Consider the following 134,726-nt stretch of genomic DNA (forward strand, 5'->3'; position numbering starts at 1 on the left):
CTGCGTCTCCGGGACGGGGCTCTCCTGTCCTGGGGACACTCGCCCCGGCCTCAGCCCGGCTCCTCGCGGGGCCCCTCCCCCTTGGAGGCCTTTGTTTCTTTACTTCTTTTTCCCCGTCTTCCTACCTTGATAGAAGCGCGAACTCTTCTCACTGTTGCATTCCAGCTGGACTCTCTTTAAATCTCAGGCCGAATTCATAGATTTTCAGGATAATTTGAAGGTTTTCTAGGTAGTTTGGTGGAGACAGGTGATTTGGAGACCCTGCTCTTCCGCCGTCTTGCTCCTCCCCAGTTCTGTCCTATAAACAAATAATTCTACCTCTAGGAATTTACCATATAAATATTCTCTCACAGATGCCTATATATATATATAGAGAGTAATATTTTGTAATTTATAATATATGTATTATATATAGTAATATATTTATATATAGTAATATATACTTATATATATTGTGTGTGTATATATATATGGATGTGAACATACTTGCGGCATCCTTGTATACAGAAAAATCTTTTTTTATGTTAAGCAGTAGCTTCCTCATCGTCTCTAGTTACTGATTGAAAATCCTCAGTACGTCAGAGTGGTAGGGAAAGAAGAAACCTCCATATATCCATGCTTACATTCTATTCTATGTCTTTTTGTTAGCCTTACTTCCAAATATACAACAGTTATAAACTGTAATATGAACAATCATCAGGATTTTCTTTCCATATCATATCAGACACTTTTCCTTAGACTTTTATTTATTTAGCTTCGTCTAGAAAGGGAGCTCTCAATTCAGACTAGGCACCAGAATCACCTGAGATATATTAACCGAATTCTGGGGTTTGCAGCCAGTGGTTGCTCCCAAGGTAATTTTAATGTCTACTAGGGTTGTGGATCTTTGGATATAATCAGTAATTTGGTTTATCATTGGAAAGCTGAATGCTTTAATTGACTTCCAATGGATTCCTATCTGTTGTGAAAATTTAGGAAGATAGTTAAATGTATTTTCTTTCCAGGAATTCTGATCCTTTCCTCTTCCATCTGCTATATAGTTTTAGGTCTATTAATGTCAGTCTAAGATATTTTGTTATAGAAATTTGATACATTGCAGTTTTACACAACTTTTACCCCAGTGACCAGACCCATGACTTCAAGAGTTCTGCAAGCTCATACTCTTACAAATTTTGACATTCTACATAATACACTGTCAGGTTAGCCTCAATGCAGTGATTAATTTCCTTTAGCTGGAACATTCTGACTGGTTGCCCTTTGTTGATCTTGAGTGCCTTGTTACACATTGTGTCTGTTGGGTAGTGGCACTTGTTTTATTTCTCACAATGACTTGTTGAAAGAAACATTAATCTCTACTGTTTCATGCTTGGTCCTCTTTCTTGGGAGTGTATGAGTTGTGATCAATAAGCAATAAGACACTTTTTTAAAAAAAATGTGTTTTTATAAGATATTTTTAGCAAACTGTCAGAACTTGAACATAAAAATGAGTATTTACGTCTTAGGAGGCTATGTGCTAATTCCAATATACTACTCAGGTAATTTTTTTTAAACAATCTTGCTTTTGGAATTGCTTTTGGATTCAGTGGCACTCTTTTAGAACATCCATCATGGCAAAATTTCATTGTTTGAGACTGAATTTGGCTTATAAAGATAGTAACTAAAAGTTGCTCAGATAGAAATCTACTGAATTTTGTGGACTGCATAGTAAAGAAGTTAATACCACTTGGTTCAAAATAAAGGTAGGATTAAAAATAAACTACTTTCGGGGAGGAGGGCGGGGGGTGGGGGTGAATGGGTGACGGGCACTGAGCGGGGCACTTGAGGGGATGAGCGCTGGGTGTTATGCTGTGTGTTGGCAAAGTGAACACCAATAAAAAATAAATTTATTATAAAAAAAAAACTACTTTCTTTGTGACTACACTTGGCTTTGAGAATAATGGACTTTTTTTTTTTTCCACAGCAGCTGGTGGTAAATCAAATTATCCCTAGGTTAATAAAGCCCTGTGTTTTGGCATAGTCATTATTCTTATTATTGGCATGAAGTCATACTGATGGGCACAGTGGTGTACAAGGAAGGAGTTAGCCTGTGGATTGGTATAGATCATTTAACTCTACTAGTCCTTATGTATAAAATGGGAACAATTCCAACCAGGTGAAAATGCTGTCAGAATTAAATGAGTGAATTTTTAAACATTTTTATGTATTTATGTATTTATGTATTTATTTATTTATGAGAGATAGAGAGAGAGAGAGGGAGGCAGAGACACAGGCAGAGGGAAAAGCAGGCTCCATGCAGGGAGCCCGACATGGGACTCGATCCAGGGTCCCCAGGATCAGGCCCTGGGCAGAAGGCAGCGCTAGACCGCTGAGCCAGGGCAGCCCGGGTGGCTCAGCAGTTTAGCTGTCTTCAGCCCAGCGCGTGATCCTGGAGTCCAGGGATTGAGTCCCACATCAGGCTCCCTGCATGGAACCTGTTTCCCTCTCTCTCTCTCTTTCTCTCTCTCTCGAATAAATAAAATCTTAAAAAATAATAATAAAAAAAATAAACTGCTGAGCCACCAGGGCTGCCCATAAATGAGAGAATATTTTTAAATGCTTTGTCCCAACACTTTTCACATGCTAATATGCATAGTAATCTCCTCATGTCTCATTAAGATGAAGTTTCTGATAAGTAGGTCTGGGCATGGCCTAGGATTGTGCATTCCTAACAAGCTCTTAGGTGATGCTGATGGACTACCCCTGGCATTGGAGACCTTTAGCCCACGTAGGTAAGTTGGTAAATCAGTAAGAGCTAAATTTCCTTCCTTCTTGTAAGCCATGTCTCCATTTTCATTGCATTAGGGGTTTGGATTTTGGTGAACAACTATAACTATTAATACTACTACATGAAAGATCCTGGACATTATCACAAAGAAAGTGACTCAGGATGCACATACTAGAAATAAGATGAGCCCCCATGTTTATGGGCTTAATATATTTACTCAATAAGAAAAGTGACCTAGGTTCCTGTTGTCTGAAATTCCATTCAAAGGAATGGGTAGACAGGCACCTGAGGCTGTAAGCGGCAACCAGTCTCATAGTGCAGTAGTTTCCAAAAGTGAATGTCCCATGCGTAACTTCTATGAGAGGGAACAAAGAAAACAAACTAGAATCAAAAGAACTGAAACTAGGCAAAATAAGCTTTCAGGGCCAGGTGTTTTCACCTGCAAATATCTCTTGAGCCAACAGTAAAAGGAGAAAGAGTTTTTAATGAAGTACACAGGCAGAGAGGTAGTTGTTTTTGTTATGAAATTTATTTTATGGGCAGTTATAATGAAAATGTATCTTTATCATTCCAAGTCAATAATGATATTCAGCAGTAGTCTTTGTCCTCCCTTCACTAAGGACTGCTGCTGGCTATTAATCTTTTCAAACATAATGAAAAATACAACCAATCTAGGTATATTGAAATAAAATTAAATCCTACTCAGCTCTAAATAGTATTCTGTTTGAGGTGACATGATGATGTCTGGCTAACAAGCACACTACACTCACAATAGTCACTTTGTTTCTTTGTACCCAAGCAGATAGTGTCACCTCACACTGCCAAGCAGCTACTCAAAAACAATCAAGAAACAGATATATTCTCAGTAGTGATTTAGGGAGTTCTTGCAAGTAGGCTTTTAGCAATCCTTGACAAGGCACCTTCATCATATTTCATGAAGCTTGAAAAACACTCTGTCATCTTTTAAGATCCTTAGTACTATCTCTCACATCATGTTATTTCAAATCAATCATTCCATATCCCGGACACAGTTCCTCCATGAGGCTTTGAAGTAGTTTGATCCACTAGTAGTATTTTTACTGTTATATAGACTGAAAATGCAGACCCTCCAGACTTGCTGAACACTTTAAGTTGCTTTCAGATAATTCAGGCAACAGCACAAAACATAAAAATAAATACGGATACACACACTTAAATTTTCTGCCTTTGCCCTTGGATCACTTAGATAATAGAAACAAAATAAGACTCCCCATCTCCTCCCCGCTAATTCCTTCAAATCCCAAACACAAAATGCCTATTTTGCCTGATTCACCAAATATTCATCACTCCTCTATTTTAGATTGCCCACTATAGATCCTCTATATGTGCTTTGCTGTTAACTCCCTTTCTATGAAATACAGTCTAGGTGTACTGAATTATTTTAAAGCATAGCCAAAGATGATTTCCTGTTAAACATGTATTTAAGAATATACTTCAGAACCATTGATTTTAAAGTCAACTAAAAGTCTGGTTCTTCTACCTTTTGATATTTGCATAGTTGAAATGTCACAACAATGACCAAAAAAGACGACTTCTGTGAGCCAGATAAGCAGCCTCATTACTTTATGAATCTACCACAGACATGAGCATATATGCAAGCATTCTTATAAGACTATATAACTAAAATCCCAAACACAAAATGCTTAATTAATATATACATTGCTTTTGTGGTCTACTTTTGCAGAGTAGAAAATTCACACATATGAAAAATGCTATCAGAAACCCAAGCAAGAAAAGTAATGGCCATTAATATGAGTTTTTCAATAATTACAGATATCAAAGAGTTGGGGTTCTATCGTAAAAATAAAATACATTATGTTCACTCAATAAGTACATTTATTGTACTTAATTAGGATAACCTAATGACCAAAGGCACTGAGAGATCCTAAAATATCCTTAATCAAACTAATGTTGAAATTTGTGTGTACTTTTGAAGTCAAATGTATCTTGAGTATGAGAATCCTTTTTAAAGTGGTAATTCATACACAGAACATACCCTGCTGTCTGGTAATCACTGCTTTGCTCTGAAGTGTAAAGTAGAGGCAAAGACAACAAAAAGCTCATAACCTAAAAGAGAGAGAGAGGGAGAGCATGTGCACATAAACACCTATGCTATGACTAGGCCAGACACTAACCAGTACTGAACAAAGGTTTTGCCAAGTAAGGACCATCTGAAACATCAGAAATATATGTCTATGCAGTTTGTGTATGTACATACTTTACATGAACAGCATTTAGAAAATTTGTATTTTGGCCACTGGGGCGGTTCAGTCAGTTAAGTGTCTGCCTTCGGATCAGGTCTTGATCCCCACATAGGGCTCCCTGCTCATCAGGGAGTCTGCTTCTCTTGCTCCATCTGCCTGCTGCTTACCCTGTCTGTGCTCTCTCTGTCAAATAAATAAATCTTTAAGATAAAAAAAGAAAATTTGTATTTTATTTCATAGTAACTACATATATTGACACAAACTACATATATTGACACTATTGAAATCTCTCCTTTCAACTAAAAACTTTACAGTTTTTTTGAGCCATCCATTGTTCCAGGTAATGAGGAAATTCCTACCCTCAAGCAGTGGGAGAAACAGTCAAGCAAACAGACATTTCTGCAGGTGAGCCTCCAAGACCTTCCACATTTGAATTTTCCCTCTGGATCTCCAGGCTCAACTGATTTCTTAACATGGATGAATTGCAACTACCAAACTAATACACATGCTTTTTATCTCACATAACTTTTAATTCCCATTCCCTTCATATCTTCCATATAATATACTCTGCTCCTTTCCTTCCCTTCCATCCCCATACGTCTCCCCGCCTTTGCTCCCCTTTCCTCCCCTTTCCTTTCTTTTCCTTTATCCATTCACATTCATCAGCTTCGTTAGGTTTTATAATTATCTATCATAAATTTGGCTGCTCTCTTAGCAAATGGATGCTATGATTATCATTTGATCATTGAAATTCTCAGTAAACCATATTTTTGTTTACATCATGTTTGACTTTTAGGTGGCCAAAAATAAGACAAAAATGTATTCAGTGAAGTCCCTCAAGGATACAGAATGTTCAGTCCAGGTCAGTCTCTACCTCTCCTGCCATCTTCTCTCCATCCACATTAGACTCTTACAGGACTTTGAGGTCTAATTTTTCTTTTTATTCATCTTTGTGCCACAAGCATCTAATACAGGGCATATTCAGGGCATATACCTATTTAGGTATAAAATAAATGAGGAAGAACTAGATAATGAATATTGCTCCTCACAACAGTACCCTAAAAATTGTAAGAAAATGTTCAGCTAAGAAGGCAAGCTAATAGTTTATAGCAACAAGATCAAAACCAGAAAGAACTAATTGGTTAACTAGAAAGGTTCATTATTCAAAATTCTCTGAAATCCCTAGCATTAGGGTTAACACAGGTTACTTTGCATATCATTGTAGAAGTGAAGAGCATTATGAACTCTTGAGCCAGATTACCTGAGTACCAATCCTGGCTTTGTCACTTGTTATCTGGATGAACTTGGCAAGTTATTTACTCGTTCTGTACTTCAGTTTCTTCACCTGTAAAACTGTCATAACAACATACTACCATCCTCATAATGTTATGAGGATTAAAAGAGATAATATTTATAAATTGCCTAAAATTGTATTTGGCACAGTAAATACTCTGTATTGATAAATACATAGATAATACCAGCACCTCCCAATCTGAGTCTTGAATAATTCTGTTCCGACAAGATGCTCTATGTAATTATATGTTGAATAAATTTTGAGAATGTTGCATTTTGTGGAGGTCACATTACAGATTTGTAAATGGAAAGCTTTAAAAAATTTTATGAGGGTGGTCCAAAATAGTGGTATAGTAAGACTCTGAACTCACCTCCTCCCACAGACACACCAAATCTACAGCTACATATGTTATAATTCCTCCTGAAAAAGAACTGAGAAGTAGCTGAATAGTGCCCTCCACAAGGGAAAAAAGGGCCACAATGAGAGGGGTAGGAGAGTCAAAGACATGGTCTTGCCCTTTATCTGATATGTCATTATTATTGCTTCTGTGCATGGCAATTACTATACTTCTTTTTTTTGTTTTGTTTTGTTTTGTTTTACTTTTTTTTAAAAAATTTTGTTTATTTATTATAGTCACAGAGAGAGAGAGAGAGAGAGAGAGAGAGAGAGAGAGGCAGAGACATAGGCAGAGGGAGAAGCAGGCTCCATGCACCGGGAGCCTGACGTGGGATTCGATCCCGGGTCTCCAAGATCGCGCCCTGGGCCAAAGGCAGGCGATAAACCGCTGCGCCACCCAGGGATCCCAAAAAATATTTTATTTATTTATTCATAGAGAGACAGAGAGAGAGAGAGAGAGAGAGAGAGAGAGGGAGAGGCAGAGACACAGGCAGAGGGAGAAGCAGGCTCCATGCAGGGAGCTCGATGTGGGACTTGATCCCGGGTCTCCAGGATCACACCCCGGGCTGCAGGCAGCGCTAAACCGCTGCGCCACCGGAGCTGCCCTGTTTTTATTTCTAATAGCTGAGTTATATATAAACATGCTCTTGTCATGTTGTTTTTTTTTTAATTTTTTTAAAAAATATTTTGTTTATTTATTCATGAGAGACACAGAGAGAGAAGCAGAGACACAGACAGATGGAGAAGCAGGCTCCATGCAGGGAGACTGACGTGGGACTCGATTCAATTCAACTTCACCTCTTCATAGGGGAGTGACAAGTTTCTAGAAGGTTTTATGAGACTAGAGAGATTACTGCAGTTATTTTTGGAAAATATAGTCTTCTACAGATACATCAACTCCTTAGCTTGGAATCCCCTTTCTTTCGTTGTTCTCTATGAAGCCCAGCACATCCTCAGTGTTCTGCTTAGACATCACTCGCTTTTACTGTGTCACGTGTATGACTCATATATTTGTCTATTATTTCTCTTTATCCAATACACTTGTTGATATCTAACTTGTCATTATACTATGAGCTCCTTAAGAGCCAGTACTGCAAACACTACTAGCTCACTGTCAATCATCATATAGGTGACAAAGGTTTGATGGTGCTGAAGCAACCTTTCACTCCCATAGATGTTACTCCCAACCCACAGTTGAGTTCGGCCCATAGAGCCAGCTCAGTAAGGCCCCTGATCTCAGGCCACTGATTTACAGCTTTGCTACTCAAAGTGTGGTCCACAGACCAGCAGCAGCAGAGCCTCACCTGGAAACTTGTTAGAAATGCAGACCATCACACCTTATCTGAGACCTACTAAATCTACATTGTAACAAAATCCTAGTGACTTGTTTGCATATGAAAGTTCCGAGAAGCATTGTTTTAAAGAACAGCTCTGGTCCACTTGTGAATAAGTCAATGCAGCCAAGTGAGTGTGTCCATCTGGACCCCATGCCTCTGCTTCTAGGCTATGCTTCTAGTAAACAGAACTGTGGAATTATCTGCCCAAATGGCTCTTTCTGAAAGGGCACTGTATTTCTGTCATGTACCTCCCCTCTCCCTCCTGCCTGTAAAGCCCCTCATGGTATAAGGTAGACCCCGGGAGGCAGGCTGTGGCTGGGACTTCCCATTTGTACCTTTTGCCTTGGGCCCCAATAATAGTTAGAAGTAAGCTAGCAAGGATAATCATTTTTCCAGCCTTGCTGGTGGGATTTTGATAGGGATTACATTGAATTTATAGTTCAATATGAGGAGAGTGGCCATCTTGACAATACTTAGCCTCCCAGTCCAGGATCATGACATGTCTTTCCATTTACTTAGGTCTTCTTCAATTTTTTTCAATGATGTTTCCTAGTTTTCAGCATGCAAGTCTTATATTTCTTCCATTAAATTTATTCCTAAGTATTTTATTCTCTTTGTTGTTTTTGTGAGGGAATCATTCTTTTAATTTCTGATTTTTTATTGTTAGTATATATATATATCTATATATATATATAGATATATATATATATGGTTAACATATATGTATATTGTTTTTGTAAGCTTGCTAAAGTTCTTTATTACTTCTGGAAATTTTTTTGTGGATTCCTTTGGATTTCCATATAGGATCATGTCGTCTGTGATTAAAGGCAGTTTTACTTCCTTTTTTTCCCTTCTAGTTGCCCTTAATTTAAAAAGAATTTTTTTTTTATTGCACTAGCTGTAGAATCTCCAGTGTGAAGTTGAATAAAATTGGTGAAAGCAGACATCTTTGCCTTGTTCCTAATCTTAGAAGGAAAGCATTCAATATTTCAGGCATTAAGTATGATGTTAGCTGTGGGTTTTTTATAGATGCCCTTTATCAGGTTGAGGAAGTTATCTTCTATTCTTAGTTTGAGAGTTTTTATTATCAATAAATGTTGGATTTTTTCAAACGCTTTTTCTGTGTCTATTGAAATGATCATGTGTTTTTTCTGCATCTTTTGAGATGATCCTGTGGTTTTTGTCTTTTATTCTATTAATCGACTACATTTTCATTTTTTCTTTTTCGTTTATGTACTTTCAGGAATTTTTAGGGCTTCCTGAAGTTCAAAGCCAAAAGTTGTTAAGTTTCACTTCTTCCATTTGTCTTGGAGGCAACTAATTTTCTTCCTTGAAATAAAATAATCTGTTTGTCAAGTGTTACTCCTACTGGGATGAGTCTAGTTTCTCTTCCTTCTTTTGGGTTTTAAGTCATCTCAGGATTTTGTTGAAATACTCTAAAATGAATTAGTCTTCCAAGGAGCAAATGGGTATAAATTTATATAAAATTTAAACCTACTCAGGTAAAACCTACCCTCTCGGTCATTGCTTTTGCAAATCACTTGAGAGCCAGAGGAAAATAAGTCTCCAGATACTGCTTATCTAGAAAAAGTTGTAGAAACAGAATTGAGGACTGGAGGAGAGAGATGATGTATAGACAAAGATTCTGCAAAGAATCTTGTTTGAGTGAGCACTTAAATTAACAAAACCCTACCCTTTACCACTATGTCTGATACCTACCATCAAAATCGGTCTTTGGAAAAAAAAAAATCAGTCTTTGAGTCCAGTATCAGAAGTATTGTGTGTGTGATAAGATAAATAACCTATTTTAAATGGGCAAAAGAGAGATGCCCGGGTGGCTCAGTGGTTGAGCATCTGCTTTCTGCTCAGGGCATGATCCCAGGGTCAAGGATGGAGTCCTGTGTCAGGCTCCTTGTGGGGAGCCTGCTTCTCTCTCTCTGCTTGTGTCTCTGCCTCTCAATCTCTCTCTGTCTCTCATGAATAAATAAATAAAATCTTTAAAAAAATGGGCAAAAGATTTTAATAGGAAGTTTAGAAAAAAACCTGTATGAGTGGGACTAAAAAACATGTGAAAAGGTGCTCATCATCATTAGTCATCAGAGAAATGCAAACTAAAATCACAATGAGATATCACTACACACCTTAACAGATGGCTAAAAGTGAAAAGGTTGACAATACCAAGTGTACATGAAGATGTGGGAAAAACTGGAACTCTGTTGTTTTCAATATGCTGGTAGCAATGTAGAATAATATGGTCACTTTATTTTTATTTTATTTTATTGTATTTTAATTCCAGTATAGTTAACACACTGTTATATTAGTTTCAGGTGTATAATATAGTGATTCAATAACTTATACCATCACTGTTGACAACTGATTGGCAGTTTTTATAAAGCCAAATGTAAACTTACCATATGACACATATATTCTGCTCCAAAGTATTTACTCAAGAGAAATCACAATCTATGTCCAAGAAAGAATTGTATACAATGGTATTAGCAGCTTTGCTCATAATAATTCTAACATGGAAATAACCCAAACGTCCATCCACATGAGAATGGATTAAAAAAAAAGGTATATCCATCCATACAACAACATGAATGGACCTCAGAAGCATTTTGCTGACAGAGAAAAAGTCAGACACAAAAAGTACCCACTGTATGATTCTATCTATATGAACCTTGAGCAGGTAAAACTCATCTCCAATGATGCAAAGCAGATCAGTGGGTGCCTGGGGCTGGGAGGTCAGGTGTAGGATGAGATTAACTGCAAAGGGGCAGGAGAATATCTTAGGGTGAGGGGTAGTGTTATATAATGTGAGCATGGAGATATTTGCACAGGTGTATATTGATTATTAAAACCCTTTTCACTGTGCACTTAAGATAGCTGACTTTTATTCTACTTCAGAAAAAGTTGATCTAAAAAGAAAAACTATATACATAGTGAAGAATATTGAAATAGAAACTTTTCTTGAAGATTGATTTATTGTTTATTTCATTCATTTAGAAGACAGAACAATTTTTTTAAAAGATTTTATTTATTTATTCATGAGAGATACACAGAGAGAGGAGGAGACATAGGCAGAGGGCTCCCTGTTAGGAGCCTAATGCGGAACTTGATTCCAAGACCCCATCATGACCTGAGCCAAAGGCAGACGCTCAACCACTGAGCCACCCAGGTGCCCAAAGCAGAACAGTTTTTATGGGAAGAAGATATGGTTCCTGAGACACACTGTTCCAGAAGGAAGTTTGAGTGACCTGCTACTTTGGTGAAATCCTTCAGGTGACTGATGGCTGCAAGGAAAGGGATCCTGGGGAGTAGGGGATGGATAGGAATGGAGGGAGGCTAGAATAGACTTCCTGCTGCATAACTGTCTAGATGCTTTCTGGTACAAAGCCATTCACTCTTTGTTACATTTCTACTAGAATTATTTTGTCTTTAGTTTTTCAATTTGTTGAATGTCACTCTCCTAAAAGGAGTGACAAAGAATTTCAGGAGAAAATAGAACAGTTGAGTGGGATAGGGTGAGGGACTGGAAACATTCAGACAAAGACTGCTTAATTATGTTGTAAATAATTTACTGCTGAGAAAGAAGAATGACAAAGCCCTTAAAGAAGCAAGGAAGAGTGGGCTGGGGTGTTCCAGAGGCCAGGGAAGCTTGTGTACTCCTTTGACTTAATCTTGCATTATTTTTCTTCTTTACTGCTGTCAGACAGCTCTTGGAAGGTCTGTATGCTCATTTATTTAATTTAGCATTTAAGTCCCATGTAACAAGCTGTACCCATGATTTTCAAACATAAATGTGTACAAGACTCTTGTGGGGAAATGCAGGTTCCTGAGCCCCATCCCTGAGACTCTGCTTCAGTTCCTTCAGGATCTTCATTTTATCCTATATGGTTTGGGTACATTGTCTTTACAGACATTTGAGAAAAACTGACCAGGAAGGTTATAGGTGAGAATAAGTAAGCATAATTTGATGATCATATTTTCTTTTCCAGAGAAAAGAAACACAGAAGTGATCAAAAGAAATCTTACATTAAGAAAAGCATCAGAGGCATCCAGGTGGCCTAGTCCATTAAGCATCTGCCTTTGGCTTGGGTCATGATCTCAGGTCCTGGGATGGAGCCTTCCATTGGGCTCCCTGCTCAGCAGGAAGTCTGTGTCTCCCGCTCCCTCTGCCCTTCCCCATCTCGTGCTCTCTCTCTCACACGTAAATAAATACAATCTTAGGGGTGCCTGGGTGGCTCAGTGGTTGAGCGTCTGCCTTCAGTTCAGGGCCTCATCAATTCCCAATTCTGAGAATTGAGTCCCGCATCAGGCTCCCTGTGAGGAGCCTGCTTCTCCTTCTGTCTCTGTCTCTGCCTCTGTCTGTGTCTCTCATCAGTAAATAAATAAAATCTTAAAAAAAAGAAAACATCTGTATTTATTTCAGTGAGGGGTGTGTATGTGTATGTGTGTGCTTACACACTTGTGCACACAGTAGGAGAGAGCTAAGATATTAAGTAGGAGGTTTAGAGCCTTCTGATATAGGGAACATATGCTTTGCTACTTATCACCCTGACCCGGATCTGGTTTTAAAGACTCTACTAGTCTATGCCTCAAATCCTTTTTTCCCAAAGCCCATCAAATCGGTAGCAAATGTGAAACATTTGCTGGCCTGTCCACCTAATCCATCATAGTACAATACAAAAAGATACGAAGAGACTGAGGTGGATAAAGGAAATCAATACCCGTTTCCTGTTCTTTACCTTGAGATCCTTTGTCTGGTTTCACTATGTCTTCAACAGAATAAGAAACATAGCTTGAATTCCCAATCAAAATCAGATAAAATGCAGGCGATAAGACATTGTGTCTCTCCTTTCTGAAGATAAGAAATTTGGGTTATAACAGAGCCAAATTGCCTAAACTCACTGCAGTTTTTTAGTGATTAGAAGTTTTTTGTGATTCATAGGAACTTATATATTTAACCATAAGGTATTTAGAAACAAGGCAAATATTCTAACAATAGAATGTTGAGCAAGTTGAACAAATATTTTAATTCTCCACAAATTATAAATAATTCTGTATACCTTCCAAGTTAGATTGTAATCTTTCTTTTCTTTTTTTTTTAATTTTTTAATATTTTATTTATTTATTCATGACAGAAAGAGAGAGAGAGAGAGAGGCAGAGACACAGGCAGAGGGAGAAGTAGGCTCCACGCAGGGAGCCCAAGGTGGGACTCGATCCTGGGTCTCCAGGATCACGCCCTGGGCCAAAGGCGGTGCTAAACCGCTAAGCCACCCAGGCTGCCCTCTTTCTTTTCTTTTTCAAGATTTTATTTATTTATTCATGAAAGACACTCAGGAAGAGAGGCAGAGACACAGGCCAGGGGAGAAGCAGGCTCCATGCAAGAAGCCAGATGTGGGACTCTATCCCCGTACCCTGGGATTATGCCCTGAGCCAAAGTCAGATGCTCAACCACTAAGCCCCCCACATGTCCCATAATCTTTCTTTTAAAATTCCTGAGTACTGGGACACCTGGGTGGCTCAGTGGTTGAGCATCTGCCTTTGGCTCAGGGTGTGATCCTGGGATCCTGGGATCCAGTTCCACATCGGGCTCCCTGCATGGAGCCTGCTTCTCCCTCGGCCTGTGTCTTGGCCTCTCTTTCTGTGTGTCTTTCATGAATAAATAAATAAAATATTTTTTTAAAAATCCCTGAATACTATTACACTGTACATACATAAGCAAATATAAATATATCCATGATTTCCACACTTTATGGAGCAATATAAACAAAAAATATAATAGTTCATTATATTTTCTAGCCTGATGGCCCCATAGAGCAGTCTTTGCAAAAGTTTTCTAAATTGTCTATGAGTTTTTTTTTAAAAACCATGTTTTTAACACATACATATATATATATATATATATATATATATATATGTCATTTGGACACTTAGAAAATTATGTGCTTATTACATACATACTACATGGTTTTCATTTATGAGTGAAAGATTTTTCAAGTATGAGATCAGCTGCTTCTTGATAGCATACCTAAGGCATTTCTTCAAAATGGTCATGTAGTAAAAGAGAATAAACCTTATTCCTTAGCCTTTGCATAGAAATGTGTTTAGTATAATACTTGTAGATGAGATCAATAAAGTTATAGGAGACTCTAAGAAAAAGATGGAGAAAAAAAGCCTATTTACAACAGGTTAATAAAGCTCATGTGCTTGCCTAATAGCCACATTTCCCACCTACACATGAGCATCAACATTCAAGTATGGTTAATGTGGGCTACCTTTCATTTTGTTTATTATTATACAGCTAGGGTTATGCCTTCAAATTGTCCCCCATAAAAGAGGGAGTTGCTTAATATCCAAGTACTTATGGTGTTTCTCCTCTTGTGGGGCTCTCTTGATTTTTAAGTTTTGAAATACAACAGAGTACTACTTGGGAATGAGGTATTAGCCTGAAATGACCCTCTTTAACATAAGCCTTAGATGTTGATAGAAGTCCCTGGTGAAATAGGTTTCAAGCTTTAAAAGGAGGCAAAGAAATGTAATACAGCTATAATTATTATTATAGGGAATGTGATCTCATAAATACTTGTATAAGATATCATTGCAAAAAGCTCTTAAAATTACTTTTAAAACAAGTCAGAAAATTATTTAGTTCACAGGCTGAACTAGAAGGAAACTTTCCTTCTAGTTATATGTGATTTAGGATAAATTCTCTAATAGCATCGTATACGGATTTAAAAGTGCTCTAATTCAAAAACCTACTTGGACGTTAAGATGATGTATTGTAATAAGCTGTTGGATGAATCCGAGATTAGTTCTGGTCATAACAATGATGCTGTATTTTGTTAATTTCCATTAGGATTGCCCTGCTCTAACAATTATTGCTTGTCCCTGGGTGAAATATAAGTGTATGTGTTCCTTTGTAAGCATTTGCTTATAAGAGAATGTGTTATGCTAAAAAAAAAGGAGTGATTAACAAATTTGATCATCTTCTCTTCTACTTTGGAGCAAAGTGGAACAATTGGGCTTAGCTGCTGCCCATGTAATACCACACGCGGAGTTAAGAAAGACTGATGAGCCCAGGTTTTGGGCTGAGACTTTTCCATCCATAGCCTCTCCAATCCCTTTGCCATGTTCATGTACACAAGGTTACCTGCATGCTTTCATTCCCAGCTTCTGTGTCTTTGTTGAAGGGTTGCCCCAAGTGTCTAGATTCTAATTTCCCTACACATGGAGGGTTGGCAGTACCTAGGAATTTAAGTTCTCCCAAATACAGTCCTTAGCCAATGGTTAATAGATGCAGGGGTATAATATACTCCTCCCTGGCCGCCTAATGGGAATAACTGAGGAAGTACCTATACTGTTGCCAGAGCTTCCCTGTAGCATCAATCCAGTGACCAGCTGTAGGATTTTGCTTGATAACCTTACTGGCCTCCTTTCTTCCCTAGTTTTCACCATTGATTTGTTCTGGGAATGTTTCCTAATCAATCACTTTAACATGAATCCTAATCTCAAGGTCTGTTTCTAGGGAACTCTTCCTAAGAGAGGTGGTTCATTGTGGATGCTTGCAAGTGCCTTGCCGGGGTCACAGAGGTCGGCCCACACACCTGAATGAAATGGATACTACCCCTGCAGCAGGAAATGAGATGGGCTTCCTTCTTTATAGTTGATTCTGGCCAGATCTCTCCTTCGGGACCTAGGCATTCATTTCCCCAGCTTCTGGGAACATTGGCAGCTCACATTCTTCTCTGTGAATTGTCATTAGCCAAAGGGCAGCCCCCATGGCATGGCTGTTCAATGTGGAGTTCAAGGCCAGGTCTGCTTGTCTCCATTTGGGACAACTTTAAAGTGCTATCCCAACTCTAGAACTTCCATGGCATCAACTGAAAACTGTTGTTATTCCTTGTAACCCAATTCCTTCTGCCCAGCCCTGCTTTTTTATTCCCCAAGGTATTCTGAAGGACATTCTTCCATAAAACTCTTGCCAATAAATCTCTCTCTCAGAGTTTGTCTCCTGAGGAAACTGACCCAAGCTATATTCTTCAACCTTGAGAGAGAGGGGTGGGTGACCAAACTGACAGTTGAGAGGTCTGAAAACAAAGGCTTAGAGAAGTAGTTTGCTGGAGGCTGCATAGTTTGTAAGGATTAACAGAATCTGACTCAAACCACCTGGGTTTGAATCTGGATACCTTTCTATTTGCACATAAAACATCTAAAATGTGTGGCTAAATTTTCTTTTTGGAGGTTTTTATTTTCATTACTTATTTTAATAGTATATTAAAATATTTTATTTACTAGTTTTTGTTTTCTTCTAATGAGAATAACTACTAACTACATATGCTTCAGGATGATGGGCCATGTTAAACTTCTCTCTACCAAGTACACTTATTTGTACTCTAAGATTAAAAAGGGAGTTTTCTGGCACTCAGTACTCAGAAAAACATCCAGGGCAATACTGTGTGCTCTAAGGATATTTCTATATGTTGGAAGGAAGTTTCCATCATGTGCTAATGATAACATTTCCTTTTGGAGCATATGCCCAAAAGAATAGCAGCTTAATGGGAGAACTTTGATTAACTGCCCAGACAAGTTTCTGTCAACTACTATTAATAACAAAAGATATATATGGATCTGAACACTGTGCGCACACACACATATGTACACACTCACACATACTGGATCCTCCCTTTCCTTCACCATCTTATGTTGGGGTCTGTCAACCTGTGAGCAAATAGGACTATAAAAAGTGTTCATTAAATTATTTATTGTGCCTAGCTGGGCTATGGCTGCAGAAAATGAATAGGATTATGCCTGGTGTTTTGCCAGATATGGCCTAGTATTAATAAAAAGAGAGACATAATCTCATCTGCTGTGAAGCTTTAGAAGAAAAATAAATTCTGAAGAAAATATTCTTGATAACATTGGAAATTAAGTCTATAATAGTTTATTGATATTTATTAAATACATTTCATTAGCACTGTTGAGATGGGAAAGCAAGGAGTAAAAGGGAAAAATGAAATGTGGGAATACAGGTTGGCTGGTAAGAATGACAGAGTGAGCCTGATAAACAGGATATGTCTGCGGTTGATTGGTATCCTCAATTTCACTGTTTTTTTCTGACCTGTCATGGATATTTCTCTCTTGAGTTTATGAACAAGGAGATAATCATGATGTTCTGCTGCTGCTGTCCAGTAGAATTTTCCTACATCTTCCATGCCCAATATGATAGTCAGTAGCCATGTGGGGTTATCTAATACTTGAAATGTAAGTGCAACTGCAGAGCTGAATGGTAATTTTCTTTAATTAAAAGTTAAATTTAAATCGCTGTATGTGGCCAGTGGCTAGTGCATTGGATGGTGCAACCTACAATTATGTAATAAGGTGAAAATTTTAGTTCTTAACATTTATCATTAGGATTCCTTTTAGGTATAAAAATGACTTTCCTTAGGATGACTGGTGCTAAGCCCATTTGGGATATATATTCCACTTTATATGTATTAGCTTATTTAATTCCCAGTTTAACTCAATGAGATAGTAATTATTATTATTCCCATTTTAGAGGCAATGAATCTGAGGTTAAAAGAGATTAAGTTACTTGCCAAGAGTCACATAATAAGTATAGATCCAAAGATGTGTCTGTCAGTGGATACAGCAGATGCTGCAGCATCATGGCAGAAGGACGAATTGCTTGGCATGAATTAAGGGATGATGAGATGAGTGAGAAAAATGGAGAGAGTCTGAGACTGAGACTCTATGGGGTGAAAAGCTCATGAGGCTGTGGGGAGGGGACTTGGGTTATGTTATAAACATGGTAACCACTAGCCACATATGCTTATTTAAATTTAAAGACATTAAAATTAAATAAGTCTAAAATTCAATTTCTCAGTTATACTGGCCACATTTCAAGAGTTCAAAAGCCACATGTGCCTAATAATGACTGTAGATATGGTGCAGAAGTAGGGCATTTCCATTATCATAGAAAGTTCTATTGGACAGGACTGAGTCATAGGACAGTTCAGGATGACTGTATCTATTGACCAGGGAGGTGGTTTTCACTGATGTAAAGTAAATCTCTCTTTCATCTTCCCCCCAAATTACCAGCAAAGCCCATTAATTTCATGAATGGCCTATAGGAGTAAATATAAATTGAAGAAAGGGTTATATTTCTTGCCTAGGTCAATATGACATGGTATATGGGATGAGCTTCAAAAGCAAGAGGCTGAAGTCTCAGGTGGTCACATAAGTTGTAAAAGGTGTTCTTAGGGTAGGATTGGAGCTTAAACTCCCATAAACTGTGGAATTAGGGGAGTGATGGTGGTTCAAACTAATTTTCACTAAGATTTGTGGATACTGTGACCCTCTCTCCTCCAGCTGGCAGTATTCATATGACCATTCTTATAATGTGAAAGAGGGAATTATGTTCTACTCTTATTCTTGATCTCATAATCTTTAAAACATTTGTCAAGTTTTCTTGAAAGCTGCAATTTGTAGTAAGTTTGTATTTATCCATCCTGCTACTGATTTTAAGTCACCACACAGGAGACATTCCTGGCTCTAATTAATAATAATGGTTAGCAATCTAAGTACAAAACACTGTTTTAAGCATTTTATACATATTAAACTCATTTGTTCCTCAGAGTAACTCAAGGAAATAGTGTTCTCCTCATTTTAAAGGCAATGAATCCAAGGCACAAGAGACTAGGTAACTTGTCATGAGTCCCATAGTGAGAGAGGCAGGATTTGAATGAATTTTTCCTCAGAGGCCAACACAATGTCTTTCTTGGGTTTCAATAGGCAGGTAACCAGTGTCTTATGGTTTGTTGGCCTGGCTCCTGAATCTTGCCCTTGTGTGTTGCCTTCATGGATACCTCGCTGCAAGAAGAGTCAGCTCTGCAAGTGAATTGAATACATTAATTCACATGCCCATCATTTCTGGGAGTATGGAATTGAAACACTGAAGAACATCAGGGACACCCTGAACACTTTGTAATTGTGAAGGAGCCAACCTCTACCCTTTGGGTGGAAAATAAAAGTTTCCCTGCCCAACTGTGCAGCTCTCTGAAGGAACTAGCTGCCAAGCTATTGAGAATTTCTGGATGTTCACTGAATACCTAGTTGTCATAATTTCACCAGCCATATTACAGGAGAACAAGCAGTAGAGATATAAGCAATCTATAATTAATTGCATATTATACTCCTGTAGAATGGTCGTGATGGGATGGACTTTAGGTATCATCTGGTCCAGACGTTTTCAATGGCTGGGTTGTAGACAAGGAAGACTTTTAAATATGTGGAAGCCAGGTCCTACCCCTGGGGACTCTGATTCCATAGATCTGTGGGTAGGATCTGGACATCTGTACTTTAAGAAGATGTCCACTAAACAGAAATTCATTGGTCACATTTGGAAGATGTTAGAGAAATAACTAATTAATTTAAAATCTGCCAAATTAAGGGGAAAGCATGCACTCATCCTTCTTTTCACTTACCAATGCTAACAGGAAACTTGAATAGCTATTTAGGGAAAATTTCTCATTACAGAAGATTGCAGCTAGTATGTAAAAAAAGAGGTAAAATATCATCATTCTTAAATCCTAATGAATCAATGGATCAAGGCAATGATCATCAATAGCTGTAAATAACACAAAATGGTCATCCTGATGAAGGTACACAACACCACGTATAAAGTGTTCTCACCAAAAACTTAAAATAGAATCTCATCAAGTCTCTATATCTCACTTTCAATTTATAAGAGATATAGAGGACAGAGGAACATGCTAAACAACCCTACCAGTATTCAGTAATCAAAATCCAGACTATGACAACATCTATAGGTCAAATAATCCTGTTTCATCCTCAAATACATTGAAAGGGGGAAAAAGATGAGGGGGAAATCCCTGGAAAACGGATCTTGATAAAGCTCTTGACTTGATCCTACACTTAAAATTATATATTGTTAATTTTGTTAGGTGTGATAATTACGTTGTAGGTACTTTTAGAGTTACTGTAATGTTTATGGATGAAATAAATATTTATGAATAAAATAAGAAGATTTACTTTAAATTATGTCAGAGAAGGGAGGTAGGTAAAGGATTATATGAAACAAGAATAGTCCTAAGTTGACAACAGTTGAAGCTAGGTGATGGACAGTAAGCAGTCATCATACCATTTTTGCAAGTTATGTATATGATTGAAATTGCCAATCAGAAAAAGTTGATAATAAAACTGTGTCCCAAAATGCAAAGGCTGTGGCTTACAGAAAACTACAACTCTCAGGCTGAATCCAGTCTGCTGCCTGTTTTTGTTAATACAATTTTATTAGAATACAATAAACTGTACCTATTTATTTGCCTGCCTGTTGTCTACAATGACAGAGTTGAGCAGTTGCTGCAGAGACTATGTGGTCCATAAAGCCTAAAATATTTGCTATCTGGCCCTTTACAGAAAATGTTTGCCAACTCCTAACTTAGAAGAAGTTACAAACTGAGAAAAGAATTAACTACTAATTTTTTGTTTGGTTATTGTTATACATACCATTTCTCATGTGTATGTTTCTAATTTTTTTCAGCTTTTTAAATAATGTTAGAAGGAATATTAGAATTCAAATATCATCATTTTGTAACTCCTGATGAGTCACCAGTTGTAGGCAATGGTTATCAATAGGAGTAGGTCTAGGCATTGGTCATCAAAGAGTAATACATAATAATATTGATGTAATAATGTGCAATACTATGAATGATGAATGGTTTAAGCTATTGTTCTAAAATATATATATAAGCCTAGGTGATTCCAATGACTGTACCAAGTTGAGAACATTAACCTCCTTTCTCTTTATTATTCATATGTGAAAAGTTAAGTCACAGAACAGATACCAAAAGGGAGTACCCACCCAGAGACCCAGACATGTTTCATCATGTGAGTTCTTCCTGCCCTCTCACGGTGTACTAGAGTGTTTAAAACAAAACAAAATGGTATATGAATCCTAGCAAGATATGCTTTGTATCAGTTTTCTCTATCTCAATTCTGGTAGTTCCTATAAACCATATCGGTCAGTAAAATATTGTGTCCTGTAGCACCATTACCTGCCAAGTGGAGAGAGAAAGGAAGATAGTTATGTAATACCTGCCCCTATAGTGATGGCCCATATATTATCTGTCTAATCTTCTAAAGAATTGGGTGGTGCAGAGGGTGGAGTATTATAATATTCCAATACTAGCTTCTCTGAAGGACTAATATATTGCTGATTTAGTAGTGGTCAAAGTTGAGAAGTGGGAAAGGAATGGTTGGGAAAAACTCTAAGGAAACTTGGGCTCTCACAAGGCTAAAGGAAGTAATGCTGGAGTAGCAGAAAAGCTTGAAGCTGAAAGACTTGGTTCAAGTCCTGGCTTTTTTCTTATGACAAGGTGACTTAGAAAAAGCCCCTTAACCTTTATGAATTGCAGTTGCCTCTGATGTAGCAGGCTAACTTCACAAGGTTGTTGTGAAGATTAAATGGAGTAATGTATCTGAAAGAATTTTGTAAACTCTATAACACTAGGTAAATAGAAGTTCTCATTACTTAGGCTCATTCATTTTGCCAATGAACTAAAGCCATCTTTGGTGGTTGCCAAGTTCAGGAACGTTAAAAGAAGCATTTGGCTTTCTTGCAGATGGGTGATTTACACTGAATCTAAGCTGTTGCATGCTGTCTTTTTAGACTAAATAGCTTACTTTCCATTTATTCTCTTGTCTCTAGGAAGGGAGCTGGATGTGTCATGGAGAAGAAGCATAGAATGAAAAGAGATGCAGGAGTTGAGGCAGCCATACACTTCTTTTAGAAGCAGTATCCCTCTATAATTTGGCAGAGAGAAGGTAAAACGAATACAAAGTAATGTGTGATAGAAAACAGAACTGAAAAAAAAAAGAAAAAAGAAAACAGAACTGAGGGGATGCCTGGGTGGCTAAGCGGTTGAGTGTCTGCCTTGAGCTCAGAGTGTGATCCTGGAGTCCTGGGATCGAGTCCCACATCGGGCTCCCTGCATGGAGCCTGCTTCTCCCTCTGCCTGTGTCTCTGCCTCTCTCTCTCTCTGTCTCTCATGAATGAATAAAAAAAAAAAAAAAAAAAAGCAAACAGAACTGAGAAGGGAGGAGTGAGGAACACAGAGATGGTAGATGTACTTTCAGATACACATGGTTTGCAGTCACCTATAGCATGACATTCCAAAACTAAATGCAGTTTCCTGGTTTTATGTGTAACTCTGGCATCTTCCCAGCCTATTTACTTCCTTTGGTTCTAAACAGTATCTGACAAAGTGTAATGCACATAGCAAGAACTCAGTAAATATTTGTGGAGTGAATATTTCCGTTAAGGCTGAAAATTGAGAGTTGGCTACACATATTCCTTTCCTTTCGTAACAGGACTTTGATAGCTTAGAGAAGGGCTGAGCCATTCAAACAACATTGAGAATTCAGTTCAGGTTTGACGTGGTTAATTACCATCCTGTTTTCTCTGGCTTGGCCAGATATCATAACTACTTTCAAAGGTTCTGTACAGCTAGGATACAGCTAGAAGCCACTGACAGTCTTGGAAACTACTATTATCTAAACATTTTGCAGAGATGTATTTTTTATTCTCTGTTAGCAACTGAATTCTTGCTTTTGTATTTAGTCTAATTGCCACTCAGAGCAGAATATTTTTAATTGGTGCATCCTTTCTACCTTGCCCACTTCTAAATATATGAATAAACATGTTTGCTGCTTAAAAAAAAAAGAGTAAGAGTTTCTTGAGAAGGTCATCATTGCACTAAGATTCTTCGATATCTTAGATATTGAATAATATTATAGGTATTAAATGATATAGCTATTAAATAAATGTGTATATTTTATACACAATACTGACTGGATCATGAGGATATAATGTACAACATGGTGACTATAGTTAATAATTCTGTATTCCATATTTGAAAGTTGCCAAGAGGGTAGATATAAAAATTCTCATTGCAAGTAACATCTTACAGCTATGGTGATGGATGTTAACTAGACTTATTGTGATGATTTCCCATAAATATGAATATTGAATCATTATTTGTATACCTGAAACTATTATAATGTTATATGCCAGTTATACCTCAATAAGAAAATAATTTGACAAGGTTGAATATTCATATTGAATTACAGTATGAATATGCAAAAAAAAATACTGAGCATTTGGGATAGCATTTGTTTCTGACGTTTAATGCAGGTGACCCAGACAGTACTGGCTCTTTTTGAGAAATTTATTGCTTAGGACTTGCCTTAAGTCAGTTTGGTTAGAATCAGAGCCTGGGATGGGGATTCTTGCTTGAATGATTTATTGGGGAAGTGTTCCCAGGAGAACAGGAGCACGGAAGCAGGAGAGAGTAAGGAAGGGAGCTAAGCACGGATGTGGTATCAGCTGGAGACTGGCTTCAGCCTGACCCCGTGGGGTGCTGATAGTATCACTACATGGCTCCTTTTCAAAGGTAAAAGGAGTTTGAAAGCTCAGTGAATTTTGTAGTCATTTTACTTGACTAATGAAAAATCATATGAAGGAGAAAAGATCCTGGAAGCTCAGGTAACAGCATTTCCTGTCCCTAAAAGAATTTCTGTTCTTCATGCATTTTCTTTGGTTAAATTAATCCAGAAATAATGTTTTTAACCTCTCATGCTTTACCTTTTTTTTTTTTTAACAAAGAAATTGATGAATGTGGAAGAATTGACTAAAGATTATTGCTTGAAATACTATTCTGGAAAGAAATTGTAGAAATTAATAGCACTTATGATGTGTACATAGATAGATATGGCAATTTTGAATTTGTTAATTCAATCTTTTAGTTCATATTTAAAAAATAAGACTTTCAAATTTAAAAATAATCCTTGGTTTAATTGTTATGTAAAGGACGACAAGTAGCAGCTCACAAGATGCATATAGAGAAAATTTTTGCCAACATCAGTAAGACAAATAGTATTAAGTGTCTAATTAGGAAATTCTACCACCCTGAGTAGACTAAGTGTTACATGAAACTTCTTACTTGAATACAGTTGGTGACGATTATTTCAGTATGTGTGTGGAAGGAGAGATGTTAGCGAGAATGAGATAGGATTGTAAGAACGATGGTGAAGATTTGGTAGATTTTTCTAAAGCTAAATACAGAGTATGTATATATACATATTCTATATATATTCTCTCTATATATATTTTACATATATATAGTAAATGTATAGCTAAACAGAGAATATATATATTCTATGGGAATATATATTTCCCCATAGAATGTCATTTCATATCCATTTCACTGTTAGCACCAAAATGGAAATAGCATTTGCTACCTAAATTGGGTTAAGAGAGAAATAGATTAAAATTCATACAACATTTTGCATATGATAATGTGATGAAATTTGTCAAAATTACTCATTGTCTCTTCCCTTCTTACTCCTTTCTACTTTGTAAAAATGGGTCAATAATTTATACTATCTCAGGGCACCTGGGTGGCTTAGTGGTTGAACATCTGCTTTTGCCTCACGTTGTGATTCCGGGGTCCTGGGATCGAGTTCCGCATCAGGCTTCCCCTTTGCCTATGTCTCTGCCTCTCTCTGTGTGTCTTTCATGAGTAAATAAATAAAACCTTAAAAAATATACTGTCTCTAAAGGTGTTATTTATTGCTTTTTAAAGACTTCTCATTCTTTCACTGATTATTTTTATTCTATAATTCCTTTTTATAATTAAATTTATTTAAGTAAAGTACCCCCAAAGTAGAGGTCCAACTCAACCTGAGATCAAGAGTCATATGTTCTACCAACTGAGCCAGTCAGGTGCCCCCTATGATTCTTTTTTGATACATGTGCACAAAAAGGTATGAGAGAATTATAATAAACAAGCAAACAAAAGATCATGAAGTATGTGTACTATAATCTAAAATACTGTGTACTCATAGAAAAAGACATATGGGCCTATATCTGGACCCAGATACTTTCCCTGTGAGCACTACAAAAACAACCACAAGGATGGGGAAGAAGGAAATTGGGAGACTTTGAAGGTCAGTTGGCTGTATAAAATGTGTATAAAATGTGTATAAATGTGTATAAGTCCCAGCATAAAAGTAATTTAGTAAAGGTCAGAAAGATGTTGGGGTTTTTTATGAGTTATCAGAATGATGTGAGACAACATTGGGGAATTAGCAAAGTGCCAGAATCGAAAGGGAGTGTCAATAGGAAAGCTAGAAGCCTAGGGCCTGAAGGAGACTCAGGTAGGAAAGAGTTCAGAAACTTCGAAGGGGACAGAGTTTGAGCCAGGTTCAGGATAAACCCCTGTTGCCACTGCACAACATCCTATAATTTACAACCTAACCTTAATCCTTGTTGCTGTTTTTTTTTTTTTTTAAGATTTTATTTATTTATTCGTGAGAGACACACAGAGAAAAGCAGAGACATAGGTAGAGGGAGGAGCAGGCTCCCCGCCCAGACCCCGATGGGGGACTCCATCCCAGGAACCCTGGATCACAACCTAAGTCTAAGCAGATGCTCAACCACTGAGCCACCCAGGTGCCCCGAGGGACAGAGAGAGAGAGAGGGAGAGAGAGAGAGAGAGAGAGAGAATCTTTAGCAGGCTCCATACTCAGCACAGAGTCCTGCATGGGGTTTCATCTCACAACCCTGAGATCATGACCTGTGCCAAAATCAAGAGTCAGATACTTAACCGACTAAGCCACCCATGTGCTGCCTTGTTGCTTGCATGATAAATAACAATCCTTTCCCAGAACTGGAGTCTTGACCCGGTTTAGTGCCCTGGGCCCTCACTAAGACCAGTCCTTCCAGAAGGCTTCCTTTGCATGTCACATAGGCCCGCTCAGGGCTGGCCTTTCTCTCTGGTCCTGACTTCATCGAGAGATCCTTTGTATCCCTCCCTTACTCTTCACTGCTACTGCCTGGGAAAGTCATCAGAATTTTTTGTTCTGAGACTAAAAAAAGGGCACTGTCATGCAATGTTGCCTCCTTGAGGACATCCAAGGGTTTCTGAAGACCTAAAGATTGGTGGCAGGACCTTGAAGGGGCACAGTGAAGAGAAGGCAGTCTCAGTACCAGTGGGCCTCCAGACCCTAACACGACTGATGTAGGGGCGGGTCTTCCCAGCAGACAGTGGACCCCAAAAGTGGTTTCCAGGTGTGAGTACATTCCCAGGGTAGTGTAAGAGATGATTCCCTGGGAGGTGGGCAAAAAATGTCAGAGTTCCTGGGTTTTTTTCCCCTTATCTAACATTAAGCCTTAGTAATATTGAATATGCATGTGGACATTGGTACCTTTTATGATTGTGAGATGGTGCATATTATGGTCTTTGAGGCATCTTAAGGCAAAGATGGGCGCTCCACTATGTGTGGTGTGTGGTGTGCAGTGGGTGGGGTTGACCTTGGCATCTTCACTTACTTGAATGTTACTAAGTGCTGTGATTGATGTGTTCTGGGCTACTTGTGCCATATTAATTGTGTTTATAAATATTTCTATCTACTCAAACTAACCCTTGCAAAATGAACAAGAGGGTTAAGCAGATTCCTACAAAGAGACTGAAGACTAAACTAAATGTAAGTATAAGCAAACAACAAGAAAGCAACAGAGCTGGTGTCACTTTTATTCCTAGATAGACTCATCAGTCACTGAAGAGGTAAAAATGATGTTGGTCCCACTAGATCTGACAAAGTTAGCCAGAGTAAATTGTCGTTAGCACAATGACTTTATGATGTAGATCTACATTGATTTTCATAATGATGGTCCTTACCTTTTGTGAATATGGAGCACTAAGATATCAGTGTATGTGTTTTTTTTTTTTTAATTTTTATTTATTTACTTATGATAGTCACAGAGAGAGAGAGAGGCAGAGACACAGGCAGAGGGAGAAGCAGGCTCCATGCACCGGGAGCCTGATATGGGATTCGATCCCGGGTCTCCAGGATCGCGCCCTGGGCCAAAGGCAGGTGCCAAACCGCTGCGCCACCCAGGGATCCCTCAGTGTATGTGTTTTTAAGCACAGGATGAACTTGGTAGAACAAAGGAGGAACAGGACAATAAGGAGTTGGCTTTATTTTTCTCTAAACATCATTCTTAATCATGATTGTCTTAGTCCATTCAGGCTATTATAACAAAATACCATAATGAGTGGCTTATAAAAAACCAGAAATTTCTTTTTCACAGTCTGGAGGCTGGGAAATCTGAGATCATGGTGCCTGCATGTTTGCATTGGCTCCTAAGGGCCCTCTTCCTGGTTCATAGCTGGCATCTTCCCATCAGGTGAAAGGGTCTAGGGGAGCTCTCTGCGGTTTCTTTAATAAGAGCATTAACTCCGTTCATGAGAGCTCCAGCCTCGTGATCTAATCACCTCACATAGACCCCACCTCCTAATAATTCACATTGGATATTAAAATTTTAACATATGAATTTTGAGGTGGCCACATTCAAAACATAGCAATGATATCCCCCACCCCACCCCATTGTTGAACAAGTTATTGGATTAATATTATTTTAGTCACTTGCAGCTATGTAAAAAGCCTCATGTAGGTAAATATAAGCCATCTTCAGGTGTTAGAGGATTCAACTCAGCCTAACACTGAAACAGCACTCTCACACCCAGGGGACTTACAGTGTCAGAGGTGTCTCAACCTTTCTCAGGTAGATGAAGAGAAGCAAGAGCCTTTTGTCACTGGTGCCACTATTGTTCTATCTTGATTAACACTGTCTGGCTCTTCCATGGGACATTTGTGTGTTGTTTGGAATGTCCTCCTGTGGGAAGTGATGTGGGTGATACATTCTACTACCGACTCCTGGGTCCAGCCCCTTCAGCTCTTACCTTCGGCAGTCTACCCTACAGACTCTAACTCCTCACCCTTGTCCTCATGGGTTGTTTTCTTGGGCAGGCCCCATCAAGACAGTTTGGACATGCATCTATGTGCCCATGGGAACCACCTACATTCTCGCCACCCAAAAGAGAGCATTCAGGTCTGCTCTCCTCTTGCCTTTGATGGCTGAAGGCTCTACCTACCCTCCTGCTCTCTGTTGTCACTAGCTGGTAAATAGATCCCAATCTTCATGTTCACCCTTGCCTTCATTCAATCAGTCCCCAAGTTATTCTGATTTTACCTCTTAAATATTTCTCAAATGGATTTTTTCCCTCTCTTTTCTTACTGCCATTTTTTGAGTTCGATCTTTCATCTATTTTTCTTTCTAACTTATCTTGTCCTCTTGAAACCTACCCTCCATGTAACTGCTGGAATGATTATCAAAAATGAAAATTGAATCCCATCACTATTCTGCATAATGAACATTGATGTTTCTCCTTGGGCATTGCCTACAGGATCAGTCCCAAGTTTAACTTGGCCTAAAAGCTTCTCCATGATCTGATTCCTGGTCACCATAAACACATGCCAAGGTACATCCTGGCTGCCTTGATTTTTACTATCCTTCCATTGGAAATGTTTTCTAGCCATCATGCTGTCCTCCCCACAGCTAACTCATTGGTTAAGACTCAGCTCATTTTAGTCTCCTCCAGGGGCCTTCCCCTGAGACCTCACCTCCACCTACACTCCCATTGGCCCTGAGCTGGGTTAGGAGCCCCTCCTCATCCCTCTTTAGGCTCTTTTTGTCACTGTTGGTTCTATTACTGCACTTACAGTGTATGTTCCAGTATGTATGTGTCCATTAGACTGAGCATCTGGGAGGAAGAACAGGGTCTTTTTGATTTGACTTTCCTTGTGCTGGCACATGATAGGCACTAAAATATTTGCTGAAGGAATAAGTGAAGAAATGGAAGAATAAAATAAGGCTTTAAGATAACAGAGGGCAGGAGATGAGGTTGGAAAAGATGATTTGACTCCTTCTTTCCCCTTTATTGTTTCTGCTGCAATTCTGAGTCACCACCAAGTGGGCTTTCTCAACAGCAGTGGGGAAGCCATCTGTGCTCCCACCACCTGTCTGCATGTCTTTTTTTCCCACTTAAGAAAATACATGGCCAGAGTAGAGATGGTCATTCCTTTGACTTGTAGCACAAAGATTTCTTGCCTAAGAGGATCGTGACAGTTTGCCTGGTTTTAGGAAACAAAACAAACAATGGAACTGGTGCCTGTGGGTTTTCTCATTGGATTCCAGACGTGTGGTGGGTGTGAGTAATCATAGAGAGGTATTTCTGAAATGCTTCTAGGTTTCCAAGGTTGTCTGATAGTCCCAATTCTTACAAAGCATTTTCAGACTTTTCATGACTGCAGTTGCCAATGGGAAGGTAGACTAGGAATAGGCAGGATGATAGGCAGCCATGAGAATCTGGGACCAGGATGGCTGGAAGACCTAGAAACAGTATTCAAGAAGCTGCCATTTGATGAGGCTCCTAAATAGCAGGGTTGGGGAGGTAGAGAAAGGCAGGAACATGGTGGGCCCTATGGCACATTTTGCCTCTGTCTGTATTTACCTAGTGTCTAGCACTGAATCTGGGAAATAGCAGACATCTGCTAAGGGAGAAGGTGACACAGGACTTAGCAATGTCTAGGATTATTTCAAAAAAACAAATAAACTTGTCCTAAACCATGGCAGCCACTGAAAATAACTTAGTCTTGCAAAAGTATGGACTTTCTAAATTAAGAGAAATGGTTTTGGCCTTCAGTTCTTGCATATGCCTAAGATCATTGTTATATAAGCAGTAAGATCTTTCCTGTAAAACTCTGAAGAAACACCAATATGCTTTTGCAGCCTGCTCAGTATCCATCTCCCCTTTTTCTGATAAAAGAGCCCCACCTTTTCTTTTGGGGAATTATCCTTCTCTGTAGTTAATCCATGTGAGATCTGTCCTCTTGTTTTCAGAAATGGACATGTCTAAGACCCGAGACTAGGCAATAAAAGGATAGCAACTCCTGGCCACAGTGATGTGTCTAGGGGAGAGGACAAAAGTCAGGCCTTGAAGATACAGGCTTGGCTCTTATCTTGGAATGATTGTCAAAAAAAGCTGGCTTTCTTTCTTTTCTTTCTTTTTTCCTTTCTTTCTTCATTAGAGAGAGGAAATCTTAAGCATTTTGGACTAAGCATGGAGCCTGACATGGGGCTTGATCTCATAATCCTGAGTTCATCACCTGAGCCAAAATCAAGAGTTGGATGCTTAACCGACTAAGCCACCCAGGTGCCCCAAAGAGGTTGCTATGAGAAAATGTAAGCCTAGAAATGCTGGAAGCTGTGTTTGGGAAAAGCCTACCTGGAAATTATGCCAAGTCAGAGGAAAGCAGAGCATAATGATGGAGAAAATCAGATTCCTGATAACATTGTATGTATGCCTAGATCAAGCCAGACCTGTAACCAACTTAACCCTGGATTTGTTATATTCCAAAAGTCAATAAATTTCTTTTGTTTAATTAAGTCAGTTTTAATGGATTTTCTGTTATTGTCTATCCCCAAATTTCTCACATTCTAAGACCCTGGAATTCTGCTAGGAGTGGATGGAGTCTTACCTACTGCTGTCTAGGAGATACTTCTTGTATATGCCCTCTGGTTCACACAGGAACATGATAGAGGCTCACACTATGGAAAATGACAGGAGTTATTAGGACAGAAGCTCATCCCACTTACTCTTTTTCTTAGGTAGATACGTAAGGTAAAGAAATATTGACTTGAGACATGATATGTATTTTTAAGGTTACTATGACATTTTGAATACTTTCAAAAGAGAAAATAATTTTCCACTTTTCCCTCACCCTCCATTTCTTCTTCTTCTTTTTCTTCTTCTTCTTTTTAAAGATTTTATTTATTTATTCATGAGAGACAGAGAGAGAGAGAGAGAGGCTGAGACATAGGCAGAGGGAGAAGCAGGCTTCCTGCAGGGTGCCTGATGTGGGACTTGATCCCAGGACCCAGGATCATGACTTGAACCAAAGGCAGATGTTCAACCACTGAGCCACCCAGGGGCCCCTCTATTTTTTTTTTCTAAGGACAGTGATAAGAAAAGCTCTTCTACTTTGAATCTTGAGTTTTCTGTTTGTCCTTGCTTCCTATCCCTCTTTCCCACAGCCCTCCTGCCAGTCTCCCAATGTGGTGCCTGGGACAGCCTTGCCACAGGGCCCATACCAATGCCAATAGCTCCAATTCAGAAATAGTTCTGACATCATTGTTCTAACTTTACCTTCTCTCTCTCTCTTTTTTTTTTCCTCTCTCTTTCTTATTTGCATTGGACTCAGTTCTGTATTTATTCCACAAATATTTATTGGCACCTACTATATGATAAGCACAGTTTTGGGCATTTCAGATATATCAGTGAACAAAACTATTCTCACAGAGCTTGCATATTATAGTGTGTGCATGTGTGTGTAGACAATGAATAATAAATATTACAAGCAGGTAAATTATATAGTCATAAAAGGGTCCTGAGGAAAAAAGATGAAAAAGCAGAAAAAAAGAGAGTAAGGGGTTCAGGTTTCCTGGGAGTGAGAATGGTTGCAGCATTCCATAGATCATACTGAGAAGGTAAAATGTGAGTAGAGACCTGGAGGGAGGGAGTTAGCTGTTAGATTTGGGGGAGAAGCTTCCAAGGAAAGAGAAAAGCCCATACCAAGTCCCTCTGCAACAGTGTGCCTGGCAGTGTTCATGGAATGGCCAAGGTCTCTGTTGCTAGGGTGGAGACAGAAGAAGTGAGAGTGGTAGGAGGTAAGGCAAGGTGAGCAGTGGAAGGGGAAGGTAATGGGATCAGTATCATGGGGGACTTGGGCTTTTACTCTGAATAAGATGAGGACTTATTGGAGGGTTTCAATAGAAAGGGACATGATCTGACTGATTTTAAAGCAATTACTCTGGCTACAGAGTTGAAAATGAGCTTCAGAGGAGCAAGAGTGGAGCACTGAGTATGTAATCAATGCCAGGGATGATGGTCGGGGCAGGAGAGGTGTTGAGAGTGGCTGGGTTTGTTCTAAAGACCAAGCCATGAGTACTTGCTGACAGATCTGATGGGGGAGCTTGTGAGAAGAACAGAGGAAAGTATTCGCCTTGAGCCTTTGCAAGGATAGAATTATCATCAGCTGGGAAGGGGAAACTGAACCCCTTCAGTTTTGTGGGGATAGTAACAGTTCAATGCAGGACAACTGAGGAGGAAATTAGAGATGCTGGGTAGGCAGCTGAGTACTGGGTTTCAGGAGGTAGGTCTGGCACAGAAAGATAAACTCGGGAATTTTTACCATTGAGATGATACTTAGAACCTCATTGTGAACTGTAGGTCCTTCATGTTTAGCCTCCCATTACCTGCCTGATCTGACTTGCAGTGAGAGTTGAGAGCATGACACATTGGGAAAAATATATAGGTTTTGGAGTAGGACAGATCTAGATCAGGATACTAGTGCTGCTTGGGCAAGCTCCTTATCTCTCTCAGTTACAATTTACTTACCTGAAAAATTGAATGATAACATCTATTTTTAGGATAGTTGAGACCCACGAAATTAAATTATGCCTGTGAAACTCCTGGCACATGATAGGTACTCAAGAATTAAGTTCCTACCCACCATTTTTTTCTTTTAAAAATCTAGTATGGATGCTTACTGGTGATTGCAGCCCTGTTCTTACTTTCTTGGACCAGCTGTACCCAAAGTGGGGTCACTGAATAGTAGTAGCATCAGCATTACTTGGGAGCTTGGTAGAAAAGCAAATTCTCAAGCCCCATCATCCCAGCCTACTGAAACAAAGTTCTGGGGTGGGACCCAGCAATCTGTGTTTGAACAAGCCTTCCAGGTGATTCTGGTAAAGTCTGGAATTTCAGAACCACAGCTTTAGTGTCCATTTACAAGCTTCTATGTGAGTACACCTGTCTTTGCTCATGGCCCTGCATCACTGCTGTTGGGAACACTTAATTTTTTTTTAAAGATTTTATTTATTTATTCATAGAGACACAGCTAGAGAGAGAGAGGCAGAGACACAGGCAGAGGGAGAAGCAGGCACTATGCAGGGAGCCTGATGTGGGATTCGATCCCGGGTCTCCAGGATCACACCCCGGGCTGCAGGCGGCGCTAAACCGCTGCGCCACTGGGGCTGCCCCGGGAACACTTATATTGACCAAATTAAATGGCTTTACTATACCTTTCTATTGCTCCTTTAGCTCTGATCTCTCAGCTGAGTCCAAACTTACACCTCCAATTTTCTCTACATTAAATAAAGCTGTTCTGGGAGACACTCAAACTCAAGGGGCAAGATATCCTGTCCCTTCAAAAGAAAAAAGGATTCAAAACCAAAAACTCCCTGTAAGATAAAGAACTCCAACTTCCCTCTCTTTTCCTAGGTTCCTTATTTTAATACTAGGGAAATGCTTACCGCCTCTGCTATGTTGCACGTATCATTTCACTGACTTCTCCCTAAAACTCCATAAAGTAGGACTAATGTGAAGTTCCACTTAGCTGACAAGGAAATTGAGGATTAAGGAAATTAAATAGCTGACTCAGGAGTACACAGGTGGTGCCAGTCAGGGGCACCAGAGGGAGACTATGAGGCTGGAGGGGAAAGAAGGGACTTGTTCTCTCCTGCTCTGCTTGGAATCACATTCTATGATTTGTGGTTGCAACAGAGCTTTTCCTTCATGCAGAATGAGAGTGGGCTTTCTTGAGCAGGGGTGTGTGTGTGTCTATGCCCTTGCACGCATGCATTTTCCCCAGGTTCAACTGAATTAAGCAATCTCGTTACAAGGGGACTGGGTACCAGTGAAGCAACTTTCATTCCTCTCTTCAGGGTCTTTTTAAAAAATTTATTCATGAGATACACACACACACACACACACACACACACACACACACAGAGAGAGAGAGAGAGAGAGAGAGGGAGGGAAGGAGAGAGAGAGGGGGAAAAGCAGACTCCCTGAAAGGAGCGCGGGATCACTCCCTGACCAAAGGCAGACGCTCAACCACGGAGCCACCCAGGCGCCCCTCTCTCCAGGGTCTTACCATAGACCTCTTCTCTCCTGCGCTGGAGGAAACTAGGTCACTTTTGTTTCCACGGAGCCATCAAAGGAGCTTCATAAATAGGTAGTCTGCCACTTTATGTTATTGTTAGTTTGTTTCTATACAGTTGACTTTTGGGATATGGAAATGAAGATCTGTTTTCTCATTACTTGGGAAAATGAGAGTTTATTTTTTGATTCCAACTCTTTAAATATATAAAACAAAATTATTTAAGAAATGAGTAGGAGTTTTTGTAAGGAGGGTTATGTGATAGAATATATTCAGAGATATGTAGGAGAGGCTAAGTGTAGCCAAAAAAAAAAAGCTGTAGTGAATAATAAGAACATCTGGAGTGTAGACTTTGGTAATTTTGGTATTATCATTTGCATTTTAAATGGGTGAGCAATAAAACAGCAGCTATTCATATATCTCTCTACTCAGCCTGACTTAAAGTGCACAGTTATGATTTCACCCTGGAAGCTGATAAAGTTTTCAAGGCATCATATTGTCCACTTCTCTGCTCCTGAGAAACGTGTTAAAATGAAATAGAAACTTTGTGAGGCCAATAGTACAGAAAAGCAGCCTATAAAGTTCTGGGACTAAAGAACTCATGTTTGAGTCTTTTTACCTCCACAAAGTTGAGATCTTTGTTGCCTGCCATAGTGGGTCGGGTTCTGTACACTGATGAGAACAGAAGAGACTGGGCATTTGGAGATGGTTGATTTTCCATCTTAGTTGTCAGATTATACTTATTCCTTTCTTACTGCTGCATTAAAAGCTTATTTTTTGGAAAGTAGATGCCCCAAGAGAATATTATCTAACCCTAATTACTCATTTGAGAGATTAGAGTAAGTGTTTCTTAAACTAGGAGGGGATTTTCACTTTGAGGGCAAGAAGGTTTTCCCTTCTTATCCTTAGTCATAGGTTGTGCTGTTCCTGACACATCCTTCCTCTCCAGTCTGCTTCCTGACTCATGAAAAAATACCAGAGAATATACTCCATTATTTAAAACATGTTCTTCATGCATTTACTTAAGGACTGGTATCTTCTGTTAATAAAAACATTTAGGACTGTAGTTGTCCAGTGCAGGTTCTGCTTATGGAGTATTTTTAGGAGATCTGTAGGTACAAAATGATGGTAAAAAGCCTGTTGGCTTTTGCTTGTGGTGAAGGAGATTAGCTTCACAGATAACCTCAGCAGATGAGCTTCACAGCCCAAAGCCACGTGAGAGGGTATTTCCTGGGCAGAGTTCCCCAAACCATATGGCCCCTTGGGAATATTGTTACCTATGTTGCCAAGAGTTTGTTTATTCTCTTTCCCTTTCTTATGTACCAAATGTACTTTACTTCTTTTCTGTGTGTTCCCACATCAGCTTAATGCCCCCTTGAAGATTTGCAAGATTTGGAAGGTCTTTTCTTATCCTTGGATTTCATTTTGTTTTAAAATTATGGGTACATTATCTTTAAAATCTTCATCAGCTCCGAAAGTCTGTAGTTTCTTTTCTAGGACTTTATGTTTTAGTGCATTTGACTCTGGTCTTAATTTTAAAGCTAATCTTGGTATTTAGCTCTCATTTGAGATAAATGTCACAAGCAGAGAAGGGAAGAAATAGTATCTTGGTGTCTTAAGTACAGGAATTAGAAGCTCATGAATTACAGTGAATCTTATGTGGTGATACTTACCTTTGTTTCATTTTGCCTCAGATGACTCCTGTATAAAAGGCAGATAAGAGGGGTGCCTGGGTGCTTAGTCAGCTAAGCATCTGCCTTTGGCTCAGGTCATGATCCCAGGGTCCTGGGATTGAGCCTGGCATTGGGCTCCCTGCTTGAAAGCCTGCTTCTCCCTCTCCTCCCCACTCATGCTGTCTTCGTTGCTGTCTTATCAAACACTCAAATAAATAAATAAATAAATAAATAAATAAATAAATAAATTTTTTTTATAAAAATCTTTTTTAAAATAGGGGGAAGTTAATATTACTTGGAGATCCAAGAACGAATACTGGGGTATGTAGTTATGAATGCTATGCAAAGAAATAATACAAGGGCAATGGCAACATGTATGATTGAAATGAAAACCATTTTTGGAATTGTATTGCCTCTTGCTAAGGGTAAAACATAGTGGAGGGGTTTTACTAGAAGCCTGTATGTGCTTGTAGTGGAATGCTGAAACAAACTCTATCATAAATTAAAAGCAAGAGTACCATTTATTCTAGGGCTCTTTGTAAACCTAGATAGAATCATCATTTTGTCTCATTTAAAATTTTATGAATCCTGGGATGCCTGGGTGGCTCAGTGGTGGAGCATCTGCCTTTGGCTCAGGTCATGATTTTGGGGTCCTAGGATCGAGTCCCACGTCAGGCTCCCCACAGAGCCTGGTTCTCCCTCTGCCTATGTCTCTGCCTCTTTGTGTCTCTTGTAAATAAATAAATAAATAAAATATCTTTAAAAATGTTTATGCATCCTGAGAATATTCATAAGTCACTCTGTGGCAGTATTGTCATTCAACTCTTCAGTGTCTTTAAAACCAGAACAAATTTTCATTTAAAAAATTATATGGATTAATTGTAAGATTTGAAAGAGAAAAATAATTTTTAGACGAGAGGGAAAATGATCTCATTACTTGACTTTTTTGCTCCATTATTGCCTTAAAGAAAAACCCCATTGATTTCATTATAAAATGACAGGATATTAGAGAATAATTAATATAGTTTGAAAAATTTTATAAACATTAAGACAAGTTGAGACAGTTATTTTGACTAATGTCTGTATCTAATCATAAATTAAAACACTGAAAGGAAATCATATAAACATTAAGACAAGTTCAGACAGTTATTTTGAATGATGTCTACACTTAATTGTAAATTAAAATACTGAAAAGAAATGTAAACATGGGTTCTTTCTTTAATGTAAAACATTACAGGCCTCTTGATGATCAGAAAACTGCAGGTTTATCTCCAAAGTCAGTTGTAGTGATTGCTAAGGTCAGTGGTTCAATTTTAAACAATTTGAGTCTGTGGTATGTGTTTACCAGGCTAGTGTTAAAGAAAAAACCTTCATAAATATGTATTTCTAGGATATAGCTATCAGAGAAAGTCTTGTCAACTTTTATGTACTTTTATGACAGATTGTTTTTCTTTTTCGCACAAAGGATACATGGCTGATTCAAAGCTTAGAACAGTTCAATAGCAGTTATATGATACCATGACAAGTTCTATCTAAGCTGGTTTAAAAATATTCCTCAGGGAATGTTTCAAAGAATGGCACACAGTGACAACTGGAAGAAAACTGCTTTATTAATAGTTGGCAATTCCTACCAATTCCAGGCATGTTGCATAGCCTCTGCTCAGCCCAGTGATCAGTTAGAGCTAGCATCCACCTCTAAAACAACTGCTTACATTTTCTGTGGGAAACATTAAGACCATGCTCATATTATAAATATTAAGGAATACTCTTGTGCAAGCCAGCTTTTACCTTACATAAAATGAATTTATATTTAAACAGAAACAATGTGAAATAGAAAGTGTTGCTCTCTCTGATGAAGACTTAGCATTCTCTTTGACCAAAATGTGAATTGGGTGGCTCCAATTCAGTCTTTTCTATGACCCTCCAGGTGAGAAGGATTTTCATCTCCTGCTTTTCCTTTGTGCCTTATTCTCATTTTCACTTTCTTACCTTAATATATGTTTTATTTGCTTTTTCACTGACTTCCTACTTCTCCTTCCTCTGTTGGTTCCTCTTCTCTCTTTTCTCTTTATTCTCTTTCTCCCTCCATGGATTTACTTTCTTCCCTCTGTACTTTGAATTTACCTTTGTCTCCCTTCCCGGTTGAAATAGGGAAACAGGCTAATAGAGCCAAATAAATAACATCTACTAGACCCCTCCCTCCCTCCTCCCTCCCAGCCACAGAAAATTTATATTTGTGAATTTTTTGTTTATACTGGCAATTACAAGAACTTCAGTGTTCACTTCTTAAAGTTGTGCCTTAACCAGAGGAGTATTTATAGGAAACCACTACATGTGAAATGCAGAGTGGAATTAAAAAACTTAAAAAAAGTTATTTTATTTACTAATGTTTACTAATGGCTTAGATTTACCCTATTAAGTAAACAAGCAAACGATGAACTCATCTCAGTATAAGTAGGAGATAAATCATGAATAAATAAATTATACTTTCTTGCTATGGTATATTAGCAGGAAGCTTTTAAAGTGGTAACACCTCATATCTATAACACAATTGTCTCCTTTAAAACAAAACAAGTGCAGAAAAACAAGGCAGGAGGTCATGCTATACAAACCAGCCCCTGGGATCCATCTGGTCTAATAGCCTTATCTCATTGAGAAAAGGGATAGCTGGCCTGCAAATATAAGCTGTTTGAAGATTGAAAAAGCAATAGATTATATTCTGCTTACATTAGTCCTTAGGAAGCAAATACTAAAATAAAAATATTTTGATATCAGCCTCTTTATCTCCATGTGAGCTAAAGGACACTAAATTTTTACAGGTCACGAAATATTTAACTTGGTACTCTTTTGCCTCAGAATCACAATATTGATACCTAAGTAAGGGTAAACACTAAAAATGTGAAATTAACAAAATACTACTGTTTAGTCTTGAGGCATAATTTTGAAACAAGAAAAAAATGTGATATAATTTTAATAGTAACACAACCATTTATTTTAAAACTATGAAGGCTGCTGAGAAAGACATCCCCCAATCTTTCTAATCACTAAGTAGGTCTCCCTTGTAAGGCTCTTAGGAGGATACCCAGCTAATCAATGGCAGATTGCTAACTCATTGCTATTCATTAAATGTATTGTTTGTAGTGTAGTTTTTGAGCTATTGCATTAAAACTATTGCAGTAAATGGCCTTATAAATATTAAATATAAATAATGAAGTTGTTTACTCAAAATTCTTTTGTAACATTTTTCAGATCTGGATTAAAACAAATCTGGATTAAAATAAATATTGAGTTTTTTTATATTAACCTATACTACTTTGTGCTAACCTAAACCATTTTTTCCTGACTTTCTTAAATCAAGTTGATAGCACACTTCTAAAAAAATACATTTTTAAATCTGGAAATAATTTAAAGGGTACTTAAAAGCTTTAAGAAAAAGAATGGTCCAGGGCACCTGGGTGGCTCAGTGGTTGAGCATCTGCCTTTGACTCGGGTCATGATCCGGGGATCCTGGGATGGAGTCCTGTATCAGGCTCCCTGCTGGGAGCCCGCTTCTCCCTCTGCCTATGTCTCTGCCTCTCTCTCTGTGTCTCTCATAAATAAATAAATAAATAAATAAATAAATAAATAAATAAATAAATAAATAAAATCTTTAGAAAAAAGAATAAGACTGGTACAGGGAAGATCTGTATGTCTGCTATCCAGGCTCATCTATTGTTAACATTTTATCCAGTTTGTGTTGTTGTTTTTGCATACTCTCTTTCTCTCTGTGTATATGTATATGTATGTATATCAATATAAGTACATACATTTTTTCTGAACCATGGCCCCTTTATCCCTAAGTACACGATGTTTATTTTCTAAGAATAAGAAAAAATACCTAACCACAGTACAGTTAAAATTTCAGTACATGTGTTAATACACTTTAAAAAAATATTTTATTGTTTTGTTTGACAGAGAGAGAGCACAAGCAGGCGAAGTGGCAGGCAGAGGGAGAGGGAGAAGCTGGCTCCCTGCTGAGCAGAGAGCTCAATGTGGGGCTTGATCCCAGGACTGACTGAGCCACCCAGGTGCCCCTTGATACACTTTTATTTAATCTGTATTCTTATATTGTGTATAGACTTAGTAATGTCCCTGCCTCACTGGCTTCTATACAGTAGTATCTGGCTCTGAGTACAGAATCCTGTCGAGGATAGGATAGGACATCTTGTGGGTTATATCTCTTAAGTCTCCTTTAATCTTGAACATTTTTATAGCTGTTCTTTGTCTTTTATGATAAAAGTTGCTCATTTTGGCTTGCTTGATGTTTCCTAGGGCTTAGAGTCAGGTTATGGATTCTTGGCTGGAATATTATGTAAGTGATACTGGATATCTTCTTAGGGTATTATCAGCTGGAGGCAGACAATACTAGTCAGCTCCACATTGGTGATGTTAATTTTGAACACCCAGTCGAGTGTTGCTCTATGTCTCCACTGCATGGCTACTGTTTTTTTTCTCTTACAACTAATCAGCAATCTGTGGGAAACATTAAGACCATGCTCATATTCCACAATTCATCAAACTTTCTCCTAGATTTAGCATCCATTGACAATTCTTGCCTGAATTAATTTTCTCTGTGGTGGTTGTAAGATAGGCAAAACTCCTGTATTCCGCATTTACCAGTTGGCACTTGACATTCTACTGTAAATAAGATCCCTCCTTTCTCCCTCTTTAAGTATTTATTAGTGGTGAGGACTTAATGGATTCCTTTTTTCTCTCAATGGTTTATAATTCATTACTGCCACTAAGCATTTTGTGCTTAAATTGTCCCAGATTTGGCCAATGGAACCCCTTCAAACTGACTCCCATGTCTGTATGACTTGGCTTATTTTTGTAAGAATTTCCTATTTTATGTTCCAAGCCCATCTTCTGTTTATACTTCCAGTCCTAGAATTGGCCTTTTCCCCCACCCTGAGAAATCTTATTTCCTGGTAGTGGGGAATGGTATTTAAAATGGAAAATCTGGGTGTTAGTGTATTCATTGCTGCTGAGGTATCTTTGTTTTCATGACTTTTCAGTAGACAATGCTAATAAATACTTGCATGTGTGTATACATGTACAAACACATGTGTATATACGCACACACATGTGTATACGTATGTGTACAAGCATGCATCTATATATGCATAGACATATACATATTTGATTTTATTTTTAAAGAAGATTTTATTTATTTTATTTTAGAGAGAGAGAGAGAGTGCACAAGTGGGGAGAGGGCAGTGAGTAGAGGCAGAGGGAAAGGAAGAGGGAGAGAGAGAGAGAGAATCTCAAGCACACTCTGTGCTGAGTGCAGAACCTGATGCAAGGCTTGACCTCATGACCCTGAGATCACAAACCAAGAATCAGACACTTAACCAACTGGCCACCCACATGCCCCAGCACATACATATTTTAAAAATCATGGGTTCACCCATTCCTTCAAGTCCAATCTATCATTAAATGTGTTTTCTCACCTTCCTCCATTCTCTGTTTCTCCTTTCATAGTGAGAACCTGGCTCCCAACAATATTGATACATTTATTATTTCATTACTATAATTTATCCAAGATTGTTTCAGAAGTACATAGCCCATACCAGTACAAAGACAAAAGCTACAAAAAAAAAAAAAAAAAAAAGAACTTAGGTTGTGTGTGCAGTTTTACTTCTGCTCCTGCTCCACAGACTGCATAATATATAGATTGAAGTCGAACATTCTGCTCATATGTTTCTGAGATTAAATTTTTTTCTTTCCCTATTTACTATGAATATGGTATTCACTTGAAATATAATTGGATTCATTATTTTAGTTTGCTTTCAGTTTTAGATTTAAAAATTTTTCCCTTTCCATCTTTGTTGATTGAATTTTATTTATTTTTTGAATGTCTAAAACAGTAACATGCTTCCTAAATTCAAAACTATATGAAAAGATAGAGCAAGAAGCATCACTCTCCTACATCCCTTCCTCCCCTTGTTTGTGCTCTTAACTCTTCCTGTGTTTCTTTGGTGAAGATAACAGATCAATATGCTATCTTATTTCCTCTTCTTTTTTCTTTTTCTATCTATCTACTTTATTTCATCTTACTGAAATTTTTTTTCTTTACTTAACCATCTTCCAGAACTAAATTTGTATCAGTTTGTAGATATCATTTTCTTTCTTTTTACAGCTTCATAGTACTCATTTGTGATAATAAACCAATCTTCTATTCTTGGGCATTTATGTAGTTTCTGATATTTTGTATTTTGCAATTACAAATAATGTTGCAATGATTAAACTTGTGCATGTATATTTTCATATTATTGGAGGTAAAATCTTCAGGATACATTTCCAGAAGTGCATATATAATTTTGTGAAATATTGCCAGTCACTTCCAAATGGGAATTCTCTTTCATCTTGCATTTCTACCAGCTGTGTAGGAACATGCTTGCTTCCTCACAGCCTCACCAGCCAATGGAGTCTGTTATCAAGCTTTTTAATGTTTGCCAATCTAATAGATGAGAAATAGTATCTCACTATGGTTTTAATTTGCATTTTTCTTGTTTTGAGTAGTATTGCATATCTTTTATTTATATAAAGGCCACTTTGATATCCTAAACATTTTTGTCTGTGTCTTTATTTTTCTTTTTTTTTTTTTAAATTTTATTCAAGACCTCTCCTTTTCTTTTTTTTTTTTTTTAAATTTTATTCAAGGTGTGTCTTTATTTTTCTTTAGGATTTATGGTCTTTTTCCTCTCAGTTTTAAAGCCTTCTTTATATAGTAGGTTTATTAGCTTCTTATCAATGTAATATGTGGCAATTGTCTTCTCCCAGTTTATCATTTGTCTTTTGGCTTTATTAATGGTTGTCTTTTTACTGGCCATTCATGCAAACATTCTTTATTTTTATATAGTCCAATTTATCAGGCTTCTCTTACTGTATTTACTTACTGTTTTTAGTCATAGGAGCCTCTCCCTCTGCCCAAGTTAAAGAGGAATTCACTTGTTTCATTTTAGTATTTGTGTAATTTTATTTCTTATATTAAGTTCTTAGATATAGGGGATCCCTGGGTGGCGCAGCGGTTTAGCACCTGCCTTTGGCCCAGGGCGCGATCCTGGAGACCCAGAATCGAATCCCACATCGGGCTCCTGGTGCATGGAGCCTGCTTTTCCCTCTGCCTGTGTCTCTGCCTCTCCCTCTCTCTCTGTGTGACTATCATAAATAAATTTTAAAAAAAAGTTCTTAGATATATTTGGAGTGTATACTTGTGTTTAGTTTGAGGAATTAATCTAATTTTATCTTTCTTTTCCAAATGGTTATCCAGTTATCTAACACTATTTATTTATTTACAAAGATTTTATTTATTTATTTGAGAGAAAGAAGGGAGTGAGCATGAGCTGGGGGGGAGAGACAGAGGGAGGGAGAGAAGCAGACTCCTTGCTGAGAGAGGGGCTGGGGTGGGGGTGGGGCTTGATCCCAGGACCTTAGATCATGACCAGAGCCAATGGCATATGCTTAGCTGACTGAGCCACCCAGGTGCCCCTGTTAATTGCTTTTTTCAGTTAACAGTCTCTAGGGGCGCCTGGGTGGCTCAACCATTGAGCATCTGCCTTCAACTTAGGTCCTGATACCAGGGTCTTGGGATCTAGTCCCTCATCAGAACTCTCTACAGGAAGCATGCTTCTCCCTCTGCCTATGTCTCTGTTTCTCTCTGTGTCTCTCATGAATGCATAAATAAAATCTTAAAGAAAAACCTCCAACTTTTTGTTTCTAAAAACCTATGGACATCTTATCATCCTGTTTGTACCCTAATTTCCATAGTTGGACAGCCTATTCCCTAATAAAACTGAATAATGATGTTAGGCACTCTCTAATCTGTTCTGGTAGGCTTCAATCTAAAATATATGCTAGAATAAATAAGAAATTTAAATGGCTTTGGGAAAGGGAAAGTAACACCTAGAATACCTTCTGGGTGCCACATACTTCACAAAGTATTAAGTCTCAAAACAATCATGATGTTACTGATTTTGCTTTTTACATATCATATAGGGGAGTAGTCTTCCAAAGAGCCTATCTTACTTCCCTAAGAGTAGTTAATGAACAAGAGCAGATTCAGAGCCTGTTCTGTGTGCCATCAATGTACACTTTAAGTTCACTACCTGTTAAAAAACAACATTGCATCACTCTTACCGCATCAAAGGTAAACATTGTATACATTGTCTCCCTTGATTTTTAGAAGTACCTGTGACATCAGTAAGGCATGGAGTATTATTACACTAATTTTGCAGAGGAGGAATTGAGGCTCAAGTGAGGGTAAGTGTCCCAAGATTGTTATTAATAAGTGTCAGAGCTGGTTCTAGAGCATGTGACCACGAATCCTGTTCTTTTAAAGATATCACACCCAGCCTAAAAATTCAAAGGAAAATAATTATACCTCTTCTTATCAATCTTAGACATGGATGATTTGAAAATGAATTCTTTGTAGGAGAATAGCAATGCACTCCGTACTTGCCTCATGGTGGGTGGAAGACTTCCTTTGTTCACTGTGAGTCAGAGGGTAGCAGGCACTTTCCCTATTACTGTCATTTCTGATCCTCTTGCTGCTAGCTGTCTTACCAACAAAATATAAGAACTGAACTTGAATCAGTGGATCTCAGTATTTTCTGTACACTAGAATCACCATGAAGCTTAAAAAACTACAGCTATCTGGGTTATCCCCCAGAGATTATTATTTAATTGGTCCAGAGAGTGACCTGGTCTTCAGGATTTAAAAAAATTACCCATGATGCTAATGTGTACTCAAGGTTGAAAACCACTGGCCTAAATGATTTTTAAGATACCTCTATCTTAATATTGTGTATTATGTATATACACAATAATTTTAAAAGATTTTATTTATTTATTCATGAGAGATACAGAGAAGGCAGAGACATAGGCAGAGGGAGAAGCAGGTTCCATGCAGAGAGCCAGATGTGGAACTGGATCTCAGAACTCTGGGATCAAGCCCTGAGCAGAGGGAAGATGCTCAACCACTGAGCCACCCAGGCACCCCTCAATATTGTATATTGAGGGGTGCCTGGATGGCTCAGTTAGCTGAGTGTCTGACTCTTGATTTTGGCTCAGGTCATGATCTCAGGGTTTTGAGAGGGAGCCGCCTGTTGGCTCTGTGCTCAGAGTGGAGTCTGCTTGAGATTCTCTCCCTCTCCCTCTGCCCCTCCCCTGCCCACTCATTTGCTCTCTCTAAATAAATAAATAAATTACGTAAATCTTAATATTCTGTGATATTGAGATTTCTTTTTTTTTTCAAGATTTTATTTTTTATTTATTCAGAGAGAGAGGCAGAGACACAGGCAGAGGGAGAAGCAGGCTCTATGCAGGGAGCCCAACATGGGACTCAATCCCAGGACTCCAGGATCACACCCTGGGCTGCAAGCGGCGCTAAACCGCTGCACCACCGGGGCTGCCCGATATTGAGATTTCTTATTCTATACTAGTTAAGAGTACAAACTCTGAAATTAACTGCTTTTTTCCTTACAACAGTTGGATCTTAGATAAAGCACTGAATCTCTTTAAGCTTTCTTAAATATTTCTTTAATCTTAATTTCTCTATGAAATAAGCACAGTTATGTGGCACATAATTTCACAGTTAGTGGGTACAGTTACTTCCTAGAGTTTTTGTAAAAAAAAGTGTGATGATGTTATGAAAGCACTTAACACAGAGACCAGCAAATAGTTATTACTCAATAAATGTTAACTATTATTTTCTCTTTGGCCACCTGGTTTCTTTCTTTCATCCTTTTGTTTTTATTTATTTATTTATTCATGAGAGACTAGAGACAGATAGAAAGAGAGAGGCAGAGACACAGGCAGAGGGAGAAGCAGGCCCCGTGCAGGGAGCCTGACGTGGGACTCGATCCCGGGTCTCCAGGATCACACTCCGGGCTGAAGGCAGCGCTAAACCGCTGAGCCAACAGGGCTGCCCTGGCCACCTGGTTTCTTCTCGAAATGCTGATTTTGAAGGAAAGAGAGTGAATCCTAAATTAGAGGCTGAATCATGGGATTTTATCTGGCCTGTGATATACCTGGTGCCAGGCTCCATCGTCTTAACAGAGCCTTGAACCACAAATGGTAAGCAATGGAAAGTACCCATGGGGAGAAGCTGCAGAGAGAGACAGCCACGTGGATGGAGATCCATGGCTGCCCTTGGCGAGGGAAAGGAGGGGGAAGAAAAATCTAATAGGATTCAGTCTGGGTGTTGGTGTGTGTGCACCTCTGGGAGTGTGAGAATGCATGTCAGTTTAAGTGAAATTTCTCCATGTGTCAGGAAACAGAAGATCATGAGAGGGGAGAAAAACAAGGAATTAAGTATATGAAGAAAGAGATGTACTTGAGAATACAGAGAAATACTTTTTTTGTACTCCCCCCACCCCCGCCCGCTTTCTTTTTTCCTTTACCACCCACAGAATCTTGGCTCGCTTTCGTGCACTCCCATGTATGTAGTTTACCTTGGCTGCTGTTGGAAGAATGAGAGAAAAATGCGGACTTTTAAAAGTTTGGCATAACTTTGAAATCACAGATGTTGTATAACCAAACTCCCTCCTTGCCTGCCTTCCTTTCTTCCTTCCTTCCCTAACATTAATTAGGAGCCAGACTCACTTAGTACTCAGTAAATGTTTATTAAATTAATACATTCAATGTTGGGCCTACGGGGACTTAAAAGATCAAAAGACAGGGCTTGCATCCTTGAGAAGCTCATAATTTCCAAATTTTGAGGGGATATTACTCACTGGATTGACATGATAATGGGCTCATCTTCCTCACTTCCCGGCGTTAGGGGATTTCTCATTCTTTGCTGGGCACCAGAATCACCTGGAAGGCTTGTTAAAATCCAGATGCTGGGCTCACCTGCAATTTCTGGTTCAGTGGGGTTGATGTGGGGCCCAGTAATTTGATTTTCTAGGAAGTTCCCAGGTTCTCCCTTTCCCTCCTAATTGCCAGCAGAGACTATAGTGTAACACAGGCTGCTTTCCAAAGCAGTTTTGCCTGGTGGTGGCGGTGAAGGTTGTTGGTGGCATGGCTGGTTGCATTTTGTGTCTGTGAAACCCCTGAGTGAGCTGACAGGTAAGAGTAGAGGTGAGTCAGATCTTTCCCCTTCTTCAGAGCTACCATGCTCTCGTGGCATGGTGCAACGACCAAGAACTGTCTTTTGCATAACAGCTCATCACTGCCGCATTTAATGGGAGTATCTCTAGATGATGACACATAATCTTTCAATCTAGAGCAGTTGTTAATATGTTTTTTGAGTGGGTCTGTTTCATAGGTATTTGGAAGAAGACATTCTGGGTGTTTTAGGATAACAACTTACACTTTTAGCTTCCTTTTAAAAATAACATGCCCTCAGAAGATGTTAATTTTGTAGTGGTGAAATAGGCAAAGGCTTTATGAACCAGTCCTTTTATAAGAGCCCAAACTACCTACATGAAGATGACTTTGAAGTTGGTATCTCGTGTCCAAATTTCTCAAGAGGTCTCCCCTGGAATCTTTCGTGCATATTTCAGGCTTGCCATAGTCAACCCAGAACCCCTCATCTTTCTTCCCAAGCTCTCTTCTATATTTCTATTCTCTATTTTGGTGACTAGCGCTATCTAGCCAGTTTCCCAAGCTGGAATTTCCCGCATCCTTCATGTTCTAGGTCATGCAGAATCTGAATGGGTTTGGTTGCTGTGACTCCTCTCTATTCCATCAGCCATGGTCTCGGCTAGGCTCTGACTCATCTGAGTCATTCATGGTGGCCTCACAGCTGGTCTTCCTGCCTCATTTGGTCGCACCGTGGCCCCATCTCCCTAAAGCTGCTGGAGTACTCTCTTAAAATGCAAATTGGATTTCATGGCTTTACTTCATATGGCTTTCAGAATAAAATGAAAATTTCTAGGCCAAGAACCAAGCCTTTTAAGAATTTGCTTTTGCTTTCCTCTCTGCCCTCAGAGCTCACCACTTTACATTTTATATCATTCACTCAAGTCACATAGAACCAACTGAAGGTCACTGAGGCATTATTGTATTTTAAATATTAATACAAAAAAACTCTTTATTTTGAAGTAGCTTCAAAAAGAAAAATTGCAAGACTAGGACAAAAACCTCCCATATATTCTTTACCTAGATTCACCAACTGTTACCATTTTAACACATTTGCTTTCTAGCATTCTATCATCTCTCTCTCTCTTTCCCTAATCTACCTATCTACATGGTGTTGTTTTCTGAATCTCCTGAGAGTAAATTGTAGATTATGATCCTTTTATCCAAGTATGTATTTCCTAAGTACAAAGGCATTCATTTGCAGAAACATAGGGCCAATTATCAAATTCAAGAAATTTAACATCAATAAAATTATTACCTAATCTATAGGCCTCATTCAAATTTCACCAATTAAAAAAAATTATTGAAGTAGAGTTGGCACTCAATGTCACATTAGTTTCAAGTATACAACATACAATCTCACCAATTTTTATAGCACTTTTTGTTTTGTTCTCTGTGACCACTCTTTGCATATAACTGCTACATCCCTGTAGTCTTCCTTAATGTGGACAGTTTTTTATGCATCTACAGCTGCTCCCAGTCTTGTCTGTCTTTCTGGAATACTCTTTCTCTTGTTACTCAACAGACTCTTAGTTCATTAAACTAGCACTTACAAGCACTTGCTCAGACATGTTTTACATGACCTCCCAATCTGATTTCTCCAAATCTCTTGCTACACTTTAGGAAAAACCCTCATTCTTGCACTAATCATACTGCTTCTCTTATTTGATTTGTAAGCCACTCAAGGATAAGAATAAGGCTTTAACTTTTTGTCACAGTGGCCAGCAAAGTACTCAACATAAAGTTTGTGCTCAGTATGTGTATTTAAAATATTTTAATGGGCATGCTCCCATGAATGAGTGTTTAACATTTAGGGATCAGTAGCCCTGATACCCAGAGAGCTCCTTGGATGGATGGAAGTGTTAGGACATGGAGTGCGAATTGCTTTTACCTAATGGGAAGGTAATCTGGCAGTATCTAACAAAATTTTAAATTTAAGTTTAAACGAAATTCCATTTGGGGGCTACATCTTATGATGAAACAAGGACCAGTTCATAAAGTCATGAGTGCAAGGAAGTTTATTGTCACATCATTTATTGTAATTTAAAAAAATACCAGAAACAATTTAAATGTTCATTAGCAGAAGAATAGTTGATTACGGAACAATCAGGCAATTGAAAAGAAATGAACATTTTGGTACATTCATGTGGTAAATGGAATGAAGGCATAGCTACTATGCTGAACAAGAAAAAGCAAACGCAATAGGGTACAAACTTTTGGATTTGATTATAGGAAATTATGAAACAGGTGAAATCATATCATGGTTTACTGGCACAGAGAGGGCAGGTTTGACTAGGAAGGGGCACAAGGAAGCTTTGTAGGATGATGGAAATGTTCTGTATCTTGATGGGGTGTCAGTTCCATGGATATACACACTTGTAAAAATTTATTGACCTGTACGCTTAAGGTCGGTATCTCAATTATATTGTTGATTAAAAAAAAATGTGCATAGCCCTGGAGCTAATTGCTCTTCTTTGAGGCTACATCTTATTGCAAAAGAAGCACATAGATATAAGGATATGTTCACAAGGAAGTTTGTTGTAACTATTTATTATAGGAAAACAACAAAAACAACCAAAAACTTGGAAACATCCTAAATGTTTGTCTCTAAAAGAATAATATTTTGATATAGGTATAAACAAAAATGATGTAACTACTTAAAAGAATAAGTACTATCTAAATGTACTAATTTAGAGGGATGTGTATAATATATATTTTTTTACAAAATAGAAACTATTGAATAGAACTATAGAGTATAGTATATTATTTTTATAAAAAGTAGGAACAACTTTTATATAATTATAAATGTGTATATAGCATATGGAGAAAGGTATTAAAGAACACCAAATTTAACACAGAGAATCTAGTATATATTTCTGCAGTTTGTATTTTTACGACTAAAAAAAAAAAAAAACCAAAGTGAATTCAGTCACAAAAATACATGCAAGGATCCCTATCAAAATACCATGGACTTTCTTCAGAGAGTTAGAACAAATTATTTTAAGATTTGTGTGGAATCAGAAAAGACCCCGAATAGCCAGGGGAATTTTAAAAAAGAAAACCATATCTGGGGGCATCACAATGCCAGATTTCAGGTTGTACTACAAAGCTGTGGTCATCAAGACAGTGTGGTACTGGCACAAAAACAGACACATAGATCAATGGAACAGAATAGAGAATCCAGAAGTAGACCCTCAACTTTATGGTCAACTAATATTTGACAAAGGAGGAAAGATTATCCACTGGATAAAAGACAGTCTCTTCAATAAATGGTGCTGGGAAAATTGGACATCCACATGCAGAAGGATGAAGCTAGACCACTCTCTTGCACCATACACAAAGATAAACTCAAAATGGATGAAAGATCTAAATGTGAGACAAGATTCCATCAAAATCCTAGAGGAGAACACAGGCAACACCCTTTTTGAACTCAGCCACAGGAACTTCTTGTAAGATACATCCACGAAGGCAAAAGAAACAAAAGCAAAAATGAACTATTGGGACTTCATCAAGATAAGAAGCTTTTGCACAGCAAAGGATACAGTCAACAAAACTCAAAGACAACCTACAGAATGGGAGAAGATATTTGCAAATGACCTATCAGATAAAGGGCTAGTTTCCAAGATCTATAAAGACCTTATTAAACTCAACACCAAAGAAACAAACCATCCAATCATGAAATGGGCAAAAGACATGAACAGAAATCTCACAGAGGAAGACATAGACATGGCCAACATGCACATGAGAAAATGCTCTGCATCACTGGCCATCAGGGAAATACAAATCAAAACCACAATGAGATACCACCTCACACCAGTGAGAATGGGGAAAATTAACAAGGCAGGAAACCACAAATGTTGGAGAGGATGCGGAGAAAAGGGACCCCTCATACACTGTTGGTGGGAATGTGAACTGGTGCAGCCACTCTGGAAAACTGTGTGGAGGTTCCTCAAAGAGTTAAAAATAGATCTGCCCTACGACCCAGCAATTGCACTGCTGAGGATTTACCCCAAAGATACAGATGCAATGAAACACCGGGACACCTGCACCCCGATGTTTCTAGCAGCAATGTCCACAATAGCCAAACTGTGGAAGGAGCCTCGGTGTCCATCGAAAGATGAATGGATAAAGAAGCTGTGGTTTATGTATACAATGGAATATTACTCAGCCATTAGAAATGACAAATACCCACCATTTGCTTCGACATGGATGGAACTGGAGGGTATTATGCTGAGTGAAGTAAGTCAATCGGAGAAGGACAAACATTATATGGTCTCATTCATTTGGGGAATATAAGTAATAGTGAAAGGGAATATAAGGGAAGGGAGAAGAAATGTGTGGGAAATATCAGAAAGGGAGACAGAACATAAAGACTCCTAACTCTGGGAAACGAGCTAGGGGTGGTGGAAGGGGAGGAGGGTGGGGGGTGGGGGTGAATGGGTGACGGGCACTGAGGGGGGCACTTGACGGGATGAGCACTGGGTGTTATTCTGTATGTTGGTAAATTGAACACCAATAAAAAATAAATTAAAAAAATATTGTAATGATGGAAACAAAAAAATACATGCAAGGAAATAGAGAAGTGGATATATAAAAAATAAAACTAGTTGGAGCTGAAGACGTAGTTCATATTTGGCTCAATTCCAATTGTCATTCCATTCCAGCTGTCATTTGCCTTTTTGTCCTTTGTCCAATTGTCTTTTGTTACATAACATTGTTGAATGAATAATATGAATAAGTGATATAAAGAGCTCCTATAAAAGAAATCAGAGAACATTACATTGTGTTCTCATTGAAGTTAAGCATGTGAGTGAATCAGCGGACTGGTTGGAATGGTGAACCACCAAGTTAGCAAATTTGACAACTTTTGGCAAATACGATTTATGTTGTGGGAATGAGGCAGAGATGTTTTCACATGTCTTGTATTTATTTGACCAAAAATTTCTTTGAGGGATGCACAATTATGATGTACACAGAATGGACAAAATGAAAACAAATGTTTGTGTGGTCAGGCTTGTCCTTCTGGCTAAACCAGTCCACAGACCGACACATCTGAGCCTCTCTCTGTTTCTATGGAGGCAGTGTGCCATAGCAGAAAGAGAATTTTAGAAAAGGGAGAAAGAAAGAAAAGAAAAAGAAAAGAAAAGAGCTCAGGCTTTATGGTAGGAGAGGCAGGGATTTGAAGAATGGTTCCTTCACTCCAGCATACCGATGGACAAGTGTCTAACTTCTCTGAGTCTTTCCTCATCAGAGGAGACTGTGCGGTTTGCTGTATTTAAAAAGACAGCGCAGTGCCTGGTGCGTATCAGGTACTTGAACAGGTTAATGTACCTTCTTTTCTAGTTGCACTGTCATATTTATACCTGTTTGGCAACATCCTGGTATTTTTCTTTTGGCAAATTCTGATCTTAGAGGAGTGCTCAGAAACGAAGGGATTTATCTAGCCACATAGGTAACTTGCCAGATTTCACCTATATTTGACACCTCTACTTCTCTCAAGTCTACAACTTCCCATCATGAAGCTGGCTTTCCTGTGCCCTTACTTCCACTTTTCGTCTTGAGCCGTACAGTTTTAGCAGAACAGGATCCTTAAGTCGCATTTGTGATAAAAGAGACAGCAGCTTACACGAAAGTGGCTTTTTCTCTGCATGTTGAGTCTGCCTGACTGATAACAGATCAGAAACAGCAAGTGGCCTTTGAAATGGAAACACTGACTGTAGTGGGGAAAATGAAAGGATCTTACGTTTTTTGATCAAAGCATGATATCTTCTGCTTTGGAAAAGGGGGTTACTCTGCCGCCAAGGCCTCTGATACTGCGTTACCTACTTACCCTAAGGAAGAAGATTCAATTTCATAGCTATTACACTGCTACATAGTTTTAAAATATATTTATAGATAGACATTTCCTCAGTCATTTTGCTTCCTTTTCTGACTCCTGTCCTCCAGTCTGGCCTCCAGGCAAATGGTCCTGTGATTCTTAATTCAAACAGCATTTAAACAATTCTCTGGAACCTTAATCCTTAATGAACATACACTACTAAAAAGAAGATACACTTTATTTTTTTTAAGATGTATTTATTTATTTGAGAGAGAGAGAGAGGGGGAGAGAAAGAGAGAGAGAGAGAGAGAGGTGGTATCAGGAGAGAGGGGAACTCCTAGGGTCTGTGTCTGGGTGTGAGGAAGAGGAGAGGCTGGTTCTGGCAGTCTCATCGCGGGAACAGTGAAATATAGAGGTAGGCATACTGTTTGATAGTGTCTTTGGCTCATCTGTAGGTATGGAAGAAGCCAGAAACATGCCAATTTGCCTGTATAATTACAAAAACCAAGTAAGCGGTTGGTGGGTTTTCTACCTTCCTTGGCTTTTTGACATTTAGTTAACATCCTCACTTTACACTTGCACAGTATTCCCTCTCTCTTCTTGTCATATCATGGGTGAAAGAGCCTCCAGGCATTCTGGGACCTCTGTAGTTTAGGATCTGAAAAAACCAGAGAAAGACTAACCTATTAGGTTGGGCTGAGTTTGTAGGAACCACTTGCATGCAGAATCTACTGAGGAAGGTTGCCTGCACTTGAAAAATCAAAGGACATGGTGTGGGAAAAAGACCTGCTTTAGCTAGGCATTTGACAAATACCTAGGGGTGAATTTGTAGATCAGGCCATGGACTGAGTCTTGGGGGGAACTAGTAACAGAGGCAAAAAAGAAATGCCAGTGAGGTAGAATGAAATTGAAGAGAGAGAATGTCCTAGAGCCAAGGGAAGAAAGTGTTTGAATGAGGAAAGCCTGACCAGCTGGATAAAAGGAGGGTAGATAGATCAATGTGGATCTTGACAAAAGCAGTGTTAGTAGAGCAATCAAGGCAGAAGCATGGCTACCATTGAGTTGAAAAGAGAATAGAAGAATCAGACACAATGAGTATGGATAACTCTTCTAAGCAGTTTAATTGTAAAGAGCAGGAGAGAAATAGAGCAGTGGCTAGAAGCGTGAGTAAAGAGAAAGTTTTGAAAAAATGAGAGTGTTTTGGAATGCTAATGGGAAAAATCCAGGAGACAGAGAAAAACTGATAATGTGGATAGAGAGAAGAAATTGTGCTTGATTAGTGAGAGGAGATAGGATCTACTGTGCATGTGGTGGGATGAACCTTCCCTGGGAGCACCAGGAATTCCTGTCTGTCACAATGTGAGAGAATGTAGAACATGAAAGTGCAGATGCAAGAAGGCAAGCAGATGTGGTGGTGGTGGTGGTGGTGGTGGGGCGGCCTATAGAAATTCTCTTCTGGGGCACATGAGTGGCTTAGTAGGTTAAGCATCTGCCTTTGGTTCTAAGTCATGATCCCTGGGTCCTGGGATCAAGCCCTGCATTGAATTCTTTGCTCAGTGGGGAGCCTGCTTCTCCCTCTTGCTCTCGCTTCCCCTGCTTATGTTTTCTTGCTTTCTCTCATTCTGTCAAGTAAATAAATAAAATCTTTAAAAAGGGGGGATTCTCTTCTGACTGCTTCTGTTTTTCAATGAAATGGGAAGCAATGTTATTGAGAGTGAAGATGAGGGCAACAGTGCTGGGGCTTTGAAGAGTGATAATAAAGTGTGAAAGTTTCACAGGACGGTGGGAGAGAGAAGAGACAGGAGACATACAATATAATTTACGGGGAGCATTGAGAGACCAGGTATTTCTTGTGAGATTAGTTAGCATGAGTACAGAGAGCTGGATTTAAACAGTATTGCAGTTTTCCTCACCCCCTGCCACAAGCCCAAGGTGAGAGGGACCAGAGAGCTAAGGTGATGAGTTCAAGGGAGTGATTAAGATGATAGACCATGACTCTTGGACTGGTTAAGGAGTGACATTATGAGGTAGATGGTGTGCTGATGGGATCAAAGCACTGTTTGAACTGGACTAAAAGTGAGCTTTGGAAAGATAGACTAAAGGTGAGCAGAGTGGGATACATGGAGCTGAGATCACAGTGGGGAGAAGTTGTTGCTAATAACAAGATCTAGGATATGAAGTGAGTGGTCAGTGTAAGGTGGGTGAAAAGAGCATTGGAGGAAAAGAGGTCAAGGAACCGAGAGATGAGGTTATTGAAAAGATCACACATATATGGCAGTCCTGAAGAACTAGAACAGTGGGCTGCGAAAAAAAAAGCTACAATCTTCAAGGAGTGGGTAGGAGTAACTTGGAGGCGGTAGGTGACTATGACATGGAGAGGAAGTGAACGCTGTTGTGCGAGGAGACCCAAAGCTGGGAGTTTTCAAGAGGAAGGCGGGAGAATGGGCTGGAAGTGGCAATGAGGAGCATGACAGACACCTACTTCAGTTTCCGGCTGGTGGTATGTGTGTCACCACCTAAGAATCCTACGGTTAGAGCCTTCAATTGCACAATAAGGTGAAGCAAATGTTGAGAAGGAGACTGGGGTTTCAGGGGATTTTGCTATGGATAAATCATGCATTCCAGAGGGTCTCACAGAGGTGTTGTCAGGAGTTGGGAGTGATGGAAAGTAGTGTCAGAAAATGGGGTTTGTCGGTCTATATGGGCACTAGAGTCTTCGGGATGAAAGAATAAAGGCATAATAAAATTAACATTGCTAGTTACAGTGAAAATTTTTTAACAACCTTAGATCCAATCGCCAACTGGTTTCATACTCATCCTGGCTCCTCCAAATGAGTAAGCAGCTGTTTACATCTTTTCTCTCTCCTAGGAAACTATAGATCTGGCCAAGCAAGGGGCTAGAGCCACAGCTCCACCAGATCAGGGTTGGCAATTGCTTTCAGGTGCTCTGCCCTTGAGGGCAGTGAACTTGATTGGGGGAGGAGAGGGATAACCAACCACCTTTTCTGGAGGTTTCAGCTGCTCTCCATGTGGCCTCATCCTCAAGAACAGACTTAGAACTGGGAAGTGCTTCCCAGGGTTTTGTCCATGGGCATGTGGGCATCGGTAGCACCAACATACCTGCGGACTTGTTAGAAATGCAAATATTTGACCTTATCCCAGAAATACCAAATTAGGAAATCTGCTGGAGGAGGGGAGTCAGAGCAATGTGGTGTTAACAAAGCCTTCAGGTGATTTTGATGTACACTGAAGTTTGAGAACCACTGTCCTATAGGAAGGCCAGACTGTTCCTGGGTCGTCCTTTCTCTGGCCTTTTGGGGTATCATCTTGAGGTAATCACTCCTGTATCCCACTGACTCACTTGGCCCTGATCACCCCATTCCTATTCCCTGGCTCTGTTCCCTCCTCTGAAGGAAGTAGTGCTCTCACTCTCCACAGTAAAGCAAGAATACCCTTACCTGTCTCATGCCTTCATCAGCAGGGTCAGTTCAGTTCCCCTGGACCCTGTATATTCCTGGCAAGATTCCTCCCTCAAAATTCTCAGCCTCAAACTGTGTTACTGAGTCTGGTTAGTGAAACCGATTAGTGAGTCTTGTTAATGGCAGGTTACAGCCTGGTGGTCATTTGGATATCTGGTATTCACACTGGTCATACTGCCGAGCAGGACACATCCAGAGGAGCAGCTCTAGGCAATCGGATTGGATCTAAGGTTGTTAATACTCCTCCACTCTCAGTTGGGATTAGTTCAGGTGGTTGGCAGAAAAGTGAGCAAGAGAAGAAAAAGAAAAGTCAGCAAGTTGCTGAGAAGGGTCAGAGCAGCTTGACCATCTTCACGTCTCCAGCCTACTGTCTTGCTAGGTCTCACCTACCCCTGCTCCTAACAATGGCTACTTTCACCGTTTTCCTGGTTCCTCTTCTCAACCTTATATTCCTTCTCCCCCCTCATAGCTTCAAACATTTGCTCTCTCTAGACTTGCCTCTCTTACCCCCTCCTCTACCTAGGCACACATTCAACCCTCCCACCCAAAACAACCAGGTTCCTTGTGAACCTCTCAAGCTAGTGCTTTCATTTGCATCTTCCTGTTTCCATCAAAATTGTCCCATGGGGGAAGGCTTACTTTTTCTTTTCTTTTTTTTTCATGACAGCAAAGAATTTGACTATTTTCGTCTAAATCTATTTCGGGAGACAAGTCCAATTCCTCTAGCAGTGAGGGTGCCAAATGATGGCTTAGGATGGCTTTAGCTTTTTTGTTAATTTCCATCAGTCTCCTAAAGTTGCCCATTTAAAAATACAGTCAAGTACATAGTTTGCTATGTAATTAGGTTTGAAGACATTCTTTTTTAAAAAGATTTTTTATTTGAGAGAGAGAGAGAGAGTGCAAGAGAGCACAAAAAGGGGAGAGTAAGAAACAGACTCCCTTCTGAGCAGGGAGCTGGACTTGGGGCTCGATTGAATACTGGAATTCAATACTCTTTTTAACCCTGGGATCATGACCTGATCGGAAGGTTGACGCTTTCCTGACTGAGCCACCCAGGTGCCCTGAAGACATACTCTTTCGTCCCAACTAATAACTAGATTGCATCCCTAAGTTCTTTTAGAAATTTGGGAGCTGCTACTGACCTGTGTGTGGTTAGGGATGTCCCCTCAGGTCTATATGGAGGCTGAGACTTTCTAGTCTCTATATTTTAGGTGCTCACTGCACATCCCAGGGACTGAGGCTTAGCAGCACAATTAATGGGGCCACTGGAAACATCTGCTGATTTCTGCATCTCCTACAGCAAGGGTTTCCTAAGCTTTCCTAATAAGAATGACCTGGATGCTTATTAAAAAACAAACGGGTTTTATGCCTCTTCTATAATTTTGGTTCAGTAAGTCTGGGGGTGGGGCTCAGGAATTATACTTTTAACAAACATCCTAAGTGGGATTTTGAGAATATCCTATAGCATTTAGGAGAGTGTCTAGTAAAACAACTGTACTCAATAAATATTTGCTGAGTGGAATTTAACTTGCTTATTTCCTTTTTGTTATTTTGCTTTATGGTGACTTGTGCTTTTATATTTTCAGTGAACTCTATTTGTCTGTTTTAAAGATTTTATTTTTTTATTTGACAGAGAAAGCACACAAGCAGAGGGAGTGAGAGAGGGAGAAGCAGGCTTCCAGCTGAGTAGGGAGCCTGACTCCGGGCTTGATCCCCAGACTCTAGGATCATGACTTGAGCTGAAGGCAGATGCTTAACTGACTGAGCCACCCACGTGCCCCTGTTTTAAAGGGTCATACCACTATGACTCTTTTAAGCATGCTAGCCCTGAAAACTGTATCAACTTGAGCATTGAATACTGGAATTCAATACTCTTTTTAAAACGATTTTATTTATTCATGAGAGACACAGAGAGAGAGGCAGAGACCTAGGCAGAGGGAGAAGCAGGCTCCCTATGAGGAGCCTGGTACAGGACTTGATCCCAGGACCCCAGGATCATGCCCTGAGCCGAAGGCAGACACACTCAACCACTGAGCCACCCAGGTGCCCCTCAATACTCATTTTTAGTGATAGAATTCACCTGTTGGTTGCTATATGGGTTATACTCAAAGTCTTTACCAACATTTGTAAGAGCTCTTATTGCTTAACCTTCCTGGGGAAACTGTGTTTCATTGATGTAAATGGAATATTTCATCATTTGCTGATTATGAACTGTGTTTGCAATTTACCCTGGGAGCATGTGCTTTATTAAAATCATGATATTAGATTTAACTTCCTAAATCATTTTATGAAACTAATGTAACAGTAATACCAAAACCTAATAAAGTATTAAAACTCAAACACCATGGGCTAATTTCTCCTATAAACAAGATGTAGAATTTTTAAATAAAATAGTAGCAAATCAAATACAGCATTATATTAAAATAACAATATATCACTAGTCAATAATTTCCAGAAATTCAGAGATTACTTGATATGAGAAAGTATATCAATGGAATTAATCATATTAGTAGTTGGAAGAAGAAAAACAATCAGATGCTGAAAAGGACTTGATAAAACTCAACGTTCATTTTTTTTAAAGACTTTTTATCAAATTTGGGATAGAACGCTGTGTATATATTCACATCTCAGAATGCTTATTTTAAACTATTGGCTTGTATGATATTTAATGGCTACCACATGAGGCATTGCTGTCAAAGTCAGAGTAAAAAGAAGGATCCTGAGTGGCTCCATGGTTGATCGTCTGCCTTTGGCTCAGGGTGTGATCCCAGGGACCTGGGATTGAGTCTTGCATCAGGCCCCCTGCAGGGAGCCTGCTTCTCCCTTTGCCTGTATCTCTGCCTCTTTCTCTGTGTCTCTCATGAATGAGTAATTAAAAAAAAAAAAAAAGGATCCTCACTAACACTTCTTTTAACATTCTTCTAGAATATTTAGCCAATGCTGTTAGATTTGAAAAAGAAATAAGAAGCATAGGTCAGATTATTCTTTGACAATGATTTGATTACTAACCCCAAAGAATCAACCAACAATTTTTTAAAAATCAAGAGAATCATAAAAATATCAATAGTTTTCCCACAAATTGATAATAACCAGATAAAAAAATGTAATGACTCTAATTACAATATTAAAATCTATAAAATAGTTAATTAAAAATATAATAAGAGGGGCACCTAGGTGGCTTATTTGGTTAAGTGTCTGCCTTCAGCTCAGGTCATGATCTCAGCAGGGGTCAGCAGAGTCTGCTTGTGCCTTTCCCTCTGCCCTCCCCCCTGCTCATGTTCTCTCTTTTTGTCTCTCAAATAAATAAAATTAAAAAAAAAAAAAAAGGAATGTGTAAAACTCATGTAAACTTTGTTAAAGGAAAAAATCAAGTTGGAATATGGGCAAGTATGAGTTTTGATCAAAAGACTCAGTATTGGACAGCCCGGGTGGCTCAGAGGTTTAGCGTCTGCTTTTGGCCCGAGGCATGATCCTGGGGACCTGGGATGGAGTCCCACGTTGGGCTCCCTGCATGGAGCCTGCTTCTCCCTCTGCCTCTGTCTCTACCTCTCTCTCTCTCTCTGTCTCTCATAAATAAATAAAAATATTTTAAAAAGGCTCAGTATTAGGATGTCAGCTCCAGATGAATTTACAATTTTGATATAATCTTCTTGAAATATTATTGGGCTCCAGGGGGGAATAGAACTAACAGATTCATTAAAAAGTTCATGTGGAAAAAATAAATAGACCCAAGTATTCAAGAAAATTTTGAGAAATAATGAGAGTGGATATGATTGTGAGTGTGTGTGTGTGAAGTTAAGTGTAGATATGAAAGTACATTTTGAGTTCTAATACTTAAAATAGCAAGTTGCTGGTGAAGCCTACATGACCAGATGACTGGAATAGAACAGAAAGATTAGGACAGTCTCAAATCAGGTGAATAATACAACATAATAGTGACATTTCAAATCTGTTGGGCAAAATGATTAGCAAATGGTGCTCTGTGAGATCTTGCTGGCTGGTGAAGAAAATCCCTTCCTCGTCTCTCCCCACCTCTGGCAAATAACACAGCTCCACTTTTATTTGTGATACATGCAATGGCTTCTCATATAAGAGTTTATTTGGGAAAAGCTTTCCACTATCTTAAATTGGAGTTCTAAAAACTGCAGAAATGGAAGATATTTGATCAAATGGCCAGTTATATGAAAAGGAATGAAGTTAAGATTTTATAATGCTATCATATACTCCAAATGGGTTATGAACTAAATGTAAAAAATGAACTCATTAAAGAACTTAAAGAAGAGAATGTAGGTAAGCATTTATATACTCTTTGGGGTAGAAAAAGCACCTGAGCACATAAAGTAAAAAATTATAAAAAGAAAATATTTATAGATTTAACTATCTAAAAAAGGAGAAAATCTGCATGTCAAAAAGCACCAGAAAGATAATTAAAAGTGATAAAGTGACTAAATGCATCTGTAATTATTTCAAAAGGCTTAATAATATAGATGTTCTTATAATAAAAAAATTTGAGGGATCCCTGGGTGGCGCAGCGGTTTGGCGCCTGCCTTTGGCCCAGGGCGCGATCCTGGAGACCTGGGATCGAATCCCACGTCGGGCTCCCGGTGCATGGAGCCTGCTTCTCCCTCTGCCTTTGTCTCTGCCTCTCTCTCTCTCTCTGTCTCTCTGTGTGACTATCATAAATAAATAAAAAATTAAAAAAAAAATAAAAAAAAATAAAAAATAAAAAAATTTGAACATTCCAGTATAAAAATAGATAAGCAGTTTGCAAGACAAAAAATTCATTATGGTCAGCAAGTATGAAGAAATATAATGACTAGTAGTTGGAAAAGTGAAAATAAAACGGATACCGTTTCTTCTCTTTATCAATCTGGCAATAATTAGAAGTAATAAGGCCACCGTTATCAGTGGCACTGGGACACAAACTCTTATTTGTGTTAAAGAGGAAGAAGACAAGTGTAAGTTGAAAGTAATTTGGCAACATGTAGCAAAAGGTTTAAATTTGTATATCCTTTAATGCAATGTTGTTATTTTCAAGAATATAATTAAGGAATTGATATAAGTAAAAGGAAATTTATTAAAATGTTGTGCACAGTAAGGAAACGATGGAAACTGTGTATCTAAAAATGGGAGATTAGTAAAATAGATTCTTAATAAACAAGAAATGAAATAAATTTATAATACTAATATATATTAGTAATATATTACTACAAATATAATACTAATAAGTATATTAGTACAATATATTTTTATAATGAAATACCCTGTGATCAATAAAAACAATACTATAAAAGAATATTCAGGGGCACTTGGGTGGCTCAGGGGGTTAAGTGTCTACCTTTGGCTCAGGTCATGATCTCAGGGTCCTGGGATAAAGCCCCGTTTTGGGCCCTTGCTCAGCAGAGAGCCTGCTTCTCCCTCTCCCTCTACCCGCCACTCTGCCTACTTGTGCTGTCAAATAAATAAATAAAAATCTTTAAGAAAAAGAATATTCAATGACATAAATTTTTACAACTTATGTTCAAGAAAAAAAACAATTTGTAAAAGTATTAAGTATACTACAATTCCTAAATTAAAAAAAATGCATATATATGCCTAGAAAAAAAGACTGGAATGTATACTCAGATGTTTATTTTGTCTAATTTTGAATATTAGGTTTTTGGGTGTTTCTTTTTCATTCCTCTTAGTATCTCTCTATGTTTTCCAAAATTTCAACCATAAACAAAGCATTTGTTTATTCATAGTTCTATTCATAAAAAAACAAGGAGTTTTGGAAATTACTTAGATTTGTCAAATTTTAGCTTTTAATTAATCCCATGGAGATTTTGGATTGAAATTCAGTCTCCAGGCTTCTTTACTTCACCATGCCCTATTTTTACCATCTACATTTTCTTCATAAAGGGTCAATGGTATTTTAATTTGCTGAGACAAATTGGAGCAAATCATTTACGTCTGTGTTTATAATTTTGCATTGTTGTGTGCTTTTCGGGGGAGAAAAGGTTTACATCATCTTTATTAGCTCCATGATTATTTTGTGTAGTAATTCTGCTATGAGAGCAGAAAACTTGGAAATATAATTAAGAAATTCTCAAGCACAGCAGGAGATTTTGCTGGAAAAGAAAATGTTGAATATGAAACTCAACGATCATGAGAAACTAGGACTTGTAAGTGGCTTGCAAACCCTGACACAGGAGGAGAGGAAGAAAGCATCACATCACTTCAAATCTGTGGTGATTTTAGTAAAAGATATTTTTCTTATTACTTGATGTAGCCATTGCCTTGCTTATTTCCATATTATTTTTACCTTGGAGAATTGCATTTTTCTCAACTTATTTTGCAAGGTCTACCTGTTGCTCTATCTCCAGGTATCTACGAGGCATGATTAAATAATCCTTTGCAGTTGCATAGGGACTAGAGTTAGGGCCCAGGCCTCAGCACTGGCTGTGCACAATTGAGAGGTTGTGGAGCTTATGCATACCCAGAAAATTATTAGGATTTAATCTTTTTTTTTTTTTAAGATTTATTTATATATTCATGAGAGACACATAGAGGCAGAGACACAGGCAGATGGAGAAGCAGGCTCCATGCTGGGGAACCCGATCTGGATACCAGGATCACGCCCTTAGCTGAAGGCAGACGCTCAACTGCCGAGCCACTCAGGTGTCCCTATTAGAACTTAATCTTGCCCTAAATCCCAGCCATTGACAAATCATTTTTGTTGATATGTGAACCTTGTTCTCCATGCTCCCTGTGGTTAGCTGGAATATTTTCACAAGGCAAATGGACCACAGAGGTCCATGTTATTGTCACTCTTTGACTTCCCAAGTCACTGAGAAGTGATATTGCCTGTAGGCTCCTTGTGAATCCATGCCAGCCACGTCAAAATCATTCTATTCTTATGAGATGTAGTATAGACCTGCTGATCATCAGTATTAGCGCTCACCCCTAGCTGAGACAATTCCTGTCTTGTTCCCTCTGACTCAGGGAGCATTGCTTTCCCCACCAACCTATGTCTAGAGCTGATTCTGCCTGAGTCATAACCCCCTTTTCTCCCCTGGGATATGAAACAACTGGTAAAGTTTAGAGAGAACTTCTTCTTTAAAATAAATTATGTGATATTTTACTATGTGTAATAGAGGTTAAATAAATCTAAGTTGCCTTTACTTATTTGGAACTGGGGTCAGATTGACCTTATAATCTTTGGAACAAGTTCAAGTGTCACTATTTTAGCTCCTTTGGAGAACATTAGGGGAAATAGGTCATTTATGGACAATTCTATGTCATAAAACAAAAAATATGATAGTTAGATAACTGTTTTAGATTAAGTCTGCACATTTCAATGAACAAATAAATAATGTCAGAGATGTATTTATTACACAAATCTATCCTCATATTTTATTTAGTTAGAGTCATTTATAACCCTAAGAAAAAAAATTGCTAGCTTGAAACATTCATAAAAGAGCAAACAAATACCCTTGGGCAGAGAGTCTACCCACATAAATTGATTTCTAAATAAAGATTCAATTTAGATTTAAAAGTCTTGTATGCACCCAGAGGTATCTATTACATCTGTAATTTCCTTGTGGGGTTCTAGTGCCTGATTGTGCTGTCATCAACTTCTTATTAGTTGTTTTCACATGGAAGAAGGAAAGCTTCCAATTAGCACAATTTTTTAATGAACATGTGTTGGAAATCATTGCCAACATATATCACCTCTCTTACACTGATCTAGTCTTCTCTTTATCAACCTCTCTGCTTCTACTATTTGGATCACCTACTTAGCTTTGGGTTATGATACTCCTGAGATAAAATTTTAAAACTGGAAAATCTTTTTTTCTTATTTATTGGGAAATATTGTGGTAACTTCAGATATTGGTTATGTTAAAATTTAACAATATGCAGGTATTATCAAACATTTTCAGTTTCATAGTTAACCCTGCATACCACTGAAAGAGCAAGTGATGTTGGGAGTGTGCTCAGAAAAAGTGTCCGGCAAGAGCACTGCAAGTTTTAGCGTCTCTTCTCTTGGCTTGTCCTCTTGCAGAGAGCCACTGAGATTGCAATGCACAGCATTGGCCTTTGTGTAGCAGAAGTTCACTCATATGGGGCATATTTTTCTTCCTCACCCCTCTAAATTAATCAGGAATAGCAATGATATCCTCGTGGAATATCCATGCCATCTTTCCCCTTTTGATATCAGCCCTGGAATAGGCAATATGTTTTTCTTACTTATAATTGTGCATTTCCAATTTATTAACATAACCCAGAAGTGCAGCTGTCCCTTTGTTTGCTTGGCTGAGTCTGAGTCCCACACAATTTTTGACTCAATATGGCCTCTTTGCTGACTTCCATGAGAAACTGAATCACACCAAGCATATCCTGTGTTTTGTAATTTGTGGAAGATGGGCAGGATTTCTTGCAGAAGTTATATTACAGGGCATTTCATTTGGGAAATTGTCATCACACTTTCTTCTCCTGAGTCGTTCTCTGACTGCCTCATTGCCCACCAGGGGTCCCTTTTTGCCCTTTACCCATCTCAGCTACTCCCTTTGCCATACCTCATTCTATTCACATATTTGTCACTCAGTAGATAGTGACAATGAACTTGAAGTCTGGGGTGTTTTCTTTGGATTTGTCTGTCTATGCCTGGAAAAGTAACTAGTACATTGTGGTTAGCTCTCAATAAATATTTGCAGAATAAATGAACAAAAGGAACCATTAATTATGAAGATTTATTCTTTTTCCTTTGCAAGGGAGTAGGAATTTTATTCTTAGGCTTTATTTCCTTGTTTATACCTATTATTACCAGTGTTTATGCTAATGAGGTGAAATGGAAAAGTGAAGCAGTTAAGAAATTTAAACAGCAAATCTATCACTTAATTTTGAGGATGAGAATTCATTCATTCATTCATCCATCTGGTCAGTCAATAATTTTTGATAGCTACTATGTGCTGACAAAAACTCTATCCTTGACTAAGGACTAGGCCTCAATCTTGGTCCCCATTTCTGTCTTTGGTGTACACAGCCCAAACTTAGCCGAGAATCCTGCTAAGTCAACACTTATTCCCTTGATACCTGATCACCCTGGCCTGCCCACAGCAAGGATCCTGTTAGGTCAGTTTAGCAAGAATCCACCCCTCCCATCCTTGACATCTCCTCTTAGTAATTTTTCTACCGTTCTTCACCTTTAACAGGCTCTTTGGCCATAAATCCCCAGCTGCCTTTGCTATATTCAGAGTTAAGCTCCATCTATCTTCCCTATTGTATTACTCCTATTGTAATAGTCTTTTTAAAAAAATTTATTACATGGGAGACACCCCATATAGAACTTGAACTCTTAACCCTGAGATCAAGAGTCACATGCTCTACTGACTGCACCAGACAGGTGCCCCATAATGGTCTTGAATAAAAAGGCTTCCTTACCATTTTAACAAGCGTCAAATTAGTTTTTTCTTTACAGTGTCAGGCATAAAACAGGTAAGTTAGTAGCTATCATGGAGTTCAACTTTTACTTGGTATAGAGAGAAAAGAAGCCAAAAAACTTCACAATTCCACCCAGAAGAACACAAAGACAAACGCGAAAAAATAAATATGTTAAGACTCCCTCATAGGTATAGAGAGGACTTCTTTAGATTGGATGACCAGAGAGGGCCATCCCAGGAAGAAGACTGTGAAGATGGGAGCTGAAAGGCCAAGCATCACTCCGAGATGTGATGTGGGGAAGGACAGTGCAGGTGGAGAACAAGGCGAAACCTGGAGGAGAGAATTGTAGGAACATGCTGGGACATAGTAGAGGGGAGGAGTCTGGCACAAGGGTGAGGCCAAGAAGTGAACCAAAACCAGGTAGTGATGGGTGTTGTAAGCATGTTGCTTCGGTTTTTCACATTTCATTGCTGTTGTTGGCAGATCTAAGAAGTTGTCAAACAACTTCCTCTTTTTAAACTCTGACTGAAGCTTCCCCTCTCCCTGGATTTGTTATTTTGCATAAGATGACTGAAAAGTAAGGACTGGCTGTTGCTCAGGGATATTACCATTTTATGTTTCCTTTAATGCTCTAAGGTAAAGGAAAAAAGTTCCTAGATAATAGCTGGTATGCAGTTTGTACTTGGTTGCTTTTAATTATTTCTTATACCATTGGCTCCTCTCTGGGACTCTTTCCCTCCTGGAGGGTTTTTCATCATATAAAAGATAGGTCTGCTTAATTGTTTTCTTTTTGCTTGGGTAGTCTTTACTGATATGAGAAAATGTTGAATGTTTTAAGTCATCTCAAATTTACCAACCTGGTTCTATTAAAAATTTAGTTTATAAGTCCCTTTTCTCCTATTATTAAGTATTCCTAATTATGGTTCCAAAAGATTATTTTTTCACTGTGTTCTTTTTCAAAGAGTCTACATATTTCAGTTTGTGACCCTATCATCATTTGACACTTAATACTACTTCAAAAAAACTTTCAGAATCTTTGTGCTAGGCATTTTATTTGAAGAGCTATACTGTAATTTTCTATCATACTATGTTTTTGCAAAACATTGTGATTCTGATAGTTATATTCTATCTGGATCATAGGATAGCTATGTTTTTATTTAACTTTGTAAGAAACTGCCAAACATCTTTCCAAAGTAGGACCATATATTCCTTCCATCAGCAATGCCTGAATGTTCTAGTAACTTCACACGTTTTTTCAAGGACTGGTTATAAAGCTGCCTGGGCATCCTGCTTTGGGTAAAGCTCTTTCTACATTGTGTCAATATGTTGAACCCCTAAGACTTTACACGGTCCTAAGTTCTTTTCTGAAAAAAAAAAAAAAAAAAAGATAATTCTTTGTTTCTACTCTTTTAAATAATATAGTCAGAGAAAGTAAGAATGAACTTCTATCTAATTTTGCATGAAGTGCTAGAAGAGAGGCAGGAGAAATATTATTTCTCTGTGCCTCAGCAATGACCCCTTCCAGATAGAAGGGGAGAATCAAATTCATGTTTGGTTTACTGTGGGGTTTTTTTTTTTTTTCCCTCTGGCATTCTGTCATGCATAAGAATGAGGTTAGAAGAAGGTTAGAAGTAATTATATTGAGAACTACAATAAATGCCAAGCTTTAGTCATCATTGTATTTAGGGCTGGAAATACTCTGGGAGGTTGATTTAAATCACCTGCTTTTACAGATGCTGAAACTAAAACTCAGAGAAGAAAGTAGCTTGTCAAGGTCATTCTTCTGGTTAGCCAACCCAGCCAAAGTGAGAACTTAAAACCTGACATGTCCGTTTAGTGCTAGTTTTGCTTTGCTTAAGAATACCCATTATCACTTCCTTGAATAAGGCTGGCTGTTTTCTGTGTATTTCTTTGTGAAAAATGTGTTTTTGTTCAGAATTACAGGTGGAGAAATATACACTGGTCAAATATATTCTTTAAAATTGTTGTGAAATAAAAAGGCACTTGTAAAGCAGTTTCATGAAGTAATTGAGTCTGAAATATTTTGAGTTCTTTCTATCTTCAAACTATATGATGTTATTATGCAGTTGCCATGGGAAAGCATGTTAGCTGCCAAAAACCTAAAACAGATCTTGGAGGTTAAGCAGGTGAGTTTAAGGCACAGAATACAATTCTTGTAGAAGAAAATATAGTATTCATTTGAAACAGTACCTCTGTGCTAAGAAACTTCTAGTTATGTTCTTTCTGTGTGGCTGGGAGATTTAAACACCCTTATTAGTTTATTCAGATGAAAGAATGGCAGCAGCTTTTGTTGGAGCCCGAAAAGTGATTCTTCCAGGAAGACTTCAAAAGCAGTCCTTCAGGCTAGAACTTCTCATACACTGTTTACTTTCATATCAAGAAAGCCATTTGTGGTCTCCAAATAAACAAGTGCCATTTGATTTTATCATACTGTTGACAGTGTGGCTCGAATGTACCGTAACTACAGAATCAGGCAGTGGATTTTGAGTGTTTTTTTTTTCCCCCAAGAGCTCTTGGGCTTTGAAATAAAACCAATAAATCCCTTGATGCTCCAAATAGTTTTCAAATCTTATTTAGAGTATTTCTAGAAGTCAAACAATGAACCATTGTCCTATGTAGATGAAGTCTTATATAATCTTATTTATATTCAATTTTCTGTTCAACTTTGATTCCATTCAACTATCTATCTGGATCTTGGGCCCTTTCTAAGCCTTTATTGAGAGAAACTAGTTTTTCTCTATAGGAAAATCCTACAGTTGCATCAGGGCAGAGTGCGTTTGCTCTAGAGGAATGATGCATTAGCCTTCCTAATGGTGTGTATATTCTTCTCTGAGGCCAAAAAATAGGAATTTTATTTTATTTATTTTTATTTTTATTTTTTGTTAAGATTTTAATTTATTCATTTGTGAGACACACACACACACACACACACACAGAGAAAGGCAGAGACACAGGCAGAGGGAGAAGCAGTCTCCATCAGGGAGCCTGACATGGGACTCGATCCTGGTTCTCCAGGATCATGCCCTGGGCTGAAGGTGATGCTAAACTGCTGAGCCACCCGGGCTGCCCAAAATAGGAATTTTATACATGCTTAATGGATAAATAAGTTAAATTGAATTTTATCTTGCATGAATACATATGAAACCACACATTAATAAATAAGTGTTAAGACTATCATAAATCTGGATCATGTTTTCCCCAAGTCAATCTAGATCAGGGGTGAATAAACTTTTCTCTAAAGGACTCTCTGGCTCTGGCCATACAGTCTCTGCCATAAGCACTCATCTCTGATGTTGTTGTACAATAGCAGCCATAGACAAGATGTAAACAATTGGATGTGGCTGAGTTCCAATGAAACTTTATTTACAAAAACAGGCAAGAGACCCATAGGCTGTCATTTGCTAACCCACGACCTAGCTGTACAACATTGTGCATATGAAAGCAGATGAGCGATGAAGGATGCAAGCATCAAAAGTCCCTTTGGCTTTTATTTCAGTATTTTTCTGCCTTTGTTCATGGAGTCAAGGTATTTCCACTTCATAATCTCACTCAGAGACAGTGTTGTAAAAGGCTTTTCCATTTTTGTTAAGGAAAGCTTGGACATTTAGAGGTAATCTGCTTTTGTCTGTGCTATGTTCTTTAGAACTTAGCATACCACCTAGGATTAATAAATGCTAAATAATAATCATTTTTCATCTCACCACCATACCCTTTATGGTGTCTCCTTGGGCACCCCCAGAGGTGTTAACCTGTTGCTTTTACAATGTTCTATTACACATTGTCAGCAACACCTTGCTGATTAAATCACACTCGAGAGAGAGACTTAACTGCAAGGCTGTAAGTATTCCTGACAGGTTGTTCTTGCACAGGTTTGGTTTCTCTTGTATAAAGATTAAAAATCTTGTCACAGCCGGTAAAAAATGAAGTGCACAGGAAACCACCGGGCATCCACAACTCACACAAGGCACTTCCCTAAAACTCAGAATTCAGATGAGGGGGCTAGACTATATGAAGTAAGATGACTGGGAAGTGATGATCAAGTATTTCATAGCACTGAGTGGTGGGCGATGGCAAATCCTTTTGTGGGTGTTTGTGCCAGGGACAGTGTCTTCCAATAGAAGTGAAGCTTTCTTTCATGATTAATCAAAGAATTTCATGTTTATAACTTCATCTAGACCGATCCAAACTAGTAGTCCTATTTTTTGTGTGTGGTTGCTCAGAGATGAGATTTTTCACCATGAATCTAATTTTTCTTTTCCTCTCTCCTCAGTGCAATGGTTATAAAATTGTCATTTTGCTCTTCTTTTAGATTCTTTGCATAAGCTGGACTTGTGCCCAAAGCAGCAGGAGATGCTGTCCTATAAAGCCAGAACATTTTATAAGTACTGGCAGTGAGGGTTTATTACTTCATTTCCCAAACAGCACAGAGAGCCACTGCGGAGGTCTCGGGAGAAGAGCTGCGGGAATCTGGAAGTGTTGACTGTCCTGGTGCTGAGTCAGTCCCAGGCTGTGCTGCCTTCGTGGCTTCGGCTTCGTGCCTTGGGTGGTGATGAGCAGAGTAGGCAGTGGGGATTTTGGTGCTGCCAGTAGTGTTGAAGTAACTAGTTAGGCGATACAGCTGTCAATCAGGAAAGGCTGGAGGCTGGGACCAGTCATGAAGATGATGATTTGAATTCAGATAGATGATTTTGACAGTCTTTTTTTTTTTTTTTAGATTTTATTTATTTATTTGGGGTGGAGTAGGAGAGAGAGCACCAGCAGGGTGAGGAAAGGAGGAGGGGGAGGGAGAAGCAGACTCCCCGCTGAACAGGGACTTGATCCCTGGACACTGGGATCAGGACTTGAGCCAAATGCAGATGCCTAATGGACTGAACCACCCAGCTGCCCCTGATTTTGACAGTTTTAATAAACAATCAGTGTGGCTGGTAAAGTTTTTTAATTTCAAGATATTAAACGGTATGCCAATACTAGAAAAAAATTTATATGGGTTTGTGCTTTTGTCACGCAGAATCAGCCATTATTAAGAGTTTGTCATATTTGTTTCAAGTCCTTTTATAAATAAAAGGAGATAATACTAAAGATCAAAGTTGAAGTATTCTGTTTCTCATCCCTTGTTCCTTTTTCCCTTGCTCACCTATAAGGTCATCACTATAATTTGTGGGCGCATTTGTCAGGGTCCTGGTGAGAAACAGACATCACATTCAAGATGAATAATCTGTCATATGTTTGATGACGAAACCATCTATGCAGGTCTAGGCAGAATAATGTAGGGAAATCAAAATGGATATCAGGGTGCCAAAACCTGTAGGTCTAAAGAATGGGGAGGGGGGGGGACATTTATTCGATTCTGGAGGAGAGAATTGTGTTTCCACATTCCAATTCCACACAATCTTGATAGGTGTTTTGCCCTTTGGTTGAGGGACAAGACCTGCCTAAGGCAGCCCTGTAGGGATGGAGGAGCAAATGAACACCCTAATCTCATTTTCCTTCTGCCCTCTGATTGCTAGCCAGTGCCCTTATTAGTCACAGCCATCCAGGAGCAAGAGGCCCCAGTGGGGTCCATACAGACCAGTCTCTCATGGCAAGGAAAGAATTGGAATATGGACCCAGAAGGGCAAATATAAGACATCTAGCTCAGTATGTATCCTGAAACTATTATTTATACTTGTCCCTGTATATAACAATATAATGAATAGTATATAGTAAGGGTCAGCAAACTTTTTCTGTAAAAGATCAGATAGGAAGCATTTTAGGTTTTGTGGGCCTCATACAGCCTCTGTCATATATTCTTCTCAATTTTTACAAGGCTTTAAAAATGTAAAAATTATTCTCAGCTTATGGGTTATACAAAGACAGGTTACGAGCTTGATTTAGTCTGTGGGCTGCAGTTTGCTGACCTTTACTGTATATTAACAATTTCGTGTGTTTAAAAAATTTTGGCATCATTTATCTTACACTCTAATTCTTTCCTGACACTGTACAACAAATTATTATGGATTTAATGACCTACAAGAACACTCACTTATTATCACACAGTTCTGTAGATCAAAAATCCATGTGGGCTCACAAAGGATTACTGAGATAAGAGCGATCAATATCTTGGTTACTATGTTACAAGGCTTTGTCTTTAATGATAGAAATCTAGTAGAGATATTTTTGTCCATGGGACTTCCCAATGGTCTTCAGGTTATATTCAGTGGGCAACTATTTATTGAACCCAGCCATACGGCTGTATTTAGCCATTGTCATGAATGAGTGTGTTGTATGGATGTGAGGAAGAAGATCTCCTATTCAAATGGTACCACTAACTGACTTGGAACCAGTGTAATATGATCCTTGTCCTGGGTAGCTTATAGCTAGTGATAGAAAAAGCATTTTGTTGTTCTTTGACTATGACTGAAGCAGACAATAACAGAGAAGCAGGAAATGGGATGTCTTCTCTTTGGTGAGGATGACAGGGTGCCTACCAATCAGTGAGGATACACTGTCTGAAACTGGATTAAACGGAGAAGATTATTTTATTTTTAAAGATTTTATTTACTTATTCATGAGAGACACACACAGAGAGAGGTAGAGACGCAGGCAGAGGGAGAAGCAGACTCCTTGTGGGGAGCCCGATGTGGGACTCGATCCCAGGACCCTGGGATCACGCCCTGGGCTGAAGGCAGACGTTCAACCTCTGAGCCACCCAGGCATCCCAGAGAAGGCATTTTAATCTCATATAGCAAGAAGTTCAGAGGTAGGGTGGCTGCAGGATAGGGTAATTCGGCAGTTTGACTATGTTCTGTAGGAACCAAGAACTTTTATCCCTTCACTCTGCCACCCTCGGCATAGATTTTTCCTTAGGTTCCAGTAACATGCCTGGAGTAGTTCCAGGTATCAGGTTCAGGCAGAAAAGCTTTAGACGTAAGGGACCAACTGCCTCTCTTAGAAGGGAAGAAACTTTCTCCAGAACACCCCTTTCCCAGGGGCATTCTTTTCATATCTTTCTGGTCAGAGCTGGGTTGTGGGCCAACTTCTGAGCCAACCCCTGCCAAAGGGAATGATATCACCATTAGACCAAGAAGGTTTATTTCTGGAACTGGGGTCAGTTTCCTCGAGGCACAGGGTTGCTGGGTGTGTATCTGAACAAAATCAGAGCCTTGTTAGGAAAAACAGGATGGAGAGAAGCAAGACTTGAGGCCAATAATAGTTTCCACTGTATTCTGACAGTCCATGTCCTTTCAAATACGTTAAAAGGTATTCATAGCTGCATTAAATATAATTTCTCTATAACTATGTAAAAATAGAAGTGCAGTCATTTTTTTTTTTAATTTTTATTTATTTATGATAGTCACAGAGAGAGAGAGAGAGGCAGAGACACAGGCAGAGGGAGAAGCAGGCTCCATGCACCGGGAGCCTGACGTGGGATTCGATCCCGGGTCTCCAGGATCGCGCCCTGGGCCAAAGGCAGGCGCTAAACCACTGCGCCACCCAGGGATCCCTAGAAGTGCAGTCATATTGGTAATACAAACTTATGTTTTGAAGACATTGTGTTAACCAGTTTTTCACTTTGATTTTACAGGTTGCTTTCATATTTTGGAATAAATAAATCTTCTGTCAGGTTTCAAACATTTCAAAATCCCTTGTGAAGCTGGTAGACCCTGGGCTGCTTGAAAATGGGGCTATTTTCTAGCTGGAGGTAGGATAATGAAGATAATGAAGATAATGAACAAAATGGGATTTTGTTTTTTTTTTTTTCTTAAGATTTTATTTATTTATTCATAAGAGACACACAGAAAGAGAGAGGGAGAGAGAGGGATAGGCACAGAGACACAGGCAGAGGGAGAAGCAGGCTCCACGCAGAGAGCCCGACATGGGTCTCGATCCTGGGTCTCCAGGATCACGCCCTGGGCTGAAGACTACGCTAAACCACTGAGCCACCTGGGCTGCCAGGGATTTTGTCATTTATAGTTGAAATATAAATGGTCATCTAACCATGGTGTGATTTCAATTATACAGAGAAGGGCTGTTTTCTTATCCAGGGGACCAAGTCTTTTACTGCACAATTAATGATAAAGCTCAAAATACAAAAAATCCTTCAGGTAGTACTTCAAGCTTCACTGGAGCCATATTGGCAGCTTTTTAAAGTGAAAAGATGAGAATAAGAGCTATAGACACCAAAGAAGGAAGCAAGGGAGCCTAGGTAGGACACCCAAAACCAAATTCTTTTGGGCACCTATACTGTACTCACTAATCTCTTAGATATTTAGTAAGCACTGCTATGTAGCAATACCTGAAGGATACGATGAGAGACTTAAAAAGTATGTAATCCAAGTTCTTTTGTCTTAGGAGGCTGCCATCATGGAAGAGTAGGATGAAGGTTGAGGATGAATTTACAGTCATGGATTTAAAATATCAGGGTAGGGCAGCCCCGGTGGCTCAGCGGTTTAGCGCTGCCTACAGCTCAGGGCGTGACCTGGAGACCCGGGATGGAGTCCCACATCAGGCTCCCTGCATGGGGCCTGCTTCTCCCTCTGCCTGTGTCTCTGCCTCTCTTTTTCTCTCCTCTCTGTGTTTTCTCATGAATAAATAAAGTTAGCATACAATATTAAAAAAATAAAATAAAATAAAATATCAGGGTATGATCTGGACTATTTAATGTCCTAATTAGATTAAATTAAAACTTTTTAATACAGGCCTGTATTCAGCAAATAGTTCTTGTTTTCCGCTCTTAGGACTTATCATGTTGTATAATTGTTACCTTTAGACACACCTCTCTCTTCCTGACTAATCTATAAACTCTCTGAGGTCAGGGATTATGCTTTTTTTTTTTTTTTGATTATGCCTTTCTTATCTTTTATGTTCACTGTGCCTAAAATGGTGCCACGTGCAGAGATGTCATTAAACCTATGTTAAGCGCATATAAACTAATAGAGTATCTGGCTCTAACAAGCAAACAAACCAACCCAAGCAATGCAACAAAAAAAGAAACCTAACGCTTTTTATTGCCTCTCTGACAGATTCTTTGGGAAGCTGAACTGACAATAAAGACACTTGGCTTTCTTTTTAACTCTCTAGCCATTATAGTTTGAACCCTTTGGTTTTTCTTTTCAGAGCAGAGCTTTTGAGATCCATAAGGCGAGATCTGTTGTGAGTACACAGGATGGCCACATGTCACAAAGCCAAAGTGGAAGAACATCTCCTCACCCCAAGCTGTGAATGCTCCAGGTGGTTCCTCCCTGTTCTTTCCTCTGGGCTTTGTATGCAAAAATTGTTACAGCAGTTTGCTTCATGCTGAGCTAGAATCAATTTAAAGCAGATTTTACATATTTATTTAAAAATGGCCTGTAATGTATTTTAGAGTCAGTATTGATTCCACTTGTCTTTGTGATTACATCTCTGACTGGTGTTTTTGTTATGTTGCAATTGCACAGTAAAGTAATAGGCTTTGAGATTCTATCAGTGCTTACTCTTTTCATGTTGCAAATGCTTGATAATAATTCGATTGTATCTCTGCCTGATGTTTTAATACTCCTGTCTTTCAGATTGCTCTTACTGGGGAGATATTTACTCCAGAGAGTTGCTACACCCTAATAAAAATAAACAAAGCAGGAAAACATGTAGTTGCATATACTTCTTTGTGTGACACTTGTCTGGGCTGACACTGGCTCAGGCTGACTTTCACAGATACCATATGTTCCAGTTATCTATTGCTGCATAACAAACCACCCCCAAATTTAATGGCATAAAACAACAACTATTTCATTACACTCGTGGATTTTACAGGTCAGGGATTTAAACAGGGAAGAATGAAGTTTGCATGTCTCTACTCTGTGAGGTCTGGGGCTTCTGCTAGAAATATTCAAACATCCGGAAGTCACATTATTAGCTGGGGACTGGAACTATCTGGATGCTTCTTCAATCACAGGTCTGATTAATGGGCTAGGGTGAGTTGAAAATTGGGCTCTGCTGAGTCTGCCTCCTGGAATGCCTGCCATGTGGTGTGGGCTTCCTCAGAGCATGGCAGCCTTAGTGTTGCTGTGCTTCTTACATTCTGGGCTCCATGAGGGAGTGTTCCAGTCAACAAGATGAAAGCTGCATGACTTTTTCTAACCTAGCTCAGAAGTCATGCATTTTTACTTCTATGACATTATCTTGGCTACAAGTGAGCGACTAAGATTGGTTCACATTCAACCAGAGAGTAACTAGACCCCATTTCTTGATGAGAAGGCTAACAAAAAACTTGTTGTCTTTAAAATCTTTACAATAAGTGCTTTACCTTTTTTGTCAAGTCTGGTTTTCATCTTTTTAAAAAATCAAAAAAATTTTATTTATTTATTTGAGAGAAAGCACCTGAATGTATGCATGAGAGAGAGAGAGAGAGAGAGAGAGAGAGCCAGCGAGCATGGAGGGGGAAGGACAGAGGATGAGGGAGAAGCAGGCTGGGGATTAAGACCTGAGCCAAAGGCAGACACTTAACCAACTGAACCACCTAGGTGCCTCCCCTGTCCCTCTGCTTTTTAAAAAAGATTTATCCACTCATTTGGTGGGGGAAGGGCAGAGAGAGGGAGACAAGCTGACTCCCTGCTGAGCAGGGAGCTTATTGTGGGCAGGATCCCAGGACCCCGAGACCATGACCCAAGTAGAAACCAAGAGTTGGATGCTTAACCAACTGAGCCACCCAAGCACCCCCTCCTCCCAACTTTTTGAATAAAAAAAAAGGTTCATCTGTTAAGGGGCAAGTTTATTAAGTACTTATTAAAACATGCTGAGGCATGATAAGTAGTATGGAAAAAGAAAAAACTTACAATGAAGCTTGCAATTTAATCAGAAAGGTGGTATGAAAATATATATAAACCTGAGTAACATATTTACAGAGTAAAGTATCAAGGAGTACAAGTCAATATGTCCTAGAACTTTGCAGTTATAGCTGTGGAATTTTTATAATATGCAAATATTTTGGATCTCATCCAAAACCTAACTACTCACAGTAGCAAACATCATCCAAGCAACTCTTACAAGGCTCCAGAGTCTATGAAAAGAGGAGTCCAATGAACATAGAATGTTAGAGTTGGAAAGAACTTGAGAGATTATTTATTCCAACAGTTTCAATATGTAGATGAGGAACTGTAGGTCCCAGTATGTAAAATCACTGACAGTTCAGGAAGGGGAAAAGAATAATCTTTTTCAACTGGGTCACCTTAAACATGTAAAATATAACTTCTATAGGTTTCAGTTAAATCTTAAATTGTAACAAATTATCCCCAAATGTTAGTGATTTACCACTGGGATTTATTTCTTGCTTATGCTCTATGTCCATGCTGGGTCAGGCATGGCTCCCCTTGAGGAAGTTTCACTGTAGGACCAGGGAGAATGGAGCGGCCCACTTGGGACATTGTGGGTTGATGTAGGGTAAAGAGATCATGGCCTGGCAAAGTCTGGCTCTTAAAGCTTCAGCTTGGAAGTCACAGGCTAGGTCTGATGTCCAAAGAGCAGAAACTATGGATCTTTTCTGAGGGAAGGGGTTGCCTTCAGAGAGGGGCAGCAAGTATTTTGAACAAGAGTACAGTTCATCACAGTGATGTGGGTAAAAGTGCTTAGTGAAGAGTGGAACACCAATGAATACAAGTTGTCTTGATCTGTTGACAGTCTACCAGCTACTAATGATGGACCTGTGGCTCATCTTTCTTACCACATTAGTGCTTAATAAAACGTCTTATTAATTAACTTATTAAGATTTTATTTATTTATTCATGAGAGACACAGAGGGAGGCAGAGACATAGGTAGAGGGAGAAGCAGGCTCCTCACAGGGAGCCTGATGCAGGACTTGATCCCAGGACCTCAGGATCATGGCCTGAGCCAAAGACAGACACTCAACCACTGAGCCACCCAGGTGCCCCACAAAACATCTGTTTTAGAACTGTCAATCACCATAGTCCCTGTGCCAGATATAAGGATGATTTTCCTAAGGATGAATCATTGTATATAAGTATATATGTGTATATAGATATATAGAATTTGTGTATATATATAATATATATATTTTGGTAAGAGTTGATCTTAACAGCTATTGCAGCTTTCAGTTTGATTGATAATTTTATACTACATGCTAGCAAGCCTTGTCACATGTGTCTTAAATCAGCCATTTTGACCTTATGTGTTTTATTTGTGAAAAGGAGACTTCCATCACATTTTTTTTCTGACAGAATTTGTCTTTAAGAATACATAAATTCCATTGTAGCTATATAACTCCTCCATAATTGCCTTATTCATCTCTAAATTATGCTTAGAGGAGGCAAGATGGATGATACAAGCTTTTCAATGTTTTATGGAGAGTTAGATGCAGACTTCTTGGAAACTGTTTCTCTCAGCTCTTCTTTTTCAGCTAATACAGGCATCAAAACTCAAGGAAACTCACTTGCTGTAGAAGCTGATCTGCAGAATCAATTGGATTGTTTGCTAGACTAAAAGATCTGTGATGTTTGGATCCCCAGAGCTTTATTTGGGGGGTAACCTTTCATGTAGGGTCACCAGTGGCTTCTAAATTTAATGTACTTTCACCAGTGGGTTTTGAAGCCAAGCCTCCGCTCTGTTGTTTATGCGGATTTGGAGGGGGAGAATTGACATGCTCATTCAGAGGGAAGGTAAATTGAGTTCTGTCTTTTAGCTCTGGATTGTTGAACAGGTTGCAATATAGTTGTTATGACACTAGCCTGGTGTTGACCTTCATGTAGGAATTTTTGTAGATTTTGCAAAGCAAATATAAATGCAATGAACTTTAGTCATGGCCAAAGCCAAACTGAGAACACCTTTGAAATCTAGATTAAAAACCCATCACAAAATTTATTTCATATAGGTCAATGAATTATAAAAGTGAGGGGTATTAACTTCAAATATCCCCGCTCTCCCCCTCATCCACACACACAAAAGGCAAGTGCTTGGTAAAATGCCATTATTTTCACAAGGTAGAAAGGAAGGGATAAAGTAACAGGATATTTCTATGTTAAAAAATAATAACAAGGTCTGTATTGACCTGTTCCATCATTAGCTTCTCCATCAGTTCATAACTTCAAAATGTTTTCTCAAATGGTTATGTATTTGGCACATGGGAGTAAAATTTGAAGTGGTAGCCTAAGTTTTAGAGTAAGCCAAATCTATCACAGCAGTAAGTTAATGTAAAATAACATTCATGAGAGATGTTAACTGGCTAACTAACAATACACTGCAATAGACCAGACCCAAGTTTGCATACATCCAAGGGAATAGTCTGTAGGGGCCTGGGAAACCATTACTGTCACCATTTTCCTATATCCTTTTTGGAAAAGGAAGACCAAAATGTGCCCCAGGTCTGAGATATGGTCCAGAGCACATATTTATAAGAAAAATTCTTAAACATCAAAAATAAAATAAATGTTTGAATATCACAGCAAACATTAATTTGATTGCAAATTAGTGGGCGTCTTTAGAATATCAGTGGCATTGTGTGAGAATGAATTTTAAATTTGATCTAAGATCTCTGGGGTCATTTAGCTTCTATTTTCTATTGTCCAGGAGGAAAGGAACAAAAATAACTTTAGTTCTTCCTTTTGCACTTGTGAATGAGTGGTCTCCTGGCATAGGCCTTCTATTTCTTGTATTTTTCACTTATCTTATACTCAGGTTATAAGTCTGAGCTTGTTATATTCAGATGACGGGAAACCACCTCTAAATTCTGTGCTTAGTCAAGAGAGCTGTGTATAAAATTACACACACATATACATAATATACACATTTACATATATAATTTCTAACAAATGGTCATTTTGAGTGCCCAACACATGAAAATAAAACTTCATGAGACCAAATTCTGAGACCATGGAATGGGCTAGGGCCTATATGTGTTGTGCTGTTTTACTAAGGTATTATTTCTCCAGAATGCACCATAGTGTACAGGAAGGAGCAGGGCCACCTGGCCATGAAATGGGACAAAATCCTGAGAAGCAGAATTTAAAATAAAGAAAAAAGAGGTGGGATAGTGTGAATAGTAGATTTTGCTGTCTAATAAAGATGAAATTTCTGGTGACACAGTGATTGGCCAGGGATGCTCTGCTGAGCTCAGCGGGGGTGGCATGGGTTTGGCTCCAGGCTGCAGTTTCCATTCAGGTTTCACCCTTGTAGTGGTCAAATTTCTGGGGCCTGCTGGCTGCTCAGGACCCATTCTTCTTATAGTGATGCCAGAAACCCAAAGGCATAACTCAACTAACTGCACTAGCCTCTGCTTACATCATGTTTGCTAATATCCTGTTAGCCAAATCAATTCATGTGCAAAGTCAAGGGGGGAGAGGGAGTAGGTGTATAGTTCTCCCTTAGAGAGAAAGTACTGAATATTTGCCGAATGATGATCTAATATCATAAATGGTCTGCGTAAAATCTTCAATGTATTGCTCTTTTATTGTGTGGTAGGAGGTTGGCTTGGTGATCTGGTAGTTTGATGGGGCTGGAGAGATGATAAGGGACTTGGCCACATTAATAATAGTAATAATACTAACATTACTGATAATAGCATATAACATTTACAAAGGCAGGATGTTGTATCAGGCTAATAATAAATAATAACAGTAGAAGCTGCATATGCACTTATACTTTAGACATTGTTCTGAGCACTTTACAAAAATTAATGTATATAATTCTCACAGCAACCCTATAAAGTAGATGCTATTATTACCTTAATTTTTAGGTGAGGAATTGGGGGCACACAGAATTTAGGTGGTTTTCCCAGCATCAAATAAGTCTAGTAAATGATGAGCAGAGATAGATGCCCAGAGTCCATGTTCTCCCTGCTTCTTCAGCCATTTTATGGGTGGAGGGCTGACATGATCTAATTTACATTTTTTGAAAATATTTTATTTATTTATTCCTGAGAGAGCGAGAGAGAGAGAGAGAGGCAGAGACACAAGCAGGCTCCATGCAGTGAGTGGGACTCAATCCGGGGTCTCCAGGATCAGGCCCTGGGCTGAAGGTGGCATGAGCCACCAGGGCTGCCCTAATTTACATTTTGAAAAGTCATTCTAGATTTTCTGGAAGAAAGAATGGGCAAAATCATGGAAATGGTAAGGTCTATTAGAACAATGTTTCTCAAAGTGTTACCTAGAGCCTGCTATTATGACTTTGTTACCGGCCCATGACAAAGTAAGCACAGAAATTGAGAGGAAGCGTTTAGAAGCTCTTACAGAGAACTTGATGTTATTTCCAGACCAAAGTGTGTGATCACTATCCTAGTAATTCATTTTTACTGTATGTTATGAAAGTGTTGGTTCATAATGGATTGGAAATGAAGCACAAAATAAAACAAAAAATGCAAACAACTCTCCCTTCGTCACAAACAGCTTGAGAAAACGCTGTGTAGATTAGTGCGATAATCCAGGTAAGTGTTTATTGGTAATACCTTGAACAAGGGTGATGCTTGCGGAGACAGAAAGTAGGTGGATTTGATAAAAATTTTAAGAATTAGTCAGTCTTAATTGCAAACATCTTAGCAGAGATTGAGGGAGAGGGGTGGAAGAGTACTAGGCAGATTTAAAGGAAGCATTCAAAGATGCTCATCTTGCTTCATTTATATGGGGCCTGCATGCTGCTGGTGGTAGCAGTTTTAAGGAAAAATCACAGGAATACAATTCTGTTTGAAACCCAGCAAAGAGGAACTTAGAGGAAACTTTTGGTAATTTTCGATGTAGGTGAAATGCTTGTTTACTATTTCAGAGTGATTGATTCATCTTGGTTTGCCTGGGACTTTCCCACTTCTAACGCTGAAGTCCCACATCCTGAAAGTCCCTTCAAGTCCCAGGCAAACCGGAGTGGTTGGTCACCCTCCGTTTTATACTGTAAATAGTATTTTATGTTATACTGGTGGTACATGTGCAGTAAACATCTTCTTCCACTTTGCTACCAGCTCATCTGGTGAGGTCCTCCATTCCTGGGATATTGGAGTATGATATAGATGCCCAGACAAAATAGGGGGATTTGAGTGAGCCCTATTGGAAGAAATTTCCAAAATGATAAAGAAATAAGAGATGGAAATAAAATGAGATGTTAATTATTCAGACAGACCTTGGAATTTTTTCCTGCAATGTGGAATTTCTCACAAATTCTTGACTTTGCTGACTTTATTTTGCCATGGGGAAGAGAAAGCATGAAAGGAAACTACTCTACCCTAGTCCATAGGGAAGAGCTGGCAGGGAGCACAGAGTGTCAATAGCTTCAAGAAGACATGGCTGTTTCAGCTTAGAGCGCACAGAAGAGCAGGATAGAACATGATGGGAGGGACCCGTGATCTCCCCTCCCCACATGAATATCGATTTCAACTTTTTAGAGAGTTGATTGTGATGATTCCACAACCAGAAAACATAAAAGGATATCCAGATCAAGGGTGGAGTAGCTTAAAAAAATCTTAATAATGATTTGGAGGGGAAATGGGGAAAGCACTTGTTGATGCAAACATAAACTTTTCACGTAGGAAGCTCATTCTTGAGTCTTTCCTATTTATGCAGGAAGTGGATTTAGAGCTTCCATCCCACCAGCGGGTGGTGGCATACAGTGTGGACTGTGTGGCTGATGGCTAATTAGCTAATGTGCTTCAGTCCAGGGTGCCATCTGAATCCTTAATTCTGCCATACAGATCCAGTCCTCACAAAAGGGCCGCCATCTTGGCTTTTTAATGTAACATTTCTACTTTCCCTTGGGCCGTATTCTCACTGTTGCCTTAGGGACTGTCTTCTTTGGCACCAGATGTCTCCTAAATACTGTGCAGTTCTGGATATCTGCCTGAAAGGATCATCCGAACTATGATCTCAGCAGCCTTCTCTCAAGAATCAAGGGTGAATCTGTGTCCTAAAACTAGGACCACACCTGTATTTAACCTATATCACCATCATCTAGGAATTTCACTCCCTGAGACTGAGACCTTGCCTCCCCCTTTTCTTTTTAATTAATTTGTCACACACACACACACACACACACACGGAGAAGCAGGCTCCATGCAGGGAGCCCGACATGGGACCTGATCCTGGGTCTCCAGGATCATGCCCTGGGCTGAAGGCAGCACTAAACCGCTGAGCCACCCGGGCTTCCCCGAGACCTTGCCTCCCCTTAATGGTCTTCCCTCATCAGTACCAATGAAGAGGGAGCTCCATCTGGCTTTGAGTATTCAGCTGCTAAGCAAACACCCTGGGCTCAGAAATTCTTTTATTTATTTATTTATTTATTTATTTATTTATTTATTTATTTATGATAGTCACAGAGAGAGAGAGAGGCGCAGAGACATAGGCAGAGGGAGAAGCAGGCTCCATGCACCCGGAGCCTGACGTGGGATTCGATCCCGGGTCTACCAGGATCGTGCCCTGGGCCAAAGGCAGGCGCCAAACTGCTGCACCACCCAGGGATCTCCAGAAATTCTTGAATACTCTAGTTAAGTATGCCTTTGACACAACCCTTTGGATATTCAGTGTTGTATTACTACATACTCCCATTCAAGGGCCAGCCCTGCTGCCAGGCCAGGTCTCCTGTCATGGAACTGGTTTCCTTTCTTTCTCACTCTGAGTTCATAGGATACCTCTTGACCAAGCTTACTCCAGTGATGACAGCTGGGCCTTATAAAACACAAAGGATGACGATCAACTATGTGACTACCAAACAAAGGATAAAGAGGACAGCTGCCAGGGCATATGGAGCAATATTCACAGATGATAGAGAGAAAGCAGGACTGCTCAATTCCATGTATACTTCTGGCTTCCCTATTAAGTCAAATAATCATCAAATGTGGTTAAGAGGGAATTGATGCCTGGGATGGGTGATGAGTAGTAATAAGAGGGCACCTAAGTATTTAAATGAAAATTCTCTGAGGTTCAGGTAAATCACTCTAGGATTCTGGCAGACTTCTCAAATGGGATTATTTAATCTTGATGGATAATCTTTGATGAACCTGAGAGATGCAGGAGATAGTCAATCATATCATTTTCCAAAAGGGCAAAATCCAGATTTCAATAATTAAAGACATATGAAATTAAAGGCTTTTCACAGAAAAAATTGAGAATACATTTTTAATCAGATGGTTCTTAGTGCTTAGAAAGAAATGTGTTGGTATAATCCAAGGGCAATAAATGGCAAGTAAGTCCTTAGAAACCAAAGGAGCTTTATCACTCTTTCAACCTCTTTCCATTTACTCCTCTATCTACTTCTCTCTCTGCTCTGATTTGTTCCTCTATCTTTCTTTTGCAAAGAACAGCTGCTGTTCCCTCTGCTCTTCCTGCATGACACATCATAGCTGTCACCAAGTGAAGGGGGGGTATCCTCAGATTCTGAGTCTACATTCCTTCACATGTCAAGTACCTGTCCCTAGTAAAAATTCTAGAGCACACATTTTATGGCCCATTGACAAAACATCCATATTTAACTCATAAGAGGGGTTAAGATGGGAGTACTTGTATTCTTATTGATCAAGAATTAATCTATCAAGTGGGACTAAGACCACACCTTTTCTAAAGCTTCTATTCCCACCTTTCAGAATCAAAGGAGACTCATTCGCTGGGGTTAAGACCTTGCCTTTCCAAACCTTCTTAACCGTCATCATCAAGGATGAAAAAGGAGCTCCTGAAATACCCCTCTTTCTACCACTGAACATTCACAGACTTGCCACTGGTTCCTTGAATCCATAAGGACCAATCTTATTTTGTATTTATCTGTGCTTATACACATCACTTCAAAAACCTTTTGACATACAGGGCAACTCTCATCTCCCCCACTCTAATGCTCCAAGGACCATGAACATCCTCTAATCTGTTTTCCTCTACTATGCTTCCACATATCTTGAAACCCTTTACCACATACTCTGGATTTAATGATCTATCATCAGTAAAATCCCATATATCTTTTATCTTTTCATTTTTTGCCATTTTATCTTAATGGAAATTTGGTTGTCTCTGAGGATGCTGTGTTTACTGTAGCCTTCTCAAGTAATGGCTGCTTTTGTCCTACTACTTTCTCACTTCTAGGCCTGAGGGATTGGATAGGTGTCCTCTTTGCCTTTTATTGATGCTTTTAGACCATTTTCCTCCTCCTCTCCTTTTTCTTCCACTCTGAATCCAATATCATCAAACTATATCAACCACTATCTCTCATTCACTGAGTTTAGATCATGAGGTAGTTCTCCAAATTTCTTTATGATTTTAGATTCTTGTCAACTATCCCTCTCTCTAATATGATTCTTTTTTTATAAGATTTTTATTTATTTATTCATTCATGAGAGACACAGGGAGAGAGAGAGGCAGAGAGAGAGGCAGAGACACAGGCAGAGGGAGAAGCAGGCTCCATGCAGGGAACCTGACGTGGGACTCAATCCCAGGTCTCCAGATCAGGCCCTGGGCTGAAGGTGGCACTAAACCGCTGAGCCACCCGGGCTGCCCTCTAATATGATTCTTATGCCCTAATGATTCATATATATTTAATATATAGCTGATTCTTTCAACTTTCTGATCTTTTATTTCCTTGATTTTATCTCTTCCAAAAAATCTTGTCTTCCATTCTACCTCAGCCATTATTTCTCATTATCATATTCTAGACCTTGTTTTAATTAATAACCATAAGTCTTTCATACTCTCAACTTCATGCCTTTCCTCTCTCACTACCATCTTGAAAATTTTCCAGTTCATTTCCTCTAATAGCCCAATTTAAAAGGGTTTCCAAGACCTCCCACTCTACCACAAAACTCCAATGCATTGAACATATTATTTTTCTTCTCTTGCTCAATTCCTTGATGTCCTTTTTCTCCTCCTTATCAGGGTAAAAATTATACATTCTTTATAATCACTCCTTTGCATACATCTTCATCTCCTTTGCCTGTATCTTGGTAAAAAAAATATAACCCTGGTGAATTTTGTCTTTTTCATTACTCCAAACTTATGCCCATGTCTAGCTGAACATGGCTAGAAAAAAAATTCACAACCACATTGGCTAGCCTCATTATAAATTCATGATTAGAAATCACAAATAGGCCTTTAATGCTTTCAGGCAAACATAAATTCCTTATCCATTATTCTCCTACTCTTCTAGATGATTATGTCACCATCTCTGTCTCCTTAAAGCTCCAACATCTCCTCCTCCATTTTTGGTCTATGGTGATGATTTTGCTTTTGGCCTCACTAAAAACGTGAAAGCACTCAGAAGAGAACTGCCACTGACTCTACCACCACCTCTATCTACTTACCAACATCTGAATTCATGTCCTATACTTTCCCTTTGCCTATCTCAGCTCTTCTCTCCACTTGAGTACGTGATTCCATATCCTTTTGCTCCAGCATCACTCAGCAGTTCCTTCTTCTCTTGCCAATATCATCAATATTTCCTCTCTCTATGGGATTGTTCTCATTTGTTGTTTCTCAATTATAAAAACCCTCTTCTTGGAGGGTGGAAGGGTGGGAAAAATGGGTGAAGGGGAGTCGGAGATACAGGCATCCAGTTATAGGATGAGTAAGTCATGGGAATAAAGGGCATAGCACAGTGTATATAGTCAATGGTATTGTCATAGTGTTGTGTGGTGACAGATGGGAGCTACACTTGTGGTGAGCAGAGCATAATGTATACAGAAGTTGAATCACTATGTTATATACCCAAAACCATTGTAACATTGTGTGTCAACTATATTATAAACAAAACAAAACTCTCTTCTTGATGACACATTCACCAACACTTGGTACCCCACTTCTTTGCTTCCCTTTGGAGCAAAGGTCCTCTAATATGATTTGAGCTTATTGACTCCAATTCTTCTTACATTTCCTTAAACCACTCTAGTCAGGTTTTTGGCCTCATGACATCACTGAAGCCACTCTTGTCGATATAAGCAATGACTTCTACATGGCTACATTGAATGGTCAATTCTCAGTATCTATTTTATTTGATCCAATAGTGTCATCTGACCTAGTTGAAAGCTCTTTCTAGCACTTTGTTCATTTGGTTTCCAGGCCTCTACATTATCTTGCCTTTTTCTCTACCTTAGCAATTGCTTTATTTTAATCCTCTTCTCTGGTTCTTTCTCTTTCTCTTTTTAATGTTACAGGGCCCCAGGGCTAAGTCCCTTGATTTACTTTCATCCTTTTTGAGCTCATTGAGTCTCATGGATTTAAAAACTATTTATATACCAACAAGTTCCAATATATTTCTAGATTGGACCTTTCTCCCAAACTGCAGACTTGTATTTCCAATCTGTCTAAAATAGACTTTCTGATTTTCCTCCCGCATCCCAAACTTCCTCCATCTCTGGCCTTCCCTGATCACAGTTGATGACAACAACTCCAAGTATCCTGTGTCTCAGGCCAAAAACCTTGGCATAACTCTTTTCTCTTTTTCTTAACCATGTGCAATTTATCAGCAAATATCGTGGACTTCATTTTCAAAATAAATGTGGAATTTGACCAGTTTTACCACTGCCATTTCTCACTACTACTGACTGCCTAGGTCTGCGTCACCATCTTTCACTGAGATTACCACAATAACATCCTAACAGATATTACTTATTCCTTTTAGATACAGCAGCCAAAGTTATCCTCTTAAAATGTAAATCAGATCATGTCACTCTTTTTAAAGCCATGCAGTAATTCATTCAACATATGAATTAAAATCCTCATGATGACCCACTTACATCTCTGATCTCATTTCTCAGTCTTTTCTTCAAATCATTTACTCTACTGCAGCCACATTGATTTTCTTGTTTCTCGAACAAGCCATTTGCCTTTTGTCTTAGTGTTTTTGCATGGGTTCTGTTTTCTGCACAAATGTCCCTTTCTCAGAAATTTGCATGGCTGACCTCCAAGTCTCTGCTCAAATGTCATCTTTTCAAAAGGACCTAGTGAATCTACTTAAAATTTCACTTCTCACTCCCAAAACCCTTATCCCATTCTACTTTTCCTTTTTTTTTCATAGGATTTATCTTCTGTCATAGTATGTAATTTACTTATGTATTATATTTAATATCTTGGTTTTTCTCCCCTGCTATAATATAAGTTCCAAAGGGCAGAAATCTTTGTCTATCTTGATCATTGATATATTGCAAGGGCCTAGAACAGTTCTTGGTACATAATAGTTGCTCAGTAAGTATCTGTTGAATAAATAAATGAATCCTAATTTCTAGATGTGTCTTACTTTGTTAGGTGTCCCTTCTTTTTCCAATCAGCCAAGGTGAAGGGGATGAAGTCAAATGTAAATAAACAGGATTATTTCCTCCAGAGATGGGGTAAAGTAGGTTCTCTAAGAAGAAACTTTTCTCTAAGAAAGTAGAATAAAGGTAGAAGGGAAATAATGAGCACATCTGTAAAGATAGGATCATGAAAGTGTTGAATAACCAGTAGGTTATGGGGCTTGGGGCAAATCTTAGAAGTTGGACTAAATGAGATTGATGACTCCTTCCAAATTTAACATTATACAATACTTGAATACTCCCAAGAGTATGGATGCCTGGATGAGATTTCTAATGGTGTTCGGGAAAATTCTCCTCTTGCTCCTTATCCATTTAATAGTTTTATCTTCAACTTTAGAGACTTAGAACTTAATAAAGTTATCAGAGACATATACCGAGAGAGGTAATATACAAGATTGTAGAATCAAGGATTAAGGACATTTCAGTGGACTCCAATAATGGACTAAAACAAATAAGATAAAACTTAACAAAGATCAATCTAAAGTCCAGCATTTGGGGGTAAAAAAAAATCAATTGTGCAAGTGCAGAATGAAGGAAATGAGGCTTGACAGCAAATTATGTGAAAAAGACTTAAGGGTTTTAGTTGATTATAAGATCAATATGAGCCAACAGTGTGATGTCCTAAAAACAAAACCAAAACTTCTCAAATGTAATCTTGGGCTACATTTGTAGAAACATAGGCCTGGATGTATAGTAAGCTACATAATAGTCACAGGGTACTTCACATTATGGAGAGGATGGGTAAAATGTTTTGTCTTTAATCTCAAGTTTTTTACTTAGTTGAGGTTGTCCCATTTTAAGAGGAGCATTGACAAACAGGCAAAATGCTGAGGACATCAGAAATGCTGGGTTCTTTCAAACTACATTTATTAAGGGCAGATATTATTCCTGGATGTAGTGAATAAGCACACCAAAATCCATGCCATCTGGAGTAGTCAAAGAAAGTGAGGATAGTTTAGTTTTAAAAAGCTAATACATATATTTATTTGATAATGTATTCTATCATAAAACAGAAATACTTTAAGATATTTAGTTATTGTGCAAATTTTGAGCAGTACAAGAAATTGGAAAGAAGCCAAAAAAATTTTCTTCGTGGTTACCCTATTCACGGATAACCACATTTTTGCACACTACTTTTACTCCATGCAAAATTTCCAGAATCCAAAGAAAGTGTGAAAGTGTGCATGAATGGCTTATGTGGGCCAAATCTGAAGTGAGGTTTTTCACTTCCATCCACAGTTGACTGACTGGTCAGAACTAATTTTAGGGTTCACAGTACTATCAAGGATGCTGGGAAATATGATGTAGCTTTGTCCCAGAAGAAAAGAGAATGGTGTTTCTTGTATAATCACAACTCTCTTTTGAGACCTGGTTACTCTAGTTGGCTTTGTTTTGATTATGATTCAGTGTATCTGCTATTAGAAATATCATTCTTGGGGCATCTGGGTGGCTCAGTGGTTAAGCGTCTGTCTTTGGCTCAGGTCGTGGTCCCAGGGTCCAGGGATCAAGTCCTGCATTGGGGTCCCTGCATGGAGCCTGCTTCTCCCTCTGCCTATGTCTCTGCCACTCTCTCTGTGTGTCTCTCAAGAATAAATAAAATCTTAAAAAAAGAAATATCATTCTTTACTTGAAATTATTTTTGGATCAGAACTAGTTTAGTTTACAGTTCTCCTTTTTTATAGTTGCCATTTTGTCTTTCTAGCTTTTACACTGAATTTTGTTCAGGTGATTTTTTTTGACTCCTGGGTTAGATGAGTATTTAACTTCCTAATTTTCTTCACATGATCCTGACTTTTTTTGTTTGTTTTACCTATATTCCATTAGGGGTAGCCTAGTAGAAAGTGCACTGCTGTCTGAGCACTTGAGATTGTTTTGATCAGAGCAGGAAGGTAGAAATCTGCCCTTCTGTCTACCTCAAATGCCTTCCTTTTAAGACTTCCTCAATGCTTCTTCAATTGTCCTGTACTAATGTCTTCTCTCACATACAGTTTCAACTCATTGCTTTTAAAGAGCAGCAGCTTCATTCTTTTCTATAGCTCTGTTTTTGTCATGATTTTTCTATGTTCTGATCTCTGATCCCTTTTAGTCTCTAGATAGGTTTGTTTAACTGCATCCCTTCATGCACCACAGAATCTCTCTGCTGGATTTAGTTTCCTTAAAACTACATGATGCTTTGGGAAATCCCAAACCTTGCAAAGTATCATTTAATAGAGGATAACTGAAGCATCTTGACTCAAAGATAAAGTTTTAAAAACTTCTTTTCACTGGTAGGTACAAGAGATATTTCTTGTTTCCAAAACAGTTTGGCAGGTTAATAAATTAACAGGTTATTTTTTACCAAAATAGTGATAATTGGGTAATTGGCCTATGATACTTCGGAAATAATTTCAGCATAATATATTATATATACATATTTGTGTTCATTTTAATCCATTCACCAAAGATAGTTGCTGGATCACACCCTCCAGAAATGGTTAGCCAGCATTTAATCCAGAGGCCACACTGCAGAAATGGTTACTCTAAGTATTTTACTATGCAGATTTCTGATCAATACAACAGGCTTTGTTAATGAGTATAAGTTAGAAATGGACTTTCATTGGTAAACTTAGTGGTCAAGATGTAGGGATTATCTAGAAGATACTCTCTATCCATGCATGAATAGGGCAAGGCTAAAATTCATGTAAGACATACTGTTATGCCTGTGCTAGTTGTTTTTAATCAACACCCATTCTGATGGGGTAAATGCTTATTTTTTAAAGATTAAATAAATAAATATTTGAGAGAGAGAGAAGGAGAGACGTAAGGAGGTGAAGGACAGAGAGAGAGGGAGAGAGAATCCCCAAGCAGACTCCCTGCTGACTGTGGAGCCCAACACAGGGCTTGATCCCAGACTCTGAGATCATGACACTCAACTGAGAGCACCCTGTAGCATTTTTTTAAAAGATTTTATTTATTTATTTATTTATTTATTTATTTATTTATTTATTTATTTATTCTTGAGAGAGCCAGAGAGCAGAGGAAGAAGCACAGGAAGAGGGAGAGGGAGGGGGAAAGAATCTCAAGTAGACTTGGGGCTGAGTGTGGAGCTAGATGCAGGACTTGATCTCACCAGCCTGAGATCATGATGTGAGCTGGAACCAAGAGTCAAATCTTTAACCAACTGAGCCACCCAGGTTCCCTCCCCTGTTTTGTTTTGATATTAGATAGTAGTTTGAGCATTGCTTCTTGGAACAAGGATATGAATGAGAGACACCAGGGGTGCTGGAAGTGGAGCCCATTTAAGATTAGCTTTCTCTCTCTCTGCCCCTCCCTCCCACTCATATGCTCTCTTTCTATCCTTATAAAATAATAATAATAATAATAATAATAATAATAATAATAATAATAATAATAATAATAATGAGTGAGAGAGCCCAGCAGTCAGTACCCTTAGAAATGGCACAGTCACTGCATTTGGTTATAGGGTTACACAGTGGTCAATCAACACAACTGTATGCAGCAGCCCTGAAAAGGGCTTTAGGTTATGATTCCTAGGCAGTCTTATATTAAGTCATTGATTAGAAAGATTCTTGGTTGTCTGACTCTACTTGAGGGTTAGTTGAGTCCTGGTGTTTGATTTTTGGCACATTTGGCTTGGGTAAGCCTCTCCCACAAGGTGCTGTCAGATTTTCTAAAAAGACAGAGAGTTGGGATTTCATCCTGTTTAAAGAACAGGATACATGATTGTCTTGGGACTGCCTGCTAATTAAATGGCAGGATTCCATCAGACATTTGCCTTCTTTGCTACTTTGTAACAAGATTGTAGAGAGATCTGGAACCATCTTTTGCCTCTAATGAGGAGCTTTCAACCTGTAGTACACTTTGCATAGGTAAAATTCAAGATGTCCATGGTGTTGGATATGAAAATGGATTAGGGTTTTTCCTTACTAACTCTAACTGAAATAAGACTTTCCTTCAGTTATAAGTGTAGGCAACACATCCTTGTGTTACTAACTTCCTTTGTCACTAATAGAAATCACATTTATTTTCATCACATATAACTTTTATTGCAGATATCCCAATGTGCCATTTCATCTCACCTTTACCTTGCAATTATAGTGATAGCAGATCCACTAGTAGGTCTATTTTTAATTTATTAATAGAGAATTCTATGTATTTTTATATCACAGGTATTTAACAATATTTCAACAACTGTATTTCAATGTAGTTTGTTTTCTTTTTAATTCCTATGCTTTTTGTCTTATACATTTAACATGTTATTCTGAGGAGACACAACAATGATGCAGAATTTCTGCTTTTTTAAGGCAATTGTTATTTACCAAAAAAAAAAAAAAAAAAAAAAAAAAAAGCCTAGTTATTTACGACTGAATTGATTTAGGTTAGTTCCCAACAAAGTGGACAGGTGGTGCAAGAATAAAGTCAATGGGAAAAATGTGGTAAGGAATTAACACCATTATCCACCATGCAGTTTGGGTGATTCTAAGCTGGCCAGCACCATGGCAAATTTTGAAAATCAGAGGCAATATCTCTGCAGATATGGCATAGCTAAGTTCTGAGAGGTTGTGCAAGACCTGGCCCATTGGGTGGAGAGGAGGAGGATGGCATTCCTCTACTTTCTTTTCCCGCTGTGCAATCTTGTTTTTATATTTCCCTTCAATTTTTTTCATGATAATTTTAAACAACACCATGTAAACATACTAATTTAGATATTTTTGAGAAAGTGTCACTTTTGGAAAATACTCTTAGAGGGAGCAAGTATACCCCATTCTCTGTCCCCATTCTGTCTGTTTCACTTCTGGACATCCTGGGAAATAAGTAGAATACAAAGGACTATAGAAAATGACTTACAAAATGATTTTAATTTTAGAGAATGGTCTTTCCTTTTTCTCAAAAAACTACTTTATCTTGGTGTACATTTCTACAGTAGTCACCACGATAAATACTAGGTAAGGAGTTAAGTTAGGTAGTTGAGGATGATAACAAAAGATAAAAGAAAATTTCTCTTTATTTTAAAATTATATATAGTTCAGTAATTTTCAAAATTTTTTGAAATTTTTTTTGACCTATAGTCAGAAACGCATTTCACATCCTGAGCCAGTACACACGCATACATGCGCGCACACATGCTTGGAACAAAACCTTTGGGAATCAATACTTAATCCTTATTTCCATTTCCATTCCATTTCTTTCTTTGCCATTTTATTCCATATTTTTCATTTAGAAAAAATGCTAGTATAGCAGAATCTGAAGCTTGAAAAAGAATATTGGCTTAAGTGGGGTTTGTACCTTAAATTTCTAAACACAGTTCAGAAATAACACACTATACTTTCTCCTACCTTCTCCATAGCACTTATCATTGTGAAACAAAACTAAGTGAGGGGATTGTGGGGGACCTAACATTAAGAACTTACTACGTGTTGATAACATTATATTTGTTTTGTTCTCTTTTCTACTCCTCTGAACAGTCTTCAGGAATAGAAAAACCTAAACTTCATAATGGCTGAACTTTTTATTTATTTTCTTTTTCACTTATGTATCCATAGTACCTAAAAGAATGACTGGTATATATTAGGAACTCAATCGCTATATTAGTTAATTTTATTGTCTCAAATTTAAGGAAAGAAAACTGAAGCTCAGAAGGATTGGTGACTTGCTCAATGTCTCAGGGATTGTAGGGGGTGGATCTGGGCTTAATAGAATCTGTCCAATTCCCAAGCCATGGGATGTGTAGTGAGAAGTGTAGAGTCAGCCTGTTAATTTGACTTTATGCATACAAGATGGTATTGTGTACAAGGAAGTTTGGTGTGGTAGGTTAACACCCTGTTTTAGAGTAAGATCTGGTCCTGAAGGCTTGGGCCGTTTTTATATTTTTGATTATTCATTCATGCTGAGTCAGAACCAAGATCATAGGAATATTTTGGTCACAGGTCATACATTTTTTTTAAAAAAGATTTTATCTATTTGAGAGAGATAGAAAGAGAGTGAGAGCATGGGCGGGGGGGGAGAGGAGCAGAGGGAGAAGCAAACTCTGCTGATCAGGGAGCCTGACATACGGCTAGACCCAGGACCCCGAGACCATGACCTGACCTGAAGGCAGAGGGTAACTGACTGAGCCAGCCAGGTGCCCCAACAAGTCATGCATTATGACTAGAAACTTTTTTTCATCATCAACAAAACAATCACAGCTAGCCATTCTGCTGACTTTGTTGGATTCCATCAGGTAAACACAATCTGAATCAACCAAGAGTTAAATCTATTTACTTGAAGACAGGCAAACCCTTAGTGCTCTTCTACAAGTTCTAACCTGATGGTGTGGAGCCCCTGGGATAAAGTCATAGTTGGTTCTTTACGAAGGCAGAGACCTTCTCTAAATCTAGATCACATAGATTTCCAAATAAAATCATTCTGGCTGGGTCACCTGGGAGGCTCAGTCAGTTGGGCATCTGCCTTGGGCTCAGGTCATGATCCCAGGGTCCTGAGATTTAGCCCCACATCGGGCTCTCTGCTCAGCAGGATATCGGCTTCTCCCTCTCCCTTTTCCCTGCCTCCCCACTCGTGGTCTCTCTCTCTCTCTCTCTCTCTCTCTCTCTCTCAAATAAATAAGTAAAATCTTTAAAAAAAACCTCATTCTGGCCAAGAGAGACACTGAGCCAAATTAACAGTACCCCTCCCCCTACGTCTCTCCAAAGACCTTGGCAATAGGCTTTCTCAGATAGAGGTGGTACAGCTGTTGTCTGAGGTAGAACTATCACCCTACTGCCTAACAATGACTAGCTCACCACCCCAGCAACAGAGGAGCCAACAAGACTAAGACATTTAACAACTAATCATGGAGCTCCAGGAAGGAGACAAAGCTGCCTAGCAACTCCCCAAACAGAATTGCCTTTAACCATGTGAAAAGAATTTGATTAATGGATTCAGAGAGTTTGGCGGTAACCATTGACATCCAAGCATAGAGTATGTTTGTAGGAATGTGAGGCTGGCAAGTTGTTTCAGGCTGAGATTGGGGTTTGAGCCATGGAGGAGGACACTTGAAGCAGAGTGATTTGTGTCTTATATCTTTAAAGATGGATTCTCAGTGACTTTTTAAAAAGATTTTAATTATTCATAAGAGACACACAGAGAGCTGCAGAGACATAAGCAGAGGGAGAAGCAGGCTCCCTGTGGGGAACCTGATGCAGGACTCGTTCTCAGGGCCCCAGGGTCACGCCCTGAGCCAAAGGCAGCCGCTCAACCACTGAGCCACCAAGGTGCCCCTCCCAGCTGTGGTCAGACTCAGTGAGTGGGTAGCAAACTGGAAGGCAGGTTGTACATTTTTGGATATTGGGGCCATTAAGAGCAGAATGTTATGTTCACTGGTCGATGTATATCATTCTTAGTGATAAAATCTTTGGGAAAAATTAATGAAGTCTGGTGAATACAAAATGCATGTAAAAGCACTTGAGTTTTCATAAAGGCATATTTTCACTGAGTTGTGTTGGACCGTGGAGTCATCCTTTTCCATTGCAGGGGGTTACACATGAGTTAGAGATCAGAGGCTCTGGCACACTTTGGCCAGTCTTTTCTGAGCTCAGTAAGGATTTATCTCTGGTTTTTGCCTGGTTTAGTAAAAAAAGAATGAATGCCTCAATAGTTGCTCAGCATTTACAGATGGAACTTCTGAGCCATTCCATTTTGTCTGCCTGTTCCAAGCACTGCTTCTGGACCTCCTATACCTTATTAATTTGATGCAATATGTACCTCTTTCTTACTTGCATAAAAAAACCCCAACGCATGGGGGTGGCTTGGGTGGCTCGGTCTAATTTCAACTCAGGACCTGATCTCAGGGTCCTGGGATGGAGCCCACATCAGGCTCTACACTCAGCAGGGAGTCTGCTTGTCTTTCTCCCTTTGCTTCTCCCACTGCTCATGTTCTCTTTCTCAAATAAATAAATAAAATCTTAAAAAAACACAAAACCCCAAACTCTTTGTAACAACCTCCTATTTAGTTTGTCACACATTGGTATCACACTACCATGTGATAGTGTTGCCAATTTTAAAGTGTCTTAAATATTTGTGTCTATTTATCAGAGATTTTCAGAGGTTTTTGAACTATTTTTATGAACCCTGGGATACTTACAGGAATGTATAGTGTTTCTATTCATTTCTCACATATATGGAGTTAGTTTATTTATTTTTGGCCAGTTAGCCCTGCTTTACTTGTTTGGCAATTCTTCGTGAATTTAAATTTCATCTCCAGCTCTGAGTTTTCCAGAAGCAAACTCAAAAAAAAAAAAAAAAAAAAAAAAAAAAAGGGTGCTTCCTTCCTTTAGTTTATATACTGACAAATTTTGTCAATGCAGTGCAGTTTTACAATTTAAGAAATTATAATTTTGGAGAGCTATTCCTCCATTTTCTCTGTTATTTTGTTTTTTCACATGCAAAGCTCATTTTCCCCTAAGGATGCCAACTTATTTAGATGAATTTTCACCATTTTGATAGGATATTTCTTTTTTATACAATAGCCTTAATAAAGAAATAACAAATTTTTGATTGGATATGCCTGAAAACAACATTAGGCTTTTTTATGTTATTTTAGCATTGGAATGTGAAAGAAAGTGGTAAGAAATACTTGTCTGTACAATGGCTCATTGATTAAGTATTTTGATACTGATAAGCATTGTTGACCCTGTTATTCCAAGGACACTATTTTAGTCTGTTTGGGCTGCTTTAACAGAACGCAACACACCAGGTGGCTTATAAACAATAGAAATTTATTTCTCATAGTTCTGGATACTTGGAAGTTTAAGGTCAAGGTGCTAGCAGATTTGGTGCCTGTTGAGAACGTACTTCCTAGTTCATAAACAATTATCTTCTTGTCATGTTCTCATATGGTGAAAGGGACAAGGGAACTCTCTGGATTCTTTTATATAAGGTCTCCATCCTCATGATCCAGTCAATTCCCAGAGGCCCTGCCTTCTAATACCATCACATTGGGTGTTAGTACTTTACATATGAATTTTGGGGGACAAACATCCAATCTATAGTATATACTAATATTGACTTTATGTAGTGTTACTAATTTTGTTTAAGCAATCCTTTGGCACATTTGCCATCACTAAATTATTGTAGCAGTTTTAAACTTAAAAAAATTGAATTTTCTCCATATTTGACATACTTTATCTCATAATTATCAACTATAGTAGGAATTATTGCGTCCATTTTACAGGCGAGAAAACTAAGGCTCAGAGAAGTTAGTAACTTTTCAAAGGTCTCTGACCCAAGTCAAGATTTAGTGCAAGAATGAGATTGAGTTCATTTGAATTTACTCTTTCAAATCTCTTTAAAAAAGCATAACAATCATGTTCATTTTGACAGGTTTTCATGATAGTAATTTTTAATGGTTTCATTTAGAAAGACTGTATGTAGTTGTTACCTAGACAATTATAGGCTTCTTCAGAGGGCCTATATGTAGCAGATGCTCCCAGTGTCTCATTCTTATCCCCTTGGCGCTTATTATGTCCAGGCACACAGCTAACCTCCCATTACTAGCACATGTATGTCTTTATAGGCAACAGGTACTGGGAATTCATGCCCTCCCCCTCCCTTGACGTGTTCATTATTGTCTTCTATATGCCAAATGTATATGTGTACCTTCCCTCCCACCCCAAAATCCATATGTTGAAACTCAATGCCCAATGTAATGGTATTAGGAGGTGGGACTTTTGGAAGGCACTTAGATCATGAGAGTGAAGTCCTCTATAAAAGACACCCCATAGAGCTCCTTCTGCGATGTGAAGAATAGCTAGAAGGCACTATCTAGGAACCTGAAAAAGTGCTCTCACCAGACTGAATTTGCCTGGGTCTTGATCTTGGACTAGTCTCCAGAACTATGAGGAATATATTTGTTGTTTATGAGCCACCCAGTTTATGGTATTTTATTACAGCAGCCCGAACAGAATATGCCATTCACTTTCTTCTCTTTCCTGTTTTACTTCCTTTCTCCATTAGTGGTATTTTTTTTTTTTTTTGGATCACCTCCGAATGAACTACTTTTCCTTGAATCTTTATTTCAAAATATGTTTCTGGGATAACTCAAACTAAGACACCACCTTACCTATTTGTTATGGATATTGGAAGTAAACCTAGTAAACCTTATGGCCTGGAGCATCCAATCTCAGGTTGGGGCCCTCTCATTCTGGAATTTACAAAGGTGGCTTCTCATTTGCCTGGCCAGTTGTCTGTTCCTTGCTTTTGCCTCCTTATCTATATTTTATTTGACTGCAGACTAGAATTCCCAGTTCCCTGCTCTGACTCTTTCCTTCCTTTTTTAAAAAATTTTTGATTTTTGGCAATGCATTTGGGGCTGACTCTCTGGTTAGTCACCTTATCTACCTAATCTCTTGACACTGAGCATTACTTCCATATATTAGTTATCTATTGTTGCATAACAAATTACTACAAATCTTAGTAGCTTATGATAATAAACATTTGTTATCTTACAGTTTCTGCAGGTCAGGAATCTGGGTGCAGCTTAGCTGAGTGCCTCTGGCTTAAGTTGACAGTTAAACTGTCAGCTAGAAGTGTGGTCTCATTTGAAGGTTTGATTGAGGGAGATCTGCTTCCAAATTCACTCATGTAGTTGTTGAAAAGCTTTGGTTCCTGGCCATACAGTTCTCTCCACAGGACTGCCTCATGACATGTGTATTAGTCTACTTGGGCTGCCATAACAAAATACTGCAGCCCGGGTAGCTTAAATGCCAGACGCTTATTTTCTCACAGTTATGAAGGCTAGACGTCCATAGTCAAGGTCTTGACAATTTTAGCTTCTGGTGAGAGTGCTCTTCCTGGCTTTTAGACAGTGGCCTTCTCACCATGTCCTTACATGGCCTTATTCTGTGCATGTATGGAGAGAGAGATTTCTGATGTCTCATCTTCTTTTTATAAGGACACCAGCCTTTATGTCCTCATTTGACCTTAATTACTTCTCTAGAGGTCCCATCTCCAAATACCATCACATTAAGGGTTAGGACTTCAACATACAGACTTTGGGAGAGACACATTTCAGTGTGTGACACAAGGTACAGGAGACAGTGAGAGAGCAAGTGAGAAAAGCATCCATAATGGAAGCCATAGCCTTTTCTAATCTCATCTTGAAGGTGACATCCCATCACTTCTGCTGTGTTCTATGTGGTAGAAGTGAGTGCATAAGTTTAACCCACGCTCAAGAAGAGAAATTTAAACAAAGGTGTGAATTTAGTAGGTGAAAATCATTAGGAGTATACAGGAGAAACTCTCTTGCTTTACTCACACACATAATACTTATGACACTACATACATGGGTCTTGTTTCCCCCACACACCAAGGCAATTCTCTGTGACATCAGCTGGATGTCCTACACTTTAATTCAATTTAATTCTGACTTGCTAGAGTTAGTGCAGATCCCGTACGTTAAGGGCTAAATCCACAAGACTGCTCTCAACTTCAAATACCAATAGTGAGTAGTAAGTTCCCAGGTTACCCACAACTTCTGTATGATTTGGTTACAAAAGAAGTTCCCACAGCCCCCTCCTTGGAGTTGATCATTTGCCAGAATAGCTCACAGAACTCAGGGAAACAATTACATTCACCAGTTTATTATATAATGAAGGATATGATAAAGGATACCTATGAACAGTCAGATGAAGAGATACATGGGGTGAGGTGTGGAAAGATTCTGAGTGCAGGAGCTTTTGTCTTTGTGGAGTTGGGATGTGTCACCCTTTCCAGGAGATAGATATGTAGGTAGAACTTCCAGCCAGGAAGTTCTCTGAACCCCCCCTTCAGGGATTTTAATGGAGCCTTCATCATGTAGGCAAGATCAATGATAAACTCCATTTCCAGTGTCCTTTCCTCTCCAGAGAATGGACAATGTGAGTATAGTAGATATGCGGTGTACCTCCATGGTAGGCTGCAATACCCCTATCTCAGTAGGTTGCTGTGAGAATTAAATAAGGTTATACACATATAGCACCCCAAATTTTATAATTTCTGAGAGCAAGCATTCATGAGGGATTTTACTAGTGACTAACAGGTTTGATTCCTGGAGAGAAGCATTCATGAGACAATAAACTAGGGAAGAATACTAACGTGATTGGGTAGATTTTAGAAACTGCATTAGAAGTTTGGCCATCATCTAAAATATGTGGGTTTCTTGACCCCATTTATTATCCACTTTACTTTCCTAAACTTCAGCAGACATTTAGCAATTCTGATATCAAATTCAAGAATGAAGTAAATAGTGTTTAAAGAGGAGAATGAACCAGTTGTATTTATATGCATATGTTGAGGAAAGAGAGGAGGCCGTGTTCTAACCGAGGGTGTTATAAATTGAGAACTTGGGTGAGAAAGGTACACACAGATTAATTTATAGAATCCTGTCAGCAATGCTACTTTTAAAATAGCACTTATAGGCTCTCTGGCAAAGGAAAAGTGAAACAGCTGGACCTGCTCCAGCCTCAGGCTTGTAAAACCACCAGTCAGTGAATCCAATAAGCAGATGCACATTCCTACCTTGAACCACACCTCCTCCCCCACACTTTTCCACAAATCCTACACACCAACCCTCACAAAAATATTTCAAGTTGGTTTACAAAATTGAGGCCTCAACCCACACTCATTACAGCCACAATCTCTTATCTCCTCTCCTTTGGCCATTTCCCAATACACTGAATCTCTTTCCCGGCTTTGCATGCTTCGTCAGAGCAGAGCTTGTCTTGAGCAGAGTTATTCACAAAGGATCTTGAATAGGATGGAGCCTTCATCCATATCTGGATCCATTCTTTAGCTTTTTGTAGGAGTGTGATTCAACCATCTAGGAATCCCTATGGCAGAGTCATGTGTTCATTTGGAAAATGTTTTCAATTCAAATTTGTGACAAGCACTGTGCCAGGGGCCAAGGACACAACAGGGCACAAGCCTCAGACCTTTCCCTGAAGGGAAGTCTGATGGGGAGACAAACAGATGTGCAGGAGTGCAGGGCATCATGGGAGCACCCAGGACAGGGAGGGGTGGGCATGGTCATGCAAGGCTCCTTGCAGAAGGGGTGAATGGGAATTAGCAAAGTGCAGGTGGAAAAGAGAGATGTGAAAGGAATTGAGGGAAGACTATACGCTATGTCCTGGGAGTAAAACTCCAGATTAATTGGCCAAGCAGGTGATTATAAGAGATTAAAGAGAGAACTGTATCCACTGGGTTCTGAATTCTTGGTCTACCAGCTGGCCATCAGGCTGTGGGAGTTGGAAAGAAGTCTAGCAATGATGGACAAGATGCTGAGTCCAGGGTGAGTTCTGTTGTGCTGGTAGGGTATTTTTGAAAGTTGAATTTCAGTGTCTTTGAAGATTATGGACTTTTTGTTGTTTGTCCCAAACCCTGCCACTTTTTAGTGTTGTAAACCAGTGGGTTATGTATTATGTTGCCTGTCTGTCTTTTTTTTGTGTGATCCTGATCCCTGGTCTGTGCCATTTCCTCGATTTTTAATATAAGGAGCTCAATTGCTAGATAAATAGATCACTCATTTATTCTTTCATTCAACAAATATTTATTTTGGCTCTGTGAGGGGGGCTGGGTACACATCGGTCATTTCAGCTTCAATGAAGCTGATAGTCTGAAGACGAAGACAAATAAGTAAATAAGCAAATGGACATATATAAATTTTGCCAAGTGCTTTGAGGGTAAGGTGAGATGATAATAAGGGCCTACTTTAGAATGGATGGCTAGAGAGCCTTTCTGAGGGAGAACATTTAAGCAGAGACTAGAAGAAGAAGAAAGTTTTTGGAAGAGTTTGGGGGAAATGTGCTCCAGGCAGCAAAAGTGAAGCCAAATGTGAAGTTGGGCAGTTGGTAACTTGCCCAAGGGAGTTTCTGCTCAGCATGCCATGAACCCTGGCACAGGGTAGTGTCTGTCCAGAGGAAGGGGTATGCAAATTACAGAAACTCCATGAGAAGGCCCTACCTGGGAAAGATCAAAGACCAATTTTTGAACTGTGGAGGACAGATGTCCTTTTAATGTAACATGAATATTTGAGAGGTACAATGTAGGGAGGGTGGAGTTGGGGGATATATCAAGTTGTGGGTGGTGTGGGAAATCCAGCAATGGTAGAGGAAGGCAATTCGTGGAGATGAGGGTGACAGGGACCCACCAGGGGGGGCATCTATGCTAGGAAGACCCAATAAGGCCAGTCATCTGGCTTCCCAGGCAAATCAATGCCCTGGGAAACAAAGATTTGGAAATACAAAGCAATGATGGGGAGGAGGCAGCCTTAGGCTGATGGAACCTGGTGACACTGGTTTCCAGCACCATGGGAAAGAGGAAGAAAGTAGAAGGAAAATGGGTCAGAACTAAGTAACAGGGCAGGGATCCAGTCACCAGAACTGGTCCCCTAGGATCAGAGAAGAGTCCCAAGGCTCTTGGCACATAGGTTATTGGGCTGCTGGCCTTTAAAATCCTTCCTTATAAAACTTAACTTTGGGGAGTGCCCAGAGCAGAGTTTGGTTTGTAGGAAGTAATTAAGCTACATCAGATTTGAAGATTAGATGGACAACGTGGAGATCCAGGCAAGTCATAACATGATCTACACATCTGGTGTCTTAAACAAAGCAGAGTATAAATGTAGTTTGATGTGACTCAGTCTGGGTGCACCAGTGGTGACTCTTAGTCATTTCTACATTATTTTTTTAGTTGCGTCAGGCATTTCTTATCCACCATGTCACATCCTCACAACGCTGCTGTCCCCAGAGTCCTTGGCCACTTGTTTTCCCCAGCTGCTGCAGCAGTTGGCTTCATAAGGGCACAACCCAACAGTGTTCTGCTTCCTGCCCCTGCTGTGCATTACTGGCTTGCTCCTCTGGGCTTTCCCCCAAAGCCTGTGAGGTGTGAGATGCTGAACTGGCATCACGTTACATATAACCTGAAAGTGTGGGGGAGTTCAAGTCCTATGAAGTGAACTTTAGTCAAAGAGAAATGGAAGCTAGCTGATAAACCCTTCCTTCTCCTGCTGAGACACACTAGGTTATGTGTCTCAACAGTTGATTGTGTGGAATGGAACAATTGTCCTTGTTTTCAAACAGTGGCCAATTCAGTGGCCTGCCTTTTTTGCCATACTCCCCCTTTGCCTCTTTCTACTTCATGGGATTGCACTTTTAATAAAGTACATAAGCTTTTGCCCCAGGCTTTGCCAAGGTACAACCAGTTTCCAAATTGTGCTGGGGTCAGTGGCTTATAGGTCAGTAGCTGCATAACCCAATATTAGCCAAGAGCCACATGTGGCTATAGAGCACTTGAAATGTGGCTGGTCCTAATTAAAATGTGATATAAGTGTGAAACACACACTCAGATTTTGAAAATATACAAAAAAGAGAAAATATCTCAATAATTTTGTAATATTTATTACCTAAAGAAATGATAATATTTTTGATGTATGGAGTTAAATAAAATGTACTGCTAACACTAATTTCATCTAGTTCTTTTAACATTTTTAAGTCTGGCTATAATATTTCCATTGGACAGCACTTGCCTAGAGTTTGTGGAATCCAATCCTTATCCCATTAGAAAGTTTAGAACCATACCTGGTAGTTTCCCATCTCCTTTTGTTTTTTTGGGACTTCTCTTGTTTTCTATAATTTCTTTAAAAGCTATTAATCAGGGGGACGCCTGGGTGGTTCAGTGGTTGAGCATCTCCCTTTGGCTCAGATCATCCCAGGGTGTGATCCTGGGGCCCCAAGATCGAGTCCCACATCGGGCTCCCTGTGAGAAGCCTGCTTCTCCTTCTCCCTCTGCCTGTGTCTCTGCCTTTCTCTCTGTGTCTCTCATGAGTAAATAAATAAAATCTTAAAACAAAAGTTATTAATCAGGGATGTAGTCAATAAGTGGTATTTCCACACCAAGGGAATATTTTTATAGGGGCCAAAAGAAGCAATAGCTTGTGTATTTCATCTATTCAACTATCAAAATGGCCATCGTATTTGTTAATGCATAATTCTGCAGGACGTTATGTTTGTAATTTAAACTATAAACAAACAGGGTCCTAATTTGATGCCTTACCAGGCATATTAGCATAAGTGCAATAGGTGTTGAAAAGGCTCTTTTGGTATATTTTATTATATGTATTTTCTGTGCTATAATTGAGTATCATGAGTATAGTGCCTAAGGATTAACTTTTGTGCTTTTTAAAAATTTTTTTTTGTTCGCTGCTATCATCAATTACATGTTATGATTTGGCAAGCTAAATTAAATTTGTTGCAGGATTTGGCCCTGCTCCTTTCTCTGGAATTTCCTTGTGGCTTTCTTGCCCAGGGAGGGTATTTCATCATCAAATTGTCTTATTAAGCTCTCATGCACATGACATTGGCTACGCACTAGATACAGTACCAGTCAAATAGCCATGGATTCCACTCTGTTCTATAAAAAGACAAGGTTCTGGCTTGAAGTCACATTCCTTCTCTTGAAATTTAGTTCTGGTTGGATTGAAATATTGTTAAAGAATAGTTTGGTGTGAAGTTGCTTGAGGGATAAGAGTTGAGTGAGTTCATACTTAAAAGGAATGTGACTTGATTGGGAGGGAGAAGAGGGGGGATAAGGAGTCAGCTTCAAGCTGAGCAGGGAATGGAGGGAACAGGTTTTGAAGATTCAAAAGAAGCAGTGGTTTTAAGACAACAAATCAAATTCACTTGCCATAACATCCTACCTAAGCATAGGCTTTTCAGTTTTAGTGTAAGTCAACATGATAGCAGACTATGTTCTTTTTATCTTTGGTGGTTAATTTCTCTTAAAAAAAAACACCAGGAAACCTACTATTCAAGATTTTGAAATATTGATTTCGAGTGTTGAATTTATTCCAACACGATTCTAAAGACAACCTACAATATTCTCCTGGCAGACTCAGTGTTTGAGTTGATCCTGACAGCCAGGTTGAGAGATGAGTTTCACATGCTGCAGGTTTATTAATTTCCCTTATTTTCTAGCCTCTAAATTATGTTTTCATTGAAATTTTTTTCTTTTTTTTTCTCAAATACAAGAAACTGAAAGTAGAGAACCAATTCTATCAAAAGCTTCATTTTGAGAAGAATTAATGAAAAGTTGATTAAAGATGACGTGTAACTGAATTGCTAAATTAGTTTTCATTCAAAACCACAAACAAGCAGAGCATTGGGACAATCTCAGTAAATCAAGAATTCCAAACTATAGTCCCTAACCTGTTTTGCAGTCTTCCAGGGAGGTTAGAGTTACAAGTAGTACAGTAATAGAAAGGTAAAGCTTGTGTTGCATTCACAGCCCATGAGGATCTTTATCTACCCTGGAGAAGTTCACCTGCAAAGTAGACTTAAGCCCTTACCACAGTCTTGTTCAGTCTGGTTTTGTTACATTAAATAAACATCTTTTAAAAATTACACTATTAACAGCTTTCACTGCGCATAAAATTAAGGTTACTCTGTTAACATTTTATAACCCAGAGAGGTAGGTTATCACAGACAGAAAATGTGAAAGAAAATGAACTATAGCTTAGATTTTTTTTTTTTGTCAATCAACTTAAAGTATAATATTAACAGCAAACATCATCATAATAGTCACTTTTGAAATTATAAAGAATTACAGGGATGATATTCACGCTAGGCTTGAAATAGAAGACTTGGCTGACCTGGGAATGGTAAACAGCGGGAAGGTTGTGGCTTTGGTGTGTGGCCAGCAGGGCTGTATTTTATTCACTGTTATCCTCCAACCCCAGATATAGCTCTGTTACATAGTAAGCCCTTGTAAATGTTTGTAGACTGAACAAACGATGGTAAGCTAGGGGTTGTCATTGACATTGCCAGCTCAGCCGGGCAAGTTCTAGATGTGATATCCAGATAAGAGCCAGGGACAGGACCAGGTGGAAGCCAAACAGGTAATAGGAGAAAGTAGTACAGGGAGACATTGCTTAGGATTTCTGGTGCGTTCTTACCTTGAGGGTTACACAGGAGCTTTTCTTTTCTTTTTTTAAATAAAGAGTTATTTATTTGAGAGCGAGAGCGAGAGAGAGAGAATGAACAAGGGGAATGGCAGAGGGAGAGAGAGAATCTCAAAGCAGATACCCCACTGAGCTTGGAGTCTGACATGGGACTCTATCCCAGGACCCTGAGATCATAATCTGAGCCGAAACCTGAGTTAAGAGTCGGATGCTTAACTGACTGAACCACCCGAGTGCCACACTTGTGTTTTTCTGAGAGGCACCTCTGAAGGAGAGGTGGACCTGGATATAGGATGAAAGTGAGTAAGTTGAGTCACAACTGTGTTCATGGTAAGTGGAAGCACATTTTTAAGGACTGCAAAAGGAACCTGAGAAGAATTAAATATAAAGCTATTGAAAACTGAAAAAAAAGCTAAACTCACTTAGAAAGGACACATTTAATACTAGTTTTTTAAAAAGAAAATGAAGCATAAGTTAATAATTGTATCTGCAGTAGGTATAGCATTTTCCTTTTAAACATAAAATGACGTTTGAGCTATCACACTTAGTGTAACTTGCTAATGATAAGGGTGTGGTGGGAGGGCCGAGAAGAGGAAACTGAATATCTCGTGTGCTAGGCCTTATGATAAAGTCTTTGCATGTGTCGACCCCTGTGACCCTCACAATATATTACTAACACTTGAGAAGTTGACAATGCCTCATAGGGAACATGTAAGAAAGCTTTTCTACCCCCTTGTAATAATTCCATATATAATACATGCTTATTATAAGTTTCAAACACCAAAGAAGGTAGACAGGATAAATTATCTTCACTCCTCACACTTTCCATGATCTCACTTTCTTTCATGTATGTAATTGCCATTAACAATTTGATGTGTGGCCCAATTTTTTTTATTTGCACATATGCATATGACTTTTTAAATATGAAGATAATTGTAGAGGAGCACGAAATCATTGAACATATATAAAATGATTTAATTTTTAAAAAATGACTTTCACCCAAGTGTGATTATTTTAAACTTCTCTTTCCTGTTGGGTGGTATACAGGCTCCTTAAAGAAATTTCAGTCCTTTTTCATACCTTTCCTGTTACTTTCAGTTAGTAGAATGATTTCAATATTGATGATTCTATATTTTTTAAAGACTTTAGTCTTAAATGCAATTCAGAGAGAATTTCCTCACCGGAACCCCGGTGAAGGCCAGATCTATATGGGCTCCAGCTGTAGGTGTGTGGGGATGGGGATAGGGAAATTGCCTGTGGCCTTTTCTTAGTTGGCTGTATCTGCTATTCTAGTCTTTATGAGCTCAATGAAGGCATTAAGTATCAATATGCTCCTTGCAAGAGAGGCTTGCTTCCATTCAGCATTGGTGGGTGTCAGTAGTCCTTTGTCCTATTTGGATATCTCTTCCAGCCAAGGATGGCATCCTTTCTCATTCTTTAATAGGGCACATCTCTGTCCCCATGCAATACTCAACTATGGCGGTTCTAAGAAGAGTTCTTCCAGTCTCAACTGCTTGCCAAAACTATCTCTAAGGCTGACAGACACATGTGGGATCCCCTCTTCCATCTCTATCAGAAATCAAGAACTTGATGGGGATGGGAGCAGTTCTGATTTTCTTTCTACCTGGTGCTCTCTGCCCCTGGCCACTTGCCATCTCTCTCCAGTTCTCTTTTATGCTGGGAGCACGGAGCAGATCATTAGGTCTGCTGGCCAGCCAGATAGGCAGATAAGGAATGAAATGCCAAACTTTTCTCCTTGCAGTCACCCTCAATCTTTACAAGTAATTCTCCTGGAGCCTTACTAGAAATTGTCTACCTTGTTGTGGAGAAGGGGAAGCAATGTTCTCTCTCTCTCTCTCTCTCTCTCTCTCTCTCTCTCTCTCTCTCTCTCTCTCTCTCTCAATGGGAGGTGAGGGAATATGCTCTTTTCATGAACTGCTATTCTAAGCCTGGTGACCTTATCCCCTCTCAGTTCTCTTTTTATGTAGACTGGAAGAGGGTCATGTGGTGGTGGTGGGTGGTGGTAGGACTTGTTGTACATTTTTGTTTCTCCCTGTAAGGTCTGTGGGAGGGAGGGTGACCCCAGTTTTGGCTGCTCTGGGCACATAAAACATGAAGTGCTTAGTGCCTTCTATTTTCAGCCCTGACCCTTAGGCGCAATTTTGCACTGTGAGAAAAATCCAAGTTGACATCTTGTTTCATATCCTTATATATATACTAAGACCTTGCTCCCTGTGTTGGTTCTGTATTTGTCCCTCGGCCCACAATCTGTTCTCCACCTTTAGCTGTCCTGCAGTATGCCCTGGAAAGCTGACTTTTTTTTTTTTTTTTAAGATTTATTTATTTGAGAGAGAGAGAGAGAGAGAGAGAGAGAGAGAGAACAAGCTGGGGGGAGGGGCAGAGGGAGAGGGAAAAGCAGGCTCCCTGCTGAGCAGAGAGTCTGACCCGGGGCTCCAACCCAGGACCCTGAAATCACAACCTGTGCTGAACACTTAACCAACTGAGCCACCCAGGTGCCCTGAAAACCAACTTCTATTGATTACATTACTTTGGCTCCCTTGTCCTCTTACTTCTGGTTGGTTTTGGCTAAAAGAAACACTGGTAAGAGATTGGAGACTGGTAAAGAAGGAAGTTGTAATATTTATAACCTTGGCCCTCTCTCCCAACACATTTCTCTGTGGCTGAAGTGCCTGCCTAGATGCCATTCTTTCTTAGCCCTCTTGCTCCTTTGGCTCAAGGCTGGTAAAGTTTCCCACTTTTGCTCATACCAGAGTGTATTACCATCCTGTGCTGCTTCCCTTAACCCTTTCTTGTTCCTTGAACCCTGTCAACACCTCTGAAAAGAGCCCCTTCATTAAAAAAAAAAAATTAGTTAAGGAAAGACTGAGTGGCTCAGCAGTTGAGCATCTGCCTTAGGCTCAGGTCATGATCCCTGGGTTCTGGGATCAAGTCCCACACTGGACTCCCTGCATGGAGCCTGCTTCTCCCTCTGCCTGTGTCTCTGCCTCTCTCTCTGTGTCTCTCATGAATATATAAATAAAATATTTAAAAAAAATTTTTTTAGTTAAATCTTTTGAGTGGACCATCTGTTTCCTGTTGTGACCATGACAACATGGTCCCCTTTTCATTAACAGAATGTTCTGAGGTCTACCATTTCATTAAAAATATATTTATTAAAATGAAAAAATGGTCACATAATCTAATCACATGGATACATCAGTCATACTCAGATTGAGGATATTCTACAAAAGAGCTGGCTTATTCTTTTTAAATATGTCAAAGTTGTGAAAGATAAAGGAAGACCAAAGAACTATTCCAGATTAAAGGAGACTCAAAATACCTGACAAGTAAATGCAATACCTGGCCTTGAACCGAAAAGAATTAGGATTTTTAAATTTTGCTGTAAACAACCAGTGTGTGTGTGTGTGTGTGTGTGTGTGTGTGTGTGTGTAGGAGGAGGGGGCGTGAGGAGGAGGGAGGGAGGATAAAACAATTGTGATAAAATGTTGACATTTGGGGAATTCATTCTACTGTTTTTATAACTTTTCTGTAAGTCTGAAATTATTTCAGGATGCAATGCATGTGCAGTGTACATGACTGCTGCCTTGCTGTGGGTCATTTATGTAGGTTGTCTCCCATTTTTCTGCTGGACAAGCAGTCCTGCAGTGAACACCCTTGTACACGTACCTCTCTTTACGTGTGCCAATATTTCTGTTGAACAGAGTTTAAGAAATAGAGCTGTTGAATCAAAGGTCATACGCATTATACATTTTGGCAGATTTTGCTGAGTTGTGAAGACTGTTTAGTAAACACCTACAATCTGTTTTACATTATAGCAAAAATATGAGAGAGCTTTTATGAAAAAGTTAGATTTTAACCTGCATAAATCATTCCTTCAAACTGATCAAATTTAAGTCACTAGGGTTGTTATTTGCATATATATGAACTGTTCCCTGCCTCCCCAGCCCCCCCAGATTTCAATGCCTTGCTATCTGCATCCCTCCTTTGCCCTGGAGTTTGTGACTCACATCTTCTTTTGATCGTCTTTTTCAACTCCATTTACTTAGGAGGGGTAAAAGAGTTAAAATACTACTTTCATAAGTGAATTATACCTGATTTTTGTATCAAGAATGATATTGTTTCTTTTCATGAACATATATAACCAAGTATTGTCAGTTAAAACCCTGTGAAAGAGCACCAAGTGACTTAATATCAAGAATGAATTCAGAAATGTTAGAAAATTGCTGTAGAGTTTAAAGAATACATTTACATGTTTGTTCTTTGGATATAATCACAACACATTAAAGCTGGAAAGAAAGTTATAGACCATTTGGTTCTCTATCTTCTTTTGTAGATGTGGAAACTGTGATTCGTGGAGTTTGATATATTGCCTGAAATCACAGTCCTGATAACTGGCAAAACAATAGTTAAGCCTAGTTTTCTGACTTTTAAAAGTGTTCTTTTCTGCTTCCTCTCTGAACTATCTTAAGTAAGGGTCTACAGACTATGCAATGGAGTAAATCATGCTATTAGCTATGCTACAAGATTGAAGATGATGATTCAGGGTAGAATGGTGGGAAAAAATATTTCAAGTACATAATGAAGAAAAATTTGCATAATATTATCAGTACAAATGATTTATACTGAACCCCTACCCAGGAATATTACTGGTAAAGTGGATACTTCTGTTTTCATTGCTCGGAACTGCATCAAAAGGTACAGTAATTATTATATTACAAATATATTCATACCTTAACCTCAAAAAGTTTTTTTCAAGTGGTAATTCTAGCATGCTTCATATACACACGTAAGATATTACTAAACATGTATCCTCTGCTTTCTCAAAATTTGTGCTACTTCACTTTTACAGAAGACTTACACTAGTATGGTAACAGGTTTGTTTTTGTAAAGCAAAAATCATCTTTGGATTTCCTTTCAGTTACAGAAAACAGCTACTAATGTTAAGTCTTACCTAAAAGCAAAGTGGTCTAACATGAACTTTCAGAAAGCAGGGGATACTCTTCACTTTACACCATTTTGGCTTATGACAGATTTTACAGGAATGCTCTATTTTTGGGTAGTGGGAGAAACCTATATTTGAAAAATGATTAGATTTCCTAGATAATTTGTGAAGCTGAAACTTGGATGATTCAGTTCCTAATTCTCTTTACAGTGCCATAATTCATACAAAGATCACATCATTTAATTGAAATGAACAATTATTTTGAGTATTTGTGTCATAAAAAGGAAAGACAACATATAATACAAGTGTGAGCACTAACCCCTCTCATCCTGCCAAATTATTTACTTTTGCTTTGGAAATGTATTTTTAAAATGCAGCTGGATATGGGAGCATGCAACATTCTGGAATCTCAGAAAATTTCATATAGAATCCTCAAGACTGAATGCCACTAGATCGTATCTATACCTTCTTTATAACTCTGGTGGGATCACTTGCAGAACATATTAGAATTTGAAAAACTTACATTAGTAATGGAAAATTTTATAGCAGGGTGGGGTTAATTTGTCAACAGTTCTGATTATCAGAGAAAAAAGATGGCCTGCTAGGGAAAAGTTTCTATCCCAAAGAACCCTGGGATTTGGCCTTGATTTGGTTTGATGTGGTTATCCAAAGGGATCCATTTGGTTAGAGGTTGGTGGCAACAGGCATTTCAGTCAATGGTGATATCATAATATGCCGTACCTCTCATCCCAGTGACTTACTCATTTCATAATTGGAAGTCTGTACCTCCTACTCCCCTTCACTCATTTTGTCTATCTAGCCACCACTCTTCCTGTTGGCAACCATCTTTTTGTTCTCTGTATTTATGGATCTATTTCAGGTTTTTGTATAAGCTTAATTAAAAAAAAAACCTGCGTGCTCTAATTATAAAATAGAAAAGAAATAAAAAAGTTAACTAATAATATTTATTTAATACATAATGCTTGTGCACAACCACATTGGAACTGTGCTTCCCCAAATACACTAGAACAGCACTTCCCAAACTTGACTTTGCGTATAAATCTCTTGGGATCTTGTTAAAAAGCAGATTCCAGTTCATTATGTGCTGGGTGGATTCTGAGATTCCATATTTCTTACAAGCTTTCTGGTGATGTCAATGCTGTTGGTACATGGAATGCATTTTGGTCCAAGAAGACATAATGAAGACTGTTGCACGGGTAAAGAGAAAGCTACACACATAATCTGACAGAGGTGTGTTGAATTAGCGATTGAATTGCCAGGAATAGTGTTGCCATTATTCATGTAAATCTTTGGAAATTCATGAACAATTTTTAGCAAAATTCAGATCAAAACAAAGTCAACTTTTCCCTTGATCTGCACAGTAGCTGAATTCTTTTTTTTTTTTTTTAAGATTTTATTTATTTATTCATGAAACACACAGAAAGAGGCAGAGACACAGGCAGAGGGAGAAGCAGGCTCCCAGCAGGGAGCCCGACATGGGACTTGATCCTGGGTCTCCAGGATCAGGCCCTGGGCTGAAGTGGTGCTAAACTGCTGAGCCACCTGGGCTGAAATGTCAGGTATTTATGCAGCAGGTCTGGGATGTGACCTGAGACGCTGCATTTCCAAGAAGTTTTTAGGTGATGCTGTTGCTGCTGTGGCACAGTTTGCTCCACAAATTCTGAGTAGCAACAGACGGAGTACCTAACTTCGTGGGCCATGGGTTGAAAACATTAGTGCCTTGAGCTGAGATGTGGACAGCCAGAAGTGAACAATAATAAGCCCATCTTTCTTTCCCCCCATAAGGATTATTTTTTCATCATTCTTTTTTACTTCTCAGGTTAATGAAAATCAGCCTACTAAGGTGGAGCTAGCTTGTCTGCAGGGGGTTACTGATTCTTATCTTCTCTAGAATGGGAAAACTCTGGGTCACATTTTCTCTAAAGGTCATTTTAGGTCTTAAAGGTACAGAGTAAATTGTACAGAGATTCTATTTATGTCATCAGAGGATTTAATTAGGCATAATCTGACTTATTGTTAATGGATACTCGAAAGCCAGATTTTCTGAAGATAACATTCAATTTGAATAATTACTTACTGATGATTGAGAACTTTCTCTAAACTTTCTCTAAAATTCTATTGGAGGAAAAATTGTTATTTGGTTCTAGAGTCAAGAAGACAGACATACAACACATGTGTTATAAATCTCTACTCTTGTGCCCAGAGTTTTGCAAGCAGATACCTAACGCATGAAATTTAAGGAGGCACCTGCTTTTGGGTATATATAGATATATATATCTGCATATAATTTTACATAGTTTGGAGTCCAGTGATGATTTGAAGTTCTGTTCTTTTTTTTTTTATTCTTTTAAGGAGTGATTCCTCCTTAAATTTCATACCCCACCTCTGCTACCTTGCCCTAATTCTGATCCTGCCACTATCCATGAGAGACATTGCTAGGAGATAATGCCTTGTGCTGAGGATTATATGGTGGATGTACCATTTACCTGGATGAAGATTTGTTCCATGTATCTTTGGTTGATTACCTGTTGTCTGGAATACTTTCTAATTCATAAGATTTATAGTTTGTCCCAATAACCCCCACATAAAGCTATACTAGAGCCTTTCGTGAAGACATTATAGAGAAAAATCTCAACAATTCTCTAAGCAGATTTTTTGTATCTAACATCTCTTCTTAGTCTTCTTATAAATATATTATTTAACCAAAGAATTATGTAGCTTGTATGTTTATTATTTTGAAAGCTAGCCCATGGGTGAGAATATCCAGGTTTAGTGAATAAAAACAGGCAAAACAAACCAAAAACAGAACATAAAAGTAAAAACCACAAACCAATACTCCTTTCCCCACATGACTTGTAGTCATGATTAAGTTATGAAAAATTTGTTATTTTTGAAAGAGAATAGATCCCAAAGGCCAAAACCAACACTTGAAATACTTCTGTTAGAAAAGCCAGCCCAGAGTTCTATATAGCTAGGTTTTGACTGTTTCAGACCTGCTATATCAATATCTCTGAGTGAAGAGTAGACATTTGGAATGTATAAAGCTGCCGGAACATGTAATGCTGGTGCTTATGCAGAATTAAGAACTAGAGCCATTAAAAAAAAAAAAAAAAAGAACTAGAGCCATTGAATATGTTTATTTTTAGGGTGTCAGAAAGCAGTCACATTATGAAAACAAAAGTTTATTTCACTATATGTTGACCTAAAGATATGTTACCAATTTTTAAACATTTTAATTTAATGTATAAAAAATGATATTACAATAGCAATAATGAATATAAAATAAACAAATCCTATGATCCCTACAAATAACTTACTTGTTTTCATTTTTTTTCTAGCTTAGTCTGTCTCCAGGCTTCAAGAGTGTGTGATTTGCAGTGGTGGAGGATTCTCACATTAAGAAAGGCCCTACAAATTATGTAGCTCATCATGTCTTTCTCTCTCTCTCTCTTTCTCCAGATATATATATCTGCATATAATTTTACATAGTTTGGAGTCCAGTGATGATTTGAAGTTCTGTTCTTTTTTTTTTTTTTTTTACAAAATTATATCATAAGTATTTTTTTTTCATAAGTATTTTTTCATGACATTGTGCCATTTCACCATTTTCCTGGTGATTAGTTTTAATGAGTATATAATATTTAAATAATCTTATCTATAATTAAACTAACATTCTTATACCTTAGCTTAATTTTTCCCATTTAGGTTGCTTCTCATTTTTCACTAGTATATATTCTATAGCAAAGACAATCTTTGTGATGTAGCTTTATCCTTTGAAAACGTCTACTACAGGGTACATTTCCAGGGTGGGAATCACTAGGCTGGGATGATCATACTTCTTGGTTTACCTAGGACAGAGATAGTTTATGCCTGGTGTATTTATTAATAGTGCCCCTTTTGATCTTGGAAATGCTCCCATTTGGGCTATAAATTTTACAGTTCTTGGCCATGACCAGTATTATGGCTATCAAACACTTTTAAAAGGGACACTGATAACAAATCAAATGATCAACAATGAGATATTAGAACTCAAGTAACATTGAGAATAACCTCTTTAGAAAATAAAATACAGGAAAAAATTACAGCTTCTTTAGGAAAGATGATCAAAATAATTTTAAATTCTAAATCACATACTAATTGAGAAGAATAGAAATAAATGAGCACTAACATTTTGGGGTATTCTTAACTTTAAAAATTTTTTTAAAAAAAGATTTTATTTATTTATTCCTGAGAGATACACAGAGAGAAAGAGGCAGAGACACAGGCAGAAGGAGAAGCAAGCTCCATGCAGGGAACCCGATGTGGGACTGGATCCCGGGACTCCAGGATCATGCCTTGAGCCAAAGGCAGGCGCTAAACCATTGAGCCACGCAGGCACCCCGGTATTTTTAATTTTTAACAAATATATGGTTGTTAATGTCCCGTGGTGGTGGAAAGTACCACTTATAAATCAAGATAACTTTATTATTATAGTTTCTAAGATTTATATTATTTTACATTAACTTTATTTTTAAAATCTACAGATAATTCAGGTATTGCATTAAAATTTCTTTACTCTTGGCATTATTAGTTTAAAATTTGTGATAATTCGGGAAGGGTTTTAACCACGATTTCTCTTTGTCAAGAAAGAAAGGATATTGCTAAGTAAGGAATAGTGTACAGGAACAATTATTTATCCACTCTGGAGAATAAAGAACTTCAGTAATTGTACTTACCTGGACAAAGTGAAATGGCACTGTAAACTGGGTCTTGTAGCTGCTTGGACTGATGCCCTAATTTGCCAGTTCAAATAATTCTTAACTATTCATTCAATTATGGTCTTCTTCCAAGTATGAGCAGTATGTCCAGCTCCAGTTAGTACATGAACATGGCCATGGCAAAGCCTCATTTCCCTGAAAATTGGGGATTCCTGGATGGCTCAGTGGTTTAGTGCCTGCCTTCGGCCCAGGGCGTGGTTCTAGAGTCCCGGGATCGAGTCCCACATCGGGCTCCTGCATGGAGCCTGCTTCTCCCTCTGCCGGTGTCTCTGCCTCTCTCTCTCTCTCTCTCTCTGTGTGTGTGTGTCTCTCATGAATAAATAAATAAAATCTGAAAAAAAAAGAAAATTGTACATCATTACACTACTTCTCCCTATTTCAGACAGGCTTGCCTCTTAAATTTATTCCAAATTTATGATATTTTGCTTTTTTCCTTTGAAGCTAGAGGCCATAGTTTCAGGATAGATGCAAAAACTCAACTGAAGGGATCCCTGGGTGGCGCAGCGGTTTGGCGCCTGCCTTTGGCCCACGGCGCGATCCTGGAGACCCGGGATCGAATCCCACATCGGGCTCCTGGTGCATGGAGCCTGCTTCTCCCTCTGCCTATGTCTCTCCTTCTCTCTCTCTCTGTGACTATCATAAATAAATAAAAATTAAAAATTGAAAAAAATTAAAAAAAAAAAAAACTCAACTGTTCTAAGACCTGCATTTGGATGTGACCTTTATGAAACAAAGTGTAGTCCAGGATTTATAGGGCATGAAAATTCTGACAGAATGTTTCCTCCCTCCGGAAGGAAAGGGCAAATGGAGGTCAGGGGTACAATCCTGGATATAAGGTAGGGCTGCTGAGTAGGTCAGGGAACCTGCTTGTGGAAGATTAAAGAGTTTCAGGGTTTCGATGGAGTGCACAAACTGTTAAGTCTGAAATAGCATCATTTTAATGTTATCCTCAACATCTGTTAACTCCATGACTAGGGATAAGTTATTCATTGTCTGAGACTTAGTTTCCTTGTCTGTATATGACTGAGCAAGCTTTTCCCTGTAGTTACTGGGTGGTAAGTTTTGTCCCTAAAAGTGGAAAAGACAAGGATGTCCGAGAGGACAGTCAGTCAGGGAAAAATCAAGAAAGTTGGAGTTTGAGGAGATTCTCCTCAAGTAGAACAGATCCTCATGCCTGAGGAAAGGAGGTAGGGGAACTTTGGGTGGGCTTAGCCATCCTGATTAGCTGGATCAGAGTGGATGATTACCCATTTATGCCCTTGCCAGGAGACAGGCATCTTTTAGGGTACTGCTGGCTTCAGAGTGTGGTCTGGAGATGACTAGAGGGAGTATACACATTTCAAGGACAGAAACAAGGATGGCAGGGTCAATAGCCTTTAAGGAGAGGCTACAGTTGGGTAAGAAATTAATTCTGAGTCTGGATATCTGTTCTAAGCCTGTAGTTTTGGATTCAGTGGCCCCTAAAAAGCACCTTTCGTGCATAGAATCATGCATAATTCTCTCCTTTATTTATTGAGTACTGACTAAGTACTTAGTACAGGGAATAAAGAGGAATGAGATGTAATCTCTATTCCCAGAGCACTCATAGTTTAAGGTGGAGACATTCATTATGGTTTAATAAATACATCAAGGCTTATTTATGGACCTTCCTGGATAAGTTGACCTTGTGCTGGAAGTAACAATCCTGCCTTTCCTTCCAAGAAGCAAGGCGTAGATGCGGTCTTTGTCTGGTGCCCCAGTGTCTGGGTCTTGTGGTGATTCAGCTTTGTAAATCTAACTCTCACCCCATGGAATCACTCTGCCAAACTAGTTCTGTCCCATCTATGTTGTCTGATTTCTCTGCTAGTTTTCTCGTGGGAAGGGGACTAAAGATCTCCCAATGTCTTGAATCCTCTTGGTCACTGTCCCACAAAATAGGCTTTGGGTTCCTTTTCCTTGAGGTCAGCCCTCTACATCAGCTGTGGATTGAGGACCTAGTTCTTTATCCTGGTGTCTGTCACTTGTGCTGTTGCCTAGCACTAAGTCAGGACTTATTCCCATTAACTGGATTGTCTAACCCAACCCAGAAGTCCCTATTCTTTTTTCTGTTTTGTTTATTGTGGATCTGACTGCCTCTAGCCAATAAGGTTGGGCAGCTAGTAAGTGGACACACAAGGAATTCAAACTCAAGCAATCTGACACTAGGGTCCAGGCTCATAACCACCACACTGTGCTGTCTCTTATTGTCCAGTCACTCCTCCATTGTGTCTACTATCTAGCACTGCTGCTCTTGAGAAAATTCAATTCAGTCTGTATTCTATAGTCTCATATTACTATTGCTTTGTGTCCTGTCTAGTTTTCTCCTTCCCTCCCTTCCTCCCTCTTTTTCTCCCTTCCTCTCTCTGGAAGCTTTTTGGTTCTTAAATTTGTAGCAAGGGATGCCTGAGTGGCTCAGTGGTTGAGTGTCTGCCTTTGGCCCAGGGCATGATCCCAGGATCTGGGACTGAGTCCCATATCAGGCTCCTTGTGGGGAGCCTGCTCCTTCCTTGGCCTGTGTCTCTGCCTCTTTCTCATTCTCTCTCTCTCTCACTGTGTATCTCATGAATAAATAAATAAAGATCTTAAAAAAATTGTAGTGAGTGTTCTACATTCATAATGTGTCTTGATGTAGGTCTTTTTCTCTTTTCCTTTACAATTTTGGTCAGTACATCCTTTCAATTTATCAACTCTAGAGAAATTTCCTGATTCATTTCTTTGACAAATTTCCCTGATATCCATTCTCTATGAAAAAACAAATCCTAACTATTCAACTGATCTGATCCTCAGTGGACTCTTGGACTGATCCTCTATGTTGACTTGTTTTCTCTGATATTTTTCATCTTTGAATCCTACTCTTTAGGGAGCTTCCTCAGTTCTATTTTCAAATTCTTCTACTGAGTTTTTATTCTTGGCAATCATATTTAAATTTTAGAGAACTTTACTTATTTATATCATCTTGTATTTTTAAAAATAAATTCAATATTTTGTTAATTTTCTCCAATGCTACCACTTACAAAGTTTTGAAGCTCTCTTTTATTTCTAGCACTGTTCTTCCAGTTTTGTTTTTTGTTTTGTTTTGTTTTTTAGTGAACCTCTCTTTGTTCATGCTGGCCTTTCTCTTTTACATGGAAGACTTTTTACTAATGTCTGGTGATCCTTGATTTATACTTTAAAATAGCTTCTAAAAGTTGATTGGAAGTTCTCTTGCCAGGTTGAGGCTTGTTGATCAGTACCTTTGGCTGTGGAGTGATTAAGCAAGGAGCAAACCTGCTTTGGGACTCAGGGTATCCCAAATATGAGAATATGGAGATTATCTTGTTTAAGGGAAAAAGCTGATCCCCGTGTGAAACATTCTGTGTGAAGTTGTGTGGTGCTTGACTCATCCATATGTTGACTGTTCCAGCTATTACACCTGTATAACAAATTTCTCCCAAGCATGGTGGTTTCAAACAACAATAATAGTTTTTTAACCCTGAAGATTTCTGTAGCTCAGAAAGTGGCTGATCATTCTGATTGGTGGTTTGGATTTGGGATTGCTCATAAATTGGGACTTCAGTCATCTGAAGGCTTGACTGGAACTAGAAGACCCATTTCCAAGGTGACTCATTCAGGTGTTTGGAGAATTGGTGCCAGTGCTTGCATCTCAACATGGACCTCTCCAAGGATTGTCCTCCCAGCATGGCAGCTGGCTTCTCCAGAGTGAGCAGTTTGAGAGAACAATGTGGAAGCTGGAAAGCCTTTGAAGACTTACCTTCCAAAATAATTCCTTGTCACTTTTGCTGTATTCTATTAGTCTTATAAAGCCATTCATTATTTAATTTAATATGGGAGGGGACGAAGCAATTGCATATCAAGAGGTAAGGGTCATTGGAGGGCCTTTTGGGAAACAGCTATCAAACTCACTTCCAATTCATCATCCTGTCTTTAGTTTGACCCCTTGTTCTTACTTTGTGGTGTAGATTAGTTTCCAGTTCGAAGTCCCTCTGGGGTTCTGTGGAGAAGTCAGCTAACTTTGTGTGCTGTGTGCTTATTTCCATATCTGCCTCTATGTATACATTATGCTATGCCTTTTCCCCAACTCCCCATCCTTTTCATCTTTCAGCATTTTCTTGAAATCTGCCAGCAGATTCCCTCCTGTTTATAGTAGGTGTATATTATTCCATCACTCTCATTAATGAATTCTTAGGAGGAACAGAGAGAAATGTCTTTGGTCAATCTGTCATTTTTAAATTGAAGTCAGAAAAAATTTTAATGCAGCTCTCAGAATAGGACATAATTTTTTCATAAACTAATTTTCTGATTATGAATAAATTGCCTTTCCCTAATACCTCAGAACCACTAGTTAATCTAATTGAAATTGAAGGATTAAAAGAAAAACTTTGGTTTATCTATTAGACATAAATAATACTGTGTGTAATATGCTGCTTGACAGTTAAATTTTGGTAGTCTTATTTTTTGGAATTAATGTAAAATTAGGGCTGCAATTTATAATGGACTGTGAAGTTGACACTGTATTTTAGAAGCTAGAGAAAAAGATGAGCTTGATGACTAGTGATACTGTCACTTTTGTGGCTGAAACAACTCCATAATATACCTTTTTGTATCATTAAAAACATCTCCTTCTCTCACCAAAATACAATTCTCTCATAAATATTTATAGTCCTCCATTCCCTAAGCTTTTTATTACAGAGGCCTTCACTTACCCTGATGCACTGCTCTATCTTATTTTTTGTTGTTGTTAATAAAGGACATACATTGTTCTTTTGAAACCAGTAAGAAACCAAGTTGAAAAGTGCCCCAAATATCTAATTTTAGAGTTAATTTTACATTCAGATTTCTCCTTTTTTTCTTAAAGTAAAAACCCAACTACAATATAAAGTTTATTGTTTGAAACATTGGAAAACACACATAACCAGAAATAAAAAGAATAAATAAAAATCACTTATAATATCACCATTTTCCTCTTAGTTTATATATACATGCTCACTATTTATTGTAATAATTGCATAACTTAATGGTTTTTTATGATCATATTCCCTTATTAAAGAATATAAGCCAAAAAATAAAAGCCAGTTATTTGTCAATATACTTTATACATCAATAAAGCTGAAATAAAGAATTAAAAAGAAATATAAGACTAAATAATCAATTTTAATATATGCATATATTCCATCTTTTGAATAGAGTAATATGTTTAACCAATTTCCTATTGATAGAATTAAAGTTGCTATAAAATCTTAATTGTGATAATGCTATGATGACTTCATATATGTGTGTGTGTATACACACACAGACACATACACACACTGGCTCTTTGATTCTTTCTGAAGGATAGATCCTTTGAAGCAGAATATCTGGGTTACAGGATATAAACATTTCATATTGTCAACTTGACCACCAGAAACAACAATAAACATATATTACACAACAACAAACATATATTTGTGTGTATATGTGCGTGTGTGTGTTTTTAAACATTTTATTTATTTATTCATAGAGACAGAGAGAGAGAGAGAGAGGCAGAGACACAGGCAGTGGGAGAAGCAGGCTCCATGCAGGGAACCCGACGTGGGACTCGATCCCGGGTCTCCGGGATCACACCCCGGGCTGCAGGCGGCGCTAAACCGCTGGGCCACCGGGGCTGCCCTGTGTGTGTGTTTTTTTAGATTTTATTTATTTACTCATGAGAGACACAGAGAGAGAGAGGCAGAGACACAGGCAGAGGGAGAAGCAGGCTCCATGCAGGGAGCCCGTGGTGGGACTCGATCCCGGCATTCTGGGATCACGCCCTGAGCCAAAGGCAGACACTCAACTGCTGAGCCATCCAGGTGTCCCAACAAACATATATTTGAACCCCAGTTCTCCATACTCTCTACAGCACCAGTATTAAATAATTTAAAAATATTTTCCAATGGCAAGCTTTCCATTTCCACCTCCAGATTCATTCTCTATCCTTTTCCACTCGGCTCTTTGGAGCATCAGTGGGCCCCGTGCCCTCTGGTTCCCTCTGGGTCAGCCAGTGAAGCCATGGGCAGGAGGTGGGCAGGCGGGAGCACAGCAAGGTCAAGGCATTTGTTCTTTTGCTTCCTCTCTGTCAGGTTGATGGCGGATGGGCTGTTTCCTTACCAAACCTCACAGCTCCAGTCTGGTGGTCTCCACTCATTTTGTGTGCCAGGAACGGCTCCTTCCTTACTCTTTCTGACCTAGAAAGGGTCTGGGCTATTGTCAGCCCTGGGTGCTTCACCATCCCTGATTGGTTTCCCCTGACACTGTCCATGCTTTTGTAAGAAGCCCCCTGATGTTAAGTCTCCTAATCACTCTGCTTGAGTGTGTTCCGTTTTTTGCCAGGATCCTAATAGATGTGAACAATAGTATCTCATATTTACGGTATTTTTTTTTTTTGCTTCATATGTTACAATTTCCCTTCAAGTCTGTTATTTAACTTTGCAGCCTTTTTGCAGTTCAGTGTTAAATAGCTTTATGCAGTCAGATTTGTTGACTTTTTCCTTGTTATGTCGTGTTTAGAAAATTCTTTCCCACACTGATTGTGCAAATACCCACCTGGATTTCCTTCTTTTTTTGTGTATAATTACATTTTAATATTTATATCTTTAGTTTATCTGGATTTTATTCTGAAGATATGATTTAGGGATAAAATTTTCTTTTCTTCTTCTTTTTAAAGATTTTATTTATTTATTCACGAGAGACACACAGAGAGAGACAGAGACACAGGCAGAGGGAGAAGCAGGCTCCATGCAGGAAGCCTGATGTGGGACTCCATCCCTGGTCTCCAGGATCCGGCCCTGAGTTGAAGGCAGACGATTAGCCGCCGGGCCACGCATGCATCCCTCACTTCTTCTTTAAGCAGATTTTTCTCCCACTTTCGCAACAATACTTACCATTTCCCCACTCGTTTGAAGGTCTTCCTTTGTCATATTAGCCACTTATTTATTCTGTTTCAGTGATTTGTAGGTCTATTCTGATTCTTTTGTCTAGCCTTAATTTTTGTAACTTTAAATATGTTTAAAATATGGTAGAATAAGTTTCATCTCCTCTGTATTCTTTTTCAGAAAATTTCTGGATATTCAATTTTCATGTTTATTCTTTTAAGCAAACTAGGAATTTTTTTCAAGGCTTCTCTATTCCAAAAGTGTCTTAGGCTTTTATATGGAATTATATTATATTTACATATTATTTTGTAGAGAATTGATGTCTTTTCAATTTTGAGTCTTCTAATCCTAGATATATGGTCACTATATATTTACTTAAATCTTTTACTGTCTTGGTAAAATATCTTCACACATCTTGTGTAAATTTTATATTAGAAATAAGTTGTCATTGCTATAATGGAATTTTTATTCTTGTTATGAAAAGTGAGGGAGAGAGAATTATTCCTATTCAAGTTTTGAAGAATCACTAGCACATTTAAACTCAAATTCATTATAAACTACTTTGCAAAGCATTTCAATTTTTTCTTCTAATATTTGTGCTCATGGTAACTGAACCAACGATTTCACATCAATCTATAGTTAGATATCACATACCGTAGCTGTTAATTCATAAAAGTATAATGGGCTTTTACTTAAGTAAGAAGACCATACAGTACTTTAGTATTTATACTTTAAATCTTACCAAACATTAGTGGCATCCCACTATAACCTTATGAGGAAAGACATCCACATATATAAATTAATTATCTATAAAAATAAAAACTCCACATACATACATTTTCAATACAGCAACACCAATGCTAAATAAAAACTGTGTGCAGATTGAATAGCCCTAGATTTTTCAAAGCTCTTGCTAAATGTGAACAATTTTTACTGCAATAAGATGAATACTAAACATTAACTCTAGAGAATTTAAGTACACTAAACACATAGCTTTAAAAAAGCACCTCTAATTCAGTTTCAAAATGAGCATAGCATCATTGCAGAAATCATTAATGTTACAAAATATTTATAGATACCTCAAATGAAATTTCTGAGCAGTTACATTTTCTGCAACACACCTAAATTTTGTATGCATTGTTATGAATTTCTGAATTTAGTTAATGGTTTTTTTTTTAACAGACTTTAGTTTTTAGAACACTTCTACATTCACAGCAAAATTGAGCAGAAGGTACAGAGAGTTCCCATATGCCTTTCACCCCCACACATGCACAGCCTCCCCCATTATCAATAGCCCCCACCAGAGTGGCACATTTGTTACTATTCATGAACCTACACTGACACATCTTAATCACCCAGAGTCCATATTTTACATTATGGTTCACTGTTGGTGTTGCACATTCATTGGGTTTGGAAAAACTTATAATGACAAATTTCCCACTATAATATCATACATAGGGCATATCCTATCATTGCCCTAAAAGTCCTCTGTGCATTGCCTATTCATCTCTCCTTCCCCTTAACCCCCACAACAACTGATCTTTTTACTGTCTCCATAGTTTTGCCTTTTCTAGAATGTCAAATAGTTGGAGTCATACAATATGTAGCCTTTTCAGATGGGCTTCTTGCCATTAGGGATATACATTTAATGTTCTTTCATGTCTTTTTATGTCTCGACAGCCCATTTCATTTTGGTATTGAATGATATTCCATTGCCTGGATGTACTACAGTTTTTTGTTTTTTGTTTTTGTTTTGTTTCTTTTATTGCCTGGTACAAACTTATTCACCATGGTTTATTTATCCACTCACCTACTGAAGGTCATCTTGGTTGCTTCCAAGTTTTGGCAACTATGAATGAAGCTGCTGTAAACATCTGTGTACAGGTTTTTGTGTGGCTATGTTTTAAACTCCTTTGCTTGAATACCAAGGAGTGGGATTGGAGGATTGTATGGTAAGAAAATGCTTAGTTTTGTAAAAAACTACCAAACTGCTTTCCAAAATAACTGTACCATTTTGCATTTCCCACCAGCAATGAATGGTTGCTCCACGTCCTTCCAGCATTTAGTGATGTCAGTGCTCCAGATTCTGGTCATTCTAATAGGTGTGGAGTAGTGTCTCATTGCTCTAATTTGAATTTTCCTAACAACATCCACTGTGGAGCATCCTTTCATCTACTTATTTACCACATGTATATCTTCTTTGCTGAGATGTCTATTTAATGGTCTTTTCTTTTTATTGCTAATGTTTCAATTGAGGATACAGCTGTGGGATGGAAGATATTATTGGCAAACCAAAACATGAGATTAAATGGCTTATATGATTAAGTGCTTTGCTTACTGTCCTAATTTGTCTCTTAGACTTTTGTTTTCTTCAATTGCAAGTGACTCCTTGACAATCTGTCTTCTCTCCAAATTATTTACCTTGGCCCTTTGTGCACTGACCTCTCTGAGGACAAGTCAGGGTGTGTTCTTCTGACTCAAAGGTTTCAAAGAGAAGTGAGAAGCTTCAACATTTTTTATTGAGTTGAGTAAGCTGACCATGTTTAGGTTTGCACACAGTCTCCCCAAGTCTGTGTCTTTTGTAACCCAAGGCTTTGGCTGATCTGTCTTTTTCTTTCCTGTTTTCCTATGTACTCACGTTCTTCTGTCCTCCTCTCCCCCCTTTGAAGTCCCTTTCTGAACTCCTGGAGGAGGTTCAAACATGAACTTTTTCATTATTATTTGGTTGATTTTCTTCATCTGAACTAAATATTTCATTTTTTCTTTGTGCCTTTCACGTGCTTAATAATTTTTTGGTGCACATGCTTCAAGAATTGTTCTCTTTAATACACACCTTGGTGGCAGGTAAAATGTTTTATCTTTGTATGCCTTGCTGTGCCTAGCATAGTTCACTTCTCACACATAGCAGTTTGTAAAACTGAGTAGTAGTTTCTAATGCCAAGACTCATAGTACATGTTGACATTAGCCATAGTTGGAGTATGATATAATCAAGTATGCACAAATAAAGTTGTAGTTTCTGCTATTAATTTTATGTCAGAGAAGGGCAAAATGGAATTTTTTACAACTATTTCATATACATTAATGTATTTCCCCTTCCCATGATCCTTTACTGAACCATATTAAGTGTTCTTTGAAAAAAAAAAGTAAAATATAAAAGGATAATAATCCCAGTTTTCATTTGAGTAGGATAGAAAATACTAGGCAATTGATTTTTTTCATAAGTGTCATATTTAGTATGTCTGAGTATGGCTGTTACTTGATTTTTAAATAGTTTACTCTTCTAATATAAGTTCAATGTTTATTTAAGAACATTTTAGCTGTCCTAAGTAGAAAAGAGGATCTTGCAAATTTAAGTAGTGTGAAGATATTCATTGTGAATATTTCTGTGAATGGTTATAATAGGAAATTACCAATGGCTTAATTTTAATTATTTTTTCTTTTGCATTATTTAATAAAAGCAAATTTTGTGTAGTAATTTTTGAATTGAATTATTGTGGCTACCATTTTGGAAGATCGGAAATAGCTCCAGTTCTTGTTATCACCAAGAGGGGCAATTTTACTGAAGAATTTCCAGTGGGTGGTATAATAATCTGACTGGTTAATAAAGATTTTTCCTATTGTGAAAAAGAGACAATTCTAGGGGTAGGATTTGGCCTAGCACTCTTGACATTAAACTAGCTCCAGATGAGGGAGTACCTCTGCAAGTACCACAAACGGGAATTCCATTTACTTCCACGTGGGCGCATATGTGCAAACATGCTAGAGAGCACTTCACCACTGGACATGGCCCAATTTAGTTTCATATGGTAGTAGAGAACATGATTTTAAAAATCTGCAGTGGATCAATTGGAAAGAAAAATTCTGGCTGCCTTAGGGGTTAGTGGACATACATGAAGTTATTGCCTTTTTTTTTTCAATAAAATGTAGTTCAAATTGGTTTGTCCTTAAATATTTTAGACAGAAAAATGGTAAAGTTTAAAAGGCAAGTAACAGTGGACTGTTGTCAGTATCCTGTGCATTTCAAAGGTAGAACCACTTTTTAAAGACATTTTATATTTCCCTTGCAATTTAGTTAGGCTGTGTGTAATTGTTCTGAACTGGTTCAATGATTACAAAATGAATTAAACCTACTTTTCCATGTCAACGGATGAATAAATGCCTTGCTGTGTGATGTCATATTATTCTCTGAGATAAGGCTGAGAATGTGGCAAGCATGGATATGCTGGAAGTCAGAACTGAGTTCCGAGTCTTCCTCTTTTCTTACTAGCTGGGAGATCTTGGCACAGTTATTTCACCTATGCCTCAATCTCCTCCTCTGTAAAATCAGTGTAATGCCTGCTTCATATATTTGTTCTGTGGACAAGAAAAATACAGTAGATAGATGCTTACAATTGCCTGGTACAAACTAAGAGCTGAAAAAATGGTAGCTATTTTGATAGCTAAAATCCTCCCACATATAATACTACAAATTTAAAAATCAATAAATTAGATATTTGGAAGGAAAATCAATAAGTCAGGATAGGCTGGAAAAAAAGAGCAAGAGAATAGGTGTATGTCTTGGTTTGGTCAAAATGGAAAAATTAAAAAAAAAACAAAATGGAGAAATTACAGAAAAGATTGAGTTTCCTCTGAGTAATTTAAAATGAGGCTTTCTTGGGATCCCTGGGTGGCGCAGCGGTTTGGCGCCTGCCTTTGGCCCAGGGCTGATCCTGGAGACCCGGGATCGAATCCCACGTCGGGCTCCCGGTGCATGGAGCCTGCTTCTCCCTCTGCCTGTGTCTCTGCGCCTCTCTCTCTCTCTCTGACTATCATAAATAAATAAAAATTAAAAAAAAAAATAAAATGAGGCTTTCTTTTTTTTAATTTTTTTTTATTGGAGTTCAGTTTGCTAACATATAGCATAACACCCATTGCTTATCTCATCAAGTGCCCCCCTCAGTGCCCATCACTCAGTCACCCCAATCCCGCACCCACCTCCCTTTCCACTACCCCTTGTTCATTTCCCAGAGTTAGATGTCTCTCATGTTCTGTCACCCTCACTGATATTTTCACTCACTTTCTCTCCTTTCCCCTTTATTCCCTGAATAGAGAGTTTCGGTGAAGTGAGCAGTCCTTGCTTCACCATTTGGATGGTGCTGGATTTACTATTTTCATGGTTCCATAGCTGGTAACTTTTCAATCAACCTTGGGTATGTGGTATCACTCACCTTTTCCTAGCTCAAAAAAGTTCTTTTCCAATAAGACAGTATTCATATTGCCTTATGGTCAAAATGCATTTACATGCATTATGTAAAATGCATTTTACATTTCAATATTTGTCAGTTCATCCTTTGGGGGATAATGACATCTCTTGATATTGATAAATATCATCTGGTTGTTTATATTTCTCCACCTATTTAATCACAAGGAAAACTATAGCAGAATATCTGTCTTTATTTCTTTCTTGCTTTCTACTGATATCCTATTTTCCTGTAAAACACAGTCACAGTAGTTTAGGTAATTTCCTGAGGGATCTAATGTGGGTAAGTCATGGCTCCTTTTTTTTTTTTTTTTTTTTTTTTTTTTTTTTTTTTTGGTGCTGCTGCAGTTTCTTTTTGGCTCTCGTGGAATGTCTGCTTTTGCCCTTTGAATGTTTTAAGGTCACAGTTTGTAGCCCTTGTACTCTTTCTAATTATAGAAGTAACATAAGAAAAACTAAAAGTATCTATGAAGTAGAGAACATGGTCACAAACAAGAGTTGAGAGCAAAGAGGCATTGCAGTTTAATTGAGTATCTAAGAAAATTCGTGAAACACTTACCTGGGACCTGGAGATATTCACTTAAATGACAATTGATCAATTGATAGAGCATGAAATAAAAAAAGTTGGGTACACTGGGAAAAATAATAATATGACTAAAACAATGAGAAGAACAATTGTTATAAATATTTATAGTATACTTGTGATGAGCCAGGCAAGAGAGAACACTCTATGAGAATAAAACAATGTTGAAATGCAACAAAAGAAAATGAAATGATTAATACAGAATGAAAAGAGGCATGTAGAATAAATGTCAACAAAAATGACGCTATTTGAATAGAAAATGTTACAGTTTGAGTGGAAAACTCTTGCAGTTTGAGAGGAAAAGTGACCATTGTTTTCTTCTGTGTTGAAATAATATGAGATATAACATAAGACAGGGAAGAGCTATGCTAAAATAGAATGTATAATTTTTGAAAGTACAAAGGAACAGAAAACCAGAGTTCTTAGATGACATATAAAAAGAGAAAATTACTTTAGTTAATGAATGAGTAGTCTTAAAGGAGAAAGACAATGCTTCTTTTACATTCAGAAAAAAAAAAATCATTCCAAATGTTCAAATATAAGGAAGTTGTTAGCTTCCACATATTGGAAATCTCTGTTGCATTTGAATGAAGATGAAGATCAGTAGAGTATGCCAAAGAAAGATGTTTATGAGACATTTTAGGTGAAAAAATAGATAAAAAACCAGTATGCATGGTATGATCCTACTTTTTGTAAAGGAAAATATAAATGTGCTCACATAGGAAAAACTCTGACAGTGTATTAACTGAAGAATTACAAGTGACTATTTCTTAACAGCAAAATCATTAATTTGTTCATTTATTATATCATTCAATAAATGTTCATTAAACACCTGGTATATGTCAGGCACTGTGCAGAGCTCTGGATATATGTTTGTGAACAACAACAACAAAAATGCTTCCAGCTTTCATGGCAGCTTTCATTCTAGAGGAAAAACAAACACTTAGCAAATAAATGAATAAAATTAATTAGACATTATTGATAAGTGCTCAGAAGGAAGCACGCATATCAGAATGGTGTGGCACAGAATACTAGGGTAGAGGTGGGGGTTACTTAGATAGGCTGGAGGGTTGCCTCTCTCAGAAGGCAGTATTTAATCTGGTGTTTAAAGGAAGGGAAAGAGCCAGTCCTTTGAGCATCAGGGGAAAAACAGGAGAAGACGATGATAAAAGAACTTTTTGCTTGATAAAAGAACATTAACAGACATCTGGGATGTAGATTCAGGGCAGGGAATACCTTCGTAAAAATGGAATAAACTAGAATAAGTTGCTTGTAGCCCTGATTCTTGTCCTACCCGGAAACTGGAGAGATGAGACAATCTTCTTTGCATCTCAGTGAAAGACCCAAGGGGACTTTTATCCATTGTTATGGCTTAGAAGGCAAACAGCTGCCATCAGGAAAGTATTCCTGGACCCAGAAAACATTTAGTGCCATGAGTTAGATTCTGATTTAGCTCCTGCATAACCATGAAATGACATCAAATCATTGATGTGTCTGGTGGCTGGGGGAGTCTAGGGGAGTGGGCTCTCTGAGATCCTTTCGGAGGGTCTAGGAAATCAAAACTATTTTCTTTTTTTTTTCAAAACTATTTTCATAATAATATTAAGATGTTATTTGCCTTTTTCATTCTTATTTTTTTGTAGGTATGCAGTGGAGTTTTTCTAAAGACTAAATGATATATGATATTGCAACAGAGTAAATGCAGAAGCAGTTGGGATAAAACAGTTGTCATCTATTAAGCCAAACATTGAAGAGATTTGCAAAAATGTAAAACAATGTTATTCTCTCACTATTTAGTTTTGATTTGGGGAAAATATAGTTTTTTAAATAAAATATGCTATTTAGAGTATATAGTACATAAAAGTTCATTATTATTTCTTCTTTTTCTGTTTTTGTTATTGCTTTTTTCTAAATGAACAAATTGGTAATTTAAAAAAAAAATATTTTTATCTATTTATTTAAGAGAGAAAGCACGATTGGGAGAAAGGCAGAGGGAGCCCAACTCTGGGGATGATCCCAGAACCTGAGAACATGAGCTGAGCTGAAGTCAGACACTTAACCGATTGAGCCATCCAGGCACCCCTGAGTAAATCAGTATTTAAAATTTTTCTCTTTTATGTTCAAATATGGTAAACATTGAAAAATACCACCCATGTGAACAAAAAGCTTTTAGAAGTACTTGATAATTTTTAAAGTGTAAAGAGATCCTAAGATCAAAAAGTTTGAGAACCAATAATGTACAAGAAGAAAGACTGGACTAAATCCTTAGGAAATGGTACAGCCAAGATTTGTTGAATTTCTTTCTAATTGTCAACTAGCATTTAACATATCGGATCTTTATGGATGCTTGCTTCCAATGCTTTTGAAGGAGAATAAATAAATTTTTAGAGCACTTAGAAGTTTTGCCTCAAACCTTTTAAGCGAAACCAGACACAATACGAAATAATGAACAAACAGGAAAAAAAAAAAAACCTAGACAAATGTTTCTAAAGAATTCTAGCAGGAGAGGAGTTGATGTGATGTGAATAAATTTTCGTGCCTGTGTAATGGCATAGTCTTTAAGAATGTGGAAAAAGTTTAAGTTTAGGGAACTTTAAAAGCTTCTAAAAAAAGTTCTATTTTTATTTTAGAAATTGCAATCTAGCTACATTAACTAATACATTGTTATTTTCTTTATTAATATTTTTCTTTATTATATGTGCCAACAGTTATAATGTGTTGTTTTAACTGCTATGAGAAAGAGGTAGCTGCTCAGATACCAAGCCAATGTAGTAATCATTTACAAAAGATAATTGGATTCTCAAAATAGAGGAGATAATTTTATATGTAGATTGATAGTATGTTTGACTACAATCTTTTGGTAGCATGAGTTATATGCCATGATTCATCTTTGTGAGTCATGATTAACAACATGACCTATTTGTACATGTTGAGTTTTTGAGGATTGGGTAACAATAGGTGATATACTCCAGTGGTATCATTAAGATTCAAGAGCTCTTACAAAGGCGAGTCTTTGGAATAACATTTCATTAATTACCCACGTAGTTTTCAATCAGCAACTAACCCCTAATTATTCTGTAAGTTCATCCTTGAGCATGCTTTGCTTAAAATAACATTTATCATTTTTTTCACATTACAAAAGGAATACGTATTCATTGTAGAAATTATAGTAAATATGGAAATGCTTAAAGAATCAAATAATGCAGGCACGTCCTTCTCTTGAAGATCACTCTACTAACATTTGGGTACATCTCCTTCTAGTCAAATCTGACATGTACATACATGTTTTTCTTTTGCAAATGGAACCATATTGTACCTACTGTTTTAAAAATAGCTTTTTCCCCAACATTATTTCATTAACGTTTTCAAGTATTCATTTTGTTAGTATTCACGTTCTCTAAAGTTTTCCAGATATTTTTATTACTATTATCTTATAATTATGAGAATGTATCATGCTGTCTTGAAGATTCTATCACTCAGAGTTCTTGTTTGCAAACAACAGAAACTGATTCTGGCTAAATTTCACAGAGAAGGAATTTACTGGAAACATTGGCAGCTCCCAGGGTAGAGGGAAAGATAGGCCAACCAGGCTCAGAATGTGAAAAACCAATGACTATGGTGAAACACTAGAAATTTCTATCTCAATATGTGTACCTATCTGCTTAATCTACAGAATCTATTCATTTTCTTAGGTTAGAATCAAAAGAGAATGGATATGAGCTGGTTGTCAAAATGGTAAAAGAGGAACAAGTCAGACACTGACATAAATGGAAATAATTCCTGCAGCTCTGAACCAGAGGGGTTATTATATAACGAGACCAGGTGACTAAAGATCCCTCAGCTGCTGCCTTGTGAGTCAGGCATAAGACAGGCAGGTCTTCATTTCTTACTTACTGCTATTTATGAAGTGAACACCTTATTGTTATCTCTTTGGGTGACAGGAATAGCCACAGTGGGCTGTCCCTGAGGGATGCTTGTGGAAGTCAGCTGGAAGCAGGCCTGCATGACTTGGAAGTCGGAGTTGTGGCCATGTGGAAAAGCAGAGGAAGCCAGGATGTGAAGAATCTTAAGATTTAAGGCAGTGCTATATCAGAGTAGCAAATGAAGTCCTTTCATTCCCCCCATTCCCCTTCTCTAAATTGCTAAGTCTGAGACCATGTGTTAGTCTGACTGATAGAACAGCTTGAAACTAGGCCATTTGAAATATAGATGAATTCTTGAGGATAGGTGAGAAAATATGCCATTTTGAAAGCTGTCTTCTACTGAAATCATTGCATAATGGCATTCGGCAGCATTAGAAACGACATGGAGAAGAAATAGTGCTTCGAGAATAGAATTTCTCTTAGCTTTCTTTAGAGTACTGAGGAGTTCTTCCAGAGAATACTTTCTTGGTCGACTAAGTAAAACTGGATCTCCAACAACTGTTCTAACTGGGAGAAGTTGTCCTCCATATAGCACTGGACTGACTTTTAGTGGTGACAAAATATGTTAGTCGCTGTCCTTCTCCATTCCCTTCCTCCACCCCATCCCCCCAAAAGAAGGAGTGTTTTAGTGATGTTTCTTTCTTTCTTTCTTCTTTTAAAAGTGCTTATTTTGAGAGAGAGAGAGTGCAAGAGAGCATGAGTGGGAGGGCAGAAGGAGAGGGAGGGAGAACCCCAAGCGGAAGCTCCATTTAGTGCAGAGCCCAACACAAGACTCCATCTCAGCAGCCTGAGATCATGACCTGAGGCAAAACCAAGAGTCCCACGCCAGGTGTCCCCAGTGATGTTTAATTCTTAAAATGGAAGCTTGCCGAGAAAATTAGTGCCCTAGTCTCTGAAGTTTTCTTTTTCTATTTCTTTTTCTTTTTTTTTTAAGTTTTTTTCTTTTAATTTACCTGTTTTTTTCAGCATTTGAGGACTTCCAAGAGTTGGCAATACGGAGCAAGAAATGAGCAGTAAATGGAGAAAGAGAAAATAAGGTACTTATGCCTATTGAGAACTTACTAGTTCGCTTATTTTGCACATCACTTCTCAGTTTATTCTCCCAAACACTCTATAAGTGAGTATTAGTATTTTTATGTTACAGAAGAGTTAACTGAAACTCAGCAAGGATAAGATTTGCTCATGAATGCAAATTGTGGTTTCTTCCCCTTTAAACTGTTTTCACCATAGCAGTTGAGGGCAACGAAAGGAAACAGGTAAAGGACATTGCATTTGGTGGGGATAGAGGAGAAGATGCAAGACTGTTTTATGACATTTGTAATTGACATTTGGTCAGTTCACACCTGCATTTGTATTTGATCACAATATAACCTCTAATGTAAAGTTACACAAATGTAAAGAACTGATTATTAATTGAATTTATTTAACAGCATGGTTACTAACAACTAATAATAGGAAAGCTGTGTCTGTGCTCTTTACATTATCAGAAACATTTTTTATGATAATTTGTTCTAATATCTGATGATTTTTATAACGGCCATATCTATCCATCCATCTAGCCATCCATCCATCCATCCAACAATCATCCATTCATCCAGCTTTCCTCATTTGTATAGCATATATATATATATATATATATATATATATATCCACATATGTGCACACTCAAAAAAGTTTTTTTTCCTTTTTTTATGTTTTTATTTAAATTCCAGTGAGTAAACATGTTGTAACATTAGTTTCAGGTGTACAATCTAGTGATTCAACATTTCCATAAGTCACCACGTGCTCATCACAACAAATGAACTCCTTTTTTTTTATTTGTATTTTTTTTAATTTTTATTTATTTATGATAGTCACAGAGAGAGAGAGAGGGAGAGAGGCAGAAACATAGGCAGAGGGAGAAGCAGGCTCCATGCACCGAGAGCCCGACGTGGGATTCGATCCCGAGTCTCCAGGATCTCCCCCTGGGCCAAAGGCAGGCGCCAAACCACTGCGCCACCCAGGGATCCCCAACAAATGAACTCCTTAATCTCCATCACCTACTGCACCCAACAACCCCACCAACTATCAGTTTGTTCTCTATAGTTAGTCTATTTTTTGGTTTGCCACTCTCTTTTTTCCTTTGCTCATCTGTTTTGTTTCTTAAATTCCACATAGGAGTGAAATCTTATGGTATTTGTCTTTCTCTATTTTGCTTAGCATAATACTCTCTAGCTCTATCCACGTTGTTGCAAATGGCAAGATTTCATTCTTATTTATGGCTGAATATATATGTTATACATAACATATATCATATATATATATATATATATATATATAATTTCTTCATCCATTCTTCAGTTGATGGACATTTGGACTAGTTAGGCTATTATAGATAATGATGCTATAACCATTGGGGTCATGTATCCCTTTGAATTGGTGTTTTTGTGTTCTTTGGGTAAATATCTAGTAGTGCAATTGCTAACTAGTAGGGTAGTTCTATTTTTAACAGTTTGAGGAACCTCCATACTGTTTTTTAGAGTGACCTCACCAGTTTGCCTTCCCACCAACAATGCAGGAGTGTGCCGTGCCCCTTTCTCCACATCCTCACCAAAACCTGTTGTTTCTAGTGTTGATTTTAGTCATTTTGATGGATGTGAGGTGATATCTCATTGTA

At 38.4% G+C, this 134,726-nt stretch overlaps 1 long non-coding RNA gene across 1 annotated transcript; it reads right to left on the reverse strand.

Moving 5' to 3' along the window:
- Nucleotides 1-16,976: 16,976 nt before the first annotated feature.
- Nucleotides 16,977-98,283, reverse strand: LOC140629547 (uncharacterized). Its single transcript, XR_012027402.1, has 3 exons — nt 98,196-98,283; nt 30,506-30,575; nt 16,977-18,928 (listed from the first exon to the last, which is right to left on the reverse strand). It is a non-coding gene; the product is annotated as an uncharacterized lncRNA (long non-coding RNA).
- Between the last annotated feature and the right edge of the window lie 36,443 nt (nt 98,284-134,726).

The sequence above is a fragment of the Canis lupus genome, assembly GCF_048164855.1.
Source record: "Canis lupus baileyi chromosome 16 unlocalized genomic scaffold, mCanLup2.hap1 SUPER_16_unloc_13, whole genome shotgun sequence".
NCBI lineage: Eukaryota > Metazoa > Chordata > Mammalia > Carnivora > Canidae > Canis > Canis lupus.